Genomic DNA, 121,896 nt, shown 5'->3' with positions numbered 1-121,896 from the left:
CAATGGCACCTCATGACAGCAGTTTACAAAGCATGTCCTCAGCTTCCTCCTTTCACTACAGACTTCAGGGGCAGACAGTCCATTGGCCAGCTTAGAAAAAGCCCCAGGGAAGGGTTTGTCCAATGTCATGTGGTGAGTGGGTACACAAGCTGGTTCAGAACATGGATCTCCTAGGACCCAGTGCAAGGGTCTTTCTTCTCCACTGGGGGTAAAGAGGCTGTCAACATACTTGAAAATAACTGACCCAGTCTGGATCATTGGTTCTCAGCTTGTGGTCCCTGGATAGCAGCATCAGCATCACCTGGGAACTTGTTAGAAAAGCAAATTCTCAGGCTCCACCCCAGATCTTCCAAATCAGCACCTCTGTGGGTGGGCCAGCCATCTGTGTTTTAGCAAACCCATGTGAAAACCTGAACCACTGGCCTAAAGCAATTACACCTCCCTTTCTATTAAATATACTTTTATTTGGGAATGATTTTCAATTTACAGAAAAGTTGCAAACAGAATACACAGTTCCCATATACTCTGCACCCAGCCTACCCCAATGTCAACATTAGTATTAACTAAGATCCAGACCTTATTCAGATTTCCAGTTTTTCCAGGAATATTCTTTTTTGTTGTTGTTCCAAGATCCAATCCAGGAAATCACACTCTTGTTTAGGACAACATCCCTTTAAATTCCATTCGTCACCTCAATCTTCTTTCCCTGGGACAGAGAATGGGTGGGAAAGCTGTTGTCTTCATTAGTGAGCTGGGAAACTGAGGTTTGAAAATTCCAAGGGACTGAGTTCTCTTAGCAGGGCAGTGAGAGCAAGGCCTGCCTCACTCTGAGCCCTTTCTCTACCTCTTCCCTTTCCCCCAAGACTTGAGGATTTCAGAAGCCCCTCTGCAGTGTCCCACCTGGCCTACCCACCAGTACAGACAGTGAGAGATGCCCCCTCCCAGAGTGAGCTCAGCCCTGGGAGAGATCCTCCTGCTGCCTCTTCACCTCCTCCCCTCTGCAGGGCCAGCCCAGTGTCATAGTGACTTCAGCCTGGACAGAGCAAGGTCCTGGCAAGAGAGAGAGAGACTGAGTGAGAGAGAAGCAGTATTATCTGCTTATACAAAATCACTCATGATTGATGGGAAAAAAATGCCACAAATCCTTTGTAGTTTCTCCAAGAGGTGTAGTCTGTTTTTCCCAGCCCTTGAATCTGGGCCAAACTTTTGATTTGCTCTGACCAAAAGGACTCAGCAGAAGTGATGCTGCACCAATTCTGACCCAGAACTCAAAAAAGCCTTGCAGCTGCTTCTTCTCTCTCTCTCTGAGCCCTGAGGTGATCAGGCGAATAAGCCTGAGCTAACCTGCTGGAGAGGCTACATGGAGGAGAACCAAGTCACCCAGGCAACAGCCTCCCTACTGCCAGACAAGTGAGTAAGCCTATCCGAGGCCATCCAGCCCCATCTGGGGTGACAAGTGACTGCATGCAGCCCCATGAGTAACCCTGGGTAAGATCAGCAGAACTGGCCCGACGAGCCCAGCCCAAATTGCCAACCCCCAGGATTGTAGGCAAATCAACAACTTGCTTTTAGCTGCTAAGTTCTGGAATTGTTGCACAGCAAAGGCCAACTGATCCCCAATTCCTCATTTCTTTCTTGCTAGTGGGATTCCAATTTTATTTCAGGTGGCATCCCAGTCCCAGGAGATGGGATATGATTTGTCTACTCAGTTGTGACAATTCTATTCCTGCCACCTGAGCTTTCTCTACAGCTAGGGGTGGCAATTGTAGCTGATTTGAGTCACCGAGACCTAAGTGGAAATACACAGGGGAAGAGAGCAGGAAACAGACCTCTGAGAAAGGTTTCACTTTATAATAGAAGTTGACAGATCCAGCTGGCTTGGCCCTTCCTCCTCCCTAACTCGATTCTTCCTTGAATACAGCCATGATTGCCGGAGCTACAGCAGCCATCTTGTGACCATGAAATAACAAACAATGAGGGAAAGGCCACAAGGATCACAGAGATGTGTGCCCTAACTTTGCTGAGTTGTGAAACCAATACTATTAGCCATCTGTCTCCAGAATTCATGCCATACGGAGAAATAAACTTCTCTTTGTTGAAGCCACGCTAACCGAGGTTTTCCTTTACTTGCAGCTGAACGTATCCACATGACAGGATACATAAAGACAGAGATGTAGAAAGATCTTCGTTCTTGGGAATCTGGAGTCAGCAGCAGGTGGCTCTCCAAACCCATCTCCTTTCTCATTTCACCCTCTCAATAATCCCTTGAGAGTAAACACACGACCCTGTTTTCACCAAGGTGGGAAGTGGGGCTCCCGCACGATTCAGTCATGAGCCCAAGGTCTTGCAGCTAGCAAAGAGGGTGCTTCAAGTCATACCCGCTCCCCAGGCACAAAAAGAATGCACCTGCTACACCTTCTTCCTGGCCCAGCCCACTGGAAGCCAGGCATGTCTTCTGGGCTCTTGCGAGCGGTGGCCAGTTCCAAGGAGGCTGCTATTGCAAGTCCGGCGTGGAAGCACCCAGGTACACCCTGAGGTCCGAGAGGGTGGACTGGACAAGCTTGGCAGGGATGGTCTCTCGCTGCAGCTGCTGGTAGGCCGCATAACGGTGGCAGCCCCCAAAGGAGTAGAAGTAGTTACCACCCTGGGCCCCTTTGATCCAGAGGACATCGATGGGGGGCACTCTGTCTGGATCCTCCTGGAGAGAAGAGGGCGAGTGAGTGTGGCACAGTGCCTCACAGTTTGCAAAGAAGATTTTGTTCACCTGTGCTGAGCTCCTCCAGGGTGCTTGCGCTGGCTCGTGCTGTGAAACAGTCAGTTTTGTGAACTGGTTGACATCACCTTGGGAGCTTGAAAGTCAGCCATGGTGAGAGTGTTTACATCAGGGAAATGGGCAGATGCTACAAATCAGGGCTTTTTTCCCCTCCCTAGAGACTAGGTTATTAACCATTTATCATACCATTTGCATATATTATCTGGCACCATTCTAGACTGGGAATAAGGTGCAGACACAGCCCCTGCCTTCGTGGGGCTTCTGTCTAGGGGGGCAGATGGAATGAGAAAGTCAATGTTAGAGTGAGAAATGCTATGAAGACAATAACACAGGTTGACATGACAGGGATGACATGAGGCCTCTCTGGGGTGACAATGGAGTACAGAGACCAGAACACAGAGAAGTTCCCTGGGGAAGACGGAGAGGTGGAATCGTTTAGAGAAAGAGCCCACCTGCCAGGTTCAAATCTCAGCCCTGCTACTTAACTGCTCTGTGACCTTGGGCAATTCACAATTGTGCCTCAGTTGCCCCATCTATCAAGTGGGGATGAAGATGACAGCCCCACCTCCTAGAACTGTCGGGTGTCATGAGTTAGTAGATATAAATTAGTTCAAATGACACTGGGTGTGTGGAAAGTGCTCAGCAATCACACTGTGTATTACCTGTGGGAAGAGTATTCTAGGCACAGAAAACAGCAAATGCAAAAAAAAAAAAAAAAAAAAAAAAAAAAAAAGAACACGTTCCTGATACTGGAGGCACAGCAAGGGGCCCAGTATGACCAGAGTGGACTCAGGGGGCTCAAGGAGTAGAAGAGGTCAGAAAGGTAGCAGGGGGTCAGCCCTAGAGCATTTTATTTATTTCTTTTATTTATTTTTTCTTCTAGTTTTATTGAGACAGAAGGGAGATACAGCACTGGAGAAGGTGAAGGTGTACTGACTTACATCCATCATGCAGTGATGACCACAATTAGTTTAGTGAACATCCATCATCTCATCTAGATACAAAATTAAAGAAATAGAAACAATCATTTTTCCTTGTGATGAGAACTCAGGATTCACTCTCTTAATCACGTTCACATGTAGTGTACAGCAGTGTTAATTATACTGATCACGTTGCACACTACATCCCTAGCACTTATTTATCTTATAGCTGGAAGTTAGTACCTTTTGACCACTTTTCATACAACTCTCCCTCTCCTCATCACTCCCCCCAAACCCTACCTCTGGTGGCCACAAATCTGATCTCTTTTCTACTAGTTTATTTGTTTTTGAAATAGAATTGACTTATGATACTATATTAGTTCCTGATATACAACATAATGATTCGATATTTCTATACATTCCAAAATGATCACTATGATAAGTCTAGTTACCATCCCATCTGTCACTATACAAAGATATTACATAGTTATTGACTATAGTCCCCACCTTGTACATTTCTGACCTGGGACTCCTTTATTTTATAACTGAAAGTTTGTACCTCTTAGGTCCTGGAGCGTTTTAAACAGGGGAAGGTGACATGATCTGAGGAACAGCCTAGAAAGCTGTCATGGGAGAGCAGGCTTAGTGGAGTGGACAGCGGCGAGATCAGGGAGGACAGAGGCCTCAGCAGGTATTCAGCCAAAGATGCTGGCCTGGGTGAGGGTGCAGCAGGGACAGGGAGAGGTAGGCAGGTTTGGGACAATTTTAGGGGGCAGATTCGACGGGAGGGATGAATGTGAGAGAAGGGAGGAGGAGTCTAAGTTGACTCCCTGCCCGGGGCCTAAGCCACCAGATGGAGAATGGTGATCCTCTACGTGTAGAAAGCCTGGCGTGGGGTGGGATGGGGATGGGGGCAGGGCCTGCTGGGGAGACCAAATGAAGTGTGAGCTGCCTCCTGCCCTTGGCCCATGGGTGGTCTCTTCTTAGGCTGCTTTGATGGATCCATTTACCTATTTATCCCAGAGATGATTATTAAGCAGTATGGCCCATGAGCTGGGCTCTTGAACCAGGCAAACCCAAGTTTGAGTCTCAGCTCCTCCAAAGAGCGGTGGGGGGTGGGGGGGGAGGGGGAGGCTAGGCAAGTGGTCTCAGCACTGAGCATTGTTCCTCATCTGTAAAGTGGGAATGGACACCCTATAGGGCTGCTGCTGAAGTCAGGGAGCTGATGCCTGTGAGGCTCGGAGCACAGGCTGCCTGGCAGTGGAGTGGGAACGAGGGGCAACTGCCAGGTGGGCCTTGTGCTGGGCACCCAGGGGCCTGCTGGCAGGTGGGCAGCATAATGGCCCCCAAAGATGTCCAACTCCTAATCCCTGGAGCCTGTGAGTATTCTCCTTACATGGAAGAGGGACTTTGTAGACGCAGTTAAGGCTCTTGAGATGGGGAGATTATCCTGGGTTATCCAGATGGGCCAAATGTAATCACCAGGGACCTTAAACGTGGAAGAGAGAGGAATCAGAGGAGGTCTGATGTTGCTGGCTTTGAAGATGGAGGAAAGAGGCCAGAAGCCAAAAAACGTGGGTGGCCTTTAGAAGCTGGGAAAGGATTCTCCCCTAGAGACTCCAGAAAACCATGCAGCCCTGCTGATATCTTGATTGTAGTCCAGTGAGACCCATTTTGGACTTCTGAACCATAGAACTATAAAATAATAAAATCTGTCTTTGTTTTAAGCCACCAAGTTTCTGGTAATTTGTTATAGTCGCCATAGAAATCGAATACATATGGTAAACAAAGATAGTCTTGGTTCGTGCCCTCACAGAGCATATGGTTCTGGCGGGGAAGACAGGTGTCTGAGGCCATTACAACCCAGTGGGATCAGAGCTGTGCTGGTGGGCATGCAGGTGGCTGAGGGCCCCCAGGAGGCCCCTAACCCAGTAAGGGCTGTCAGGGAAGACACTGACACTGAGACAGGAAGATCAAGAAAGCATTAGAAACAGTAAAGAAGAGACGAAAGAGTTTTTTGGGCAGGGGGAAAAGCCTGTGCAAAGGCCCAGGGGCGAGAAAGAGCATGCACAGCCAGGTCCAGCACAAACAGCCAGGCACCTTGCTCGTGTTATGGAAACAGCCAAGACAGGATAAAGTCCCTGCTTCTGTGGAGTTCACATGAGGTGGGGAGGACAGACGATAAAACACAAACAAACAAATGTATACTATGACTCTGGTGGACATAAGTGCTTTAAGGAGAAACACCTGAGGTTAAGGGGCAAGCTACAGAGGGGAGGACTGACAGGGAGGTGGACACCCGACCCAAGCGAGGGAGCAGGCCCTGGGGCTCTTTGGGAAGCAGTTCCAGGGAGTGTGAACAGCAATGCAAACTCTAGGACAGAATGACACTTGGGTTGGGGGGAAGGTAGGGTAAACAGGAGAGGTCTTTGGTGGGGCCTCGAGGTCTCACATGGTCACCTTCCAAGGGTCTTGGGGAGGCAGACATGATGCTGGGCAGGCCCCACCTGACACATATGTCCCCTCCCTCCCCTCAAGATCCTGCCAGGATCACTCAAACTTTCTTGAGCACCCCTCTGTGATGTGGCTGACCTGTCCACGCCCAGTTCCGGGTCAAACAAGGCACTCCTAGCAGACATGACACTCCCAGTCCCGCTGCCACAGCCAGGAGCGACTGCACAGCTTATCTCTGGATAATGTGGTGGCCATGCAGCTGGGCACTGGGGCCAGGCGGTGCCACTTTCTAAAATGCCTAACCTTGGACAAGTTGCTTGAATCCTCTCTTGCCACAGTGCCTCATCTGTAGAAGAGGAACAGTGGTAGTGTGTACCTCATTGGGTTGGCATGAAGAAGATAAGGCACTTAAAACAGCTCTTAGGCCACTCACTTCAAGTGCTATCTTTATAGTAGTCAGAGATCGTTATTTTAGTTATCTCCTCCAATCTCCTTGCTCAATGAGGAAAGAGAGGCCCAGAGAGGCCCAGCTACTTGCTCAAGGTCACACAGCAAATGCTGAGTTCTGGCAGAGAGTGGAACCAGTCCTGTCTCGCGTCCAGCGTGACCTCCCTCCTCCGAAGCCCCCCCCCCTGCGGCCGGCTTCCCCGGGGCCTCACCCGGATCGTGTCCACGAGGCTCTGCACCTTGGCCGGGTCCAGCACAGACGGCAGCGGCCGGATGATCACACTCAGCGGCACGTTGTGCACCGCGGCGATGCAGCCAGAGTGGATGCTGCCGCCCTGCGCGCCGCCGCTTGGCCCGGATCCCTCGGGCACCCCCCGGCCCTCCCCGGCCCCGGCCCCGGCCCTGCCCAGCGCTCCTCCCGCGCGCAGCCCCATCGCGCCGTCACCGCCGCTGCAGCCGCGGGACAGGCCGCCTCCCCGCGGACTTTAATCTCGGCCGGGCCGTACCATTCCGCGCGAGCGGTGGGGGGCCCGGCAGAGCGCCTCTCTCCCCCCGCCCCGCATGGTCCGGCCCATTCCCGCGCGCCCCCGCTGGACTTCGGCTCCGCTCTCCCGGCGCTGAGCGACACGCGAGAGGCTCCGGTTCTCCGCCGGGGGGCGCCTCGCCGCCTCCCCTCCGCCGTGCGGTGTCCCGGGAGTGGAAGAGCCCGGGCGGGCTGACTCAGGGTGAGTCTGCAGGTTGTGGGACGGGAGGGGCTCGAGTGACGCACAGTCCGGGGTGACTCAGGCCCGCGGGAGGCGGGGACGCGAGGGGGAAAGGGCCGGAGCTGCTTAGTGAGGGTGAGTCGGCAAAACCTGCCCCGCTTGGCCGCTCGGACTTTGGAGCCTTAGAAGTAATAGCCGTGGAGGTGATAGTACCAACAACAGTAATATTACGAATCTGACGAATCTGGTGCTGTGTCAGGCACTGTTCTAAACATTTTGCACGTACGTCAACTTATTTGAGCCTCAAAACAACCCTATGAGCTGATGTGATGATTATTCCCATTTTACAGACGAGGAAACTGAGGCAGAGCCAGGTTTAGGTGATTTGCCCAAGGTCACTGAGGTAGTAAGGTGCCTTAACCAGGGTTCAAATCTAGGTAGTCAGGTTCCAGAGTGCGCTCTCTACCCACCGCTGGTCTCCTTGGGTAAGCAAAAGTAACTGTCACAGGGAGCCTTCTGGGATCCTGCTGACTATGTGTAGGCACTGCCCTAAAGTTCTATAGTCACTATCTCGTTGCATCCTCACAGCAGGTGTGGTCGCTGAAGCGCTTCTCCGAGGTAAGGCAGACGATGAAACTCAGGTTATCTGAGCTCAGAGTCCCAGGCCACTTAGCCACCGACACCTGTTTACAGATGTGGACACTGCAGCTGCAAAAGGTGGTAGTGATGACTTAGGTCCAAACGTGCGGACCTCTGTCCTCACTCTCCTGTTTAAAGCCCTCTATCCCCTCTTGAGCCTAGGTTCAGCACCCAGTGTCCTCTGGGGCCAGAGGGAGGTAGGCAGAGGCTCGGGTTTAGATCCCAGGTGTTTATCAGCATCTATGGCAACATTAGGGATTTGGCACAGATTTGCCTGGGTTCAGATCCCACCTGGCTACTCCCTAGCTGTGTGGTCTCAAGCAAGTTGCTTAACCTCTCTGAGTCTTAACCTTTTCTTCTGTAAAATGGTTGTGGGGAGATTGAGAGGACACTCGGAGATAATGGCTGATAGAGGGAAAGTGGAGCTGGGGGTATCAGTGCTTCCAATAGCGATACCCAAGGAAGACTACTGTTTCATCACGAACACCCACAGTGCTGAAGGAGAGAGTCTTTGACTGAGAGAACCAGGAGAGGCTCCCTGGAGGGCAGGTATTCATATTGAAAGAATGGCTTGGTCCTGGAAGGGAAGAGGGAAGGCACAGGTGTTGGTTTAGGGTGTAGGCTCTGAAATCACTTGGATCGCATGGATTTAAATCCTGGTTCCACCATTTACTAGCTGTGTGACCTCTGTTTGTGTGCGTATGTGTATGTGGTGGGGTACTCAACTTCTCTATGCCTTGGTTTCTCCTCTCAATTGCCAGGGAGAGCAAATGAGAAAAACACACACATAAAGTGTTGAGAAAGGTCTCTGGCACATAGAAAGTGCTGAATCCAAAGCAGGTGGGAGGCACATTCCAGCCACAGAGCAGCTTGAGCACAAGCAGGTAGATGACACAGCCCCAGACCTAGACGAAGACAGGCACGTCTGCTGTCGTGGTTCTCCTTCTCACCCTGGTTGTCATGTGCACGGGGAACAGCTGGCAAGGCCTGGTGCTGCAGCCTAGTTTTCCTGTGTGGTTGGTGGGCAGACCCCATGGAGGGGGAGGACGGAGGGGGAAGAGGACCTGCCCAGTCAGCAGTTGCAATTATATTGGCCCATCTGTCCCTAAACCAATGAGATGCAGACTTAAGCCTCGTGTTGGGACTGAGATGAGGTACCTTCCATTAAGCCTGGAACTGGAGGCTGGAGAAATTCTGGGGTTTACACAATCCCCTTTTGTTTCAGTTTAGATTCTCCCAGAAGTGGATCCTGAGACAAGGACTTGTGTGCAGGTACTTTATTTGGGAGATGTTCTAGCTATTTATCCCTGTAACACAAACCACTCCAAAATTTAGTGATCTGAGACAACCATTTTATGATCCTCACAGATTCTGTGGGTCAAGAATTCAGACAGAGCAGAGTGCGGACTGGTTGTCTCTTCTGTGTAGGGTCTGGGCCATCAGCTGGGAGGTAACTCAACAGCTGGGGGTGACTTGATGGCTGGGGCTGGAATCATCTGGTGACTTCACCTTCATGTCCATCCAGTGGACCATGCTGCCTGTCAGCCAGAACACCTCCACGTTGCCTCGGCTTCCGCATAGCATGGTGGCTGGCTTCCAAGAATGAGTGTCCCAAGAGAACATGGTAGAAGCTTCATGGCCTTTTCCAGTCTAGTTTTGGAAGTCATATAGCATCATTTCTGTTGTGTTCGTTCTATTTGTGGGAGTGGTCACAAGCCCCCATAGTGACCAAGGGAAGGGACAGAGACTCCATCTCTTGACAGGAGTAGCAAGGTTCTAGAAGAGCGTGTTCCCACAAGGGAGATATTGTTGTGACCATCTTTGGAAGGTCTCCTTTGCTGTAGGAGGTGATCCCAGGAAGGACTGGGGACTCTGAGAGAAAGAATTTTGCATCAGAAATCATCCCTCTGAGGAATGGGGTTTGGGAGGAACTGCATATTTACCCTCTGATTCCTGTCCCTCACTGGTTGAAGGTGGCTTGAGGATGGTAAGTCTGCCATTTCTGGGCTGCTCTGTACTCAAACAGAGCAAACGTCCGAGGACCCGGCGGATGAAGCTGCCTGCTGCAGAGGTGGCCCAGGGGAATAAGGGGCAGGACATTAACAAATTTCTTTTCTGTCCAAAACAGCCAGAGTCTATGTTTGTTGTTTGCTGCCAAAGGCCCTAGTTACTTGCTCCCCTCATCCTGCTCCTGGGCCCCCTGCACCTCCCCTTCCCTTTTACTTTTGACAAAGAATCTTGTACATCACTCATTCAGGTATGCATAGGACTTTCCTGAGTGTTTGGAGAGTGGAAAGGATTTCTGTGCCACAAAAGGAACATTAAATCTTATACTTCTCTGCCCCTAAAATGCTCTTGTCCATTTCTACGGCTTGCCCATTTCTCCTCTTTGTCTCCTCTACCAGCCACTAAGTTCCTGCTCCTATTTTATGCAGCAACTTTGCCTTTCTCTTCTGCAGCTTTGGTACCTGCTTAGCATCTCCTTGGGGCTTTGAGGCACCTTCTCTCTTAAACTGTTTCTCCTCGTGGTCACAGGAAGACTGCCAGTGCCAATGGGTCAGCCTCCTTCTCTGTTCATGTCACTCAGCCCAGGCTGCTAAAACAAAGTACCTTAGACTGGGTGCTTAAGCAACAAACATTTATTTCTCACAGTTCTACAGGCTGGAAGTCTGAGATCAAGGTACTGGCAAATTTGGTGTCTGGAGGGAGCCCACTTCTTTGTTCATAGATGCCCATCTTCTTACTGTGTCCTCACAGCAAGGGAAGGGGCGAGAGAGCTCTCTGGGATCTCTCTCTCTCTCTCTTTTTTTCTTTTTTAACATTTTTTATTGAGTTATAATCATTTTGCAATGTTGTGTCAAATTCCAGTGTAGAGCACAATTTTTCAGTTATACATGAACATATATACATTCATTGTCACATTTTTTTCTCTGTGAGCTACCATAAGATCTTGCATATATTTCCCTGTGCTATACAGTATAACCTTGTTTATCTATTCTACATTTCAGACTTTTCAACCAAGGAGCTGGAGAATTTTATGTGTGGCCATCTCAGCACTGGCAACCAAATGTGGCCTCTGCTACCTTTTTTTCTGTCCAAGGTCCTTCTGTCTTGGCAGTCCTGGGTGCTTTGAGTGTGGGTTTCCTTCTCTAGGTCTTCTTCCTCTTCGTCTTCTTCTTTTCCTAACTGGGGAGAATCAGGAAGGCAACAGTGAAGCCAAAGTAAAAAGGCCCAACAAAATAAAGTGACTCAACCGGGGGATGGGATCTCTTCTTATAAGGGCTCTCCTATTTGTGAGAGCTCCACCCTCATAACCTAATCATCCCCAAAGCCCTACCTCCAGAGACCATCACTTTGGGAATTAGGCTTCAACAGATGAATTTTAGGGAGGCATAAACATTCAGTCTATAGCAGTTCACATCCAGAAGAGAGAGAGAACCTCCCCCACAGTGAGATGGAATTAGAGCTTTTCTCTTCGGTCTGATTGGGCTAGCTTGAGTCACATGACTACCCAGTATTAATAACATTCTCCAGGAATATACCATGTGCTGAGCTGCTCAAGGATGGGTGCTGGAACCTGTCACTTACTGGGATGCCTGTGATTGGCTTGGAGGAGACCAATCAGCCACACCCCGGGGGTCAGCCTCCTTTGAGCCCCCTGGATGGGTTAAGTGATGGGTAGACGTCTGAATAGATGTGAGCTTTGTTGACGAGGAGAGGGTGGATCAAAGACCTAGGTGTCAGTGGCACGTCCCTTCTGTCCACCTTTGATTTCAGTTGAAGTTGTGGTGAGACGTTTTGTGCAAACCTAGACCTAGCATCTAGCACTGCTGGCTTCTCAGCCCAAGCTTGCAAAGTCTTCCATATTTTCCACCCCTGTGGGAGCTTTACCCATACACAGGCACATCCCAGAGGTGTTGGAGTGTTTGCTGATGGGGACAGGAGCTGGTAAGTAAAAGCCAGCCTTCCACTGTCACAGGTAGACAATTATGAGAGGCACTCTAGGCCATTTGGACCTTCTCAAAGAATAGCAGTATCCCACCCTGTTGCTACAGCAACGACCTCACTAACACACCATCTGTATCATTCTTCTTGCGCCCTCACTCCTTCCTGGGATCACTCCTCACATAAACTGCCTGCGCTCAAGACTTTGCTACTGGGGAGCCTAAACTCAGGCAAAGGGGGAATTTCAAGGGTCATCCCCAATAGTTCTGCACCTTGTCTGGCTTAAAATTACACAGATCTTATTAGATGTATGACCTTGGGCCAGACCCTTGTCTGTGCCTCGGTTTCCTAACCTCAAAATGGCCATCATAGTGGCTCCTAATTTGTAGAGTTGTTGGGAGAGTGAAAAGAGATGATGTAGGCAAAGTCCTTAGAACAGTGCCCAACACATTGTAAGTGCTCAACAGACACGAGCTGTTTGATTACATTTTAAATGAATAATAGATCTCGAAGGTCTCTCTATGTTTGCACTTCCAGACTAGTTGCGATGTATTAGCAAGACTCTTGTTTGCAAGTAAAGAAAGCCAACGTGAATCAGCTTAATGAAAATGGAACACTTGGCTGCTCCCTTGGCTGTGGGGTGAACTGGGGCCTCAGGGAAACGTGGGCTCAGAGGTTTTTTTCTCTTTTACTTGGCAGAGCAATTACCTCCACATGACAAGAATGTGGCTGTCAGCAGGAATTATATTTGGCTTTTAGTAAGAGAAGCCCAACAAGAGAGGCTTAAAACACCCTAACGTGTTTCCTGTCATGAAAGAGAATCTGGAAGTAGGAAGTCCAGGGCTGGGACGGCTGCTCCACAGTCACTGGGAGCACAAGCCCTTTCTGTCTGTTAACTCCATCATTTTAGAGTAGGGTGTTTATTCTCAGGGTCACCTCCTGGTTCAAGACTGCCACTGAAGTGCTAGTCTGGAAGACAGTGGAGAGATGGAAAGGCAAAAAGATATGATCCCCTCCTTTTTAGGGTGCTGTCTCAGAAGTTCCATGTAACACTTTCCCTTGCATGCCATTGACCAGAACTTGGTCACGTGGCTGCTAGGGCAGCTGGGATATGCAGTCTTCACTCAATGTGACAATGTGCTCAGCTAACAACAGAGTTCTCTTACTAAGGAGGGACAGGATGGATTTTGGTAAGTTGCTAGCAATCTGAGCCACAGCTTTCAAGTTACAGGTCTTATGACTCAGAGGGAGGAAATTCCTGGGTTCTAGTCAGATGCCCACATCTGAACCAATCATCTATGGCCATGAGAGGCAGAGACTTTTTTTTTTAAGCATAAGCCACCATTATTGATGATGAATTAAATGTATGTAGTTCATTTAAAAAAATTACTGGTCATCTGCTATTAGCTAGGTACTGCGCTAGACCTAGGAAATTTAATGATAAGCAAAAAAAAAAAAAAAAAAACAAAAAACCCAACCCACTGTCAGTCCCTTCCTCATGAAGCTTATAATCTGGGAGAGACAGAGAAATAGCCAAATAATTGCACTGATTAATGGAAAAGTGTACATTGATGGTAAATTGGTGGTAAGTGATGGGACAGAAGAAGGAACAGGAAGTGGTTCCTCCCTCAGGTATGGGAAGGTGAGTCTGCCGAGTTGCTCGATGGAGCAGCCAGAGAGGTAAGAGGAGAGCCGGAGCTGCATCGTGGTGGTCTTCGTTTGAGAGGACTGTGATGGTATTTGCTAACTGAGGTGCTCTGGGCTGCAGGTAACAGAGACATGGGCCTTCCCCTCTCTCTGTTCTGCTACGGGCGGTGGGCTTCACGCTAGGGCTGGTCCCCTTGATGGTCATTAAGATGACACACTTCTTGTTCATGTTTAGGGGAGAGATTTGGCTTCCTTTATCTTAAGAGAGAAAAAGAAGAAAAATTTCTCATAAGCTTCCAGTGAACCTCTCTTTGAGTCTCATTGGCCAGAAGTCAGTCATATGCCCACTTCTCAGCCCACGGGGGATGGGATTACTCTTAGACTAGTCAAGAACCACCCCTTAAGCTGACGTTCAGGCCTCAAATTGCATGGTTGCCAGTCAAGGAGGGAGAGGTGGGATGGATGACAGGACTATAGCTGGGCACCCAGCATCCATTCCCATCTCCCTCTAGGGTGCCTTCTGTATTGCACATTAGAGAGAAACTATTTCCTAGACTTCCTTGCAGCTGAGATACAGAAAGTGAATGAGGTTCTGCCAGTTAGCACTTCCATGGGGTTTGGATGGCAGAGGTGGACAGGGGCCATTTTCTTATTGCCTTCCCTCTTGCTACTTGCAAGATGGTCATGGAAATACTCAGTTTTTCTGTAACAGTGTTCAGCGACCAGCTAATGGAAGACAGGAGACAGGTATAGTGGCAGTGGCAGAGGCCTTCTAATCCCTGGGTCGTACTTACAATGCTGTGTTCCTGAACTCAGTAGTTCCAGTGCAGCCTCTTGACACCCACCTGCCTGGGAGACAGGGCTCCCGCCATGGGCCAGTTCTGTGGCCACGTTCTGGAGGTCCAGCTGCAGGCTTACCCCTTCCAACAATTTTGTCGGCAGTCAGTCCCCAGTGTTAAATACTTTGTTTCAAACGGATCTAATACAGAGAATAGGATTTTATAAAATGCTGATCTAAAGTGGGTTCTGTTCTCTGGACCTGAAACAAAGCTAACTGATGCAACAGCCAATCAGGAGCAGCGTGCAGCTGCAGAGAACTGGGTGTGGATGGCCAGGGAAAGTATCAGGTGTCTGGGGCACTCAAACCCCTTTTGGAAATTTCGTGGAGGATTTCTACACTGCTGTCATTGCTAGAGACACCTAGCACGTAACTCAGGGTGCAGCCCCCCCTGTCCAGAGGTGTGTGAAAGGAAAGGTGGACAGGCATGGGGTGAGGGGCTAAAAGTTGAGTTCACTGCCTACAAACAGAGGAAACCTGAAAGGTCGCCCTAGTGGAGATGGGGTTCCAGCTTACAGCCCTCACCCCCGAGCCTGGCATCTTGCTCTCAAAGCACAAGGCACCCCTCCCCACACACACAACCTCAGCAAGTCTGTGCTGTGGAATGGAATTAAGTGGCATGGTGCTGGTGGTGCCCAGAGAAGTTTACAGTCAGGCAGGGACAGATTTGTATTGAAAGATCACCAAGGCAGCTTGGCAAGGAGGATGGACTGGTTGTCCACTGCCTTCCTGAACACTTTTGGTAACAGGTGCCTCACAGACTCTAGGGGCAGCTCACTGTTTGGGGACAACGTTGCCTGCTGAGCCAAAGTCAGCCTTTTTGCAAGCACGTGCTTGCTGCATGTATGACCAGTAGGGCTAGCCAGAGACCCAGCCAGAGCAGCAGGGGATAAAGTAGGAAAAAATATGGGGGCTGTAAACTGGCTGTTGAGGGACAAATCTGGCCCACAGGTGTATCTGTTTGGCAGGTGTAGTTAATTTTAATGGCAATTCTTTAAGGCAAGACACGCTCTTTCCTGTCAGTCACAGGCTCCACCATCCCTTAATGTCTTCGGGCACCTGCTTCATTCACCTATGCTATTAATCTGGGTCTTTCAGCTTGCAACCCCCAGTATCTGAGGACTATTTAGGACTGAGGATGCCTGGGACCTTATGGATGTCAAGGGACCCCTGGAGCTGTGTGAGTACTGGTGGCGGCTACAGGCTGGTCAGGCTACAGGGGGAAAATTGAGTAGCAAAAAATCTGATTGCCTCTCAGATGCTCCTCTGCCCCCACCCTGCCCCATTCCCATCACAAGATCTAGACAAGAGAGACAATGGTGAGTGGCCAAAGTCCCTTTAATATCCCTGAATTGCGTTACAAGTAATACTGCTGGAGGTGAGGAAGGGAAGAGGGTCTGGGGTGGGAGATGGGGGAGGAGGAAGGAGGGGGGAGCGCCAAGCGCTCATACAAAATATGGCCAAAAGGCTTAGCATGCATGGAAAATTATTGCTGTCGGAAGTTCCTATTTACAGGGTCAACACCCTCCGTAATTGCTTCTGCAACCCCTCTCCCTCCCCGGGTCCCTGCTGCCTCCCTTCCTGGGTGAGCCTGAGGCTGAGAAGCCCTAGAGAAGTGCTCCTGCTCCAGGGGCCCCTCCAGTCTCCACCCTCCTTTGTGGCTAAGGGGAGGAGAAGGGGAGGGTCGGAGAGTCCAGGACTCCTGCCCTCAGCTGGGCGCCTAGAGGTGGGGCAGACGCGTGTGCTTAAAGCAGAGGGGGCCAGGGCCGTGAGCGTGGAGGTGTGTGCTTCGGTCCTCGCCCGGGCATGCAAAAGCGCGGCGGGGGAGGTAGTGGCGGCCAATGTGGGGGCAGCTGGCAGCCCCGGCCCCTCTGCCCGGGAGAGTTGCATAGACGTGTCCGGGAGGGAGCGCTCCTCCCTAAGGAGCGGAGTGGGCCAGAGGCCCCAGTGGGTCCGGGGCTCAGTCGGTCCCTGGAACCTGGGGTCTCTTGAGAAGAGGAATGAACAGGAAGCATAGAGGAGGCTCCTCTTCGGTCTCCTTGGAGTGGGAATAGAAGGCTCAGGAGGGCGGGGACCTGCCCCATGACTGGACCTCCTGATATCCCCCTACCCACCAGGTGAGGGTCAGCAGGCTATCCTGCCCATTCTCTTGCCCCCTTCCCCAGCAAGTTCAGGCTCTGATGAGGGTGGGGCTTCTCCCTCACTCTCCCAAATAGGGTATGTTGTGGGGAGGGGGGGACAGCCCGCTATGGCCTTTGCTGTCCCTCTCCTTGCCTGGCTCCCTGACCTCCCAGTCCAGCTGGGGAAGCCAGACCATCCCTGGGTGAGGCCAAGAGATTAAATAGAATAATAAATAGATAAATAAATAAATACACACATAAATAAACTGGAGAGGCCCAGCCGGATGGGGAGAAGGGCATTTGTGAGGTGCCCCAGACCTTCCCCCAACAAACAAGGAAGGTTACCTGTAGTCTTGGGGGTAGGGAAAGTGCTCAGAGAATCTAGGGGGAGGCTGGAAGCCCAGGGAGGGGCTGTCCTGGGGTGAGAGAGGGGCTGCGTTAGGGCGCAGGGCCTTGAACTGCCCCTCAAGTCTGCCCCAGGCCAGGTGAACTCAGAGGGGTGAGAGCTGCTAGTGGGATGAGGGGATCTGGAAAGAGTAGGTGGTGGGAGAGGGTGAGAAGGCCCCCGAGGACCGAAGGGGGTGGTGGTGTTTGAGTGGCTAGACCTAAGGCCAGGGTAATTAGTGGACAAGGGACAGACCGGGGACTCCAAGAGGGGTGAAGATAAGATCCCTAAGGCCTGCGTCCTGGTGTGGATGGGGGAATCCATGGCAGGCATGAGAATCAAGGGTAGTTTTAGGCTTAAGATTGGGGGTTCCAGTAGTGAAACTGTCTTGAGTCTCAGCTGAGAAGTTAGAGGAAAGGTTTGCAAGTTAGAAAGGGAGAGGTGCAGGGTCTGGGCGGGAGAAAATTCCGGCTCTGCTACCTGGGAGAGGTGCAGACCTGGTGCCTGAGTTGGAAGCCTTGAGGGCGTGGACAGGGGTCAAGGTCTGAATCTTAGTAGCCGGAAAGGATGATGATGCAGGTCGGGAAGCACTGGGGAAAACAGTGCCAGAAGTGAGTCCTGGGCTTGGGAGTTGGAGAGAAAAGTTCCGGGCTAATAGCCGGGTCCCCACGAGGGGCGCGGGTAAGGGAGCGCTGCTGAAGGATGCTGAGGGTGCAGGTGGGGGGCCCGGGGCGCGGCGGTAGGCTCAGCTGGCGTGGCCGGCGGGGGGCGGCGGGGGCGGCTCGGCCCCCTTGACGCAGGCGGCCTCGCAGTGCTTGTGGAGGTAGGACTTGAGCGCGAAGCTCTTGTCGCACTGGCGGCAGCGGTAGTGCTTGAAGGCCGAGTGCGTCTGCATGTGCGCGCGCAGGTTGGAGCGGTCGGCGAAGGCCTTGCCGCAGTGCGCGCAGCCGAACGGCTTCTCGCCGGTGTGCGAGCGCATGTGGCCCTGCAGCAGCCAGGGCCGCGAGAAGGCCTTGCCGCACACGCCGCACTTGTGGCGCAGGTTGTGCGTGAGCACGTGCATGGCCAGCGCGGGCATGGACACATACGCCTTGCCGCACGTCGGGCACTTGCGCGCCAGCTGGCTGTCCAGGCTGCGGTGCGTCTGCTTGTGGCGGCTGAGGTTCGACGACGTGGCGTACGTCTTGCCGCACTCGGCGCACGCGTGCCGGTGCCCGCCGCCTGCTGGCGCCCCCGCGCGCCCCGCGCGCCCCCCGCCGCTCCCGGCGTCCCCCGGGCCGCCCGCGTCCCCGCCGCCCCCGCCGCGGCGCCGCCGCGAGCGCCCGTCCGAGATGAAGAAGGCGTCCATGGAGTAGCTGTCGGTCACGGCCGCCTCCCCGCGAAAGTAGCGCGCCGACAGGCTGGACTGCGGGCTCTCGGGGTCGCTGTACTCCTCCGGCGCCGCCGGCGGGTACGCGGGCTCGGCCGGCGCCAGCTCCAGGCCCGGCTTCTGGTCCGCATCGTAGCTGCTGGGGGGCAGGCAGTGCGGGGCGTAACCTGGAGGGGGCGAGATGGGGACCGGGAAGGTGAGGTGGCCGGGAGGCGTCCCCGTGCCGCTCCTGGGAAATGACGGCTGTTTGTGAAACAGCAGTCACTGTCCTGCACCTCTGCTCTGAGTGTCACGCCGCCCGGGGTTCAGATCCTTTCTCCGTGGGCCACAATAAAAAATCACCCCACCCGACCCTCATGAAGCACGGTGAAGTCAAGTTTTACAGACTTTTTGCTGACTATCTTCTTAAGTGCTCACGGCCTCGCAGGAAAGGTATTATTATTGCACCCACTTTACAGATAAAGAAACTGAGGCCTATAGAGTCTAAGCTCACAGCTAGTAATTGATGGAGCCAGGATCCAAACCTTGGCAGCCTGAAGCCAAAGCCCAGACTTTCTTTATTCCAGCAACATTCTACCATTCCAGTCCTGTGATTTCTCTGAATCTCAGCTTCCTCGTCTGCAAAATGGAGCTTCTGACTGGACACTCCTTCCCAGGGTTTTTGGAAGGACTGAGTGAAGTGATGAAAAGAACCATTTATTAAGCTCATGCTGTGCGCCAAGCTCTGCCTTCATGCTTTATGCATGTTAACTCACTTACTCATCACAGACCCTAGGAAGTAGTTCCTGTTACAATCCCCATTTTACGTATAAGGAAATTGAGAGAGAGGAGCACACAGTAATTGCTATATAAATGTTAGCTATTATAATTATGCTTTTTACTTGTTGGAAAAAGCGACTTCACTGAAGATTACTTAATAATCTTGTCGGCCTCCCCCACCAGACTATGAGCTTCCCAGGGCAGGATCTGTGTGCCCAGCATGTGCCTGGCTCAAAGGAGGTGTGCAAAGAATAGATGTTGCATAAACGAATCACAATCCTGTTAGACTCACTTTCCAGGATTGCTGGGGTATTAAAAGAGGTCAAGTGTGTGGCATGTAATTGATGCTCCAAGAAGGGAACTTTCTTGTACTTGTTCCCAAGCCTGTTTGGCTCCCTGCTCCACTAGAAGCCTTCTGGAACCCCCCTGTGAGATTCATCTCCTCCCTTCTCTCTCCTCTCTAGAGTTGGACCAGAAATCCTGTTCGTTTGGGATTGAGTGACTGGTGGTTGGGTGGGCTGGGGCTCTCCAAAGGCATTCCACGGGGGCTTTCCAAGGGCAGGGGCCACCCTGATTGGTCTCTGCCTCCCAGGGCCTCGTGTGGTCCCAGCATCCTATCTGAGGAGCCTGGGGCCTGGGCTCCCTTGAGAGTTTTTGGTAGACATCACACAAACTTATCAACCTGGCACTAAGATACCCAGTGTTTCCATTGTCCTTTGATTTGGAAGAACAATGGAGGTTAGGCCCTTTTACAGGAAGTGGCAAAGCAGAGATTTGATCCTCTCCCTCTGATCCCTGCGACCTGTACCTTCACTACCACCAGCCTCCCCGACTCAAGTGAGCAGGTGGAAGAGGGCTTTGTAAGAGGAAGAGGCAAACTGGATTCAGAGTTTGCCTGCCTGATGCAGCCTTCGTGCTTTCGCTTCACATCTGGCATTTGGGATGGTCACAGGGTGAAGTCTGTGCAGCCTGTCCCTCAACACTGAAAGTGAAGGTGTACCCTTATTTTTTCCTCTGTCCCTTCAGCTGCCCACACAGGGACTCTGCTCACAGAAATGGCTGGGGATTGGGAGGAATGGAGGACTCAGTAGGGAGGGGCACTGTGGTCAGATGCAGACAGGGTAGTAGTGGTGGCAGTTTTATAATGGGGAGCTCAGCCTCTCAGCATCCCATTCTTCCACTCCTGTCTGCTTTTGATCTAGAGGTTCCCCCACCTCCCACCCCAGGAATCAGACCTGGTACTTGGGGAGTATTGTTTCAGACTGAATTGAATACCTGTTGGGCATACCCAGACTCCCTCTTTTTCCTGTATTTCTTCCCATTGTAATTACTGATGATAATGATAATAATAGCTGATATTTACTGAGCACTTACTAAGTGCTAGGCGCCATGCTAAGTGCTTCAGTAGCATCACCCTGTTGAATCATCACAAAAACACCTGTGTTAACAGATAAGGAAACTGAAGTGCAGAGTGCTGGTAGTTCTTGCTCATGGGGTGGAACAAGGGCTGGACCCCACTGCACTGCTCCCCTAGTTTTCCACATGCTGGGAGGTCCCTGAGGAAGGGGCTGTGGCTGGGTTGTTCACCTCCTGTCCCCAGTGCCTGGGCTAGTGGTCACTCAATAAGTATTTGTGAAATGGGTCATAAAGATCTGCCAAGCCAGCCTCAGTCCCCAGCCCAGCAGGGTCTGCCACAGACCATTCTGTCTGCCTGGTCTTGGGACGACTTGATTCCTGACATTGATTTTAGCTGGGTGACCTTGAGCAAGTTGTGCCTCTTTCTACATCTCAGCTGCTTTCTCTGGATATGAGGATAGTATAAGAATTCATTTGGAGGGGGTCACTTATCATGTGACCAGTTCCTTGCATGTTCAATGATTAAGGAAGGATAGCATATTGGTTAAGAGCACAATTTTGGTGCCAGACTGCCTGGATTGAATTCCAGCTTTACTACTCCCAGCTGTGTGATCTTGGACAAACTTTAACCTCTCTATGCCTCTGTTTCCCCAGGTGTAAAATGGGGGAATAATAAAAAGTACCGGACTCACAGTTTACAGTAAGGAGTTCACGAATCAGCAAACAATAAGTGAAAAGTGAACGAATAATAACCAACACTCCAGGAGCACTTAGGTGTCAGACATGATTTAAGGCTTTACACACAAGAATGCGTTCTACCCTCATGACTCTGAGGTTGGTACCATCTCACACATGAGGAAACTGAGGCACCAGGTAGTTAAGTAACATGCCCAAGGTTGCACAGCTAGTAACTTAGAGCCAGGATTTCAGCCCAGTACCTGGCGCTATATGTGTTGGTTGTTATTTATGAATAATAATAACAGTCTCCTCAGATGGGTCTCTGTGCTGCAGTTTTCTTGGTGTGCACATGGACACATCTTGTAGTGCCTCCCTGGGCCACCTGTTTCCTTACCCCAGAATTCTGCCTCAGTGCCTATCCAGGGACTCGTGTTCGGGTGAGAAAACTTCTGGTGATAGGAGCTTAGTGGATCCTCGCCCCAGCTGGCTCTCTTTCCATGGCGCCCTCTGGTGGCTGCCTGCAGTACTGCAGCACCATACTCTTGTCGCTGGAGGGCTCTATATAGAAATAGGGGCACCTCAAACAAAGGCTGCTCCTCTGCCTAGAGACCGATGTGGAATTGCCTTCCATACAGGAATTGTGGGGCTAGACTTGATGGCTAGCAGCTGTGGAGGTCGGCATGGGTTGTGGCAGGGGGTAAGGTGGAGGGATTGTATGAGAGTGTGTATGTGGTCCTGGTGGAAGAGGTCCTTCTAACTTGCTTTGTGACCTTGGCCAGGTTGCTTAACCTTTCTGGACTCTGTCTCTACCAGAAGAAGGTTGACTGGGATGCTCTAAGGACCCTTTCTGCATCGTGGCTGAATAGATCCCTCAATGATGCCCATTGTCCTGTGCCTGACCCCCAACCCCCATTAACTCCACCTCGTTCTCCTCAGATCCACAGACCTCTCCCTAGCTATGTGACATTGGGCAAGTTATTTAATCTCTTTGTAACATATCTGTATAAAAGAACTCATAATAGGATTGAATGAATTAATGGTGCAAAATGCTTAGTACAGTGCACAGTAGCCTCTCAAGCTGTTATTATTATTATCATTATTGTTATCCTTACATTTCCTAGTGATATCTTTCTAATCTGCTAGAGGGTAGAAGGAGACACACATGGGTATATCAGGCTGCTGTGTGAGCTTGGGCAAACCACCTCACTCCTAGGGGCCTCAACCCTGGAGAATCCTTTAGGACGCTATAGGCAGAGCTCTGCTGGTTCTGTTCATGGAATTCAGATGGATTTGGGGTGCCTTCCTCTGCCTGCCCTACAGGTGACTGTCCCATTTGAGGGATAGGGACCAGAGCCACTCCTGCCAAGTGGCTAAAGGGAAGGCTCAGAAACACATAGGAGAAGTGGAGATGTCATGCAAATGTCACCAGAGAATGACTGTGGTTTTCCCTGCTTGAGAGTCTTGGGATTTTAGACTGAAGGTCCAGAATAAAAATCCCGATTTTTATGAAAAATCAAGCACTGGGTGTTGCATAGACATTGTCTCTTCCAGTTGTTTGACCCCTTGGGATGAGCGTTGCGGGTTGGAGATCTCTGAGATGTACTGCTACTTCTACTGCTTCCAACTACCCCTGTGTCCTTCGCTGTGTCGCGGGAACTGCTCAAGCCCAGAGGCCCGGAGAGGGGAGAGGATCTGCCCAAGGTCACTGGAGGAGGAGTAAGGCTCAAAACCCTCCAGAGCGTGTGTTTTTTTCTAGAACTGCTGAGCATGCTGGGGGAGGGAAGGTTTTCAACTGGTGGGCAGAAGGGGTGGTGGGTTTCTTCAAATACCATCACCAAGCTGGCCTGTATCTGATGGGATGATGGAGTACTTGGGGGAGGTGGGGAGAAGCTATTCTTCTAGATAATACACCAGTCCCTTGTAAATCTTTGTAAATAATTAATAAAAGTAATGACTAACACTTACTGAGCACTTACTGTGTACAAGGTCCCTGCTCAGTGCTTCATGCACATAAGCTTGTGTCTAAGGGAACATGGTAATCACTTGCTCTGGTGCACTAGTTCTGCAGAAGTTGAGGCCCTGAGAGGGGCCTTGACCAGGTTGCAAAGCAAGTTCACACCAGAGCTAGGCTGGCCTCCAGGCTCCCCAGTCCAGTGCCCTTTCTCTCCGTCTCTACCAGATTCCAGGGTCCCAAACTTCCTGCAGGGAATTTCCAGCCCCAATCCCTCTTCCCCGTCTCAAGATGAGCAGAAAGAGAGAGGGGCCTGGTGGTGGGCCAGCCTCCCAGGTGGCCCACTTTCCTGAGGAGGGCCGGGCCCTGCTTGGTGAGGGTGGGGGGGCTGGAGGGGCTGCTGCATGGGTATATTTAGAGCTGTGTCTTGCTGTGCCAGGGCCTCAGGCCTCGAGAATCAGCTCCAGCCAGCTGAGCAGAAAGCCAGGTCTGTCAGCAGCAAAGTGGGATAAAAATAGTTTCTCCTGTCTGCTCAGAGAGCTGGGCAAAGGGGCTGGTACCTCCCCCTCCCCTTATTATAGCATCTTTGTTAGCAGTTCCCTGGGCACTGGACCAGAAATGACACCCACCTCCTCCAAGGGCCTGGCAGCTGGTACACCTGCCCACTGGAGTGGGGGGAGGGTGCTGTCCCTGAGTCCAGATGAACCGGGAGGGGCAGAGTGAGGTCTGGCCCAACATGACCAGTGTTGTAAGGGAGGGGGCTGTTTCCCACTGACTTAGACCCAGAGAGTTCTAGAGGATTCCAGGGCCCCTCCCCCCCATCCCTACCTCCTGAAATTCCCCATATTCTGATTTTTCCTGACTGTGACCCAATTCCCGTGGCCCACAGGGAGGTCCACAGCTCTGCGGGAATCAATAGGAAAGCTTTTTCAAGGGGCTGTGGAGAAAGGCGTGGTGACTGAGGGTCTTGAGTTGCCCAGCACTGGTTGATGGAACAGCCTCCTGCTCCCTCGAGGCAGGGCTGTATAATGCTCACTGTCTCTCCAGGCTCCCTACTTTCTGCTCTACCCTCTCTGGGCCCCAGAAGGTGCAGAGGGCTGATTCCAACCTCCCTTCCTACCCAAAGGCTGGCAACCAACAGTCCACCCCAGGGGAGACCACAGCTGGGAATGAGGCCAAGAGTTCTAGGGACCTCATCGCTCTCAGCAGTGTCTTGCGTGCTCCCCAGATGGCCTTCAGGCTGTGGGGATCCCTAGAACATGTGGATGAAGCACCTGCCAGGGAGGTGTGATGCGGTCTGCCATTTATGCCCTTGTCATCTCGGGCAAGTCACCTCTCTGGCCTCAGGTTTGCCTTTGGAGGTTGAAGCTAACCTTCCCCCGCGCTCTGTGCTTGCTGCCCTTTGCCCACAGTCTGTGTGCGTGCGTGTGTGTGTTGGGGGAGTCTCAGGGATGTATAAGTTGCTGTGCTGCCATGGGGTTTTGATGGACTCTCTTGTCCTCTCTCAGGGGCCACAAACTGAGGCTATTTGAAGAGTGGATACTTAGCCTGGGCTCCTCATGTGCCCCTGTGACTCCAGGCTTTAGGGGGGACCATGGACCCCAGATTCAATATCCTACATGGGCCCTGTTATTCCAAACTCCCACTGACTAATTCTCAGGAAAATCAGATTTCCGAGTCGATTGCTTGATTTCATGAAAAGGAAACTGAGGCTTGGGTAGGGGAATATTAGTTCAAAGCGACAGGAAAGCTAATAGTGGTTCTAAGACTTGAACTGGCCAGCCTTGTGAATGGACCTGGACATGACCTTGGACCTGAAATTGGATTTGGATCCTGGAGCCTGAAAGTTGACCTGGACCTGGTCCTGGACACTGAAACTTGAACTTGTACATGGATTTGTTCTGAATTTTGGAGTGGACCTATAACCTCTGACATTGACCTTGGACCTAGACTTCAGACCTGGTCCTGGACCTAAGGTTGGACCTGGGCTTTGAACTTGGACCTCTGACATGTCTCTAACCTTGACCTTGGATCTGGACCAAGACTAAGACGCAGAGGCAGTGGTGGTTAAAGATGACTCATATGGGCCTGCTGTGTGTCCTTGGGCACCTCTCAGCCATCTCTGGTCTTGGGGCCTCTCTTTTGCATCCTTGCTCCTGAGATGGGCTTTCTGAAGTGTGGGGTGGATGTGTGGCAGTTGGGGACTTTCATCCAGGTTCCCAGGCCTGGCCTGGAGCGACTCCCTGGCGCCGTCAGAGGGAGTGAGCGGAAGCGGGTGCTGGTATAATGTGGTCAACTAGATAAGCCCATGGGCAGAAGTAGGAGCACTTCCTCAGCCTGCTGGGGAGGCTTAATGTAGCTGCGGAGGGCAGACAACTGCGTTATTGGATTGGCATTGATCCCTCATCTGCCTGGGTCAGATGCACTCTGAAGGAGGATGGGGGCAGGATGGGGCAGGAGGTGCAGAGGAAGGAGGACCCAGCACCCAGCTGGAGTTCAGAGTCAGGGTTTGAGGGGAGATATACACTCCAAGGGCAGTGAAGATGTCCTCGGCTGGGGTCCACAGAGACCACTGCTGTGCAGATGGATAGTAGCAGCCTTCTCTGGGAGGGCTGAGTCCCCAGCATTCTCCAGGATGGGGGCGCTAGCCTGTGAAGGGGTGGGCTTGATGAAGTTGGAGGGTGAGGTTTTGAGGTTAGGAGGATGTGAGTTGGTGTCTCACCAAGAGACTGGATCTGTGCTCAGAATCACCCAGGGGAGAGGAGGGGAAGGGAAGGCTCTACAGAGGCAGAAGGCAGTGGAGGAACAAGAGGAGCAGGAGGGAGAGAAAAGAGGCATTATGTTGGAGACGATGGTGAAATTAGATCTGGTCTCCTTTCTTTGGGGAGCTCTGCAGAGAGACCTGGAACTTTCCCTATTTGAGGGCCTCTCCTTCCCTATTTAGCGGTTCTCTGGATTCTGGGGGAGCCTGGAGCCCAGATGCACCTGCCACACCCACTGCCCAGCCCACGGAGGCCGAAAAGGAAGGAAGTAAGGAGGCAGAGAAGAATATTGCTCCTCTGTGTGTGTGTGTGCGCGTGTGTATGCGCGCGCTTGCTCATGTAGGAGGAGGAGTCCTCCAGGAATTCTCCAGCACTCCCAGGCATTCCCTGAGCTGGGGGTACACTCTTTAATTTGGGGTCCTGCGCCTTCATCAGTTTGGAGCCTGTGTTTCCCCTGACCTCCACATTCGCAGGCTCCCTTTCTGCCCCCGCCCCCCAGATTCCCCTCCCACCAATCTCATCCTGACCCTGCAGCCTTTGCTGCAGGAATGGCTTGTAAGAGGATCTTTCTAATAACTGGAACTATCTCCAGCCCCAGGCCCTCCCCCCTCCCTCCCTCCTTTCTTCCCCCCTTCCCTCCCTCCCTCTCCTCACCTCCCCCCTCCTCTCTTTCTCCTTGTTTACCCAGCACACTTACACACGCTGGGAGAGAAAAACGTCAGCTCAGCAATTTTTCACACTTCCCTCAAACGCTCAGCAAGGTTATTTCCGGCAGAGTGGAGACAACGGACCACTAGGAGCCAGCAGGCTCTCTGAGGACCCCCAGCACCCCTACCCACCTGGGAAGTGAGGGAGCTTTCACTTCCCAGTCTGGCCACACCCCAGTGATGGAAGAGGCCCCTGATAACAGGACAAGGCAGACCGTGTTTTCCAGCCATACCCAGGCTTGAAGGGTCACCCCCTGGTCTCTGGCACTAACCATCTACTGCAGACACTGCCAAGGCAGCCAGGCCAGGGTATCTGTCCTCAGCATGGGGCAACCTGCAGAGACTGAAGCCAAGAAAAACGCCTGGCCTCAGAAACTCTGCTGCCCCTAGCCAGACATCGGAGGTTAAATGGAGCCCTACAGAAACCCTGACAATGGCCCCTTGCATTCCTTTAGACCCTCATCCACTCATCGCCAGTGCCTCCCATCTCACACTTGACCTTCACAGAAGCTGAGGTTATCAAAGTTGGAAGGATACTTAGCTCTTGCCATCCAAACTCTTTCACTGCTGATACAGTGGAGGACCAGAAAATGGAAGGCGCTTGCCCAAGGTCACAGAGCAAGTCAGAGATCTAGAGCCCAGACCTCCCAGAATTCCAGGCCAGAGCTATCAGACTATCAAGACAGCCTCAGGATTCCCCAGAGGCCTGGAACTGGTCTGGAGCCCTTTGGGGAAAGGGCCAAGGACAGGGGTGATTCTAGAGTGTTGAACCTGGTGGAACCTCCAGAGGAACATCCCTGCTGATAGCTTTGCCCTGACCCTGGTTCCCACTATTCACTCAGGGGCTCCTTTCAAAGCTTTTTTGGACTGAATTAAGGGCAAGGCATGCCTGCCTCTCTCCTGAGGAACAGTCAGTTTTCACTGTGCATGAGAAATTCTCCAGGCTTCTCTGGGTTTCCTCAGCTGGCCGAGGATAGGACCAAGGGGGCCTCAGCAGGTGGGAGCCCAGGGCTTTGTGTCAGTCCCCCAAGGGGTCCTCATCCCAGGCTTGCAGGCATGTCCATTTCTACAGAGGTCCCCAGCCCTGGCATGGCCCCAGGTCTACCCTGCGCCCTGCCAGCACTCAGACAAGCCCAGCCATATCCCTGGGTTCCAGTCCTCAACCCCAAGAGGCCCTGGGGTCAAGAAAAGAGGACAGTAGAATAAGAGATGTGGGCAAAGAAAAAGGGGGTTGGTTCTCTTGAGGATCTGGGGGAGACCAGGGGCTGTAGCTGTATCCCTGATTACTCCCTAATTTCTTTGACCTTGATGAGGTCACAGAGCCCTTTGCCCAGTGCCCTCTTGCTACCTGGCTTGGCAGAGTGATGGAATGCGGGTGAAGTGCTTGGAAATCCCTGAGGCAGAAGCTCCCATTCGCCTGACTCCTGCCTTTGCTGTCTCAGCTCCCCCTTCATCCTCAACCCTTTCTTCTCTCCTTTTTCTCTCCTCTCCTCTTCTTCCCTTTCCTTTCATCTCTTCTTCCCTTCTCTCTCTCTCTCACACACACACCCCAAAGCTGATGCCACATGTGATGTCAGATTTCTTACTGCCAAAGGGGCACCTCCTCTCCTGACACCTGTCCTGGTGGGGGCCATCATAGGAAAATCCCTTTGCAATCCCCTTGATGGGGGATGGGGTCCACAGAAGCAGTCTCTGACTCTTCTCCACTCCCTCCAGAGATCACCTTTTTCTGGGCCTGAATGACCTCTCTTGTCCCCCAAACCCTTGTCCCTGCAGGAACTTGCTCTGAAAAGAGATGGAGTGTGTTGGGGGTGGGGGACTGACAAGGAACAGCCGGGCTGGCTCTGGAGGGGAGTGAAAAGCTGGAGGGGGGAGGGAGAGCAGCCCAGGAGACCAGGAACTACTTTGGGGGAACCCCTCCTAGAAATCCCCTCTTTCTCTCAGTCCTCAGGACAGGCCCAGCCTTTGGCAGGCATGTGGCTGAGGGTAACAAAAGAGTTGCTCAGAGAGGGGGCCTAAGAACACTTGTCTGGCATCAACAGGGGGAGCAGGCTTGAAGGGAAGAGGGTGCCCCCAGCTACTCACCGGGAGCCAACCCTATCTCCTCTAGGGATTGGTAGTCCAGACAGGTTTACCTTCCTTATTAGGGGAGCACACTCGGGCAACCAGCCTCCTTCCCTCAACCAAGGAGAGGGGACCCTCAGTCTGCCTTGTGCATTAGCCTCCCAGCACTAACCCTTCATGGGCACCTTTCTCTCTCCATTCTCTCACCACCCTCACTCCAGCCCCGATCTAGGGTCACAACTTTCAAAGTCCGATCTGGCGCGTGGCGGCGGGATGGGCCGACCCTGCGACTTTCCCTTTGTACGGACCTGGCCCTTGCCCCGCCCGCTCGGCCTTCGGGAAGCCCGGGAGGCACACACAGACAGGGAAATCTCCTCCCGGGGTTCCCTGCCGCGCGCACCCCTCCTCGTGGCCCGAGTTGGGGAGGGCCCGAACTCCCTTCCCCTCTTCTCCCCCCACTGGGTCCCACTCACCGTTGTCCCCAGGCGGCCCCCGGGCGCCAGGCAGCACGTAGGCAGTCTCCAAGGGGTGGTAGGTGGGGGCCGGCACCCCGCTGCACTGGAAGCCGTCCCCTTTGATCTTCTTTACCAGGAAGGAACGGGGCATGGTGCGACTGGCGGGGGACTCGGCGGGGGCACTTGCGTGGGCCCCGGTGAGGGGAGGCGGCCAGCAGGGCGCGATTGGCTGTCTGCTCGGGGTTTCAGCACTGGACAGCTCCCAGCGGGCGGGCGGGCGGCAGCGCGGAGCCGGCACCGGTGGCGGCGGCTCCGGCTCTGGCTCGGGCTACCGCTCGGGCTTGGCGGCGGCGGCGCGCAGACTGGCGATCACTGGAGCTGTGCTCAGCACTCCGGCTGCCGGCTTTATATGGGACGCAGGCTGGAGGAGATCAGGTGGTCCCCTAGCAATGGAACTGTTCAGCGCTCTAATCCATCAAATGTCCCCCAGGACAATCGCTCCGCACACGTTCTCCTGAACCGGCGGCGGTGGGGGCAGGCCAGGCGCAGGGAGCAGCGGGCAGGCAGGAGGGGAGAAAGTGAGGGCGAGAAAGGAGCAGAGATAGAGAGAGACGGAGAAAGAGGAAGGAGGGGGGAGAGAAGGGGTGGGGGAGAGAGAAGAGATGAGATACACAGAGAAAGAAAGAGACATACAGAAAAAGAGAGAGACACACACCGAAAGAGGTAGAAATAGGAGCAGAGAGACCAAGATAAGGACAAAAAGACACGAGAGAAACAGAGAGAGAAGAAAGGCAGAGATGGAGAGAAATAGCAACACAGTCACACACCCGCGGGAGAAAAAGAGAGATCCAGATACACAAAAAGAAAGCCCCCCAGGGATGCAAAGAAAGGGAAAGAAAAGTGCAAGACAGAGAGAGAAACCGAGGGAAGAGAAGGGAGAGTGGTCTGAGCAGGCAGGGTTCAGGCACATAGGGACACAGGGAAGGGTATGCAAAGAAAAGAGCTCGCCGGCGGCAATCCTTCCGCCCCCAGTCCTCTCCCTATCCCCCAGTTTTGAAGTGGCCAGTTTGGACACTCAGCTTTAACTAGGGAAAGTCATCCCCCGACCCCAGCTTGGCCTCCCCCTGAAGCCCCCTGTTGGGTTTGAGGTTCAACTTTCTTCTCCCAGAACTGATGGGGGGAGCCAGTCCCCCATGCCAATGCCCAGCCCCACTCAGCTGGTTCTGTTTCGGTGCCTAGCTCAGGCGGGCGCTGCAAGAGGAAGTGAAAATCGTCCAGTAATTAATTTCCCTGCTGCCGGGGGGTGGTGGTTTTGACACATCCGAGGCTGTGTCTTTCCCTGAAGCGGGGAGCAGACAATAGAGACACGTGGACTGGGAAGGGAGAGGGGGGAAGGGAGGGGGAGCGGGGCTCCCGCTGGAACTCTTTGCAGGTCAGCTCCTTTGTCTCCAGGAGTATCTGAGCGGACCCCCCTCACCATCCGGCCAAAACCTAGCGTGCTCCCATATCCTGGCAGGTCCAAAGAGCAGGAGAACTCAACCTCCTGCCCAGAGGCTGCTTGGCAAAGTGCCCTGGTGGTGGGCCGGCCTCAGCAAGTATGGGATGGCCAAAGCACAAGAGTCCCAGAATCAGACTAGGAATGCCAAGATCTCATTGGTCAACAGCATGCTGTTTATGGAATGCCAAGCTGATGGAGTGGGGATGTACTTTTGGGATGGGGTCATCCAATACTAGTTGGGAGACAGACCCATGGAGACTAAGAGAATGTCCCCCAGTGAGTCAGCAGAAATTTCTAGAGACTACCCCCCTCTCCCTGGCCTTTGGGCCCTCTGAGTCAAGGGCTCACAGTCTTTGAGGTGTCACTTAGAAACCTCAGGATTAAGTTTGGGCCCCTGATCTTGCCAAAGCCTTGCATGATATGGGGGGCTCTGCCTATCTTCTTAGCCATATTGCCCCATATTTTGCCCCCTGGAGACTTTTTTTTAACTTCAGTCACAGAAGGTTGAGGTGACCACACCCCTTGACTCATGGCACACCAGGTGTTCCTTACGCCAGCCACACAAGCCAACTTCTAGTTTTGCAGGCTTACTGCTCTCTCTTGGCCTCCACACAGGTTCCTCTATTCAGATTGTCCGTCCCTCCATTTCACCCTAGTATTCCCCTACTTGTCCTCAGGCATAGCTGATGCATCACTTCCTCTTGGAAGGGTCCCTGACTTCCTACCTGGTAGGTTGGGCCAGCTTGCCTGTTATCCTCTGAGCTTTGTGAGGACAGGAACTCTGTCCTGTGTTTGGCTCATCATACTCAGTATTCCAGCTCCCCTACTTACTAGCCAGGGGACCTTGGGCAAGCTATTCAATTGCTCTGTGCCTCAGTTTCCCCATTTATAAACTGGGAATAAAAATTGTTGCTCGTTCAGGGGTTGCTGGGAACATTACAAGAGCTGCTGTATATGAAAGGGCTTGGAATGGTGCCTGACATATAGCAGGTGTCCAATCCACGTAGGTTCTATATGTGCAGTTGTGCCTGGAGCACCCAGGATTCACCTAACATGTGTTTATTTGCTTCTGTGGAATAGGTGGTGACCTACCTAGATAGTCCTAGTCCCTGCTGTCTTTGGAGGTGGCATTCAAGGGACATAAAACTGGGTGAGTGATGGAGAATGATGATACCTAGAAGGGTGGCCAGCAAGGGTCTCCTGGAAGAGATGACATCTAAGCAGAGATTTAAGTGATGGGATGGAGCCAGCCATGGGAGGAGCCAGGGAAAGAGTGCTCCAGGCAGAGGCTTCACAAGTTCAAAGGCTCTGAGGCAAAAATGAGCTTGGGCTAGTTCAGGAATGACAAGGTGTGAAAGGAGATGAGGTCAGGAAGTTGGCAGGACCAGAACCCAGAAGGTGCTCAATAAATCATGAATGAGTGACTAAGGGGTGAGATTCAGCCTTAAAAAGTGGACCTGTTGGTTGGAGAATAACTTTTTGATGTTCACATAGAGGAATTTGTTGATAGTTATTCATGGTGTAGTCATGTTTTTGAGTTTGTAGTGGGTGCTAGGATCTCTGTCCCCTAGGGGTGCCAAGTCCAGTGGGCCCACTGGTTCTACCATTCTCACCTCTTATATAAGAGATGGTAAAACTGAGCCCAGAGAGCCTCACAGGACACTGAGAGTCCACAGTGACCTAGGGACAGAACTGGGGTGTCACTTTTCCTCATCAGGTCTTCTCAGTGGGCAGGGTGGAGAGGCAATCTCCTCTTGAATTGACAGATGGAAGCTCACAGAGGCAGGATATCCAGGGTCCCATGGCTCACTAGTGTCAGGTTGACGATAAGATCCTAGGTCTCTGACCTCCGACTGAAAGGTGGTGTGGGCACCTCAGCAGATAAGAAACCTTCAGCCCAGAAGGTGAGGTTCAAAAATACCTATGGGGCTGGGTGCCCTTAAGCATGGATGCAATACACAACCATTAGCATGGCTTCATCACTAGGATACCACGGAGGGCCTTCAGTCCTGCAAACCTCCCCCAACACCAGCTTACTGGTTTCAGAAAGTCCACTGTTAGGAATTCATTTCTCCAGGTCACATCAAATAAGGAAAGACTTCTATTCCCAGGGATGCTTACTGCTGTGTCAGAGTCTGGAATAAAACCCCCAAGCAGGAGAAAATGGGGAGGGGCTGTGAAGAGGACATCTAGTAGATGGAATATTCTGTAGCCATTAAAAATTATCATATGGGGGAAAGACCTCACGGAGTTATGTTAAGTGAAGGATGCAGAATCTCAAAATCTATCAAAGCACGTCTGCAACTATGAACCAAATAAATAAATAAACATGCACAAGAAAGTGAAAGAAGGGTGGTAGAACTATAGGTATTTCTCCACCTTCTTGTGTTTTCCAAAAAGATTATAAAATGTTTCAGTTCAGGAAACATTTATCTAGAGCACTTGCTAACTACTCCCTTACTTCTGAAGAGAAGAAATGATAAAGTGTCGTGAAACATGTCAGGATATTCATTCTTCTGACTATTGGGAAGATAGCATTGCCGATGGCAAATTTCCCCAACAACAATAATTATTATATCAACAGTGGCATTTCTTAGCAGCTCCACATGCCTGGCCCCGTTCTAGACATTTACCCTCCATAGAAGCTGGCCTTGCCAGGGTCTTTCTATAAAGAGATTTGCAATCAGTTCAAATCCATGCTCTGCTGTTTCCCAGCTCTGTGATTCTCTGTGCCTCTGTTTCCTCATCTGTAAAATGAGGATATTAACAGGGACTGTCTCCAGTGTTGCAGTGATGATTAAAGGATACTGTACCTGTAAAGTGCTTAGAGCACACAGTAACTTGACTTGAGAATTGTTGACTGTTTTTATTTACATATCGTCACTCATCTAAGCCTCACCATGGCCTCATGGGAGAAGGCTCTGTTATTGGCCGGTTCAACAGATGAGGGTGAAAGGACTGGCTCAAGGACATATGGTTACTGTGCGGAGGAGCTGCGGAGGATCCCACATCCATGTGGCCCACTGCCTACCTCCCCAGGAGTCCCAGGCTGGGCGTAACGGATCTAGCTAGTGGGGGCTGCAGGCTTGGCCCTCCCTGCCCTGCTTAGTCAGCTCTGGTATCCTTCAGATTTCAACCCTGCCCTGCCTGTCAGGAAGGAGGGTAGCTACCAGTGTCTCGATGTGACTCTCAGTGCTGTGGAACCCCAGGTGGCTGGAAGAGCCGCCCTGAGGCTCACTCTGCATATCTGTAAAGAGGGGATGGGGCATCACATTTGCAGGCTTCACCCCATGATGTGAGGAGGGAGCACTGCTCTGGGAGCCAGGAGCCTGATTCTAGCCCCGCCTCTGCTCTCTCTGCTCCCCCTTCTGGGCTCCAGCTTTCTGGTCTGTCAAATGGGCATGGGACAAGATGGTCCCTGAGCTGCCGTCCAGAGCCGATAATGGAATTCTGTATGAATTCCAAGGAGGAGAGTGGCCACAAATGCATCCACCTCACACTGATGGGGCTCTTTCTCTGGTAAGCTTCACTTACTCTGCCTGTTTCGCCAGTGTATTTCTCCAGTCCCTCCTCTTCTGAGCCAAAGGAAAAAGGATAGGAGGAGCCTGAAACTGGACCTCTTCACAGCTCTGTACCTCAAAACTAAGAGATGATTTGTCCAAGGCCATGCTGGGCTCCTCCAGAATTTGATAGCTGCTGTGTTCTCTCTCTGGTCACTTTGGTCCTCTGGGAAGCAGATTTGAAAACAGAGGTGGGGTTGCAGGAGATTTCTTGAGGATAACGAACCTGCAAGAAATAGAGGTGTGCCTTCAGTCCAGGGTGCATGTCTGACACCTGTGAAAGGAGAGGTGGGGGAAAGCAAGACTGGGTTAGAGGAGCCCCAGGCAGTGGTGTGGCTCGAAGGAGGTCTGGCCGACCCCATGGGGAGCTCCAGTTCAGAGATTCCAGGGCAGAATGTCCAGGCCCCGTTTCCGCACCGTGCCCAGTCATCAGCGGGGCATCCTGGAAGGGCGTGGCCTCAGCTCAAACGCTGGCAGATTGAGAGGGCTGCCAATAGAGGCTCTCAGTGACGGCGGTCTGAGTGGCAAGCACCTCCTCACAGCTGCCACGTGATTTTCTTTATTCATTTAATAAACACTTTCAGCTCTGGGCTGTGTGCCAGGTACACATCTACACACTTTACAAATATCATCTTAGTTAATCCTCACACTTGCCTTCTGAGACAAACAGTATTATGTGTTTCCTCCCCATTTTCCAGAGAGGAAACTGAGCCCAGAGAGGTTCAGTAACTTGTCCAAGGTTTTACAACCAGTGAGTGGTGAGCCCCAGGTCCAGCCCAGACAATCTGCTCTAGAGGCTGTGCTCTCACCGCTCTGCCATGAGGCCTCCTCTCCAACTGCAGAGGCCCTGGCAGCGATTTCTGGGAACCTTTCCATCTTCATTCCTCATTGACTGTGGAGCTCAGAGCCTCAATAGACTCCAGAAAGGGGCCTGACTGGTGCAGTTGAGGGGTGTGGCAGGGTCCCAGACCCTCCTGGAGATTTTGCCCTGTTCCCTCAAAGCCTCTCACCTCAAGGCCTGTGCATATCCTGTTCCTGCTGCCCAGAACACTCTTCTCTCCCCTCTTTGCCTAGGTAAGCCCTCCTTCCATTGCTCCCCTGCTTGACCCCAAGATCTAGCTCAGAACCAAGATGGTATGTGGTGGGAAGGAGCATGTTTTAAAGTCTCAGATGGCAATAATGCTCGTTGACATTTACTGAGCACTTACTATGTGCCAGGAGACAAATCTGACTCTTTATGTCGATCACCTCATGTAACCATCACAACAACTTTTGAGGTGGGGCCTGCTGCCACCCCTATTTTACAGATGAGGAAACCAAGGCTCAGAGAGGCAAGGTGATTGCCCAGGGAGACCCAGCTAGGTGTCAGGACTCAAACCCTGATTTTAAAAGAATCCCTCTCTCTAAGAGGCCCAAAGGGGGTCTTTCTCCTCCTTAAGTTGTGGGTGGGTACCCACATCTGCTCTATTCACTGCCACACTCCATCACCTACACAGTGCTGGGCAAATATTAGTCCTCAATAAATACATATCTTGAATGAATGAATAAATTAATGAGTGGAAAACCTTCTTGTGACCCCCACCCCACTCACCTTGGTCCCCTTTGACCTGAGTTCAGGTTAACTCGTCAACCCTCAAGGTTTCCCTCTGCTGTGGGGGATGCCTGAAACCCTATCCTGCCTGCCACAGACTTTGACCTTACCCCATGAAAGTGTCTCTCTTTCAAAGTTGGAGACGTTCCTGAACATGCTAACTCCTGTCCCTGGAAGGGTCACACCTTAAGCGGCTCCCTGAAACCTCTAGAAAGGACTGGTTGCAGGAACCTGATCACTGGGCTCCCTGCCCAGTCAGGGGGACCTGGGACAAGCTCCCAGCATGGGTCAGGGATGGAGGGGCTAAAAGGCCCCTCACAAGAGCCTCATGTTCAATGAGCAAGTGAGATGGTTCAGAGTTTGGGCCTGGGTCACCTTGAGCCAAGTTTTCATCCCAGCTCTGCCTCTTCAATCTGTGTAACTTTAGGCAGGTCACTTTACCTCTCTGAGCCTCTGTTGCACCTGTGTAAACCGAGGCCAATGATAGCACCTACTAAATAGGGCTCTGTGAGGCCTGGAGCACAGTCAGCCCCTGATAAACAGAAACTTTACTTGAAAGGCCTTCAGGATATCAGCATCATTCCCTCCCGAGCCCCATTTGACCAGGTCAGGGCTGGCTCCCTCACCCCACAGTGGCCTCTGCTGCCTCCCTCTCTTCCCCACCAGCCGAGCTGAGAACTGTCACTGGCAGATGCTGAGGCGGATGTTGAAACTGCAGAGTTGGCATTTCCGGGCTCCCAGGGCTCCTGGCACAGAGGAATCAACCCCTCTCCGTACCCCCAGCTCTGCCTCCTATCCCTACCTCTGCTCATATACCAGCTGGGACCCAGCAGCTTCTGGAAAAAGCCAGGAGGTGGCCCAGGTGCGTGGAGGCAGGGGGCTGTCAATGTTGACCTGTGCCTGACCCCAAACTAGTGGACAGACTCCTAAAAAGTCTGAACGTCCACACGCCCCCAGTGCCCCTTATCCACCTCCCCTCTGTCTCACCCCAGCTGGTGAGCAGCAGGGGAGCAGAGGGGTTAAAGGCATGGATGGCCTCGGTTCAGATCCCTCCTCTGCTACTTACTGACATGTTAGTTTCTCTTTGTACCTCAGTTTCTTCCGCTGTCAAATGGGGATGTTGATACTAATTGTCTCTACCTCCCAGAGCAGATGGGGATAAGTGAGGTGTTTAGGGTGCACACAGTTGGTGCTCAGTGACGTCAGCTGTTGTAAACCCAGAGTCCACGCTCTTCCAGTTGACTTCTTGGACCTTTCAGCCCCAAGGAGCATCTCCTTTCTGACTCCTGTGGCTCCAACAGTCAAGGCCCTGCAGCAAAATCCCACTGGCCTGGTGCACAGTAGGGACTGCTTGGCTGTGATACGTGAACTCATGGAATCTTCATGAGCACTTTTGGAGGTAGAGAGTATACTGATACATATTTTATAAAGGACCACATGGGCACAGAGAGGTTAAGAAATTGCCTGAGGTCTCACAGCCAGTAAGTCTGCAGATATTTACTGAATACCTGCTGTGTGCCAGGCACTGTGCTCAGGGCTGGGAACACAGCAGTGGACAAGACAGAGACCTGCTCTCATGCCCCTCACATCCCACTGTGCTGACAGGTAATAACAAGTAAGTGGCTATGCCAGCTTCCAGTCTACAAAGAGCCAGGAAGACAGGGTGTGGGGCAGATAGAATGGGGCGGGGCTGTTTTAGATGGGGTGGTTAAGGAAGACCTCTCTGCAGGGATGACTTTTGCCTAGAGTCCAGAATGCAGCAGGTGCTTGGCAGGGACACGGGGAATCTAGCTAGCATTACTGTGGCAGCTGCAGTCTGGAATCCTTGAGATCCCAGGACTGGTAGCGCCTACAAACCCCTTGCCTGTGTCAGCTTCACAGTAGATGGTGATTCTCCCTGCCCCAGCTGGCCCACCTCTGTGAAGCAGTGAAAAGAACAGGGCAAATGACTTAGATTCTCTGGGCCTCACTTTTCTTATCTGTAAAATGGGCATTGATAAACACAGCACACACTTGGGAGAGCAGAGATGATTAACAGAGACAATCCAAGGGAAGTGCTCAGCACAGAGCCAGGCACAGCAGAAGCACCTGATTGTTGGTGGCTGGAGTGGACATGTTTCCTTCCTTTTAATTGCCCAGAACCTTCCAACACCCTGGCCTTCTGAATCCCCTCCTCCCATACTGGCCTCCCCCACTTCCTTTGCAGCCAGAGGAAGTCACGTAGCCCAGGATAGCCCCATGCCATGCTGGCTGGAGTGTGGCAGCCTCTACACTGAGTGTCCAGAAACAGCAGGAACAAAGGTCCGGATGTCATCATCCAGCATTCGCCTCAGCAGCATGAGCTCTGGCCTTGGGGCCCCGTGCTGTTAGCAGGGACGTTTCCCTCAGGCCAGGCCTTTGACCTAATTTGTTTTGTTTTGCATATGAAGCCTCCATTCTGGTTGCTGACCCTCTTTAAGCATGTTTGTTGCCGTGGATCCTTGATGATCTGCAGCCCATGCCATTGTCTGGAACCTCCAGTAGTATATTTCTCAGATTGAGTGGAATCCTGCAGATTCCATCCTTCTGGTCCAGGATGGCCCCTCGGGGATACGCAAACACCCAGTTCTTTCCGCTGTCCTCACTTCAAGGGCAGGGGCCTGGGGCTGCTCACGTTGGTGTTCCCAACCCCCAGCACCACGTGGCACAGGGGGAAGTCTCAATCCATGTTTGTGGTGTGAACACATACGTGGCACAGGCTGTGGTTTACCACACATCTGCCCATCCTGGTTGCTTCCCTGAAACATGCTCCAGTTTTTCGTTGTTTTTCTCAAATTGTAGGGCCCAAAACTGGACACAGAACTCCCAGAAATATATGAGCAGAGCTGAGCAGAAAGGGACTGTCACCTCCCTCACTCTAGATACTGGACTTCTAATAACTTGACCAGACATTTCATAAGCTTTTTGGTTGACTGCGCTGATGACCTACATTAAGCTACGATCAAGTGTTGTGTTTTTATGCCCCCTCCCTGTACTGTTGCTAAACCTCATTTTACTACCCTTTCTCCCTTAATCTCATTCTCACGATGGCATTGCCCTCCTCCCCTTCTCCCCAGGAATGAGAAATTGATTACAGCTCAAGAGCCCACTTTAATTTGTTGGTAGCCATTGCCCAGAGCATGGCATTGAGATAGATTCTGGAACTGAGCTTGGGCTCAATGCGAAAGACTGCTGAAATTGATTAACGATGTCTCCCAAGATACGAGAAGGGAAGTGCTAGTTTATTCAGGATGTGCTTGTCATTCCCCATCATAGGTGCTCCTAACCTGGGGCCCCTAGAAGGGATTCAGAAGGCCCATCGTTAACTTGGATAGGAAAAGTGTTACATCTTTAATTTCACTAGCATCTGTGTGAAATTTATCATTCCTTCAGTGATGCGTGTAGGCCACAGTCCATGGTGGTATTAGCAGGACCCATAACTTTGTCACCAATAGAAATCATAGATACCTTCTTATCATGTTACAGATGTTCCAGATATCTTGAAATATCATTTATGCTCATCATGACTTGGGAATTACAACAGTTATTTGCTAAATCTGGTGTTGTGTAATAAAGAAGCACATGTATTACTGTAATGCAGATTGGTTTTTAATATTTTGATGTTTCAGTATAATTGGTTTCCTTTGTAATACTATATATTTTATTTCATTAATTTGAAAACATTATTCTGAGAAAGGGACCACAGTTTTTACCAGATATCAAAGGGTTCTGTGAACTCTGGACTCTCAGGTTTTAGGAGCTCCCTGCCCACCACCTTCCCAAGTCTCTCCCTTACTCTGGATCTGGGAGGGAGCAGGAGGATGAGGTGAAGTCCTTCAGACCGAGAGAAGCCAACCACATAGCCAGGTCCGTGTCAGCCACCCTGAGGTGCTGTGGGAGGTGATGGACCAGCAGAGGTGGCAGGAGGTGATGCGGGAAGTGGAGGTGAAGAGGTTGTACAGGCAACTACTGGGCCAAGGCTGGGCTCTCTCATGACAGAGGGGAGAAGTGGGTATTTCCTAAGCTGAGGTGAGGGAAGGAGTCTGAACCTGACCTTCTAGAGGCCGGAGGGAAGTTTTAGCCCCAGAGAGGTCCCAGGTCATCCTGCCGTATGCAGGAGCCTATGGCTTGGGAGGGAGGAGGCTCATGCTACAGGGGAAAGAAGGCCCAAGCCCCTCCATCCGGCATAGGCAGCTTACTGATCATTGTCACTCATTCCCTTATTCATTCATTCATTCATTCATTCACTCGAGTTTACTTAGCACTTAGTCAGTGGCCTGGTGATGTGCCAGGCACTAGGCAAAGGGACATGTGGGAAACTCATTCCTCCCTTGACAAGACACAAGCAAAGACAAAGACAACATAAAAGCTGGATGTTTTGATGGGAGAAAGTCCATAAGGTCCCTCACCCAGCCCAGAGGGATCAGGGAAGACTCTCTGGAGGAGGTGACCTCTCACCTGAGCGCAAATGAACCATGCCTGTGGGTGCTCGGGGAGAGTGTTCAAGAAATGGGGGCAGCAGCATGTGCAAAGGGCTGGAGAAGAAAGAGGACCCAGGGGACTTGCCAGGCATTCAGTGTGGGGGATGGTGGTGATGAGAGGTGGCTGAAAGGGTCACACAGGGAGCCTGGAGCCATGCTTGGACAGTTCCCCAGCTGTGGTGAGGAAAGGGCGGGGGCCCCTGCTGCCCCATCTGTCAGTGGCACTGAGCTGTGACTTCAGTGGTCTGGGGAAGTTCAAGGTCACCGTCTGGGGTGGGGGAGGTAGGGACCATCTCACCAGCACTGGCCAAGGCCAACTGGGAAGCTAGGGCCGATGCCTGCCCCTCACGGCAGCCACCATGAAGGTCCTTCTGCTCCGAAGGCCTGAGTGGGCCCTATTCCTTTATTTATGGGCTGTGTGAGCAATTTGCTCCTTGCTGGCCGGCTGGCTGGGTGTGTGATGCGGGGATTACTCACGCCCCAGTTGTGGTCCGGCCTCTGCAGGCTGCGGGGTAATGAGTGAGGTAATTAAGTGTAAAAGACAGGAGCGGGCAGGGGAGGGCTGAGGGGGGCGAGCAGTCACTGGTTCTTTTCAGGAGCAGGGGAGTGAGATAATGTAGGATAATAGCTCCGCCAGGCTCTGCCCAGGCAGCCCGGCCTGTGTGAGAGGTGCCCCCCAAATGGCCAAGACAATTCAGCTTTTTCAGGGAAAGTTTGGAGGGGGGTTACTTGGGCAGGGCCCGGCTCCTGGGGACAGCTGTGTGGAAATGACCTTGGTCCTGTCCTGTGTTGGCTGAGAATAGGGAGGTGGCACCTTTGGTTGGGGACGAGGAGGCTGAGAAGAAGTGGCTAGGTCCAGGGAAGTAGATGAGGCAAGAGGAAGGGGCCACATGGGATTGGAAGCCGGAGCTGTTTTTCGGAAGAGAAGAGATGGGTTGAGAGCAGTGGGGGAGGTTGCCGGTGGCTCCAGAGTCTGCCTCGCTGGGTGGGAACTGTGGCTTGGTCATTGGCTAGCTGTGTGACATCAGCCTAGTTAGCTCCCTCTCTGGGCCTCAGGGCTCTCATCTGGAAAGTGGGGCTGTCCAACCAGTTCCTACCTCACAGTCTGGAGGCTTGGCAAGATGATGCATAGCACCTGGCACACGGTGAGTGCTTCATAGGTGCTTGAGACAGTCAAGTCCACAACCAGGTGGCATGGGTCATTCATTCATTTATTGAACACATATGTATTGAGTGCCTAACTTAGTCTAATAGGTCCCGGTGCTGGGAAAATAGCAGTGAATAGAACAGAGTTCCTTTCCTCTTGGAGCTGATGTTCTAAGAGGGGAGCTAGACCATTAATCATTAAACACATAAACATGTAAGGTCACACCAATGATCCCACTTCTCAAAATTTATTCTAGGGATGTGTTTGGATACATGTGAAATGAATACATTCAGGGTTATTTATTGCAGTCTTGTTTGGCCTAACAAAATCTCAGATGCAGTCTACACATCTATTATAGATGAACTGATTAAATAAAGTATAGAATAGCCAAAGGAATACTATATGGCCACCAAAAGGGTGAGGTCACTTTTTATGTACTGATACAGAAAGCTCTCTAAGATGTATTGATGAATAAAAAAAAGGTAGGTGAGAAATACTTTGTGTAAAATAGATAGAAATAAAAAAATACTATGTATAAGCTTATGTATATAAGAAACTAATCATACTTGTTACCTGTGGATGGGAGCAGGATTGGAATGAGAGCCAGGGGTGGGAGGGAGATTTTTCACTACATGTTTTCTATAGTTTTAATTTTTGTACCAAGTGAATGTATTACTAGTTCAAAATTTTAAAACAAATTCAGCTTTTTCTTTCCTCCTTCCGTCTCCCAATATTTGTTGGAGGTGGCGGGTGGGGTGTGGGACCAAGCAGAGAAGGCAGCTGAGTGAGGATAGGTCAGAGAAGGGAATTACAAATAGGGAAATGGGAAAGGCTAGCATGAGCCATGTGGTGTTGGAATGGAGTTGGAGGGATCAGTGTACACTCATGGCTTTTGACATATATAGATAGATAAGCACTAATACCCATGTAGCAATGAGTACTTCTAGCACCAGATCTTGGTTTCTAAATGTAGCATCTTCCACTGAAAGGAACCAGGGGTTCTTTGGAGAATGACTCATTTGAAGGCTGGGACAGAGAAAGTACACAGTGAGCCTGGAGCCTCTACTTGTGCTATAAAATAAGTAGAAGTGCTCAAGTAATGCTGGGGACATGTCAAAAGAGCCTAGGAGCTGCTGGCCAAATCTGGGACAATCTGAGCATCAAAATAAATGATGACAGTAACAGATTACAATGCATTGAATAAAAACAGGACTCCATGAATCTACACTGATATCATTCATACACATATATATATGTGTGTGTGTATATACATACACATACATACATACATACATAGCATGTGTGGAGGAAGAGAAAACTCTTTCTTACAGTAAAATGTCCAATAATAAATGTAGAAGGAAGGATGGAAATATTATGGTAATATTTGATTCTGGCAAGAATCCTTATTGGATGTAAAAAGAAAACCATTATGTTAAAAGTTGTTGGGGACAGGATATTTACATAGTCTTTAAGTATCTCCCCCCAAGATAATGTATTAATTACAAGGGGAAGAAGAGTAAATTTATAGTGGAGAAACAAGGCAAATACTCCCTTAATCAAGTGATCAAAGGTAACATTGTTACTGAACTCACGTTCAGCTGCTTGTGGCTCAAGACTCCAATACTGAGAGAAAAGTGATGGGTAAAAGGAAAGATATCTTTTTTGAGGAAGCTGGCAATCCTGGGGGAGAAGGTGGACTCGTGTCCCAAAGAACCAACTCCTGGTTGCTGATTGGGGGAAAGAACTTTAAAGGGAAGCTTCAGGGGTACACAGGCGGTGGTGGTGGGGTTATGTACACAACAGCTCACTCAGCTCTGACAATTATCTTGAAATTTGTCATGCAAGGGTCTGATCAGCATCATCCTGATTGTTTTAAGTACAGTGAATCTTCAGCTCCAGAGTCAGTTTGTTCCCATTTCCTTGAGGCCATTTCTTGGAGTTGTGCAAGACAGAGCAGCTTACGTCATGGCTATAGTCTGGTCATCATGTAGTTAACTTCTTCCATCTGGTGAGGGCTTCCATATCTGTAAAACAGCTCAAAGGATATGGCTCAGAATATTATCTATAGCCCTTGAGGAAGAACTAAAAGTAACTAAAAGTCCTTCACTTTGTTTAATGGGTGAATTACTATTATTTTGTCTTGTTTGACCATTTTCCTTTGCTTCTTCACTTTCTCATTTCTCTGATTAAATTAATTCTTAGGCTAAAATTTTTCCACAGACAAGAGGCAGGCAGAGAAATGCGGCGGGGGTTGCTGTCTGTTCTGGGAAGGTCCCATAGGGTCCTGCTGCTCCATTACAGCATCATTTGTTATGGGACAAATTGGTAGGATGCACAAAGAGTGCAAAATCACTTCTGGGATGTTCTTGCGAAAGATGCAAAACCTAAATCTAATCACAAGGAGCCATCGGATAAACTCCAATTGAGGAACATTCTACAAAATAGGTGGCCCTGTAATCTTGGTAAGTGTCAAGATAATAAGAGGCAAGGAAAAACTGAGGGACTCTTCCAGATGAAAGGACACGAAAGAGATATGACAACAAAATACAATAAGTATTTCTAGATGGATCTTTTTGTTTTATTGTAACAGATTATTATTGGGACAAAAAAAAAACACTAAAAAAAGCAAGTGTGTTTAACTGCCAACATTTGGAAATTCTGGGTAAAGGATGTATGGGAATTCTTTGTACAATATTTCCAACTCTTCCCTAAGTTTAAAATTATTTTAAAATAGAACGTTTTTTAAAAAAGTCATTCAGATGAGATGGAAACCATACAATGTCAAGTCGTGATTAGTGATATACAGAAAAATGAAGTAGGCAGGGAATGGCACCGTAGGGTTGATGCAATTCTAGATGGTGTGGTCAAGCAGGCCTCTCTGGGAAGGGACTTTTTAGCAAAGACATGGGTGAAGGGAGAGAGGGAGCCCTGTGGATATGGGGGGACCACGTTCCAAGCTGAAGAACCCACCAGAGAAGAAGCACAGAATGGAGCCATCTTGGTGTGTGTATTAGTTCCTATTACCATGTAACAAATGACCACAAACTTAGTGGCTTAAAACAGCACCCATGTAGCTTGCAGTTCTGTAAGTCAGAAGTCTGGCACAGTCAGCTGTGCCATATAACATAACCTAATCACTGGAGTAAACCCCATCGTACTCACGGTCCAGAGGATTCTGCTGGACATGCACACCTGGGAGCCTGGAAATCTTGGGCACCATCTTAGAATTCTTCCTACCGTGGTAGGGGTTTGAGAATCAAGGAAGCCAGTGGGGCCAAAGAGTAAGCCAGGGGCGGGGGAGCAGGGGTAGGAGAGAGCAGAGTATCTCAGGTGGAGAGATACATGTAAACCATAAAGCCCAATGGAAGACTGAGGTCCAGAAAGTGACCTTGTGCATTTTTGCTCCTGAGTAAGGGGGAGTTTGTGTCAGTTCCCCATTGACTCACTTGAAACAAAGAGCAACCCTGGGGTAGGATTCAATAGATGATTTCAGTCATACATATACATACATATGTTTTCATATTCTTTTTCACTATAGATTACTATAAGATATTGAATATAGTTTCCTGTGCTGTACAGAAGAAATTTGGTCTTTTAAATCTACTTTATATATAGTAGTTAGTATTTGCAAATCTCAAACTCCTAGTTTATCCCTTCCCACCCTCTTCCACCTGGTAACCATAAGTTTGTTACTATGTCTGTGAATCTGTTTCTGTTTTGTGGGTAAGTTCATTAGTGTCTTCCTTTTTTTTTTTTTTTCAGATTCCACATATGAGTGATATCATATGGTATTTTTCTTTCTCTTTCTGGATTACTTTACTTAGTATGACAATCTCCAGATTCATCCATGTTGCTGCAAATGGTATTATGCTTTTTAATGGCTGAATAGTATTCCATTGAACTTCCTGGGCTCAGAGGTACTTTATGCACACACACACACACACTTGAAAATGGATATAAACACTTTACTTCTCCCCTTTTTACAAGAGGAGCTGATCTACCTGCTTTCTTCCCCTTGGCAACGTGTCTTAGAGACTCTTCTGATGAGCTCATATGGAGCTACCCATTCTTTTGTACAGCAGCTGGGCTGTCTGTCATTTGGATGAACACTGTTTATGAACTACCTCTGCCTGCAACCTGACCACTTATTCTCCCAACACCCTGAACACTCTTGGCCTCTCCCTGGGCCCTGCAAGGGTCACTGAAGCTCTAGTTCAGCCCACTTCTTCCACTCAGATGATGAGTGCAGGATCTGTTTGCCCAGTGGCTGCCCAACAAGATTGAGTTACACTACCCAGAAGTGTGTAAGAGTCATACACACAAGGGTTAAGACCCCAGCCCCGGGGGGCAAATGTCCAAAGAAAGTCAGAAGGCAGGGCAGAGGGAGACAAGTTTAACAGGGGCCCAAGGGCAGGGGGCTGAGGGTTCAGTCCTGCCAATCTAAACACGGTTGCCGCCTCTTCTGTACACACATCCAAGTTTCTCTACAATGTCTCCAGGAATGGGATTGCTGGGTTGTAGAGGAAGTGCAAAATAATACCACGTTTTCTCCAAAATTATTATACAAATTGACCCCCCTAAAACCAGTGTCAAGAAGTTCTCCTTATCCATGTAAGTGATCATATTTGCATTTGTCCAGCTTTTTAAGTTTTGCCAATCTAGTGGACGTGAAATGAGCTTTTAATTTGGATTTCACTAATGACTGAGAGATTGAGCATCTTTTCATATGCTTATTGGCTGTTCATGTTTTCTGTTTTCTATGTTCAAATCTTCAGCCTGTTTTTCTTTTTGATTGTTTGTCTTACTGATTTGTAGGAACTCTGTATGTTTTGGATACTAACCTTTGTCAGATTGTTATAAACATTTCCCAGTTTGTGGCTTATCTTTTCAGTTTTTTATGGTGAACTTTGTTCAAAGTCTTAATTCAAATATAGATTAGTTTATTAATAGTTGTCTTTCATGGTTGAGACTTTTTGCTTCTTGTTTAAGAAATCTTCTCCAACCCAGATCCATCCCAATCTTTCCACATGCATATGTACATGTATTAAAAATGAAACATACTGTATGTTCTTTTTTGCAGTGAGTTTTCTACTTAACAATATAGTGTGAACATTTTTCCATGTCTAAAATTCTACAGCATCATTGGTAAATGGTTGCGTAGTTTCAATTGTATGGAATATACTATTTACTGAATCCCCTATGGATGAACATCTATGTTGTTTTCAACTTTATCAGCCATTACCATCAATGTTGCCAAAAACATCCGGAGCTACTGTGGTCCACATCCATGGTGATTTCTTGTAGATAAAGTCCTAGGAGAGAAATTGCCCATCCAATTAGAGATTTCTGAGCCATTGTACCAAATTTGCCAGAGGTCTCACTTTTGATTCCTTTCCCAGAAACAGTATGACATTGTATTAAATTGCCCTTCCCAAGAGTCTTGAATGGGCAAAGTAGATGGATGGCACTGGGTAGGGGGTCCTGGAGACTGTGTTTGGGGCAGGCATGTTCAGTTGCATGCATGGAGACCGTCACTCTGGCAGATGATTTTATCCACCTCTTCCTTCTCACCCCATCCCCCAAGGAGGATGACTTATTAGGTGGTGTTGCCTGAAAAGAGCAAAGAAGTGCCCAGTGAGACCAGCTCCGGTGATGATTCTCTGCTAATTGCATTTGAATGGTGTAAGTTACTGCCTCAGTAAGACCCTCTGTGCATTGAGGACTGGAAAGGGTGTTATTTACGTGCCACTGGGGCAGGGCAAGCAAACTTCTCATGAAATGTTTGTCCAGTGAACTGAGTTTAAAAAGTCCCCCAGAGAGCTCTCAGCTTGAGAACTTGAAAACCTTAGATCTGGCCTCCCATCTAGCTGGGGGTATCAAACTTCTCATACTTAAGCATTTAATTGAGCAAATATCAACATCTATCTTTTTTAAAAAAATAGTAATTGATACTAATTTTCATTTATGGCGGTGGTATAAAGTTTTCCATTAGCGTGAATTGGCTTTATTTTTTAAAATAGGGCAATTTAAATAAAAATAGTAAGCAAATTTTATAAAATACAGGCAGAGTGCAAATGGGAGTTGGTGGGAGTTATATGAGAATGTTGAAACTTTGAGAAACGCTGACTTACTGGAAAACCTTTCCTCTGAAGAAGTCTAAGACATGGCAGGGTTAGGTCAGGGAAAAACAGCCTCTGGACTCAAAGGAGGGCTCTGGAAGGCTCCAGAAGTCAGAAGTTGGGCAATTGGGAGGGGTGAGCCATTCTTTATGTTTTTTTTTTTTTTTTTTTAGTTGAAGTATAGTCAGTTTACAATGTGTCAGTTTCTGGTGCACAGTATAATGTTTCCATCTATATATATATATTCCTTTTCATATTCTTTTTCATTATAGGTTGCTACAAGATATTGAATATAGTTCCCTGTGTTATACAGTAGAAACTTGTTTATCTATTTTATATATAGTAGTTAGTATCTGCAAATCTAAAACTCCAAATTTGTCCCTTCCCATTCCCTTTTGCCCCTGGTAACCGTAGGTTTGTTTTCTATGTCTGTGAATCTGTTTCTGTTTTGTAAATAAGCTCATTTGTATCTTTTTTTCTTCTTAGATTCTACATATAAATGATACCATATTTAGGGACTAAAAAGCGTTTTCTCTTTATGCCACTTAACACTTGTAGCAACTTTGTGAAGTTTCAGGCAATAAGGAGGTTACCCCATCTCTTTACAGAGGGAATGAGGACCAGGACACCCACAGCCTTTTCATGATAACAGTCATAACAACAACCATTAGCATTTATTGACCACCTGCTGTGTGCTGGTTCTCTGCTAAGCAGCCTTGGCTGTGTCCATGAAGGCTTCACACTAACCTTATGGCGTGGGATCTGTCACCTCCCAGAAAGTGTCGAGGGAGAAGTTATCAATTCATGGTGCCTGCTCTTGTCAAAACTTGAATTCCAATAAGGGAAAGAGAGACAGAAAATAACCATGGAAAGACATAAATGAATGAGATGATTTCACATAATGATAAATGCTATGAAGAAAACCAGCAGGGCAATATGATGTGGTCTCTGGAGGTAGGGAAGGGATTACTCCATATGAGGCCATCAGGGGTGGCTTCTCTGAGGAGGTGACATTAGGAGTGGAGTCAGTAATGTACTGGATTTGAACCGGGGTCATTCTAGAGCCTTTCTTGTGACCCCAAACCTATGCCTCCTCTGGCTCATGTGGATCACAGAATGCTTCTGCCAGAGACACCTAGCTCCCTTGTTAAGAGTCCTGGAGTTGTGGCTGATGGATGGGAGTGTCTAGGACCTAGGAATGGAAGGATGATAAGATACCTGAGTCAGAAGAGGTCATACCCATGGGGCTTCCCTGTCCAGTTCCAGGGGCTCTGTGTTCTCAGCCTCAGAGGGCTTGTACAGCACCTGGAAGTCTCTCTAGGTGATCCCTCTGGCCAGAGGGGGAACCAAGTCCTAAAGAGGAGATGGGCCATGCCAAGAGCTGAGGCTTAAAGTTGTGCCAGTGACGGGCTCAGGGGTGCCCAGCTTGGGGCCAAGCAGCTGCCTTGCACCCTGCTGAGGGGCTCATAGCAAGAGAAATAGGTGCCTATTTCTAATTCACACAAAGGAATGCTGTGGGCCAGTGGCGGGCCTCAGCCTGGTGGGTGATGACGGTAGAGATTAGCTCCCATGTCGCCTGCACCTCTCTCGCCTGCTTCCAGGCTTTGTCCCTGCTGGCTGGGAGGGCAGCAGGCGGAGCACCATCACTGTTTGAAGACTGCAGCCCTCCTTGATGGTGGCGAGGGGGGAGGGGGGCCTTCACAGGCCTATCATGGGCCTTCAGGGGCAGTGAAGAGGAAGGGCTGGGACTCCCTGGGGTTTTTGTGGAGCTGACAGGCTAAGGAGTGGGCAGGGCCTGGGGCAGGGGTGGCCCAGAAAGGCCTTATCTCCTCTGGGCCAGGGTCTGCTCATGTTCCCAGCCTGCACTATGGGCTGGAGCTGCTAGCCTGCGACTGGGGACCGCAGCAAATTTGCATTTATATTGGAGACTTCTGTTTCCAGGGCCTGGGTGTGGGTGGGGGAGGGTGGCCACCGTGGTCAGCTGAGCAGGAGGCAGGAGAGGAGGGGCTTCCAGCCCCGTCCTGCCAGGAGCACAGGAAGTGGCCGGTGGGCTGGGCCTCCCTGGCTGAGGAACAGTGGCACAGAAGGTTCTCTGGGCACAAGGCCGGCCCTGACAGCCTGCCGGTCCACCCTCCCAGCCGCTTGCCAACATCGGCTGGGAGTTGGCTCTGCCCCGTGGGCCTGGGAGAAAGGTCAGAGGCCTGTGCCAGCAAGGGACCCAGTGAGGCAGAAGCACTCCTGGGACAGAGTGCAACTGTGCATCGTATTGTCCCACCCTCTTCTCAACCTGTGAAGTGGTTTCAGCCAAGAAAAACCAGGGCTCAAAGGCGCTGAGCAATGAGTGCGGGGTGCTCTGGCTCGTAATCTAGTGCCCCAGGAAGCTGCCTCTTAGTAACACGTTGGGTGCTCGTGTGCTCTGGGAGATACACAAAGTGCTCTGTGACTTTGGGGGCAGAGAGGAGTTGACACCCCTGTTGTATTTGATTTCTGGAGAGTCAAAGGAGCTCATCACAGACTCATGACACCCTTAGTTTTGTGATGGCTCAGGAGTCAGGTTTCATTTTATGGAGAAGTCCATGGTCATAACCATGTTCAGACCAGGCTGACTGCTGCCTCTGGGGAATGCACCTTCTCCTCATGAGATTTTATAATGCAGAAGGAAGGAAAGAAAGGAGAGAAGGAAGGAGGAAGGGAGGGAGGAAGAGAGGGAAGCATGGAAGGAAGGAGTAGAAGGAAAGAAGGAAGAATGGAAGGAGGGATGGGCGGAAATCAGGAGGGAGGGAAGGGAAAGAGAGGAGGCGAGAAGAGAGGACAAGTCAAGGCCAGAGGGCCTGGGGAGAGCTGGCCCCCGCCCTGGCAGTACGCTGGTTGCCCTTATGGACCCAAAGCGGTTGGGAGTCCCCACCTGGCTGTTGTAGGGAGTGGTGCTCCCCTCCCCATCCTCCTGCTTCTCCTACTACAGCTGAGGCCCCCCGTGGCTGGCTGAGCCCTGATTCAGACTGGGGAGCAGTGACTGCCTGGTGGGTGCTCCAGGGAGCAGAGGTCAGGGCTCCATTGTGATCTTGGGGCTCAGCTCTGCTTGACCCAGGCTTTATCTTTATCCCTTCGTGCTTTGCTGCCTCTCGAGGAGGGCTCTGCCTTGCTCTTTGGTCTCTCTTCACTCCCTCCCTCCTCCATCCCTCCAGACGGAGGTCTTGGCCCCCTTCCCCCAGCCTGTGACTGTGGGCTCGCAGCTGACAAACCTCCTGGTCCTGGCTCTCCATCCAGCAGCACGAGCCCTCCCTGTCTGTCACCAAACAGTCAGGATGGCCTGTTCCACCTGCCAGGCTGGCTATTGCCCAGCTTAGTCTTGGGAAATGAGGACCAGCTCTGACAACTCACTGTCTCGGTTCAAATCCTGGCTGTGCCTCTTCCTAGCTGTGTGGCCTTGGGCAAGACCCTTTGCTTCTCTGAGCCTCTGGCTCCTCATCAATAAATGAACATAATGCTAGGACCTTCCTCTTGGATGGCTGTGTGGATTATATAAGATCATGCATGGAAAGTGCTTGGCTTGGTGTCTGGCATCTAGTAAGCACCCAATATCTGTTAGCTCTTATTATCCAAACTTGATCTTTCAGCCTAGTGGGGATGTCGGGTTCCAGGGACCTGTCCCTGTGCCTCCTCCATTAACCTTTTATGCCTAGTGTTACATGATATGACTGTTTCAACACATATAAGATTAAATCCTGCTACTATTATACTACTGCCATTCTCCCAGCTAACATTTAATGAGTGCTTATGATGAGCTATGCATTGTTCAAGCATTTAAAAATATAACTCCAAATTCCCTGACAATCCTCTTGTCAAGAGGTGGGGGTCTATGTTCCCTCCTGTGATTGTTTCTGGAAATAAAGTGTGGCATAAATGATACTGTGTGACTTCTGAGGCTAAGTTAGATGTGGCCGTACCCCTTGTGCTTGGGTTTCAGAGGACACTCATTCTTGGAACCCAGCCGCCATGCCGCGAGGAAGCCCAGGACACAAGAAGAGGCCACACATAGGTGTTCTGGCCAATAGCCTCAGCTGAGCTAGGCTTGGCTGCCAGACATGTAAGGGAAGACACATCCAGATGATTCCGGTGCCCAGCCTTTAACTTTTTCCAGCTGAGGCCCCAGATATTGTAGAATGGAAGGAAACCATCTCCAATGTGCTCTGTCTGAATTCTTGACCCATAAGAATCTGTGAGCATAAGAACCTGGTTAACAACACTGTGTTTGGGGTGGGTTGTTACTCTATGGTAAATAACCAGAATCCCGGCACCAACTCAGGAAGCGGTCATTATAGTCATCTCCATTTCTTAGAGGAGGAAATTAAGACCCAAGATGCTTCAATGAGTTGCCCAAAGTCACAGAGTCCATAGGAGCGAGGATTTGTGCTCATGAGTCAGCTTTGAAACCATGCACTGAAGAATTGTGCCCCATCCTCCAGGACCCGGTGGGCCAAAGAGGATATTGGATATCAATCTGAGGGCCTTGGGGGCTACAGGAGGGCACTGTGGTGGGATTTGTGAGATCAGAAGAGGGCACCAAGAAGCTATCTTGGGTGCCATGTGGAGTGGGGTGAGAAGGGGTTGGAGGTGGCCACCAGGATGGACAATGCCATCCTGCCATGGTCCACTGTCCTCTCTCTGCCCTGCCTCTCAGAGCTGTGAAAACCACAGTAGGAGCCCTGGTCTCAGGCCCTCACAAGCTCTGCACCTGTCAGAGCTTGGCCCAGAAATGGGCTGACCTGGGCTGTGCCTGGGGATAGGCAGAGCTGGGCAGCAGAGGCCAGGGGCTTCAGGGACTGTGTGAGCAGAAAAAAAGACCCAGGAAAGTCCTCTGCCCTGTACGCCTCGAGATGGGCCACAGCACTCCAAGATCACCTGTGCCAACTGCATCTGTTTGTTTTGGAGTTGACGATGAGTGGCAGAGATTCCCAAAGAAGAATGACTTAAAGGAGACAGTGATCTTTCTTATAATCAGTCTGGAGGCAGGCAATCCTAGGCTAGCAAGATGGCTCCCTGATCCTGGGGGACCCACGCTCCTTCTATCATATTGTGCTACATTCCTCAACACCTCATGGCCCAAAATAGCTGCTTGTTCTCCAGCCATCATGTTTATATTCCAGCCAGAGGGAAGGAGGAAGAGGCAAAGAATGTTTCCCCGCTCTTTAGGGACCTCCCCGAGAAGTTGTATGTAGTACTGTACTTACCTCCTCTTGGCCAAGATGGGGACGCATGGCCACACCTAACTGCAAGAGGCCAGGAAGTGTGGTCTCTATTCTCGTGTCCATGTGTCCAGCTATGTTTTGGGGTTTCTAATACTAAGGGAAAGGGAGATAATGGACATGGGGAAGGTCTAGCAATGCCAGCCATCCTGGCAACCTGGCAGCCAGAGTGTTTTGAAACTCAGATTGGATCATTTTTATTTCCCAGCTTAAAACCATCCTGTAGCTCCCACTTCTCCCACAATAAAGGCTAACTTCTTATCCAGCCCTCAGGGCTGCCTGATCTCAACCTGACCCACCTCTGTTGCCTCATCCTCCCCAACCCATCTCCAACACTGAACTCAAACCACGCCCACCTGCACCCTTTGTGCTCTGATTATTTGGAAAATCCATAATCAGGATGAACCACAGAGGCAGTTAGTGACTATAAGGGCTGTGGTTATGAAGCCCCTACTATGTGCCAGCTACATACACACACTTTCTTATCTTCATGTTCACAACATCCCTGTGAGGTCAGTACTATTAAGACCTTCTTTTAAATAAAGAAACAGAAATGCGCTGGGTGGAGCTGTTCTGTGATCTCCTAGCTGCACTGCTTTGCTGAAGAGAAATGACATCAATGGGCGTGGTGCTTTATAGTATGCACAACACTTTCCCTTCCATCATCTCATGCAGTCCTCACAGCTACTGTGCCCCTTTTGCAAATGAGGAAATGGAGGCTCAGAGAGGGACAGTGACTTCCTCAAAGTCACATAGCCAGGTGGTAGCCATGTCCTGATTGGAACACCAGTTTGCCTACCCTTTGCCTCCTGGCAGCAACCCTGTGTGCCTCCCCTGGGGAGGAATGAGGAAAGACCACGCTCTACCCTTCATGGTCCTGGTGAAACTGACAGGGATTCCAAAGTCCAGCCTTCAGATGAGGAGGCTGAAGTCCCCAGAGGGAAGGAACTTGCCTGAGGTCCTACACAACATCAGGGGCACTGCTGGCAAGGGACTCAGGTCTCCTGATTTCCAGTGAAGAGATCTTGCACACTTAGTCATTCGTGCACAAATATTTATTGAGCACCTACTGTGTGCCAGGCACCATGCTAGCCTCTGGGAATCACAAAGGAAACAGACATAAATCCCTGTTCCTCATGGAGCTGACATTCTAGGGCAAAGTGGGGGAGGGGAGACCAAAGCCAACCAAATAAATCTTCAGCAGCCTGTCTTCCCTCTTTATTTCTTTCCTTCAACAAATATTTATTGAGAACTATATTTCTGTAAGACAGACACGGTCCTGACTCTCCTGGAGTGAGAGTCTAGTGGTGGAGACGGGCACTAAATGAGGAGACACATAAATAAACAAGATAAATTCAGATTGTAATAATGGCTGAGACGAAATCAAGGTTAAGTGCTAGGGAGGGAGGGGGAGGGGAGGTAGTGAGCGCTTTAGACGGTGTGCGCAGTGAAGGCTTCTCTGAGGAAGCCAGTGAGGAAGTGCCTCTTGAGCTGAGACCCAGGGGTGTGAAGCAACCAAGCAGGGTGTTCCTGGTGGAGGGCATGGTGAGTGCAAATGTGCAGAGGTAGGACAGAGCTGGGGCGTGTGGTGTGGGAGGAGCTGAGAGAAAGCCAGGGTGGCTGGAGCAGGGGAGAGGGGGAGGCTGGCAGGAGGGAGGGGGCTTGAGAAGGGCCAGGGTGCCATCAAGGGGCACTGAATAGAGAGGGGATTGACTAGACCCCCATGGGGCACCGTTCAGGGAGGCCGGTCATCCCTACATCTGGGGGTTTCCCAGCCAGACCCCCGAGGGGTGGGGGCCAAGCACCTGCTGGCCTGGCACTGCCTGCCTCTGCAGAGATAAAGCCTCCCAGCCCCCTGCAGGGGAGCCCCCTGGGCAGTTCCTCCACCTGCACAGCCAGGCAGGGCCTTGTGTGCTGGCTCTGACGGGCACACCTGGTGCTCTCACTTGCCTGCTGTCTGTCCTGATTTAGGGGCTCATCCTGGCTGCTTTTGGGGCCTGTTCCCTGAAGTCCACCAGCTGGAACAAGGCAAGCTGAGGAGGAGGAAGCAGGCTCTGGGAGCGGCCAGGGGAGAAAGCATGCCTCAACCCGGCAAGCCCATTGGACCGAGAAAGGAGTAGTCCTGAGCATCTTTGAAACCCCAGACCTCCCTTCTCTGGTCATCCTTCCCAGGATGGCAGAGAGCCTGGGGCTTGGGCAAGAAACAAGTTTCAAGAGCCAGTTTAGCTGTTATGCTTAGAAACTGTCTTTCCCTCTCTGGGCCTTAGTATCCTCATCTGTATAATGGAAGGGTTGACCTGGCAAAACTCATGGTGTGGACTCTAGAGCCAGGCTGTGTGAATCTTCACTCTACCATGTAGTGGCTGTTCAAACCTAGCTATATTACTTTCAGTGCCTCAGTTTACCCATCTATAAAATGGGGGTATAATAATAGCACCTATTTCAAGAGTTGTGGGAAGATTAAGTGAGTCATGTGTCCCTGGGGCTTAGAACAGTGCTTGTACCATGGTAAGTGCTCTGTTTAACTCTGATTGTTATTATTATTCAAATCTTTAGAGAACTTTGTACTGGAAAGACTCAGGAGAGATAACTGAGTCATTTGTTTGCAAACTTTTTGGTCTTTGTTTTTAACAAGAAGCTCTGCATTGCTCAAGAGAAATTTTACTCAGAGCCCCAGCTGTTCAAGGGGCTAGAAGGAGGGGGCGCCTGCCCCACCTGCTCCCCCGTCTCTGTGTCTGCAGCCCCCAAGGGGGCTACTGGAGCATAATATGAAAACTCCTGCTTAGTCTGTCTCTCTTAGCCTACAGTCAGGGAAACTGAGACTCAGAGAGGGGCAGGGATCAGCCCAGGTCCCACAGGGAGTGGGTGGCTTAGCCTAGCCTAGAACTCAGATCTCCTAGTTTTCTCAATGCAAGACAAGGAGCAAGTGCTGGGAGAAAAGCAAGGACCAGAAGCCACTTAGGGGCCTGGGTGCATTGTGGCGTCAAGTTATTAGCATGCAAATGGCATGCAAATGGATGCAAAACAGCATGTTTTATGCTAATTTGCAGAGGCGAGAGCGACGACATTTTTGGTAATAGGGCAGCAGTCCTGGTCCCTGGGCATTGCCGAACACGCGTCCTTTTTTTCTTTCTTTCTTTCATTATTATGATCGGGCCCATAAATCTTGGTTTGGCTGTGATCCTGCTCCTTCTCGCCTGCAAGCCTGGCTCTTGTCCACCCTCAAGGGCTCCTCCCCAGTCTCCTGCTCCTGCCTGGGCCCAGGGACAGGCCTGGGCAGTGGGTCAGAGAACTCGGACTCAAGAGCCACCAGTCAGCTCCAGAGGGTGAGCCAGTCCTGGAAGCTGCTTCTTGAGGAGGAGGGGGTCTTGGTGGGAGTTGGATGGGGCTTGGGGCCAGGGCCAGCCACTCCTCTGTGTCGACTGGCTTGTGGGCATCTGAGACATGCCCCTCAGATCTCCGCAAAGCTGTCCCTAACCCCAGTTTTGGCATGTCCCCTGAGGTCCCATGGCCACTGTGGCTTCCATGCAACTGTCCATTTTGGGCCAGCGAGCCTCACAGGGTGAGCCACTCACAAAGGGCAGGGCCTGGTCCTTTTCCCATCAGGATGCCTAGTACCTGGGACACAGGTTCCAGATGTGGTTGGTGTTGGAGGACTGAAGCAATATACAGAGACCTGGCTGGGTACCTGGGTCAGCTTGCAGGTTCAGAAACTACGTAGCTTGAATTCAAATCTGGACACCTCTGCTTTCTGAGAAAATAGGGGTACTCATAACTAACAGTAATTGCATTTCCACACCTACCAGGTTCCAGGTGCTTTGCTTTGTGCTTGCTGTTTATGCCCTTGTGTATCCTCTTAGGTGAGTAGTATTATGGCTCCCACTGTATGGAGGAGAGATCAAATGACTTGCCCAAGGTTACATCTTCAGAGAAATGACTAAAGAGACATTTATATTTACTGGGGATGAGCCCCTTACCAGGCAGTGGCTCTAAGCCACTCAGCAAAGCTGCAGGGAACCAGAGCTTCTACCTGCGTCATCAGCCAACCTTTTAACAGGGTTAAACTTTACCTGCACCTTGTGCTCCTAGGAAACATGGATGGTTAAGAAATTCCCCCAGCCTTGTTTTCTGCAATCCTTCTACTCTCTTGTGTTCCGGGAAATGGCTTACTGAAAGCCAAGACCTTCCCAATAAGACTTAGATCAGACTCTGTCCATCTTTCTCATGGCTCCCATAAGACTCCAGATGACTCCCTTGTTTGTGACCTTTCCCCTACAGCCTGAATCTGCTGGTAAGGCCAGACAAAGACCTTCCCCTTCCCATTCTTTGTCTCATGGTTGATTAGCTGAGATTAGAACTGTCCCATCTGAAACTTAGACACAGAGATAAACATTTCCTGTTCTGCTGATTAAGGTGACTTCCCTTGATTGTGAGACAATCTTGACTCTAAATCCCCCACCTGTAACCTGTTCTCTTCACCCTATAAAAGTCTAACCAGCCATGCCTAGACACAGTGATCTTGGTATTGTGGGTTCTCCCCCTATTGCCAGAGCTTGAATAAAATCGTCTCTCCTATTGTCCGGTGTATTTTGTCCTTGACGCTTTCCACCTAAGGCTCCAGGCCCTTTAAGGGTCCGGTGTGTGACCTTGGATCACTTCCTGGAGCATCTCTGTGCCCTGGGCTTCTCTGCCGCAGAGAATGCTCACCGGCCCTACCTCCTCGGGTTGAGATGGGAGATCACGCCAGGAAACGCTTGGCGCAAAGCCTGGCACCGAGTGAACGCTCCAGAAATATCAACCATTGTGCGTGCAGGAGAGGCGAGCGGCGCTCTGAGACTGGACGGGACCTACCAGGGAACACTCGGCGGCGGAAGTGGCAGTGGAAAGCACGTCTGGCAGCCTCTGCCCGCCCTCCCCCGCCTGGGGTGTCCTGTGTCCCTTCCCCCCGCGTCCCCCGGATCGCAAGCTGGGGCGGGGGACACATTCCCTACTCCCGCCCTTCCCGTCACCCGCCTTTGATTGTGGCGAGCAGCGACTCGCGGAGCAAATTAACTTTTTGCACACTTCATTATGCGCCGCCCCGCGTCCCCCGGGGCCGCGGCCCCGCCCCCGCCCCGCGCCGACAACTTGATTGGGCAATTAATCTTCGCGCCCCCCGCACCCCCGCCCGGCCGGGCCTTTGTGCGCCTGATCGCCGGCCGCGGGCGCTAGCCCGGCCGCCCGGTCTGCTCGCGCTGATAAGGCGCCCGCGCCGCCGGCCCCCGCCTTTGTCAGGGCGCAGGGAGGCGCGGCCGCCGCTGCCGTCTCGCACCCCGTCAGCGCGCCCCCGCCCCATCTCGGTCCATCTGTTTGAGCTTCACAATCCTCCAGCGGCCGGGGAGGGGGGAGGGGTCTCTCTCGGGCAGGGAGCCAGCATCCCCCTCCACCCGGCCGCCCTATGTGTGAGGAGTGATCCCCCCAGCCCCCGAAACACACACACACACACACACACACACACACAGCGCCCAATTAAGCAGCGCGGTAGTAATTAAGGGGGGGGGTGCTAGGCACAGAAGAAGTCTAAGGATTGGGGAGGGGCCTTCCAGCAGTGTCCAAAAAGAGGGGACCCGGCCACCTATGCGGTACCCCAGGTGTGTAACGCCTGGTTCCAGGCTTGAGGGTCTACAGGCTCCAATGGCTGAGGTGGAGGGTAGGCGGGGGAGGGAGAATCCCTGGGAATTTGCCTGATAAATCCTGCCTCTGCATTTTTCTGGGATTTTGCCAGTAGTTGACCCAGCCTCAGAAAGACAGCGTGTGATTCCTATAATATTGAGAACCAGGATCCTAAATGGAGGGTAAATGCGGGGATATTGTAGAGGCTGATAGCAGGGTGGTTTTCAAAGGGGTTCAGAAAGTGCGCTTCACTCACTGTGTGAGGTTGTGTAAGTGTCAAGTAACAGCTCTGTGCCCAGGGGTGGTGGAGGTGATGGGCTGAATGCTGGGCACCCAGCATGCGCTGCTCACGAGTGTTGGTTCTTGGTATTTTCTGTGGTTTTCCCTGGGCAGGCACAGGGGCAGGGCTGGAATCTGATGGATGAAAGATGGTGCTGGAAACAGATCCTTGCGTTTCCCTCTGTGCCTGGGCCAGTGGCATAGAGAGTGGTGCCTGACCACTGGCACAAAACTTGCGGTCTGTGCAGAGCTTGGGACTGGTGTGTATGTTCCTTGGGAAGTGTCCGTACCAGTGTGTGAGGGGTGTGAGTTTTGTTTGGGTAGAGGATTCACAGCCTTCACTGTTTCTCACGAGAGGGGTGTAACCCAGTGTGCACAGAGTCCCTGTGTACAGGGCTGGAAAAGCAGCTTCATCCATGCGAGCCACCAGTAATGCTGACCGAACACTCAGTGTATGCGGAGTCACAGGAACACCCGGAGGTGCTAAGACAGCAAAAGCAGAGCAGAGCTGTTGGTTGCCCTCACCGACTCACAGTCTAGTTTGGGAGCTGGATGGGAAAGAAGATAAACACATAAGTCATGAGGTTCAGTGGGTGATACGAGCTGTAAATAAAAACAAAGCAGAACAACTGATTTGATGTGGAGCCCACTTGCTGGACACCCCCACCACTGCTGGGGTGCTCTATTGCCAGGGCAGTGAGGGCTCCACTTCTGGACCTAGAGACCTAGACAGCCCTGACCTGATGCAGTCTATCTCCCCACTGCCTAGGACCCAGCCTCCCCAGCCAGTTTTGTGGCCATGGGGCAGGGTCCCTGCCATGATGAGCAGGCCTCAGGCTGCTGCAGCCTCCCCCTTATTTCTGTGCAGGTGGTGGTGGTGGTTCCCTCTGATAATGACTGTCTCCAGTCTTGCATGACTGAGAGGCCTCGCAGGTTTATAGTCCAGAAGGGGCCCCGTGAGCAGGAACTGAATTAAAATGAAGAAATACAGCCCCCCCCCCCCCCATTCTACCCCCTTCTCACTCTCCTCATTCCCACAGCCCCTGAGGCCATGGGTGGATCGTTTCTCAGTCTCTTTGCCTTGCTGAGCTGAGTTAGTGAGATGGATATACACCTCCTTATGGGTACTAAAGTTAGGGGACACCTAGAACCAGCAAGTGGAATAAAAGAAAGCACTGTTTTGACTCTGAACCTATACACACCAAGTTTAGATCCCTTGTCAACTCTGGTCCCTGCTTCTGATGTTCCGGCTCTAAACATCCCAGAATTCTAACATTGTAGACTCTGACTTTCTAGAATATTAACATCCTGTGCATCTTACATGAGCGTTCTGGATTTCTACTCTTGGAGAATTCTGGGTCTCCAATATTGATTTTGTTGGGGTCTACTCATTGAAGTAACAATAAAGACTATATGCAGAGTCACAAGGTACTAGTCATAATAATAGCAACTAACAATCTTTCAATCATGTTTTTATTCAACAAGTTTTTTTGGTTGGTGGTTTGAGAACCTTCTAAGTGCCAGACACTGTTCTTTGATTATACAAATAAACTTAAAAAAAAAAAACAAGTATACAAATAAATATTTTGTTAGAAGGTAAAGTGTTCAGGAGAGAGGGGTAGGGAGTGAGGGAGTGCAATTAAAATTGATGGTCAAGGTGAGATGCACTGGTAGTATTTGATTTTCTATTTGTTCTTTCGTTTATCGAGATTTGAAATCTCACTCAGTCTATAATTGTGGATTTATTTCTCCTTGCAGGTCTATCAGTTTTTGTTTTATGTATTTTGGATCTCTGCCATTAAAATTAAACCATTTAAAACTGTTATATGTTCTTGATTAATCTGCCTCTTACTCATTATGAAATGACCTTACCTTATCCCTGGTAAGATTCTTTGCTCTGAAATAAACTTTGCTTGATATGAAACTAGCCACTCTAATGTCCTTTTGATTAGTGTTAGTATGAAATATCTTTTTCCATTCTAGTACTTTTAACTTGTGTCTTTATATTTAAAGGCTTTTTTTTTTTTTGGTAGGTGGCATGTATTTGGATCTTTATAAAAATCCAATCTGACCATCTCTGCTTTTTAATTGGGGCTGTTTAGACCATTTACATTTAATGTGGTTATTGATATGGTTAGATTTAAGTCTATTATCTTGCTATTTGTTTTCTTTTTGTCCCGTATCTCTTTGTTTCCTTTTTCTTTTTTTTCTGCCTCATTTGTGATTAACTGAGCATTTTTCATCCTCCCATCTTACCTCCTTTATTGGTTTATTAGCTGTAATTCCTCATGTTGTTATTTCAGTGGTTGCATTAGAATTTATAGTATATATCTCTAACTCCCGTCGTGTCCAATAAGAAATTTGCCATTATCCTTACCTTTGTTCCTCTGTACAGACATGTCTTTTCTCTCTCACTGTTTTTTAAATATTTTCTTCTTCGTCACTGGTTTTGAACAATTTGATCATAAAGGGTAATTTTCTTCCTGTTTCTTGTGCTTGAGGTTTGTTAAGCTTCTTGTATCTGTGTTTTAGTTTTTAGTTTACGTCATATTTGGAACATTTTAAGCCATTCTTTAGCCATTCTTTTTCAAATATTTCCTTTCCTTTGGGGACCTCAATTTCACATATATTAGACTGTCTGAAGTTGTTCCACAGCTCTTGATACTTTTGTTTTTATTTTATTATTTTTTTCCTCTTTGTGTGTTCCATTTTGAATAGTTTCTCTTTGTTGTGTCTTCAAATTTGCTAATCTTTTCTTCTGCTGTGTTTAGTGGGCCATTAATCCCAGCGTATTTTTCATTTCAGACATTGTAGTTTTCATTTCTAGAAGTTTAAGTTGGATCTCTTTATATCTTCCATGTATCTCTTTAATTTTGGAGCATATAGAATACAGTTTTAATCATTGTTTATGTTCTTGTCCACTATTTCTTTGTCAGTTCTGGGTTTCAACTGATTCATTATTCTCCTCATTTTGAGCCATGCTTTCTTGCTTCTTTGCATGCCTGTAATCTTTGGATGCCAGATGTTGTGAATTTTGCCTTTGTTGGATGCTGTATGTTTTTGTATTTCTATAAGTCTCTTTGACTTTTGCTCTGAGATTCAGTTAGGTTACGGAAACACTTTGATCCTTTCAAATCTCGCTTTTATGATTTGTTGAATGTGGCAGAGCAGTGCTCTGTTTAGGGCTAATTTTTTACCAATACTGTGAAGTATACTTTCCTAAATACTCTAACTATTGACCCATGACTTATAATTTTTTTTCCCATTTGGCACTATATTTGGTCCAGTGTGACTGCTAGGCACTGCTCTCATATTTACCCATGTTTTTACCAGGCCCAGAGAAGTTTTATCACACAAAACTGCCAACCAGTGCTCAGCCTAATACTCTAGGGGTAATTTCTGCAGATCTCTGGAATTCTCTCTGCTTAGCTCTCTCCTCTCTGATACTCTGTCCCGCAAGTTCTGCTCTCCTTGGTCTTCCCAGATTCTTCAGCTGCATTTTGTTAACTCAGAGTCTGCTGGGCTTCACCCGCTCCCTGTACTAGGGTCTGGAAATGCCTCCCAGGCAGTAAACCTGGGCAGTGAGAGGGCTCACACTGCTTACTTCTCATCGCTCAGGGATCACTCCTCTTCATTGCCTGATGCCCAGTGTCTTGAAAACTGTCATTTCATGTATTTTTCCTGGGTGTTTGTTTGTTTGTTTGTTTTGTTTTTTTTGTAGTTGTTTCAAGTGGGAGAGTAAATTCAGTTCCTATTACTTCATCTTGGGTGGGAGCAGACATCAGAAGGGAACCTTTGAACACAGACTCAAAGGAGGTGATGGAGTGAACCATGGGGCTATGGGGATGGTGGGGAAGAATAGGATTCCAGGTAGTAGGAACAGCCAAGTACAATGGTCTGTGCATGAGTACCTGAGAGTGTGCCTCAGTGAGGAACAGAAAGAAGCCAGTATGTCTGGAGCAGGGGTTGCTAGAGGAGGTAGGCGGTAGGAGAGTGGATGAGGTGCCCCATGTTTAGGACCATCCAGGCCACGATAAGAACTTTGGCTTTTATACCAAATGAGATGGGAGCTATGGGAGGGTTTGACAGAGGAGGAACATCTTTTGATTTACATTTTATAAGGTCTCTGAATTGACCGAATTAACTGAAAGGGGCAAGAGTGAAAGCTTGAGAAATCCAGGAACTGATGCACTAAATCAGGCGAGAGATGATGGTGACTCAGACACATAAGAGGACACACTGTTAAGGGGTATTAACTAGGAGGGGGTGGGAGGGAGGCTTCTGGGGATGCTGTCAGTGTTCTATGTCTTGATCTGGGTGGACGTTACATCATGCGCTCACTGTGTGAAGATTCGTTGAGCTGGATGTACATCTCCAGTTGTGTTCTCTCTACATGAATGTAATACATCAATTTAGAAAGTAGAGTAAATAGTGAGGGTGACTTGGACCAGGCTGTTATCATTGGAGGTGGGGAGATGTAGGGAAATTCTGTCTCTCTTTTATAGGCAAATCCAACAAGATTTGAGGATAGATCTAATGTTAGATGTGAGAGAAAGAAAAGGGTCCAGGATAATGCCCTGGGTGGGTTTGAGAATCTCTTTTTTCCGTGAGGAGAATAGTTTATGTGATGGATTCTGGAGCTATGGGTGGTCACCTTTGCCTCCATGAGGTTAGAACCTCCCTGAGAGTGAAAACAATGAAGAAATCAAAGCCAAGATGGGAGGGAGAAACAGGGTCCTCACAATAACATGTCAGCACCTGGATCCAGCCATGCCTAAAGCCAGTGCTCTGGACTTCTCGTTTTATAAATTTCTATAAATTTTTGTAAAATTTTCTATAAAAATTTCTATGAAATTTTAATAAATTTCAGTGATTTTTTTTCTTTCTTTCACTTGTAACTGAAGAGTCCGGACTAATACAAACTTTTCACGTGCTCTCCTCTGTCTACACCATCCCAGAGACCCTGTATAGAAACCATATACTTTCCTTTCAACACCTACTCTGCATTCTCTTTCCTCTGGACCTTTTTTTCCCTTCCCAACATGACCTTCTTTCCCTTGCCTCCTGCCTTTACACTAAAACTATCCTCCTGTTCAAATCCATCCTGACTCCACCAACCAAAAGTTGGAGCTGACAGGGTCTTTAGACACCAACTCTCTACCCCTACTCCCATTTTATGGATGGAAATACTGAGGTTATGCTGTGAGATATGCACAGATTTGGGTCAGGGCTTCAGTATCCTGACTCCCTCAGGGGCCTTCCATGATCCTCCCTGTTCAACCTTTTCAGTCTTCACCCTTGCTCAGGGCTGAACAGAACTCTCCACAGCAGTTCACACTGTCTCACACTGCTGGCCTTTGCATGTGTTCTTTCCTCAGTTTGGGATGTCTTATGCCACCCTGTCCTTCTGGAAAAGCTCCCACTTGACTCAAGGACCAGAATTCTGGAAGCCTCCCTTTATTCCCAGGGTGGGTCAATGTCCTACCAGTTACTCCCCCTGCGGCCCCTGGAACCTGCAGGAACCCGTTCATGCCTCAAGTTGTGGGTGTCTGTTTCCTGTCTGCCTCACCTTTTGGGCAGGGAAGCTGTGATGGTTGTTCTGGCAAAGAAGGTTCCCAGTGAGTGTCTCTTAACCAACAAACACTGAGTGAGAAAAAGCACTGCCAGGGAGAAGAACCAGCCCTGGGCTTGGAGGCAGGAGGTCCGAGCTGCCATCCAGCCCAACCCCACGCTCTCTAGCTCTGTGGCCTCAGGCAAGTCCTGTCCTTTCGCAGAGCCTCAGATTTTTCCACAGTAAAGAAAGACATCATAGTGGTTAAAACCTCAGCTGCCTGACTTCTAATCCTGGCTGTGTGACCTTGGGCAGATGATTTAAACTCTGGCCTCAGTCTCATTTGCAAAACCAGGATAATAAATGTACTCACTTTGTAGGGTATTTGTGAGCATTAAATGAGTGAATATAAAGTTTTTAGAATTATAGTGGCACATCGTATAAAAATCCCCAAATGTTAACCATTAGACAGAAGAAACCCTTGCCTTCTTCCTGAGAGGAGATGAGAGGTTAGCAAACTGTCAAGTGCTGTAAGAGTAGACTAGGATTACTCTTACTGGGTAAACTGCCTGGGAAAGGCTGGTGCTGACACTAACTAGTTGCATGTCCTTGAAGAAATCCCCTCTCTGGGCCTCAAATCCCCCATCTATAAAATGGAGGGTAGGTCTAGGGCAGTTAGAGCTAAAGTATTGGCCCCTCTGAGGCTAGTGACCGTATGTGTGGCCGGGGCTGCTAACTGCATGTCTGTCACAGGCTCCTGAAGAGGATGACATCAGACAGTTGAGACAGGATGGAAGGGGACAGGGCACAGCCATTAAAAGAATGACACAGCAACTGAGGATAGGTTAACAGGTTAGAACCAAGATGGCGGAAGATTCGCTTCCAGTAGATCTTGAGCCCCGTTGCACCTCCACAGGCGGCATGGCAGTTTCTAGGCTGACCATAAAAGGTCCAAAAATGGGCAGGGCCCAATTCCTGGGAATCCCCGCCCCTTCCCCCAAATAGTTGGAATAATCCCCCCACTCGTTAGCATACGAAAGTACCGAGCCCATAAAAACTAACAACCCCGTACCTTGCAGGTCTCTCTCTCTGTTGCCTTCAGAGACTGCCTGCACTCAGTCTGTGGAGTGTGTATCTATCTCCCTGGATAAATCTACTTTCACTCTATTGTGGCTCACTCTTGAATTCTTTTCCTGTGCAAAGCCAAGAACCCTCACTTGCTGGGGTGCATCCCAGGGACTTGCCTGGGACCTGGGACATGGCTATCCTCTCCCACTCCATTTTCCTGCAACAGTGTCTCGGAGCACATGTCAGCCATGCCTGCCACACAGTGAGTGCTCAGTAAATGTGCCTGTCGTTACTGCCACTGTTATTCTGGCCTGGACAGTCCAGGGTTCTCTGAGATGGGGCTGGACAGAGGATGAATTGGCACCCATAAAATATCACCCTACTTGTAGTTTAGAAAAGCAAAAGCAACTGTGTGACCCCTGGCCAGTGTCTGCCTGTCTCTGAGCCTTATCTCCTGGGTGGTGGCATCAGTGAGGATCATGCCTAATGGAGAAAGAAGAAGGCGGCACCAGCATGCCCCAGGGACAGGCTGTGGCTGCTTTGTGAGCCTATGAAGGCCTTGAATCTTTCAGGGCCAACAATATCCCTGCCACATGTGACCATCTCAAAATTGTCACCTGCTACCTGCTGGAGCCTGGGAGTGGGAGGCTGAGGTGGGAAGAGAGAGCAAGTCTAAATCCTGGCTGCTCCTGTTTCTTGCTTTGTGACCTCGTGCAAGCCTCTGTGCCTCTCTGTCCCCCATTTCCTCACTTGTCACATGGAGAGACTTTGAGCACCTTAGATGGGAGAGGATGCTCCCAATGATGGGGTGGTGGTGGAGGGGGGTGATTGTTAACCTGGGCTGACAGGGAGGCCGGGAGTATGAACCATTCCCCTGGACCTTTCCCCAGGGTAAGTAAGTAGCAGTTGGGAGCATAGAGGCCTCTCTCTGGGTCTTGCAGGTGGAGTGCAGACTGGCTGGCGGAGGCCTGGGGCTCATCTTGGGATGGAGACAGATTGGCAGACAAAGAGGAGGCAGGCGGGCAGGGCTGGGGTGCCCCTGGGGAGGCAAGGGAGAAGGAGGGGCAAGGAGCAGGACGGAATAAGGCAGTGTTGTGTGCAGCCTCACAAACCCAGGGACCTGCGAAGTCTCCAGCTGGAGGTTGGACTGGACCCTTCCCCAGATGGGGTGGGGACAGGGGCTAGTTGGTTCAGCCCTTGGATTTTTGGAACTTGGCAGGTGGGGAATTGCTGAGCTGGTGATAAAACATTCTCCTCTTCCCACAGACCGCCCCCTCACCCCCAGCCCCTACCGCACTGCCACTATGATGTCTGAACAATAGCTCTCTCTGACGGCAGGTCTCATAGTGGAGGTCCGGGGAGTGGCGGGCCCTGAGGATGGGCATGTCTTACAAGTTCCCTGGTGATGCTGTTGCTGCCAGTCCTGGGAACCACTGCTCTGGTGAGTGCCCTGTCAGTTTGGGTCCCCCAGGTGCAGATGCTGAGATGGAGCCAGGAGAGTAAGAGGTTTATGGGGGCCTGATGCCTGGGCAAGACAAAGGCGGGCAGAGCAGAATTGGAGGGAGAGCTGGAGACCACAGAGCAGGTCTGGCACTGCCAATCCAACGGGGAGCTCTAGAGGAGAGCGCGCCCATCAGGGGAGCCCCACGCTGGGCAGAAGTGACCCGGCCCTGCTTTTCCTGCTGGCTCGGACATTGGCTGGGTTGGCCCTGGAAGAGCTTGGCCTCGGCTCAAAAGTTGAGGAGGTTCCTGAAGGTGCAGTTGGAGGCTGGAGGCTCACCACTCTCCTGGCACCTGAAGGACAAGTTCTCTCTTGAAGGGGGACTGGGCACTCCTGCCATGGCTGTCACTGGTGTCCTCCATGCGCCAGGCTCTGGGCGGAGCATTTACCTGGATGAGTGCAGTTTCAGAACTGGAGCAATCTGACAATTCACATATAGTTATCCCTGTTTAACAGGAACATTAGTACCTTTTACAGCTGGGGAATCTGAGGTGTGGAGAGGTCAGTGACTTGCCCGACCTTGCAGATGAAGTAAGTGGAGGCTCTGGAATTTGAATTCTGCCCTGACTTCTCAATTCTCATTGCAAGGTGTTGTCCTTGGGTGCTTCCAGGAGGATATAATAGCAGAATCTTGGGGTTGGAAGGGGCCTCCCTGACATTTGACCAGTGGGGACACTGAGACCCAGGGAGGTAATCAGCTATGCCTCAGTTCCTCTTTGTGCCTGTTGTGTGTAGGGTGCTACCCACCCATTATTCATGCATTCAGTGTACAGCATTGGGCATCTGTGGGTCAGCCCTCCAACCCAGGGCACTTGGGTGAAGGAGGCAGACATGGTACACGGGGGTCTATGCGGCCATGGATGATGTACAAGGGACTGAGTGAGGTGACTGATGCATGTAGGGTGCATTTAGGGAGGCTTCCTGGAGGAAGTAGCTTGAGGGGAGCAGTGAGAAGGGCATTCGAGGCAGAGAAAAGAGTAGAAATAAAGGCTTGGAGGTAGGAGAATTGTGTTGTTTTTACAGAATTGATCAAAACCCAGCAAGTCTGGACTGATGACATAGTTGGGGGAAGGTATGGCCAGAAGTGAGGTGGAGAGTGGAAGATTGGCCTGGGAAATGTGGTCAAGCTCTGGACTTGAAACACAACCCCAACTCTGTTCAGGGCAGGGCTACTTTCTGCAGGAGACCTCTGCTCTCCATGGCCCTGAATTCTCCAGATTTTCCTCTCACCTCCCTGACTACCCTGTGGCCTCCAGCCCCTAAGGTGGCCCCCAAGGATCCTCTTCTCCTGAGATTCACATCAACTCTGAGTTATAAAAAAGCTGACCTGTGTAACCAGTACACAGGAATTCTGTGGAAATGGTGGAATGTGACTTCTAAGGCTAGGTCATGAGATGTGCTGCAGCTTCTGCCTTGGTCTCTGGGCTTGGTCACTCTGGGGAAGCCAGCAGCCATGCTGTGAAGTCACTCAAGCAGCCTGTGGAAAGGCCCACATGCAAAGGAACTGAAGTCCCACCTTCAGTTGTCACCATCTTGCCAGTCATATGAATGAGCCACTTTGGAAGTGGATTTTCCAGTCCCAGTCAAGCCTTCAGATGAGAGCAGCCCCAGAACCAGCCAGCCATATTTGTCCCAAACTCCTGACCAGAGAAATCATGAAACCTATTAAATTACTGTTCTTGTTATGGGCTACTGAGTTTTGTAATGCAGCATCAAATAATGAGGGCTTCTCCACACCCCTTCTTGGCTCCTTCTGTTGCCCTGGTAGCTTTCTGTAAATTGTTCACTCATTCATTCATACTTACTGAACACCTACTGTGAACCAAGCACTGGAGATAAGGATTACAATAGGCCAGGCCCCTGTCCTCAGAGTTCCAAGATTCAGGCCTCCTTTTCCACTATGGTTTTCTAAATTCACCTGCAATAATTCACAGGTTGTTTGGGCAAATGTCTCTGAGTGACTCTTAACCTTTTGGGAGATTTAACCCCTTTTGAGAGTCTGATGAAAACCAAAGGCCAGAAAAGGTCAGCTACACACAGAATTAAATTGGGGTGCATGTTCAAAGGGATCCCAGGCCATCCAAAACTGCACCTTAGGCCCTCAGACTCCAGAGTTCCCAGTGGAATGAGCTGATGTTCGCTTAAGCGGATGACGCAGCCCATGCTGACTGCAGTGGGCTGTCGGCTTGGTCCAGGATGAGTGCAAGTGGCCTGGGCTGGCTTCTCCTCCTCTCTATCTGTGCCCTCTGTCGGCTGCCCTTCAGAGAGGCTGATGGGCCTGGGGCTGCCAAGTAGGTCAGTTTAAGAGGAAGAGGGTGAACATACCCATTTGATTGTGTACAAGCCGGCTTCTCCCGCGGGGCTGGTCCTGCTGCTGATGCTGATACTGGGCTGAGGATGGAGGCTGGAGAGTGTGGAGGCTCAGAAGGCAGCAGCCTCTGGGGTGGACTGTGGGCTCCAGCCCCGCATCGGGGCTTTACCAGCCCTGTGCACTGGGGGACATACTTCACCTTCTGACTTGGGCTTTTCCACCTTTGGACAGGGGACAAGTCCGCCTGAGGGTGGCTGTGGGGTAGAAACAAGCCCTTCAGGCCAGGCACACAGGGGGCTTCTCACCTGGCAGGCCTTCTGGTTCTTCTGCCCTCAACCTCCCTTCTCTGGTTTGTTTCCAAGAAGCTAATGTCTTCTGGTGTGGTGGTCAGGGCCATCCCAAGAGCCTGGTGTGCAATTCAGGAAGCAGCTCCATGCCAGGCAGTGGGGGGTGTCGAGGTGGGAGTTGGGGGAGGGGGGAGGGCAGGGGGAAGAGGGGCGGGGGAGGGGGGAAGAGGGGCGGGGCAGAGGGCAGCCTCCCTCTCCCAGGCCCCCAAGGAGGGGCCTCCTGCTCTCCTGAACGTTTCCTTCTCCCTCCTCCTCACCTCTTTCCACTTTATTCTTCTTCCGCCTTCTCTCTCTTTGCACCTTTCTCTTTCCTTCCTTTTCTCATTTTCTCTTTCCTCTCCTTCTTTCTGCCTTTCTTTTGTCCAGTCGTTCTTCTCCTCCCCCTCCCTCCCAGCTTCCCTCCTCTTCATCTTCATGGTGATGGAGAACATGGACTCTGGCTGCCTTAGGTTCAGATCCCAGCTCTACCACATACTGGCTGTGTGACCTTAAGCAACTTACTTAATCTCTCTGTGCTTTGGTTTCCTGAACTGTTAAATGGGGTGCTGATTAATGGGCATCACTCTTGAGGTTGTTATGAGGAGTAACTGAGACCAAAGCCTGGTCCGCTGGGTGCTCAGTGAGGGTCAGGGATTCCCCTTAATCTCCTTCCCTCCCCTCCTCTTCTCACTGTTCACGGGCTCCCTTCTTCCCTGGCCTCCAGGCCCTGTGCTTCTGCCCTTGCCCCTTCTCTGCCCGGATCTCGGACGTGCCTCCTGCCCCTGCCTTTGCAGCTGCCCCATCCTTTCCGGCTCAGAGAGGCAGGGAGCGCAGGCTTGGGGCCAGGCTGCCCTGGGAGCAGTTGCAGAGCCAGGTGGTTGGAGCTCTTTCCTGGCCCCGCCCATGACGTGAGGAGCTGCCTTTGTGCCGCAGGGTGACAGCCTCTCTAAGCGCCTCGCTTGGCAGAACCGTGCATCTGGCCTGGGTACAGCTGAAATGCTCAGCCTGGGAGGCAGCAGCCTCAGAAGGCTGGGTGCTTCGAGGCAACCTTGTCATCCACCTGCTGGACTGCCAGCCCCACTGGGACTCTGGATGTCCAGCCTGGTGCCCACCACACAGCAGGAGTTCCATCAATGGGCAGGCACAGAGAGTGACACCAGCTAAGGTTTCTGGAGTCCTTGCTTTGGGCCAGTTGCTGTTCTAAATGCAGATTCCTTGCATCATCACAGCAACCCTATGCCATAGGGATTGTCTCATCCCCATTTTAGAGATGAGCAGATTGAGCCACAAAAATGTGTAGGAAACTGGGCCAGGTTGAACCAGTGAATGAAATGACAACCTTGGGAGGGAAGGCATTTTCCCAAGGGGGAGACCAAGATGAGTGACTGAGCCACCATCACACAGGTGGTGAGTGGGAAAAATCAGGACTTGAACCCTGGAATCCAGCACTGCTTCTCACCTGCCTGTAGCCGCTGTCAGGACAGGGTAGCTGGAGCTCAGACACAACTCCCTCTCCATGCTGGGGCCTGGGCCAGGACAGTTCAGCCCTTACCACAGTTCTTTGAAAGTATTGTCCCTATTTTCCAGATGAGGCACCTGAGGCCCAGAGAAGGCAAGCAACATGCCCAAAGTCACACAGCCAGTAGGTGTGACTCTGAAGTCTCACCTTCTCTCTTCGAGGGGGGAGGCCTGGGATGAGAGGACAAAGAAAGAGGGCCATGCCCGACACCAGCCCCTCCATTCTATTTTTGCTGCCAAGGCTGGATCTCAGTGCCCCTCCACCCACCATTTGCAGAAAGGCTTGGAAGCCAGGCCTGGCTAAGGATCATTGTGTTCATCTTTCTTCCCTCCCTTCCCCTTCTCTCTCGTCCCTCCCTTCCTTCCTTCCTTTTTCCTTCCTTTCTACCTTGTTAGTAAGGTATAAAATGCACACACTAAAGTACGGAGAGCACACATTGCATGCCATTAAATGAATGTTCACATGTACTTACATAATACCTGTGTGACTACCATCCAGATCAAGTTATAGAACATTTCCATCACCCAACAGGCTCTCTCCTGCCCAACCCCCATGTTAACCACTATTCTAATTTTTCCACCATAAATTTTGCTTGGTCTCAAAATTCATACAAGTGCAATTGAATTCACTGTGCCCATTTGACAGATTAGGAAAGTACAGACCAGAGAGGAAGGCTGGCCTGCTGGCAGCTCATAGCCCAGCACTCGTGCACACAGTTTGGAGCAGAGACATGAGTGGTGGGCACTGTCTGGTCCTCACTGGCACCTCATGTTTTATTTGTCTAATCAGAGGAGATACAACTCCTAGCTCCCTGCTAATAGGATGACCAGACACCCGATACTGCCCATCCCGAGGGTCTCGCCCGAATCCTGGGGTTTTTGTAATCCAAAATATGCGAGGAGGGTTGTTTCCTTTCAGGATCACCAAGGAGATGCTTGCTGTCTGTACTGGGTTGAATAACATCCCCCCTTCCCCTAAATTCGTGTCCACCCAAAACCTCAGAATGTGACCTTACTTAGAAATAGGGTCTTTGCAGATGTAATCAAGTTAAGATGTGGTCTCAGTGGAGTAGGGCTGACCCTAATCCAATGCCCAGTGTCCTTATAGAAAGAGCGAAATTTTGACACAGACACAGACATATAGAGAGAACACCAGGTGATAATGGAGGCAGACACTAGAGTGATTTGTCTACAAGCCAAGGGATGCCACAGACTGTGGGCAAGCCCCAGAAGCCAGGAGAGAGGCATGGAACAGATCTTAAGGGAGCCCCCAGAGGGTACATGGCCCTAATACCTTGATCTCAGACTTCTAGCCTCCAGACCTGGAGACAATACATTTCTGTTGTTTTGAGCCTCTCAGCTCGTGGTACTTTCTTATAGCAGCCCCAGAAAATGAATACAGCTTCTAAGCCTGAGGTCTTGGGAGCTGCCACCTTTGACCACAAATCTGAGTGGGGTCCATTTCAGGAAAGAAAACCCTAGACACACAAAGAAGATGCCAAGGACTCCGGAGCAAGAGCCTAGAGCTCAGGGCACAAACACTCATCCTATTGGGGTGGAAGAAAGAAAAATACCTCTTCTCTCAGGTGCTGGCTGTAAAAGCAAGAGCCAAAAGGCATCGCAACAGATGATCTGGTGTATGACATAAACACTTCCGCTCTCACACAACCACAGAACTAAGTTTGCAGCTGCTACAACAGCTGACCTCTCTGCCAGGTAGAGTCTGCTTTTATCTGGGAATAGCTCCTGGTGGTTTGGTTATTCCCATTTTACAGATGTGACATTGGAGGCTCTGAGCCATTAAATGACTGAGGCAGCAGGTGTGATGGCCTTTGGGACCTTGTGACTTTGGGTAGGTTACTTCCCCTCTCTGAGCTTCCTGCTACTGAACCACAAGTAACAAGATGCAGCACTGATGGAGCTACTTTTCTAGGCATTATCACACTGTATCTTCACATCATCCTGGGAGGGAGCTATCACCAACTTTGCCTCACAGTTGAAGACCCTGAGTCTTGAGGGAAGGGATACGCACAGGACATACAAAAAACTGGAAAATGTGAAAGCAAATCTCATCTTGCAGGGATGTAATGTGATCTGAGTTGAATAAGAGATAAGAATGTGGATGAGCCTGGCACAGAGATGGTGCCTAGTAAAATCTTGCTTGAGATCTCACAGCTGGTGAGTGGCTGAAGGGGAATCCGCACCCAGATTTGTCACCCTAGAGTCAGCCCTGGTAAGCCCCTTCTTCCTAGTGAAGCCCTGAGGACTGCGCCTGGCACAGAGTAAGCCTTCAAAAAAAGTTAACCAGTTCAAAGTATTATTCCCAGAAAGCTGAAAACACAAATCTTGTGCAAATATATATAGTAAGCACACATCAAAGGCTTATTTAACTCATTAATGAGGGAACCAGCAGGATGGTAGAACTGGTTCAATGGCGGACAAGATGGCCATGTTAGGTACAAAACTGGGGAATGTCTTTTCTTTCTTTAATCATTTTTTAAATAGTACATTCTCTTTCTTTTTTTTCTTTCTTTTTTGGGGGGTTAATTAGGTTTATTTATTTACTTTTATTTAAAAAATCATTTAAAAATAATATACCCACTTTCTTTCTTGGGGGAAGGTAAATAGGTTTATTTATGGACATACTGGGGATTGAACCCAGAACCTTCTGCATTCCAGGCACACACTCTTAACGCTGAGCTATACCCTCCCCTCCCCCATGAATATCTTACAGGGCAACAAAACCACAAGCTTTTGCATTATTTTTACTATAGGACAGAAATCATTTGCAACTGTGCATCTTTTACAAGATAAGGTGTAACTTCACTGAATAGGGACTCTGATCAATAATAAACAGCGAAGTCAAACAAAGGTGTATTGCCTAGAGAATCAGGTGACCCTGGCCCGCTGATCAGACAGTGCTTAGGATGACATTGAAAGGATACTCAGTCTTTTGTCTTGTTTCCATGTTTTGGATACTTTTGCTTTACAGCTGCTGCTGCTGCTGTTAATATTATTAGTCCACTCCTCTCTGCTGAAAGGCAGCTCAAAGACCTCTTAGGTTCCCAGAAGCCCAGAAACACAGACCCCACCCCACCCCCCATTCATGCAAGGGCAGACCCTTCTCCCCTACTTGAGCTCGGGAAAAGCACACAGGCCGGGCAGCAGACCACACCCAGACTGAAATGGGGTCAGGGTGGGAGCCAACCGAGGGGGCCTGCTGTTGTGTTGTTCTGTAAACAACCCCGCCGTGGAAAGATCTCTAGCCATTTTTGTCAAGTAAAATAAAGCCACCCATAGATAATAGGAAGTGCATGATTCCATGTAGGGTAATACATGAGTGCATATGCAGATACATCTGAGGATGCATGCAGAGACATCTCTCTGGAGAAATATCCCCCAAACTGACAGTCACTGGGGAGGTGAGGATGAAGGGGGAACAGTTCTGTGAAACCCTCTGCGTTCTCTAAATTGGTTCCCTCCAACCTGTTTTCCCGTGTTGCTTGTATCCTCTTTAAAGTATATTCATGCATGTACGTATACAGGTTAGAAGGTCTTCTTGGGGAACTAGAAATGGGGAGGGGGGCCTCTCCCACCGATGGTTCCCTTCTGAACCCTTTGGCTTCTCATCCTTGTTATTATTTCTGACCATGAACGCACCTCCATCCCCGCCACCTCTGAGGACAGACCCAGGCTTGCAGGCGGGCATCGCGGGCGCCCGCTCCCCCGGGTCTCTCGGGGCGGAGCGGAGGGAAGAGGTGCGGGCTTCGCAGGCAGCCCTCGCCGACTCCGGGCTGGGCCGGGTCCGCAGCTGACGGTGCGGGCGCGGGTGGGGGCCAGGAGCAGATGGACGGGGCGCCGGGCGGCTCGGGGTCCCCCGGTCCCGTCCAGGTGGCTCCGTCCGACTCCGGGCCAGCTGCGGGAACCGGGGAGGGGCGGGCAGCCCGGATGGGGAGGGGACCCCGTTTTCCATGACAATGCCGAGGCGGCGAGTACAAAGGCGCCGCAATCAGCGTTTTATTGGTTCGAGTTAATTATCTGAGGCGGGGAGGGGGCGGGCGGGGCGGATGATTCCCTTGTGGGGCTGGGGTTGCGGTGGGGAGAGGGGGGTGCTGTGGCGAGACCCGAAGAGGAGGGGCGGTGGGAAAGCGGCTCTGCCGGGGCTGCGTGGCAAAGCGCCACCGCCCCCTGGTGGGTACTTCATTCATTCATTCGTTCATTCGTTCACTCATTGGCCCATTTACAGTGTTGCTTTGCGGAGCATTGCATGAGTTAGTCCGCTTAAGTGCTGAGAACAAGGCCTGGCTGGTGGGTCACATTTTTTAAATGCCGCGTCCTGGGCTGGGCCCTTCTGGGTAACCCTCTAACCAGCGAAATGCTCTCTGGTGCTGCAGGCCGAATTCTATACTGACAATAATAACCCATGCTGGCAAATACTAGAGGAAGGGCAGCATCAGGGCGTGGGCCCAGCGGAGGCCTTTCGGCAGAGGAGACCCAGCCTGAGATAAGACCTGAGAGGCAAGTGGAAATTAGCCAGGTGAGGGACGTGGCGGAGGCAGGCTTTGCGGGAAAAGGGTTCAGCAGGTGCAAAGGGTTGTGGTAAGATCAATAAGATACACCTGGGAAAAGCGGCTTGTTGGGGAGAAGCCTGGAACTTACCCTGCAAGGGAGTGGAATCAGCAATGGGGTGGAGACGCGTGCTGGGATCAGATGAAAGTGTAGGCTGTGGGTAGGGTGTCGTGGAAGTACCTGTACCTTCATTTCCAGTTTAGCATTCTCTTCTTTAGGTTTGGAGAGAATGTGACTGTCTCCACCTAAATTGGTCACATGTGGGCTCAGGCCTTATCATCCTCCCCCCACCCTATGACCCTTAGATTTTTGCCCAAAAGACAAAGAAATACATGTCCCCACGAGGACTTGCACACAAATGTTCATGACAGTTTCATTTGTAACAGACAATAACTGGGGCAGCTTGGTGTCCGTCAACCAGGGAATGGTAAGCAAACTGGCTAACCCACATTGTGGGATGCTACACTGCAGTGCACATGAGTGAACTAATGATACATGCAACAACCTGGAAGAATCTCAACGCATGCTGAGCAAAACCAAACTGGACACAAAAAGTAACCTGCTGTAATGATGCCATTGGTAAGGAATTCCAGAACAGGTGAAATAAATGAATCTATGGTGATAGAAACCAGATCGGTGGCTTCCTCTGGGGGTGGAGGGTTTGACTGGGTAGGGGCAGGAAAGAATTCTTGGGGTGCTGGAAATGTCCTGGATCATGATTGGGTGTTGGTTACATGTATGCATTTCACATCAATACGTTTTAAAAAACAAGGTGCATAACAATGTGTAAATTATGCTTAAAAGGAAAAGAACTTTGCTTATATCTGCATAGATTCTCTCTGGGAGAGGCTGGTAACAGTGGTTGCCTACAAGAGGGGACCTGGGTGGCTGGGGGCTGGGGAAGAGGGAGACTTTTTGCTATAGAGCACGTGCCTAGCTTACATGAGATCCTGGGTTCAATCCCCAGTACCGCCATTAAAAAACAAATAATAGAATAAAATTTAAAAACAAATAATTTTTAAAATGGTATAGGTGAATGTACTACCTAAATACAAACGAAAAATGAAGAGATCAGTTACATGCAAATTTGATATCGACATGCCCCTGCCTTAAATCCTTTAGTGGCTCCCCAGCATCATTTTAGGGCAAAGTTTAGACCCTGAGGTCTTCCTGCTTTATCCAGCCCCATCCAGGCAGCATCAGGCAGCATCTGCTCCAGGTACTTGCCATCTACCTGCAGACAGCTCAGCGCCCTGGCTTGCTCAGTCCTGTGTACCTACACTGTTTCCTCATCCAGTTTTTCCTTTGAGGCTCAGCTGCTTGGTGAAGTTCTCACCAATCTCCAGTCTGCGTGGGTTCCTCTGGCCACTATGGCCCTGCTATACTTGGCCTTCCCCTCTTCCTCATCTGTCCAGACTACCATGTGCACTGTGCTCACTGGGAACTGGATCCCAGGGCTCCCAGAGATGGATGGGAGCCATCTCTGGGGACCAAACCACTTCCCTGTCTATTCCCCTCTAGGCAGCAGGCTTATCCTGCCAGAGACTCCATCAGGGTCCCTTCTCCCCAGGCCCAGCTCTGGCCTGGGGCAGAGGCCTTGATAAAACGTGTTGTTTTAAAATTAATTGATGGCTGCGTAAAGAACACATCCCACGACAAAGCCAACAGGGCCCTGCTCTCTTAGGACACATGGAGAAAACATACTTCTTGGGATTGTGTGATCTTAAGTCCTGACCCCTGGCACCTGTGAATATGACCTTTTTTAGGAATAGGGTCTGTGCAGATGTAATTAAGTATGAGGTCATTCAGTGACTAGTGTCCTTATAAGAAGAGAGAAATTTGGCACAGACACAGACACAAGAAGGGAGAAGACTATGTGATGACAGAGGCTGAGATTGGAGTGATGTGCCTACAAGCCAAGGAACACCAGGGATTGTGGGCAACCCCCTAAAGCTGGGAAAAAGCGAGGAAGCGTCCTTCCCTAGAGCTTTTGGAGAGAGCATGGCCTTGCTGACACCATGATATCAGACTTCTAGCCTTCAGAACTGTGAGAGAATAAATTTCTGTTGCCTTAAACCATCCTATTTGTGGTCATTTCTTACTTCAACCCTGGAAAATTAATATTTACAGGAACCAGTCAATGTCTAAGACAGTTCTAGGTAGTGACTTTGGAAAAATAAAACAAAACAACATGTAACCAGGGCCTGTGGTAGAGAGTGACAGCCAGGGTGGTCAGGGAAGGCTTCTTGGAGGAGGTGATGTTTCAAGATGAGGACTCTGCCACTGTGAGGATAAGGCAGAGGAGCTGGGGACAAGGGGGCAGGTTTGGCAGTTTTGAAGACTACTGGCTGCAGCCCTGACAATGGAGGACACCTTGCTGGGGTCTTTGGGGAAGTCCCCAGAAGTGAACCATGAAGGGACTGTCCTCTCTTTGCCTCTGCAGGTCCTAGAATCTGCTGCATTGCTGGTGCGGGTCGCCCCTGGCCTGGGCCGGCTGGCAGTCGATGGAGGAGGCCAGCCTCACAGCTGACACTGTACGGTAATTGTGATTAACTACCGGGTCCTCATCTCTGCCCGGGCCTGAGGCTGCGGGTGTGACAGCTGCAGAGTGAAGCAATGAGGCCAGGAAGGGGTTAATGGGCTGCCCCTCCATCTGAGCCCTTCAGACAATGAGAAGAGGTGGGGAGGCCTCTGGTGGGGCTGTGTGGCATCAGCTGGGGTTGAGTGAATGGAGGGGACAGAGGCCTTGTCCCCAGGGAAAGGGCATGAGTGCTCTGTAGGGAAAGGGGTCAGAACCCTCCCCCCTGCTATTATTTTCATCCATCCCCAGCATCCTCTCCTCTCCCCCGCCCACCGAGCGCCTCCCAGACAACTACCCTCCAAAGTGGGGAGCATCTTCAGCCTCACGGAATTCTGAAGCAGAGTCTGAGAGCCAGAGAATGGGAGAATCGTGAAATGTCACTGCTTTCAGGAAGCTCATCTATTCCTGTCATTTTCCCAACTTATTTGCTTAATTATTAGCAGTGGAACCCAGAACCCCCACTCACCTCACTTTCTTCCAAAATAATAAATAATGCGTTGATTACATTGAGAATGGTCTCAGCGTCGAGTCTGCTTCATTCATCCCCAGTTCTTCCACTTACAGCTGGGGCTCCTTGGGGGAGGCACGACAAATGTCCAAGTCATGCAACTGCCACCGCAATTGATATATAGAACATTTCCATCGCCCCCAAATTTCCCTCACGCCCTCTGTAGTCAGTCTCTTTCCCCCATCCCTGGTGTAGTAGGTTGAATAAGGTACCCCCAAAGATACCAAGTTCTAATCCTGAATTTTGTAAATGTTACCTTATTTGGAAAAAGGACCTTGGCAGAAGTGATTAAATTCAGGATTTTGAATTGAGGATCACCCTGGATTATCCAGGCAGACCCTAAACGCCATCCCCAGTGTCCTAATATGAGAAAGGCAAACATGCAAAGGAGGAGGTGATGTGACCATGGAGGCAGAGATTGGAGTGATGTGGCCACAAGCCAAGGAATGCCTGGGGTCACAGAACCTGGAAGGGGCAAGGTCCTCAGGAGCCTTCAGAGGGAGTGCAGCCCTGCTGACACATTTCAGACTTCTGGCCTTGGAACTATGAGAGAACAAATTTCTGTTCTTTTAAGCCACCCAGTTTGTGGTACTTTGTTACAGCAGTCCTAGGACTAGAAGACACCTGACAACTATGACTTGTTCTCTGTATAGTTTTGCCTTTGCAGGAGTGTGGGATAAATGACGTTCTACAGGATGTAGCCTTTGAGTCTGGCTTCTTTCACTCAGCATAATGCATTTGAGGTTCATCCACGTGGTTCCATTTGTCAGAATTCTGTCCCTTTTTATTGCCGAGTAGTATTTCATGGTATGGATATACCACAACTTATTTATCCATTCACAAGTTGAAAGGCATTTGGGTCAGCTCCAATTTTGGGTGATTATAAATAAAGCTACTGTGAACATGTGCATGCAGGTCTTTGTGTGGACATAAGCTGTCATTTCTTTCAGGCAGATACCTAGGAGTACAATTACTGGGTCATATTTTATGTGTACTTATAATTCTATAAGATACTGACAGGCTGTTTTCCAGTGGGATGGTACCATTTTGCATTCTCATCAGCACTTATCATTGTCAGGTATTTGTTTTTGTTGTTTGTTTGTTTAAATTTCACCTTTTAGTAAGTACAGTGTGATCAAAGGATCATGAGGTCATTGTGAGGGTTAAATGAATATATTGCTGAGAATAATGCCTAGCATATGAGCACGTGGTCCCTGCATTGGAAGTGTTGGCTCTTTCTTTTCTCAGCACTGTGAGAAGGCCAGGTCATAAGCAAGGGTAGAGAACTCAAACTCCAGGTGGGCCAGGTGGGCTAGGCAGGGACCTTGGGGAGCCGGCAAGCACATGCCCTTCTTGAAGGTCAGGGTCCACAGGAAACAGACGATGAGATGGAGATTTGTATGCAGGTGGTTTTCCAGGGAGTGCTCTTCAGATCTTGAGGGAGTGAGGGCAGAAGGGTCAGGTAGTGCAAGAGGCCTCAGACAGGCCCATCATCAGAGATGTCACAATTCCTGGCTCCCAGAAATGGTTTGAGGTATAAATGTTTATTATCATCTTAAGCCACTAAGTTTTGAGTTAGTTTGTTATGCAGCCCTTGATAATGAATGCCTTATTACAAAATGTAGGTAATATATTTTATTACATATCATAACAATCTCTCTCATGCCCACACATCAAATTAATCAAATTCTGTTAGCTCATCCTTCAAAACATCACCAGAATCCAAATCATTCCTTCCACTTCCAAAGCTACCACCTGGGGCCACAGCCACCACTGTCTTTGCTCACCTGGGTCACTGCCACGGTCTCCTCGCTGGGCTCCCTGCTTCACTCCTGCCCTTCCTTCTCCAGCCTGTGCCACCCTAGCAGCCAGAGAGTTCCTGCCCTCACTGCAAAAGTGGGGCTGTGACAGGAGAAGTGACATCGTGTCCACTGGGGGGCTGCAGGAAGACTTCAAAGAGGAGGCTCCCTGGGGGAAATGGGAGCATTTAGCAAGGTCTTTCCAAGGGGGAGGTCTCTTCTCTCCCCCACAGAGTGGCCTGGTTCACTTCATAGCACCCATGGACCTCACACTCTGTAAAGTATGGAGCCGCCTGGCTGAGCAAGTGAATATGAGGGGTGTGTGTGTGTGTGTGTGTGTCCCTACATCCCTGCATTCCTTTTCCCAGTAGGGCCCCAGGAAGCCAGGAGCGCAGTGATTTAAAGCAGAGACCCTGGAGTTAAAGTCCCAGTTTCGTGCTCTGGCTGTGTGGCCTTGGACAATTTACCTAAACTCTCAGTGCCTCCATTTCCTCCTCTGTAACATGAAGCTAAAAATACTAATACCTACTTCACAGAGCTGTTATGAGGATTTAATGAGTTAATATGTGCAGAAGGGACAGTATTAGCAGGAGCAGGAAGGTTGGCTGTTAGTATTCTCATGGGCATATATCAAATCCCAACCCAGCCACGGACTTCCAGTGTGACCTAGCACAGTTCACTTTGGCTCTCTGGGCTGTTTCCTCATCTGTAAAATGGGATCACATTGGCACTACCCATAAGGCTGTTGTAAGGATTCCAAATCTTGTATGGGACGGCCTCCTTCCCAGGTAAGGCTGGTCCTTGATTATGCACATAAGCGGGATGCTGGGTGTGTCTGCTCATGTGGGCATGGGAGCCACTGGTGGGGTCTGGACCCCCGCCTTCCCTCTGAATGACCCCTTCCCTCATCTGCAGGACCCCAGCTGAACAACCCCTACAGGCGCACCCCTTTTCCTTTTTCTTGCTTCTTGGGCTGCAGCGCCACTTACTGGCGTAAAGCTACATTGCATCCAGAGCCCACCGCCTGCACAGAGGGAAAGGAATAAGCACTTGAGCCCCTGCTGTGTGCAATATATATATGTGCAGAACACACACACACATGTACGTAACATATGTGCATGTATATACATGCAGAATACACATGTATGTGTGATGTATGTGATATACGTATATCTGCATATATACATATACATATATACACATGTCAGCGTAAATATTAACCTCTACCTATAGAGATGGAACCTCAGGGAGGTCACATAGAGCCAGTTGTGAAGCTGGGATTCAAATCCATATCTCCTTCCTCTCACTCCAAACACCCTTTTAGGGTGAGTTCAAGTTCTGCAAGCAAACCCGCCTCTCCCCTCCACTCAGAAAGGAGCCAGAAGCTGAAGTCAGGGGTTCTTGGGAGAATGTCTTGGTTGTTCCCCAGCGCCCAGATCAAAAAAGGAGGAGCACTGCACTGTGAGTCCTCAGGCCGAGGTCTCGCTGTAGCTGCCCCAACTACCAGCTGAACAACCTTTGGAAAGTCCTCACCGTTTATTCTGACACTCATCATTTTGGAAAAAAAAAGAAGTTACTGTGGGGAGACCATTTAACATGAGTGGTAGGTTCTAATGTGAGGATAAAATTATCAAAATAAATACACTTTTAAAAACTTTGACAAATCCTTTCTGTCTATCGTAAAATAAGGTATTGGCAGTTTTCTGAATATAGTCCTTTGCAGTAATAAATACACTGAATACATAGGGTGGCAGTGTGTGGTAGCCATTGCAAAGGTTTGCACACTATAATTTTAGATTCAGCTCTCACTCAGATGTGCGGGATGCTGTCCACGCCCCCTGCATCTTGCTCACAGCTGGGCTCATGTCTAGGCAGAATCGCCCACACCGTGTATGCATTCTCTCTTCTCGCTCTCTTTCTGGGCACACAGACTTGCATTGCTGAAGTTATATAAAACCAGCTAACATTTACTGAGCATTTATGGTGCAGCAGGCACTGTTCTGAGTCCTTTATCTGCATTAATTCATATCATCCTCCCAACAATGCTATGAGGTAGGTACCATTATCACAGATGAGTAAGCAGAGGAACTGAGAGGTTAAGTAACTAGCCTAAGATCATATAGCCAGTGAACGGTAGAGCCTGGACTTGAAACTGGGAGTCTGGGACCAGAACCCACTCTCTTAACCATCATGCTACCCATTTGGAGAGGCCACATGGGAGCCATGTGTATGTGGCTGTTGTCAGCCCACGAGCTCCGTTATGCAGGGTAGAACCTGGTCTGGGTCATCCCCAGTACCAGTCTTTTCATCTGGGGCCCACACAGAGTGTATGCGCAGTAATCGTTGAACCAATGCGCAAGGCATGAGCTGCTTCATCTGTAAGACAGGAGTAAGAGCCAGCACTTCAGATTGCTGGGGACTCCAACAAGCTCTTCAGTGGGAGAGCTCTCTTTAAAGATCCTCCATTCCCCCTTGCCCACCTCCTGTTCACCCCCTCCTTGGGCTTTTAGTCTGCACCAGCCTGGGAAAGCTGACTTTATGCATCTTATCCTAATGCTGCATTCAGTAACATTATATTTGTAGCTTGAAATCAGCAACAATGAGAATATTTACACCATGGAAATTGGCAATGGTACAAATGGGGGTTTCCCTTTAGAGATGTTAAACATTTACCATGGCCAGGGAGAAATGGCTTCTCTAATGACCACCTTCAGGGGGCAGCACAGTAGAACGATCTCACCTGTTGGTTCTGGAGCCTGACTACCTGGGTTCAAACTCCAACTCTATTACTTATCAGCTGTGTGATCTGGTTCAGTTACTTAACTTCTCTGAGCCTCATTAATCTCATCCATGAGATAATTACCTATTTCATTAAGGGTTTAATGAGAGCATCTGTGTTACTCCATAATTATTGCTCTCTTTGAGCAATAAATGTTACTTATTAATATTATACATCAGCCTAGGAGGTGGAGGGACTTTCTTGTTTCCCCATCCTAGGAAAGGGAGTGATGGGAATAGGACTTGCAGTGTCAAAGAGGGATCTTTCCGGATGTCGAGGCCCTTGTGTGGCTGAACCACACTGACTCCATTTGGCGGCTCCATCTTAGACCTGCAATCCCACCCCCTCCCCTTTCTGTCTGACTAAGCTTTAACCTACTCACAAGGAGTGTGCCCAGGCCAGAGAAGTTCCCTATCAACTTTACGCTTGTCTTCATCTGATATGAACATGGAAAGAATACCTTTTGCTGACACAGATAGTTAACGGTCTGCAAGGAATAATGGTCGTGAGACCACCAGGGGGAGGATAAAACCCCGGTTCCCGTCAGTGTGAAGCACTTCTCCCCTGGTGGTCAGATTCTATTTTTCGCTTTGGCCGCTTATGTCCGTCTGTGTCCCTTTGAGCATACAGAGTGCCCCATGCAAGAGCCTCTGGACAGTTGTTTGCCCAGTCCTGCTTGTGTGTGTTACCCACAATAAACTTCATAGTTGCACTTTATGGAGTTGCCTGCTTTGTTTTTTGGTCTCCAAGTTTCTTCTCAGTTTGGAGGATATTACCCAATATTCCTGCCATCCAACAGCCCTCACGGAGGGTGTTTTGAGGCACCAGCAGGCCAGATCTTTATGAGCCTTTATGATTATGTGCATGGCAGCTGGGGGATAAGGAGCCTCCTCTAGTGCTTAGAAGGAAGGCTGCCGTTAGCTTTGGAGTCTGCAAAAGATTTGGGGGAAAGCAGGTGATCTAACTAATGATTCCCTCTGCCCTCCCATTGCCTCCTTTCTTGCTAGTGAACACTCCTAGGAGGAGTGTTGTGGTTTTTTTTTTTAAACATATATATATATATGTTAACATTTATATATATATTTTTAACATATATATATTTTAACAAATACATATATATAACAAGAATAGTACAAAAAGGCAAAAAAGGAAATAGCACAATAGAGGAGTAACATTTCTATATCTCACTGTAATTGTTAGTGTCAATCTGACATAGATTCCGATAAGATGTATATAGTAAACCTAGAGCAGTTTTTTTTAAAAAGTGAAAAAACTATTAAAGAAATTAAAATGTTACACTAAAAAATACTCATTTAATGTAAAAGAAAGCAGTTAGGAACAACAGAGGAAAAAAAGACATGAGACATGTAGAAAACATAAAGTAAAATGGCAGATGTAAATCTAATTCTATTAGTAATGGCATTAAATATGAATAGGTCCAATCAGAAGGCAGAGATTTTCTTACAGGATAAAAATATCAAGCTCTAACTATATGCTATTTTGGGGAGACACATTCTGGATTCAAAGATACAGAAAGGTTGAGAGTCAAAGGATGGAAAAAGGTATATCATGCAAACAACTATAATAAAAAAACTGGACTGCCCATATTAATATCAGAGGGTCAATCCATCAGGATAATCTAAAAACTATAAACATATATGCACCTAACAACAGAACCCCAAAATAGACGAAGCAAAAATGGACAGAACTAAAAAGAGAAACAGATAATTCAATAATAATAGGTGGACACTTTAGTATTCTACTTTCATTAATGGATAGAACAGCTAGGCAGGAGCTCGACAAGGAAATAGGAGACTTGGACAACACTATAAATCAACTGGACCTAAAAGACATCTGTCGAACATGCCACCCAACAACAATAGAATACATTCTTCTCAAATGCACGTGGGAAATTCTCCAGGCTAGACCGTATGCTAGGGCACAAAATGAATCCCAATACAATTTAAAAGATTGAAATCATACAAGTATATTCTCTGTCAACCAATTCTAAGAAGTCTGTGGAAGGATTCCATGTGAAGATTTAACCAGAGGATTTCATGCTGGTTGCCTGAAAGCTGGAAGCTTCTAGAAAACTTTCAGGACATCTATCTAAGCATTACCTCCTGCTGTGAGCATTAAAGTAGTTAACTCTTGAGAAGCACTTAGCAAAGTGCCTGGCATGCAGTAAGCATATGATACATTTTAGATGTTATTATCCTCACAATTATGTTATGGGGACAAGCTTCATTATTTTCCCTATTTAACAGGTGAGAAGACAGAGGTTCAGAGCTGCACGGTAAGTTGCCTGAGGTCACACAGCAAATAAGCAGGGGAGCTAGATCAGAGCCCATGTTTGTTAGATTTCAAAGCCCCACACAAGTGCACAGAGAGACAGGTCTCAGGGCTTTCATCACTGTTGTTGTTTTCAGTAGCTTAAAATTGGAAACTGCAGGTGTCCATCAACAGAGCTGTTCAGTAAACCCTGGCACACCCAACCAGGGAGTGCTTTGTGCTGGTTACAAGAAACGAGGCCCCCCTATACATAGGGACATGGAACGATCTCCAAGACATTTTGTTCAGCAAAAGAACATCTGAAAAAAAGTTCCATAATCCATAGGAAACAAAGCCAAATATTCCATAAAATCTAAATCCTTGAGTATGTGACCTATGAAGGCTCATATGAAGGTGATTTAAACAATAGGATCTGTTTATAGGATGCTTCCTTTCTTTAGACTTTATTTTTGTTGAGTTTTGAAATAATGCATGCTCAAAGGAAAAATTCAGAGTATAGCAAAGTGTCAAGAAGAAAAAAGTCACCAGAAATCCCTTCCTCCAGAATTAACTAGGCTAACATTTTGGCATATATCTTTCCAAGTCCTTTTTCTGTGTGACTGTGAGCATGTGTGTGAGTGTTATATATTCATGTATGTATACATATCGAGAAATATACATACACAAATATGAGAATTCCGCTGTTGTGGAGCAAAATGTCCTCCACATTATAGAAACTTAAGCAACAAAGAAGTTTATTTCTCTGTCACATTAAATCTGACAGAATGGTAGCTCCACAATCATCATGGTTTCAGCCTCCTATATCCTTGCTGTATTACTCTCAACCTGTGGCTGCCTCCTCATGGTCTAAAACAGCTACTGGAGATCCAGTCATCACATCTGTATTTCTGCCAGCAGGAATGGGAAGTAGAAATCCTGCCCTACTCTTGAAGTCCACCATCTAGAAGTTATATGCATTTTTCTTGGTAACATTTGTCTGAACTTAGTCATATGGCCATTCCTAGACACAAAGAAGCTTGGGAAATGTGGTCTTTACTCTGGGTTCCCCAGCTAAAAGTCAGGGAGTCTATGACTATGAAAGAGACTGGGGAGTGGACACTGTAGCAGCTAGCAATGCTGTTTGTTGCTTATCTTCAATCTCTTAATAATCTTTCCTATCAGGAGAGAAAGCTCCATACCTTACATTTTAACCTTGGAGCCCTGAGAGAAGACACCGTCTGGGCCAAATTGCAAGTTGTAATAGAGCAGGCTTTCTTTCTTAAGGCATATCAGGAAGCCAGCTGCTCATCCAGCAATTTCCAAATGAAGGGCAGAATCCTGGCAACAACACTGGCCATGGGACTTCCCCCAGGTTTTACCTCTGTAAACATCGTGAAGAGAATCAGGAAAGACCATGACATTGCAAAATCAGAAGTGCAAGGCCACATGTGTGACAAAACTCTGGCAAGTTCCAGCACCTCTGCTAGTCATCCTTAAAAGGATTCCACTAGTCTGTGCATGTGTAAATCACATCCTGCCTACAAATCACTCATTTCTCACCCCTTCTTTGCAATTCCAGAGGAGTTTAAGTGAGTGTGTGTGTGTGTGTGTGTTTGTGTGTGTGTGTGTGTGTGTGTGTGTGTCTGTTGGTGGGTGATGAGACTGAGTCCAGGGGGATGGACTGGAGTTTTCTGTTTCTATTTCAGACCAGATGACAATGAACCCCAGCGGCTCTGTATCTCTTTGTGGCCCAGTTTCCCCATTTGAAGCCAAGGTTTCCTTGGCCAGTTCATGTGCTTTAAGATTCATGTCTCTGACACAGAAAAATCATGTAATACAGAGCCTAGGCATTCTGGGTCCAAGTCCTGGTTCTGCCACCCACTGGCTGTGTGACCTAGATAATAGACTTAACCTTTCTGTGGCTCCGTTTCTTCATTTGCAAAATAGGACTGATAACAATAGAAAGTATTTTGTAGTGCTTCTGTAAGAATTCAGTACTTAAAACTCCGGAAGAGCCCAGGCCATGTGGAGGCCCTCCGCTGATGACTGCAGGAAGGGCCCATGCCCTGGCATCTAGCCCACCAGGAAGGGCAGAAGCGCAAAGGCTCTCTAGAGCCATAAAATTAATGGTCACCATGGTGGACATCAGTGAAGGTGGACATGGTGGATGCTTCCTTTTCGGGGATCCCAGTGCTGAGCAACCAGGAGGAAGCAGGTTGGTGTCAAACCTCCCAGTTCCCCTTTAGATGCATTTGTGCGTCTCTGCTCAGAGCAGTCCTGGCCTGATTTTTACTTCTTAGTTCCCGGGACTACCTTCCACCAAAAGAAATATGAAGTGTGGTACCTCAGCATTGATGCCAAGAGCTCACTAGAAAAAACCCTGCATTCAGAGCCAGGGTCTGTGCCCTGACTTTGTGGCCCATCTTCTGGGGGACTCTGGCTAGATGTTCCCCCTCCGGACCTCAATTTCCACATTTGCAATGTGATGATTGACTGTCCTTTATGATTGGATTACTGCGTTCTTGATTCTTATTTTGTGGTTGGCTTTATTCCTTTGATACCTAGGTGAATTAAAAAAGCTAAAGCTCTAAACTGTTCTTAGAAGCCATGATCAGTACATATGTGTAAACTAAACAAAACATGTGCAGTGTATTGTGTGTATGTATTTACATGCAATGTATTGTATATGTGCAGTCAAACTAACAATTCTACCTAATAAAACTGAAAAATGAGAAAAAAAAAAAAGGATAGGGAGTGGAGGCGAAGCTGGGTCGGGTCTCAGGACACTTGGGCAGAGGCTGGCTGGACTCAACGAGACCTAGGGCAGGTCTGACCAGGTCAGTCTCTCCAGAACACTGGGACCTGTGAGACCCCTGCCCCAGGCCTCACTTTTCAGGCTCTGGTTCCTAGATAGTTCTAAGAGTTTCTCAGTATACTACCAGGAGAATGGTGGGAGGGAATGTCTCCTGGGGACCACTACTTCGGAAGTTTGGGTGGCCAGTTTTAAACCAGAGCAGACCCTCTTGCTCTGGTTTTTTAAGGTCGGAGGCTGAGACTCGACTTGCTCCCCATACTCAGAACCCTTCAGCCCCCAACCACTTGGCCTGGGGTGGAAGGAGGGTTGCTCTGACATTTTGGTATAAAGTCCCTTTGCTCAGTCAGTCTTCCAGAAAAATTTCTGCGGGCCTCTGTGCAGCTTCCCTGGTGCAGGGCCCTCTGTGCCCAGAATGGCGGCAGTAGTTGCCAAGACTGTTCGTATCTGCTGTGCCCCCTGCAATGTTATCACCCCACTAAAAAACCCCACACAGGCCAGCCCAATCCTCCATCCCTTCATAACCTTGACCTCTAAGGCCCTGGCCTCTGTACCTGCCTCTGGCCTCCCTACCCTGTCCTCCTTTCAGGTGTTCAAATGCAGCCTGCTGCCTCCACCCCACCGCTTTTGCCAAGTGCAGTTTCCGCTGCCTGGAAGGCACCTTCCTTCCTGCTTTACCTCCTTCCCGCCAATCATCCTGAGATACCAGCTTGTCAGGGGGCATCCTCAGAGATGGCCACCCCGCTGCCAACCCCAAGCAGAGTTCAAAGTCTTGATCTCATTCTTCAGGGAAACTTCCTTGCTTCGACCATAGGGACATCACGTGACTTGGGTCAGACTCAACACTAGACTTAAGTTCAGGGAGGGGAGGGGAGGGGAGGGGTGGGGTGAAGGGGTGTCCAGGGTCCAGAGCAGGTATCCTCGTAAAGTGGAACCTTTTAAATAACAATTATCAAGCACCTACTGTTTGCAGGTGTGATGCTAATGAATCCTTACAATAACCCTGAAAGGGAGGGGCTTTTATTGTCCTCACTGTACAGAAGAGGAGACTGAGGAGAGCCGACACCTAAGGAGAGTGTGCACAGTCACTTAAAAGTTGTCAAGGTCATAACGACGTCCAAGGACAGTGGGCAAAAGTGAAAGCAATAGAGAGGGTTGTCAAATGAGGGTGCCTTTTCCAAATACCAAGTCACCCACCCTCTCATCTAGTCCTTGACAGAACATATTAGCACGGCTAGCACCACACTCCACGCGATCTTCAGCCTCTGCTTCGCCTGTGTGTGATTAATCTTGGAGCATCTTCCCACATCAGTACAGAGAGACGGTCTTCTTGCTCATTATCCACTCCAGTATCCTTTCTGGGAGAGAACGATTGGAAACAACCCAAATGCCCTTGTCAGGGCAAATACAAATAAAAATATTTCTTCCTGGTGCCAAGAAGAGAAAGCGACAGCCCCACTCCCTTTTCTTAGAGCATTTACTTGGAAAGCTTGTAAATTTTCTCTGCTTCTTTCACGTGAGTGGGAGTCTAAAAAAAAAGCTGAATAAGCCTCTTGCCAGGTTTACCACCCAGGAATGTTTTTCCCAAGGACAGGGGAGCCCTCTGTTTGCCATGTAAATATCAGGAAGCCAGCATCCCTATCTCCCCATCTCTATGGGAGGGGAGGAGCTTAGCTTCAGGGTTTGACTCCAAGTTGCAAAACAACCTCTCTCATAAAGATATGAAGTCCTTTTTCCTGTGGATAAGGACAATTAGCTTACACAGAGAGCCACCCCCATCACCAGGTGAGTTCAGGATGTGACAAATGGCGCTATCTAGTTCCCTCATTTGAGGACAAGCTATCATTTGAGAACCCGGATGTAACAGGCTGTGTCTGCTGGACTATGTAAAAGGGTGGGGTTTCTTTCTGCCTGTGCAACCTCTTTAGCAGACAGTCTGTGATGTGCACTGTGATCTGGTTTAATATGTGTTTGATAATAACTGTTTTCTTTCTCTCCTACTGTGAGAGAGGTTTTTGGGGTTAGTGAGAGATTTTGTCTGCAGCGCCTACAAATGTCTTTGCACAGAGGGCTGGTTGAACAAATCTGGCTCCTCCCCACAGCGGAATACTGTGCAGGCATGACAAAGAACAAGAACGCTCTCTGCATTTCACTATGGAGTGAAGGTGCAAGGCACACAGTAGTTGACAACTTTTTCTGTAAAAAGACTATATTTGTATTTGCTTATATCTGCATAATCTCCAGAAGAATAAATAAGGACCTAATGAAAGTGCTCATGTGTGTGTAAAGAGGAACTGGGCAGAGAGAGGTGTGGAGAAGGATGGAATTTTTTTGCTGAACATTGTTTTATATTTTCTGATTTTTGAAACTCATGACTACATTATCTATTCAAAAATCAATTTTAAAAGGAGGGGTGGTGGCGAGAAAACAAACAAACCCTGAAGGAAAAGAAGTCCCAGGACCAGATATTCTCTAAGCACTCGGTTCTGTTTATTTCTGAGCTCAGCCTTGACCTGGAACCAGCTGAAAACTGATTATATTGATACAGTTTTTGGCGTTCGTGTTGGACCTTTTCATGGAAGGCTGATCTTCATGTAAAAGCAGGAAATGTCTTTATTTAAAAAAGGAAAAATAAAAAGTAAAACCAAAAAACTATCAGGTAGCTAACTCCTCCCCACTCCCCTCCCCAACTCCAGTTCAGAGATCTGCCTCCCAATGGCCTCCGTGTTCAGTTTCAGCCAGTGAGTGGGGTGGGGGGAACTCGCTCTGAGAGGCTTGCGGTGGCTCCTCCCATCCCTCCGTCCTCTTGTTCTGCCTCTTAGGAGGTCGCTTACTCTCCAAGGCGTAGGCCTTCCTGGGTCAGCAGAGGTGACAGGAAAGGGTGTATGGGGTACCGTGTCCCTCCACACTGGGAATTGGGAAGCCAAGATGCCCAAGATTCCACCATTAGCCGTCTGTCTTCTAGAAGCTTCTCTGTGGGTCCAGGGGAAAAAGAGATACGGAAAAGGGATCACCTCTCAATCCATCTGGCCACTTCTAGACTGTGTTCATTGTCACAAAAACAATCACTGATTGTTATTACTGTTGGACATCAGATCAGGAAATGGTCCAGGAGGACTTGCTATGTGCTGGATGCTTCTCCCTTTTATCCTTGTACCAAACCTAAGAAGGAGGTGCTATTTCTTATAATCCCCGCTTTATGGATGAAGAAACAGAGGCACAGAGAAATCAAGTAACTTCCCCCAGGTCACACAGCTTATAAGGGCCAGCTCACCCTCGCAGCTGTTTCTCTTTTAACACCCTTGAGCCGGCTGGATGCCGCAAATCAGCCATCTGGCAAGAGCTGGAAGAAGTTCTGAGACGCTGGAATTGCAGGCACTGTGACACAGAGTTGGGATGGGCTGTGCTTTGCATTTCCAGGTCCCGCGGAAGGCCTGTAGCATTCCTGAGGAGAATCTGTGTTGATGGTTCAAGTACTCAGGCTCTGCCTCCCAGCTCCTCATCCTTGGCGCTGTGACCTTGGGCACACGCCTTGCCTTGTGGGGTTCCCAGGTTTCAGGTGTTAGTAATAGGTGGGGCGGGCGTACGATGGACCGCGCGCCTTCAGTTGGCCTACGCAGAGCACTGAAGACTGCAGAAGTCAGCGGATGAGAAGAGCCTCAACACGTTGACCAGCGGGAACATGAGAAGCGCTCCGAGGAGTGAGCCCAGCTGCACCACCGCCCCACACCACAAGAGGGCGCTGCGGCTATGGTCGCGCAGGATTACTCCCAGCATCACCTTGACGTAGCTCAGACAGCCAATGAACAGCACCCACGAAACCACCTGCGGGGATTGGTTGGAAGAGATGCCGCGTGAAGGCGACTTTGAGGGCGAGACCCGGGGGCTAAGGGCGCTTTGAGGATGACCTAATAGGGACAAGGGAACCCCATGGAATAACTTCTATGTTTAAGGAGAGCCTTTTGAAGGTGACTCTACTGAACTAATGGGGCCTCATAAGTTGGCCTCCCCAGGAACCAAGGAGAATCCAATGGCTTTTTTGTCCCCCATGATCAAGTCAAAAGCAACTGGGAGAAGGCCGCTGCTGACATATACATGGTGGGAAGAGTGTGACGTTCAGGCTAGATTGTCATCACCTTGGACCAGCCACCTCACCTTCTTAAGCCTCTATTCCCAAATGAGAAGCACCCCCCACTCTCCTCAGCCTCCCTTTGGGCTCCCTGAGGAGTAACCACAAAGACTTAGGTCAGTAGAAAGGGCTAGGCTCCAGGTCTCCCAGGCCTTGGCTAGGTGGGGGGTGGGTGGGAAGGAGAGCAGCTCCATAGGCCAGATACTTACGATGAGGACTTCTCCACCCCAGTGGCCCTGCATGAGGGGGCAGGGGCTCATCACGGCCATGGCCATGTTGTAGGCCCCAAAGCCAGTCCCGAACACTGCAAGGACCCCCAGGAATGGCAGAGACCTAGGACAGAGTGGGGGAAGTGAATGGAGGAGGTGAAAAGCCTGACTTCTGCCCCAACTCACCCACCCCACCCCAGCCCCGGGGGCCACATGGAATAGTCAGCATCTCCAGGATTAGAGGTTAGACCCATGTGGAAACTTCCAGGCCACCCAACACAAGTGGGCCATTGAGGTTCCAGGGGGTCAAGGCTGGTGTAAGTCACCCTGAGTGTTAACAGCAGGACCCAGCATCCCAGCAGGAGAAACAGAAGAGATTCTGGTGCTGCACAAGCCTGGTTCAAATCCCAGTTCCACCTGTGAGACTGGTCCCTGAGTCTGTTTCCTCACCTGCGAAATGAGTCTGTGGGGCTGGGAGAATCTGGAGGAGCACGGTGTGCAGGGCCTGGCCCTGGCTGTGGGCTCACCTGCTCTCATCTGCTGCCATTTCCTCCTGCCACACCTCCAGCCTCAGCCAGGAAACTGGGCTGATGAGAGGGAGGCTTGGATCACGGCACTTGGATCATTGCAGGCTATGCTATGTGACCTCGGTGACCCTTCCCCCTCTGGCCTCAGCTACCCTTGTCTATAATGTGAGGTTTACATGATCTGGGGATCCTGGTGGCCAGCTTGGAGACACTATGCTGGTGGCCTTCCGTGTGGGCCCTAGGTCTGACCACTGAGGACACCATCCTTCATTTGAGGCCATTGCCCCTGGGGTCTCCTTGTCCACACTTCAGAACACCAAGGCAGGCTGCCCTCCCGGGTGAGAGCAGAGGAGCTGCCCCTCCTCTGAGGACTCTTTCTTCCTCAAGCCTCTTGGATTCTGAGACTTTAAGATTCTGTATTTCAGATTCTGAGCATCTCAGAGTCCAGAGATCTGTGGCCTCTGGTCTTGTTTCCCTAGAAATCTCCAGCTTCCTTCCACAGTTTTTAAACCCCAAGGGAGAAACATTCAGTTTTCTGGCAAACTGACATCTTCTGTCCAGCTCTTCCCCGGCTGGGGGAGGGAGTGGGCAGGCCTGGGGGAGGTGGAGGTGAGTGTTGGTGGGTGGGGGTGGGCAGGGCTGAGAGGCAGTGAGGACAGGCAGGGCAGAGGAGCAGAGGGACCTAAAGTTTTATGACCCCAAGGTGGGTGTTCTTCTGTGGGGTCTGAAGCTCCTGCATCAGAACCACATAGGCTGCTTACTGAAATAGATCTAGGCTGGCTCAGTCTTCTTAATATCAATTTGCCCAGCCATTCTTTGTTGTTGTTGTTTTGTTTTGCTTTTTGTGTGGTGGGGAGGTAATTAGGTTTATCTATTTATTTTAAAATTTTTTTTTTTTAAATGGAGGTACTGGGGATTGAACCCAGGACCTTGTACATGCTAAGCAGGTGCTCTACCACTGAGCTCTATCCACCCCCACAGCCATTATTCTAGAATTGCAGCTGTAAGAGCAGGGCTGAAATCCTGGGAATTAGACCAGAGCAAACCCTTTCTCTGAGCCTCAGGGTTTCCATTTGTAAGTGGGAACCTCACTTCCTGCCTGCTTGCTCCTTCTCACAGGCCCATGGCAGACACGTGCCAGGCACTCACAGCTCTAAATGCCTTCCCAAATTAGCTCGTCTCATGCTCCTAACAACATAGGAAGAAGAACTATCATTATCCTCATTTTCCAGATTAGATTCCTGAGGCACAGAGAGGTAGAGTGACTTGTCCAGTGACACAGAGCTAGTCAGTGGCAGAGCCAGGATTTGAACCCAGGCAGCTGAGCGCCAGAAATCACATTCTTAACCACTACACATCCAGCCTGATAGGCGGGTGTGGAATTTGGGGGTTCTGACATGAGGTGTGTGCACCCTCAAACAGTGCTCTCCAGGGCCAGCTGGTGGTTGACCTGTTTGGCAGAAACATGGAGAGGAAGCAGGCGAGGGGGTTGGCCATGGAGCTGAGGGTGGCGGACAGGTGGTAAGCCACAGGCCCGTAGGACAGGCAGGAGTAGGTCTGCACGGAGGGTAGCACGCCGTTGGTGAGCGCGTTCACAAAGGCCACCAGGATGTAGATGAAGGTCAGGTGGGCCGGGTGGCGGGGGGCCGCCTTCTCCTTCAGATGCTCCTGGTCCTGGCTGCTGTCCTCGGGGCCTGGGAGGCCCAGGCCCTTCCCTTCCCGCGGCTGGATGGAGTGGAGGGTGACCTGAGAGGTCAGGAGGTCTTCTACGGAGGCTTCCCAGTGCCTAGGTTGACGCTGGAGGAAAAAGAAAGCCACGAGGCAGCAGGCCATCATGAAGGCGAGCAGGAGGAAGAAGACCAAGGGCGAGAAGTTGGCGGGGAGGTAGCGGCTTTCCAGATGGAGCAGGGCAGATGCCGTCCCAGCGAGGTCGGGCATCACAGTACTGTTAGCTCCCTGCCGGAAGACAAAACAAGGGTCCGTCAGATCCCTGGGTGATGTCAGGACATAGGTTATTAATAACTAATCATTAATAAATTAAATAATTAATTATTTAATGTGATAATTATCATTAATAATGATAATACAGGCACATCTTGCTTTATCTTGCTTCACAAATACTGCTTTTTTTTTTTTAAACAAGGTGAGGGTTAGTGGCAACTCTGCGTCGAGCGAGTCTCTCAGCACCATTTTTCCAACAGCGTCTGCTCACTTCGTGTCTCTGTGTCACAAGAATTTAGTAATTCTTCCAATATTTCAAACCCTCCACCAGCAAAAAAAAATTTTTTAGACATAGTGTTATCTTGCACCTAATAGACTACAGTCTAGTGTAAAGATAACTTGAATATGCTCTGGGAAACCAAAAAATTCCTGCGACTCTTTATCGTGATATTTGCTTTACTGTGGTCGTCTGGAACGGAACCCACAGTATCTCTGAGGTGTGCCTGTATACAGTAAATATCAGGCGTTATTATTAACAGATGAGTGATGGATCATGTCTGCACAACTACTAAGGTGATGATAATAAATGCTCCCATTGAGCGATGGCTCGCTGGGCACCAGCCCTTTGCCTGTGTCGGCTCAGTGTTCCTTCTAACAGCCCCACGCAGTGGGGACCATTATCCCCGGCTTCAGAGGGAACCAAAGTGTCAGAACCACGTATCTTACCCGAGGGTCACAGGGAGTATGTGGCGAAGCTAATCTGCTTGGTTCTGACTCAGAAGCTACACCTTTCCCACTAGTAGAGGGAAAGGGCCTCCAGGACTGGCAACCACAAATATACTCAGAGAAGGGATTGGCTGGAGACTGCCCAGCGGGAGAGCCGCTCCATCCACTCTCCCCAAGAGACACCATACACCTAGATTTATGTATGTGAAATTTCAAAAAAAATTAAATGCCATCAACTAATTCAAACTCTCTCAAAAAAAAAAAAAAGAGCTTGCAGGCGCTGGTGATGTGGGCCACTGGTTTGCAATCGCTGCTGTACTCCGTGCTTTGGATACTACCAGATGTATATAAATTGTTCAGTATCCAGTGAGAGACGTTTGATGTTGTAACAACACAAGATATTGAAGCAACATCTAGACTATGGTTCCCAGCCTTGGCTGTACAGTAGCGGCACCTGGCGAATTTTCAATAAATACAAGTTCACCATCCCTTATCTGCAGTTCTGAAATCCAACAAGCTCTGGAAGTCAGAATGTTTTCGTGGCTCAGTTGGCAGGAACACATGAACACTTGAATGGGACATGAACACCTCTGGGCTGTGGGGGCGGCTGTGTCACAGACTCTGTCGCACACTTAGGGTAAGCGTGTTCTAAAATCTGAAAGTCCAGGTTCCAAAACACAGCTGACCCCAAGGATTTCAGAAAAGCTTCACTCTGGTTGTGTGGGGGGCCCTCAGCTCCCCCAGGTGATCTGTAGCTCAACTAGGTCAAGAAACCTGATCTACTCAACATCTAGGAAACACGAGCCCTCTGTGTGATCTTGCTTGTGACCTAGGACAGAGTGCAGTGGCTCTGGGTAATGCCAGGTACCTGTGGGATGTCCATGTTCCTGGTGGTCTCAGCGCTCGGGGTGGTGTCTGAGGTCTCAGTGATGTTAACACAGGTGGTGAGACCGGAGCCCTGGGCGAGAGCTACCAGGGCGGGCAGGAGGCCACTGAGTCCTTCACCCACAAAGAAAGTGGTGAGGTAGTGGGTTGGCAGCCTGCTCATGAAAGGCAGGAAGGTGACAGAGGAGGTGCAGTCCACTAGGGCCAGGAAGAAGGTGAGGACCAGGAAGGCAATGCTGTGGTGACCACCTAGGGCCCAGGAGGTGACGTTCCAGAGGAAGGCGAAGAGGGTGCAGGCGATGGTCCCCACGCTCAGCACAGTGAAGATGACAGGCACCTCGGAAAGACAGCCAGGCTGGAAGTGATGGAGGAGGGTGACCAGGAGGGGGCCAATGTTGGCCAGCTGGATGACCACTGTGAGGTAGGAAGGTAGGTACCAGCCCTCGGGCAGTTCCGTCACCAGCAGGGGCAGCTCTACCCAGAGTCCGTTGATGGCCACCCAGGAGCCCATCCCGAAGGTGCAGACCAGCAGGTGTATCAAGAAGGCCATGGTGATGATGCCTGTCCTGGGCCTGAGGCTACCGCCTCCCTAGGTCAGCCTGCAGTATGGTTGATGGAGAAAAATACCAGGTGAGCAATGTCAGGTTCGCCGTCTAGCCAAAGCTTACGCTTCTGGCCTAGGGTTTTCTCTTATCATTTTCCTCCTTGTGAACAAGTTGGCTTTTTATTAGCAGAAAACATGGACAAATTCCTTTATAATTAGCCTTCCAGTTCAGAAGGCTTTCCTAATTGTGACTCGTATATCCAGAGACTGCAAGAGAAAATTTTGATACATTCAACCACATAGATGTCAGAACACACAAAAACAAACAAAACACCTTCTGCAAAAAAATGACCCAAAAAAAGACCTATTGTATAGCACGGGGAACTATATTCAATTTCTCATGATGAATTGTAATGAAAAAGAATCTGAAAAAAAAAATATGTATGTATATGTATAACTGAATTGCTTTGTTGTACACCTGAAACTAACACTGTAAATTGACTACATGTCAATAAAAAATAAGAATTAAGAGTAAAAAAAAGTAACAAAAAATACCAACAAGATCAAAAGACAGATGTCATCCTGGGGGAAAATACTGCAATGTAAACCACAGACAAAGGGTTCATCTTCCTAATATATAAAGAGTTTTTAGACGTTAAGAATAAAAAGACCCAATAGAGGAGTAGAAACAGGATATGAACAGTCCAGAGAAAAAAGCACAAAGAAGCCTTAGACACATGAAAAGATTACCACCTTCAATCACCACGGGAAATATCAATTAACAGTGACTGCAAGGTGCCATTTCTCACTGCAAGATTGTCCCGAAGCTAAAGGTTACTGCCCTGGACAAAACGACGTATGTACGAGGCTATTATTCCTTGTTGGCAGTAGCAGAATATGGGAGACGACCCCAGCGCCTGTCCACAGAAGGATGGCTGCCTGTTGGAATACCATATATTTGCTAAAAGGAAGGAGGGCTGCAGGCTCGCTCACTGGCTGATAAGAAAGGGCCTGGCCTCAAGGCGAAGTTGATAAGCGAAGAACATCCAGCTGGACAGTGCGCTGCCTTTTGGACACAGGGGAGAAGGAGGAGGAATATGTTCTCTTTGTATTTGCACAAAGCAACCCTTGAAGGACACATAGAAACTGCTGGGGTGTGTGAGGCACCTCAGCGTAGATCTTTTTATACAGTTTTGATTCGTGAACCATGTTACAATATGGTTGCCTGATACAAAATTCCAGTCCGGCGTTTTTCTCCTGAAATGAGAGAGCTGGACAGGCTCTTGGAGAAACCACCTAACTGGAGCCATTCTGAGATCTGTAGACCACCTTCCCGGTTACCTGTGTCATACACCTGTGCTGTTACCCACAGTCTAAGCAAAAATATTGGAGAAACTTTGTCAACCAGAAAAAAAAAAAAAAAGGCACAACATAAGAGCAGTGAGTTTCAGTTTTATTTGGGACATTACTGAGGACTATAGCCTGGGAGACAGCCTCTCAGTTAACTCTGAAGCTTTGACGAGGTAGGGGAGGAGCCAGTATGTATATAAATTTTTTGGCTGGGCATGTAGTTGGGCATGTATCTTGGTAAAAGATTACTGCTAATCACAAAAACAAAAACAAAAACCCCAGCTGTCTCAGGCTAATGATTTTAGTGCTCTTCTATGTCTGGGAAGATGTAAGATTCTGGGGTCATTGAAATTCTTCTTTAGATAGGCATCTTAACAATATAAGGGCTGTCTGTCCAAAACGTAGCATGCTTCATGCTGTTTTTCCATCCTGAATTCCCCTCAGGGGGTCGACTGCTGTGGGGTTGCAACCTGATCCTTGTAGGAGTGGAATGGCCAGTGGGTAACATTCTTTGTTAACAGCTTTGGGTGCGACTCTGGAGCCAGCTGCCTGGACTTGAACTAGCCCTGCCACTTAACTGAGTGATTTAGGGCAAGTGAGTTTGTCTCTCTGTGCCTCATTTCCCACTCTGCAAATAGAAGACAATGAAAGCATAGGCCTCATGGTTTATAATGAGATGCAACATGTTAATGAGTTTCTGTTGTCGCCAGCAAGGCCTGGCGCACAGTAAGCACTCGCTAAGGGTGAGCTGTTATGGTTATGGGGCAATGCCAGATTTGGTGATAGTTATTTTTTTCCCAATTTGCATGAAAATTAACACTGGACTATTCAAATTTAAAAAGGAAAAAAAATCTCCCCACCTGGTACCACTGGAAATCACTGGTGATACACGCACTATTTTGTTTTTAAGTCTATTTATTTAATTAACTTATTTATTTTGTTGGGGAGAGGTAATTAGGTTTATTTAGTGTTTACTTATTCTTAGAGGAGGTTCTGGGGATTGAACCCATGACCTCACGCTACATGCACTATTTTGGAGAGAAATGCTGATTGGGCCAATCATCTCCCTTTACAACTGGGAAACAGGGTGGGGTCTGCAGGGGTGGAGCAGCTCTCCTGAGGCTGGTGATGGGATCTGGGGCCGGTCCCCGCCAGCACTTGGCTCTGCCCACCCCTCCCTGTGAGCGCGGACCCCTCAGTTCTGCTCTATTCACATATCAGCCTTAATCTCCCTGTCTCCCTTCTAGAACACACAGGGGCTTCCCCTGTGGCTACGCCCCACCCAGGAAACTCCTCATACCCCAGTGGCTCCTCTCCAGGTTCCCTGACACAGAACTGACTCTCACATCCCAGACTCCCTTCCTCCTTCCTCCTCTGAGGGAACCTAATCCTCCTTCCTCTCTGGGAGGCGTGGGAGCAGAATGCAGCCCGACCTGCTTTCAGCCTCCTGTCTGGGGGGCCTCAGGCGAGCCCTAAGCTCTGTTTCCTCATCTGTGAAACTGGCCCAACAAACAGCCCAGGACAGACCTGGCCCTGGGCATGCCCAGGGGACTCGGGAGAGAGGGCAAGCTCCAGGCAGCTTCCGCCCACTGTGCTGCCCCTGCCCTCGCCTGTGCAGCGCTGCTTGCCTGGGGCACCACCTCCCTCCCCAGCTACATCCCAGCTTTCTGCAGGACCCCATCCCCCAGGAAACCTTCTCTGGTCACCCAGCCTGGACCCTTGGCTCCTGCATTTAAGGTTTTCCTGGTGTGGGTGAATGCTGGTACACTCCCAGGGGGACTGAAGCTCCTGGAGGGCAGGGACTGCTTGGGAATTGGGCAAGGACAGAGGACCAAGCTCCAGAGTTGTAAACTGGTAACTCACTAGCCACAGACAGCCAGGCAGCAGATGTGTTACTTTGATGTGCTGCATGTTGTAAATAATTATTGAAATACGCAAGTCAGGAAGGAGGCGCATACAAAACGCAGGATTTCTGGCTTCTCAGGAGTATTCTGGAAGACCACACCAGGCAGCAATCACCCTTGGCTCTCTTTAACTTAGGGCACCTGCCTGGGCCCTTCAGGCTCTGCACGCACTGATCAAGACCAGCCCTTATTTTTGAGAGAGGGTGTAATGTGCCCAGGATCCCTCACTAGCTGGGGGCAAAGCAGGGGCTGGGATCCAGACTTGGGCTTCTCTCTCAGCTCCAGCCACTTTACTGCTCTCTCTGGCAATAACATCTGGAGGCAGAATCCTGGGTTCAAATCCCGGCTTCAACCCTGCACAAATAACAACCTCTGGCGAGTGATTACTCTCCTGCAAAATGCAGAGGCTCCCAGTACCAACATCAGGATTGTTATGCCCATAAATTTGCAAAATGCTAGCCTGGCACCTGACACATAGTAAGTGCTCAATAAACGTTAACAATCCTGATGACTTTCAATAGATACATCAATTGCATTGGAAAACATACAATGATCCTGCACATACTTCTGGATACCACAACACATAATTCCTGATGGCAAAATTTTGTCATCACCTCCTCCTAAACAATCAATCATGGATTATTAGGCACCTACTGTGTGCACAGTGCTGTGAGGGATGCAAGCAGAAAAGCCACAGGGGCTGTCCCCAGAGAACAGTGTGAGGAAGAGATGTGTGGGCTGCAGACCCCAGATGCATCACAGCTAAGGCAGAGGAGGAGTTGCAGGTGGAGGGCAGAGGGCAGCGGCTGGAAATGCACGGAGAGGCAGGGTTTCCCACCTTACCTTGGCCGAGGCAGGTAACTCAATGGCTGCAAAACGGTGGCAGTCTCGTTCCAGAGGATCAGTGGAATGGAGGAAGGAGAGGACCTTTTTCAAAGGTGATAGTTCCATGCAGCTTCTCGACTGCCCATTGTACTGTCCAAAAAGACACAGAAACGGGTGCTGGCTGCCCACTCCCACCTGAGACCAGGATCCGGTATAAAGCAGGCAGAATCCCACTGAAAAAAAGCCAACCCACATCAACTCAGGTAGAGTTCTGCCTCGGACTGGTGAAACAATACGGAAGGAAAGAAAAAGCAGAGCATTGTATGATATCCCAAGGTCAAGTCTACTAGCTGCTTCCCACTAGCTACTCTTCCCTTTTTCCTTAGTTATTATTGAGACCAGATTTTTGGTTGGGCAAATGGCCACCCGGTTAAAGAACTACATTTCCCAACCTCTGTTGCAGCTGGATATGGACATCCAATCAAGATCAGGCCATTGAGTTTGTAAGAGACTTTGAGAAGTCTCCTTAAAGGGAGTGTGCCCCTTTGCTCTTCCTCCATCCTGCTGTCTAGAACTCAGATGTGATGGCAGGAACACCAGCAGCCATGCTGCACTATGGCAGATGGCGTGGGAACTAGATGGAGACCAGACTCCTCAGGACTTTGTGACAGAGAGTCGCCACACCAGCCCTGTTCTCCCTGCCACTAGACTATTTTGTTTATTTATTTAATGTTGTTAAATTATAAATAAGCTTCTATCTTGTTGAAATTATCTTCAATCTCATTTTATAAATAGCAAAACACTGGCCAAATGTATAGAGATAAATGTTCAAGGATGTATATTGACCAGTGATAGTAACCAGAAACTGAATATATTTATCTCATTTACTATTAATGTCCTGACTCAGAAACTTAGGTCCTGCTCCAGTTAGGATCTGATCAAAGACCAAAATCAAACAAAATTATTTGTTGAGACACTCCTTAAAGAGATACCAAAAGGAAAAATTAGGAGTAAATTTAGCGGTAAAGGTCTTCCAGAAAAGTGCAGAGAGAGAGAAAAAAAGGGAGAGATAGCTCTCAATATGGAATTTTATGGCAAAAGTAAAAACTGTGGACTGAGATCCAGATTCACTTCATATTGATAAAGACTAATTCATAATGTGGTCAAAACAGTGGTGAATATCTATGTTCTGAATAGCATTCTCCAGAAACCACAGACTTGCGGGGGGAAACAGAGAGAAGCACAGTAAATGGTGGGGTGTTGACTCACTGTTCCAGGCCTTGACAGCAGAAGAAGGTATAAAATAAACAAGGATATAGAGGGGGCAATAAATTATATGCCTATTAAGGAGGAATAAGTAAGTAATTAAAGGGAGGAGGTGAATTTGCAGAAGATGGTTACCTTTATCACCTGAAAAGCTATTAAACTGTGAGCTCAGCAAGGTGGCCAGTTACACATTTACAAATATGTAACTTTCCTGCATAGAATGAATTAGAAAGTAAGACTTCTACTGGGTAGTTATTTGGGGAAAATAGATAAAGCTGGATCCCCCTCTTCCCTCCTGCCCAGTCCCTCACCTCACCAAAAGAAAAAAATCAATTTCTGCTGGATCAAATGCTTAAATATTAATTTAAAAAATCATAAAAATACCACAAAGAACATACAGGCAGAAGGAACAGCTTGTGCAAGTGTCCTAGGGGCAGGAATGAGCTTAGGCCAGTATGGCTGGAGCCCTGGACTTAACGGGAAGAAGAAGGCAGACAGGGGAGGTAAGGATTTTGAATTTCATTTATGTGCAATGGGTCACATGCACTGAGAGCCTAAATCCCCACCCCCGACAGAGCTGAGTTCTCTGGGTCCTAATGCAGGTGCCACCAGAGCTGCCTAGTTTGAGGGAAGTGATTTGGCTCTGCAAGTCTCTGCTTCCTCATCTGTAAAAGTCACGATGGGGGCATGGCCCAGTGTGACCCACATCCTTTATGGCTCTCGTGTCTTGGCTTTCTCCCAGCCAGCCACACCAAGTGCCGTGTGCTCCTGGACCTAGGTGCATAGCCATTAATGACAGTGAGTGGGGGGATGTCCTAGGCAGAGGGAACTACCTGTCAGAGAGCTAAGGAGTGGCTCAGAGCGTGTTAGGGATTTTTTTTTTAAAGTGCCTCTGTTTTCTTTTTTTCTATTGTGACCTTGCAGTTCTTGTTCACTCATTTACCCAGTATTTATTGGGTTCTTGCTGTGTGCTAGACACAGTTTCTGCTCTCAGTTAAGTGTGAGAAGAAACAGTCACTCAGCAAAGTAGAAACATGGAACAAGTCAGCAGTGATAAGGGCTGTGGAGGGAAGCGAAGCTGGTGATCCAGGAGGGTGGCTGTGATTGACACGGGGTTGTCGGAGGGAACTTGAAGGAAGCCAGGGAGTGAGCCCTGTCAGGGGAAAGAATAGTGCAGGGGTGGGTGGGGGAGGGGACAGCAAGTGCAAAGGCCCTGGGGTGGGGCCTCACCTGCCTTGCCCCAGGAACAGGTCTTGGTGTTGAAAGAAACAGCCAGGAGGCCAGCGTGGCTGCAGCAGTTCCAGTGCGGAGGAGACCTGCAGGAGTTTGGGAGTTTTCTCCAAGCCAAAATCTCCATTTCTGGCAGAGATGGGACCAACTTTACTTTAGTTTTTAAAAGAATCATGCTGGCTGTTGTGAGGAGAATAATGAGGGGCCAATGAGGAAGCCCAAGGAAAACCTGTTAACCCATTAGGAAGCTGATGCGGTAATCCCACAGAAAAGACAATAACAATAAAACAGCTACAACAGTGGCCGCCATTTCTTGCTGCTGGTCTTGCCAGGCTCTGTGCTAAGCACTTTACTCACATTCTCCATCAGATCCTCTCAACAGTCCTGGTCTAGGAATTACAACTATCCCCATTTTATAGATGAGGAAACTGAGGCTCAGAGAGGGCAAGTCATTTGCTGGAGGTCACACAGCTGGTCATCTGGGAGCTGAGGTTTAAGCCCAGGCCTATCGGGCTGTGGACCCAGCCCTCTTAACTAGCCTGGGGGTGAAGGGGTCAGGAAGGGGCTGCAAGGGCCACACTGAGCAGGAGGCTTCTTTCCCACTGATCTGCAGCCTCCCCAGCACTGGGCTGGGAAGGGGAGAAACGGGGTTCAGGCCCTGGAGAACCGGAGAGAGACTCTGAGACAAATCTGCTTCCTGGGCCCCTTCAGCAATGATGGGAGACCAGAAACCTAAGGCTTTGAGTCAGACACTTGAGACGTTCCCACAGCAGATGGGCCAACAGACAGGGAAGCCAGAAGGACAGCCTCAGGCAAAGGTGTCACTTTCTTTGGCATTCTTGTGTCAGAAGCTGAGTCCCAGGCCCAAGGGAGTGAAGGCAGTAGGGGGTGAGGGGCCAGGGCACCCTCAGTGTGTGGGCTGGGCCATCTCCTCGCCAACCAGGCCGGAAGGGCTTGGTCCAGCCTTGACCATCAGAGCCCACGCCTCCAGCCCTGGCTTTCTCTCTCGCGCTGTGTTTTCTCCCTTTACAGTACCATTCATTGGGCATCAGCTTGGTTACGGGAGTTTATCTGGGTCTATCTGTTGAGCGCTGCTCTCCCACGAAAGCCCAGCCCGGTCCTCTCTCCCAGTGTCCAGATGGCCACCTCGTTTGCCAAGGCCTGGGCCATCCGACGGAGCCTGCTTCGGCCATGTGGGTTAAGTTGGCCAGGGTGGCCTGGGCAGTGCCAGGTGACAGCATGGGCTCTGGCCCCCTCCCCACTTCTGGACAAGGATCTGAGTCAATGTTGTCCCAGGTCCCAGAGTCCTAAGACTAGAAGGGAGGGAATGTTGTCCAGGCAGGAGCGAGGTGGCCTTGAGTGGACAGAATGGGGAGACAGGGTCCAAGACAAAAAACCTAGAGGGATTGATGGAGAGTGAAAGACAGAGACTGAGACACAGCAGGACAGAAAGAGCCATACTCAAGGCAGAAATGGGCAGAAAGACAGAAGGACGGAGGCAGGGCAAAAGGAGGTAGGCAGTGAGTAGGAGATGGGGACAGAGGGGCAGCTGGGTGTGCTGGAAGCCAGTCCGGCTCAGCCACCGCCCTCCCGGCTCACATCCACGTGGATCAAGAGGCCTTCTCCACCTCTTTTCACCACAAGCTTGGGGTTCCCTGAGGCCTTGTCCCAACTCAATGTTTCCTTCTCACAAATGTGGGGAAACCAAGGCCCAGAGGGAAAACAGTGATTACCCAAACCTGTCCATCCCATTTATCCAGGCCTGTGCTGTGTGTCCTCAGGCCAGCTGCTCACCCTCTCTGAGCCTTGGTTTCTCTGAAGGATCTGAAGATGCCCAGGCTTTTCGGGCTTGGCTGCCAGGAAGGAAGCAAGGAGACAACGGGAGCCCAGCCAGCCAGTGGGGATTGTGAGTTCCCTTCCTCCCTCTCCTCTCTCCCGGGGCTTGGAAGGGCTTCAGGCCTCCTACAGGGCTGACCTTGGCTGGGCTCTCCCTCCCCACTAGTGCCCATCTTAATCTCTAGTCCCCGTGCTGGTTGATGAGGCTCTGGCACCCACCTGGCAGGAGCAGCTGTCTGGATGTCCCAACGGCGTGGAGATGCGGCCGGACAGAGGTTGGTGGGGGCCAAGTCTTCTGGCCTGGGGAGGAGGGGTCTGGAGTCCACCCAGCTGGCTCAGGTTTCCCGGCCCCTTCAGTGATGGTGGGAGACCAGAAACCTAAGAAGAAACCAACTCCAGCCCGACCTGCTGGTCAGCAGAGGAGGAGGCCTTTCTTCCCTTCTATCCCTTGATCTCTGACCCAGCAGCCTGAAATTAGGGGAAAGGCCATGAGCCACCTCAGACTAGTGCCCCCACCTCAGTGCCCAGTGATCTGTGCCAGTGACTGGCCCCTGGTACCTGCAGCTGTGCCCTCACAGGCCTGAGCTGCCCAGCTCTGCCCGCTTACCTGCTGGTCCTGTTCCCGAGCGGCTCTGCTGGGGAGGCGCCGGAGGCAGCCGGGTTAGTATTAACCTGTCCCTGTCCCCGCCCCACGGTTGGGGGTGAAAGGCGGGGAGGATGGGTGGGGCTCCGGGCTTATCCAAGAGCCTACTATGTGTCTGGAATCTGCCCAGCAGATGGTCCTGATGATTCCGCTTAACAATAAAGGGCTCACATTAATATCAAGCGCTTTGACTCAGAAGACGAATAACCTGTCCAGGCATTTAATCGGGCCCCACCTTAGGGCTACTGGAATTCCTTTCACACAGGAATGGAGCTTCCTGGAGCAGAAACTCTTGGTTCAAATACTGGAGCTTAAGTAAGTCACTTGGAAAGCGGTGATGGTAATAGAGCCCTCCTCATGGGGTGGAAATCGGAACAGCCAGTGTGTACAGAGTGGGCTCTGTGCCAGGCCCTGAGCTTCACATACGTGAATGCATTTAATCTTCTCCACATTAGTGGGCGGGGGCCTGCATCCTCTAAGGCGAAAAAAACCCCCAAAGTGTGGGCTCTTGGCTTTCTACTGTGAAAAAAATTCATGGCAGAGACAAAGTATAATGTGAAAAGCTGTTTTATTACTTGGTGGGGTACCGCAGGCCAAGGTGACCTGAAGCAGGAACTCCCGTTCTTGGGGTCCTTGCTGGGTCCTTTTGTCTGTCTTCTACAGGGTTTCTTGTCTTCTTTCTGTTGGCTGCTCTTTTTCTGCTCGCACCCCAGTTTTTCTGCTCTGTGGAATAAGTGCTCTGCAAAAATAGGTTGAGGCAACTGGGACCCTCAAACAGTGTGGTCAAGCCAGATTGAGCAGGTGAGACCCTTAAACAATGTGGGCATATCGCTTAGATCCAGTCAGGGCTTCCCGTTCCTTTGAGTGGCTTCTTCCACAATTCAAATATCCCCTCAGATCAGTTAATTTTAAACCTTTAAAGATTTCCCTCAACCACAGCCTTTTTGGGAGATACGATTACTGTCCCCATTTTACAGATGTGGACATGGAGGCCCAGAGAAGTCTAGATTCTTGCAGAGCTGGTCTCGGATACCACTAACAAATACTACTCTGACAAATGTGAGGTTCACAGGCATCTGAAAGATTCCTGATCCCAGGCTCCTCAAATATCCCTTTAAAGATAACTAAGAACGTTCCTTTCCTAGTACATACCTGCCTTAGCTGAACTGCCTACCCTAGATGATGATCAGCTATACAGTGCCCGGAAGCCTGACCACCAGCACCAGTCACTGCCTGCTACCAGAGTCATGTAGCCCTAGCTGTTCACGACCCCCTCCCTTCCCTGTTAGCTCGATAACAACCAATCAGAAACTCGTAGCACCAGCCGATCACGCAACCTGCGACCCCCTTGTGCCCGATGTCATGTCAGCACAAGCAGTAAAATGTCACCCTTCCTCATAAAAGACCTCAGCAACCGACCCTTGGGGTGCACAATCTCTCTGTGGCCCATAGCAGTGTACCTAACAGACGCCTTTCTTAGTTCCATCCTTTGTCTTTGATAAGTTCTTTTACCACTCGCTTGCAGGTCCGCCAGATCCCACAACAGCAAATAGTAATAATTCACATCTGATTAAATCTTTCAGTCATCCTTAGCGGTAAGCAGGTGCTAATTTTATTCGCTACTTTGTAGATGGGGAAACTGACCTCAAAGAGGTTAAGTGACTCAATTAAGGTGCTGTAGCAGGTAAGTGCAGGGTCAGGATTCCAATCTGGACTCAAACTGGTACTCATATGGTGTGAAATGTACAATCTTTCATGGAGCCTGGTACATAGTGATTGCTCACTGCATGTTGACTTCTATAAATAATTCTGGCTTACTTTTTGCGTTATTCTCAGAGACATTCATTTACTCGATAAGCAGTCACTCCTCAGGCAAATGCTTGGGGTGGGAGGTGAGCAGACCCTCTCTAGGAGGAGACCAGGCCCCTCTCTCTGCTGGCAGAGGCTCAGGAAGTGTGGGGATTCGAACCCTTTGGGGCACAGGGACATAAGAATTTGCTCTCTCAAGGAGCCTGAAATGCTCACCCTCCACCAGGACTCCAGCAGTGAGGCTGCTCCCAGCCCAAGTCCCTCCTTCTGTATTCACACAATATTTGTAACTGTGTTATGGTAACCTAAAATGGCTTCTTTCACACTAAAGCACACTGTAGCCTGATTTTAAACTGCATATGTTATTTTTTTTTTCTCTCCTCCTTAGAGTACTTCCCCTCCCCATTGAGAACCTTTTGTTCCGGGCACCAAGATATCCGAATGCCCCCTCATTAACTCTAGGAGCTGAAGACTCCGTTACTGGATTCCAAGGACATCAGTCCAGTGATTTACAAGGCCATTTAGAGAAAAGAAAAGCAGCCCCCTGAACGTACCAGGACCCTTATCAGAAGCCTTGGTCTCCGGACTTTTCCTATGTAACTCCCTGACTACCCCACCCAGGGGAGCTCACAATCTCTAAGGCATTAGCTTGCTGTGATTCCCTTTGCCGGGCAAAGTGATAAAGCTGTTTCTTTTCTGCCCTCCCCAAACTCTGTCTACTTTTCTATTTTGGCTGCAGGAACAGAGGCTAATCTTCGGAGACACTTCAGTGATGCTCCTTCTGACTCCCAGGAAGTTCTTAGGTGTGACCCACGCCCATCTCACAGGTGCTCCTTATGTAATTTTTATTTTAAATTTAAAGACGTATCTTGGGTGGGGGTTATATCCCAGTGGTAGAATGCATGCTTAACATGCACAAGGTCCTGGGTTCAATCCTCAATACCTCTACTAAAATTTTTTTTAAACATAGCTTTATTATCAACCTTCAAAGATTATCCCCATTGCTCACCAAATTAAGAGAAATACCTGGGAATCTTTCTCCCATGCGTGAAATACTTGTTGAGTCAGTTCCTGGCAGTGAACTACACGTACTTCAGAGAGATCACCCAGGTGCTCTTCAAAGACGCTGCACCAGGACCAAGAGTCCCCCCACAAAGCACTGCCCAGGGCGCTCTCCAACAGGTAGACTCTTCTGGCAGGTCACGAAGTCAATCATATCCCAGTAGGAGAGTTTCCAGGGTGGAGATCGGCTGATTGGTGGCGGGTCCCCCAGGACCAGCACCCAGAGGTTCATTATCAGTGCGGCGTGGACAGTGCTTTCTGAATGGGTTGCTGGGCAAACGGATTAGGGACAGAAGGCACCACTGCTGTTACTCAGAGGAGCCACCAGGGGGAGCAGGAGGCTCCCAACTCCGGAGATGGCCATTTTAAGGGCATCTAGCGTCTTAGGACCTTCCTTCTCACTGGTGGTTGCGTGGGGCTTAAATGCCAGGGTGAGAAAAAGGTAGCGGGGGAGGGGGTTGATGGGGTGGGAGGAGAGAGCGGAAGAGGGGAAGGGAGATGCGGAAAAAGAGGATTAGAGAAAGGGTCTTCCGAAGGTGACTCCCGACCAGTTAGGGACAAGTCTGCAGCATGAGGCAGCCCGCCTCCTTCCATCAAAGAGAATACCATCTTACATCCGTTAATTCAACTCAAGAGCCCAGAACCAAGTGGAGAAAAAAGTCACAGGATAAATATGTACAGTATGATCATTCCATTTGTGTACAAAAATAATCCCCACAAATAAGTGCTACGTATTTTTAGGGTTATGTGTATATATATTTATCATGTACACATCCATAGGAAAAACTCAGAAAGGATGAATTTCAAATTGACAGCAGTGGTTAGTTTTGGGCTTGTGTGTTTATGGAGGGGATCAGGGAATGGGAAAGCGGATGGGAAATGATCAAAGAGGACTTTACATTAAATGAAATATTTTACTTTTCTAGGAATCTATAACCCTGTTAGTTGTGTAACCTAAAATTAAAAATTACTTAAAAAGAAGAAAAATGAAGAAAAAAAAGAAACATCAAATTCCATCTTACTCAATAGAAGTTTTACATGCATCTCAAGGAAGGTGACAGCTTCCTCTACTCTGGACCTCCTTTCCTCTCCTTGGCTCTGTCCTTAGCTGGAATGGAAACAGCTGCCAGGTGAGTGTGTGGCAAATGGGTCCCTGTAGACAGACCTCTGCTGGGTGCCCTGGGGCAGGATTCCAGGAGTGAGGATGGTGGATGTTCCAGCCCAGGTGGGGCAGAGATTTCCCATCCACTTAGTAGGGATGGTTTTGGCTAAGTTGGGGATTTGGAATGTGTGCAAGTTGAGGCAGCATGATGCTTCTTAGGAATGTGGGAGTACCGAGGACGGACTCCCAGCATACTATGGGAGGTTGTGAGGGATGCCCTGAATGTCCATTCAGCTCTGAAAAAAAAAAAAAAAAACAACAGCTGGGAGACCAGAAGGTGCGGCCATTGAGATGGAGATCAGCCCTCAACCCTGGGCGGTGGGGGGGGGGGGTTCTGTATCTTCATCTGTAAAATGATTGAGGAGTGGAGCCTGGTCTCTGAGGCTTCCCAGTCAGAAACATTCCAGGGTTCATACTCTTCCTTACGGCCCGCAACCTGAGCAGTTGCAGTTCCAATCATTGGTCACCAGAGGACGCCTTCTGACAGGCTTGAAAAAGGAAAACAACAAGCCTGGTATGAAGAGGAACCTGAGGCTGGGATGGGAGTCTCTTCGCGTGACTACTGATTGAAATCAACTCTGTCCCATGCACTGGGGATACAGCAAGGAACACGGTCTCTGAAATGGGGCTGCTATCTCCCCTCCGACTCCTTTTTTGTCTCTTACACCCCACATCTGATCTCTTAGCAGATCCCGCGGGATCCAGAGTCTGGCCACTCTGTACCCTCCCAAGGCCACCACCCATCCAGCTTCCTTCCTGCCCTGCCTGGACTACTGCGGTCATCTCTTCCCTGGCCGTCCCACTCCTGCCCCTTCTCCCCTTCACAGCACAAGTTGGGGCCTGTCCTGCCTCTACTCAGAGCCCTCCCAGCCCCGCTGTGTGTTCCTGCCCATGCCACACCCTCCTTTCACACTGAGCACGTCTTCCTCCCTCTGCACCACCCCCCTCCACTCCAGCCACACTGGCATCCCTGCTGTTCCCTCTTGCTGCCTCAGGGCCTTTGCTCTTGGTGTTCTCTCTACATGGAGCTCTTTCCCCAGGCAGCCCTACAGCCCCTCCCTCACTTTATTCAGGTCTTTCTTTGCTCAATTTCACCCTTCAGGGGTGACCCCCATATTAAAACAGGCTCGTTGCTGTCTCTTTTCATCCCTCCACGTGCCATTCCCGTTTTCGCTCGCTGTGCCCTCGATGCCAAATTACCTGTTCACTTATGTATTTTATTTGGTGTCTGTCTCTGCAAGAGTCAGCTTGACAAGGGTGAGGACCGTGTCTGATTTGTTCCTGGCTGAAGCCCTGGTACCTGGGTTGTGCCCAGCACACAGAGGAGTATAGGAAATATTTGTTGACTGATGAATGAGAGGTGGGGGTGCCTCGAGCAGGGACAATGGGGCATGAGGGTGAAAGAGAAGTTGAGGTTCCTGTGTGAGCGGCAGGTAGAGGGGGCGCCTCTCCTGCAGCTAGGAGACTGGTGTGCCGGGGAAGAGGGTAGATGTACCGGGGTGGGCGGTGGGACGGTCAGCGGCAAAGCCCACGGAGCCACTCGGGGCAACAGATGCCAGTGCTGAGCAGAGAATTAGGGTGTCCTAGGGGAAGAGGTTGCAGACAGGGAGGCGATGCAAGGACCTACGAGCTTCCCAGATACACAGCTGGTTCTCCCAACCCAAAAAGTTCTTCCTGCCTTGCCCGGGCTTCCTTCATGCTCACGGCATGTGTGCAATTTTGGCCACACCCAGGGTCTGCCATAGTGCTATTCCTGTGTGTGTGTGTGTGTGTGTGTGTCTTAAATCAACTGGCATAGAAGGAACTAGAATAATTTAATTAATTTATTTATTTGTAAATTTTATTAATTTTTTTAGCAGAAGTACTGGGGATTGAACCCAGGACCTCCTGCATGCTAAGCATGTGCTCTACCACTGAACTCTACCTACCCCTTGAGCTAGAATAATTTCAGACACGTAGAAAAATACAGAGTGACATGATGAACCACATAACCAACACCCAGATTTAACATTAGCATTTTTCATGTTTGCTTCATCTATTTCTTTTTGAAATATTTTAATGTGAATTATAGATATGATCATTTTTAAACCCCTGATACTTTAGTTTGCATCTCAGAAAAGTAAGGTTCTTTCCCTGCGTAACACAGGACCACTACTTCACTCCACAATGTTAATATTTCTCTGATATTTAACATTTAGTCCACAACTGACTTCCCCAATTGGCCCCCAAATGTGTCTTACGGTTGATAACGGATTTATTGTAATACACGAACTTGACATACAAAATGAAAAGCAAATATCTTTTGCCATTAAAAAGAAAAAGGTACCCCTGGAAGCGGACACGGACACAATGTCTCAGCCCCATGCGGTGCCCAGGCCACCTCTCTACTTGTCGTGAAGGAGATTAGTGGGCGTTGGGCATTAGACGTGGACCAGGAGCGGAGAAGACTTTGTCACTAATGTAAGGAAACTCGAAAAGGGCTCAGAAAGGGAATCACTTTTTCCATGTTGGGGTCGGTGTTACTTAATGCAGGACTGGTCTGCAGGGGTGAGGAGGCGTGTGCGGGCCAGGCAAGTGGCCCCTTCCCAAGGCTTCGGATGATTCTGGGGAAGGACCCGGGATTCCCGGAAGACCATGATGCAGCAGGAAGAGCCCCAGACGGGGAGCTGGGGAGGGGTGGGTCTGTCCCTGCTCTGATTTGTGCCTCTGTGTTTCTGTTCTGTCTGTAAAGTTGGGGAAAGAGTGATGCCAGGGACTCCCCTGACCCCTTGCCGGCACTCCCCTCCCCCACACCTGCCAGGGCTCCTGAGGACCGGAGTGACCTCCATGACCCCGCTTCCCATTTCTTCCAGCCCAGACCTTTTTCTGGTCCCCTCCTGTGCTCTGGCTGGCTCCCTCCGGCTAACTCTCTGGGCCTCAGCCCAGGTGGCACTTCCTTCTAGAAGCCTGCTTGACCCCTGCAGTGAATTAGGGGTGCCTGTCTGGGCCCCGCAGCTGTCCTGTCCTAGTCACTCACAGCTGTAAGCACTGCAGCTTGGGAGGCAGAGGGCTTCTGTCTTGTCTACCACTGTATCCCCAGCCCCTGCCTCAGGGCCTGGCACATAGTAGGACCTCAATCAATTTGTTAAATAAATGAATGATTATTATTGCATTTCCTTCTCCAATGTGTCTGACTCCTCAGGGGTCTCAGAAGGGACATCTGGTCCTTCCTTCATTCACTTACTCACAAACATCTCTTGAGTCCCTACTATGTGCCAGGCAGGATTCCAGGCAAGGGAGATACAGACAAAGCCCCTGCCCTGGTGGAACTTACATTTGGTGGGGGAGGCAAACAAAAACAAGAAGACAAACAAATACTTATAAACCAAATACATATAAAAACAAATAAAATAATCTCATGTTATTCATGGTGTGAAGGACAAACAGGCTGTGAAAGAGTGTTAGGAGGGCCTTGCTGTGGAGCTGACATTTATTGAGCTGAGGCTTGGCTGAGAAGGAGCCAGCCAATGAGGGGAATGAGAGGAAGGGCATTCCTGGCAGTGGGAACAGCATGTGCAAAGGCTCTAAAGTGAGAACCACTGGGTGTGGAGGGGCAGAAAGAAGGCGCTGGGGACTGGGATGCAGGGATGAGGTCTCAGAGGAGGCAGGGGCGGGGCCAGGGCAGGATAGGAGGGCTGTCCTGACCCACCAAAGGCCAATGGAAGGGTTTGAGTGCGGAGAGGATGGGACCTGATTGATGGATTTTTCCCCCCACCCCCAGTTTTGTTGAGATATAATTGACATAGAACATTGTGTAGGTTTGAGGTGTTCAGTGTCATGACCTGATAAATGGATGTGTTGCAAGATGCTTATCACAATAAGGTGAGTTAACACATCCTTCATCTCACATAATCACTGTTTGGTTGCTGTTGTTATGGTGAGAACATTAAAGCTCTACTCTTCACGACAACTTTTGAGTATGCGATACAGTACTGTCAGCTATAGTCACGAGGCTGCACATTATGTGCCCAGAGCTTATTCATCCTACAACTGGGAGTTTGTGCCCTTTGACCAACGTCTCCCCATTTCCCCCACCCCTCAGCGCCTGACAACTGCCATTCTATCCTCTGTTCCTATGAGTTTAATGTTTTCAGATTCCACATATAAGTGAGATCACACAGTATTTGTCTTTCTCTGTCTGACTTCTCTCACTCAGCTTAATACCCTTAAGGCCCATCTATATTGTCACAAATGGCAGGCATTCCTTCTTTTTTAAGGCTGAATAATACTATTTCATTTATATATATGTATGTGTGTATATACGCATATTTCACATTTTCTTTATCCATTCATCTGTGATGGACACTTATGCTGTTTCCGTGTCTTTGCTATTGTGAATAATGCTACAAAGAGCATAGGGGTATAGATATCTCTTTGAGATAGTGATTTCATTTCCTTTGGATGCATATCCAGGAATGGAATTTCTGGATCACATGGTAGTTCTATTTTTAATTTTTTGAGGAACTTTCATACTGATTTTCATGGCGGTTGTACCAATTTACATTCCCGCCAACAGTGCACAAGGGTTCCCCTTTTGCCACATCTCTGCCAGCACGTACTATCTCCTGTCTTTTTGATGACAGTCATTTTAACAGGTGTGAGGGGACACCTCATCATGGTTTTTACTTACCTTTCCCTGATGATTAGTGATGCTGAACACGTTTGCATGTACCTGTTGGCCGTCTGTCTGTCTTCTTTGGAGAAATGTCTATTGAAGGTTTTTTTTTTTTTCTGTTGAGTTCTTTGCATATTTGAGATATCAATCCCTTATCAGATATATGATTTGCAAATACCTTCTCCCATCCTTTAGGTTTGCCTTTTCGTTTTGTTAATTGTTTCTATTGCGGTGCAGAAACGTTTTAGTTTGATGTAGTCCCACTTGTTGATTTTTACTTTTGTTGCTTGTGCTTTAGGTGTCATATCTAAAAAATTATTGCCAAGACTAATTTCAAGGTTTTTTTTTTAACCTATTTTTTCTTGTAGGAGTTTTACAGCTTCAGGCCTTAGGTTTAAGTCTTTAATCCATTTCCAGGTAATATTTTGAGTGGTATAAGATAGGGGTCCAACTTCATCCTTTTGCATGAGGATACCCAGTTTCCCCAGTACCATTTATTGAAGAGACTATCTTTCCCCATTGAGCATTTTCGGTTCCTTTGTCAAATGTTAGTTGACCAGAGTTGCATGAATTTATTTCTGGGCCCTCAATTGTTTTTATACCAGTACCATACTGTTTTGATTACTATAGCTCTGTAATACTGATTTATGTTTTTAAAAGATCTGCCTGTACTGGGTGAAGGATGGATGTGTGGAGAGGGGGCAGGAGTCCCCCAGGGTCTGAAGCAGTGTCCAGAGATTGGCCAGGTAAGTCCATTTTGTGGCCATCCCCAGGGTGAGGAGTCTGAGGGTGTGCTGAGAATGGGCCTGGGGCTTTCAGTGTCTGGACCTGTGGGTAGGGCCCCAGCAAGACAGAAAGGGAGGCAGGGCTCCTGCAGTGCGAGGCTCATTTGCATATAGAGTGGAGAGGTCAAGTTGAAAGCTGAAAAGGGCTGCACCAGGCCCTTGGATGGAGGATCTCGGGTGTTAAGTTTCCACAAAGATTCTGTCTCTGGGGCCACGACCTTCCAGTTCAAGAGGGGCTCTACTTCCCCCACCTGGGTCTGGCCTGGCCCTGCCATCTGCGGTGGGGATGCTGGGAGGACAAAAGCTCCTCACTCCTGGAACCCTGTTCCCCTGCAAAATCCCATCTGTCAGGCCCAACCTCTGACCTTTGAGGCTCAGTCAGCACAGGCCGTAGAATAGGGGAGGGGAGAGCCCCCAACCCTGAGGGAGACCCAAGCCTCCCCTCCCAGCCTCCGCCATCTGTCCTGGCACCAGCGTCCTCCTGCCTCTGCCACCTGCTCAGTGTGATCAAGACCAGCCACCTCCCGTTTCTGGGCCTTGGTTTCCCCATGCGCCACATGCAGATGTGGTATTGGGTGCAGTATCATTTGTCACAGGCCAGGGGCTCAGATAATATTTGCTGAATGAGTGAACACATCTTGAGACAAGACAAGAGGAGGTCAAGGAGGGAGGTCTGTAGGGACAGCTGCCGTGTGCCCACATCCTCTCTCTGAACCAACGGCCACCATTTCCTAATTGTCATGACTGAAACCTGAGGCTCAGAAAGATGGAGAGGCAGAGAAATGCTCAGCCCCAGCTCAGTGGTAACAGCCCCTCCTGGAGAGCCCCGTTTTTGTACTTGTCGAGCCCTTTATCAGGTGCCATATCTTGGGAGCCATCAGAACCCCCATTTACCTAATGAAAACCTAAAGTCTACAAGGTCAGGAGACTGGCGCAGGGGGTGGGGCAGCGCAGGGGTCCCAGGTTTCCTCTCTCCCTGCAGGTGCTGTCCTCACTCTCAGCCCTTGCTGGGGCGAGAGGTTGAACGCAACAGACTCTGAGCCTTCCCTCTACCTCCAACCACAATAGGAAGAGGGCAAGACTGATCCGGCCACAGATGGGGCTTTATTCTCATGGTGCTGCCCAGGATTCAAACCAGAAACTTTTTAGGGAACCAGGTGGGACTTTCACTCTGACCTATAACAATAATTATAATAGTAGTAATGATAGTAATGATAATGTTTGTGGATCACATGTGACAAGCCCTGTGCAAAATGCTTGGTGCCCATTATCTCATTTGATTCTCATAGCATCCCTGTGGATCATTGTCATCATTCTCAGTTTGTCTTGGAGGAGATGTAGCTCAGAGAGGTGCAGCCACTTTCCCAGGGTCACACAGCTAGAGGTGTGGAACCAGCGTTTGAACGCATGTCCATCAAGGGCTCCCGACCTGCACAGTCATCCCTCTGGAAAGCCCTTGGGAGGAAGAGGGAAGATGGAGGATGCATGAGAGGCAATCTCCAGGCTCTTTCTCAGCTCTGTTCTCAAATGTTAGTTGAGTATCTGCTGTGTGCACTGGGCTAGGCCCTGGGGGGTGGGGTTGGTGGGAGAGGAGCAGGCCAGGCCCTCCTACCCCTAATGTGCTCACTGTTGCTTGCGCGGACCTGTAAAGGGACACACAACACACTCTGATACATCAGGAGAGACCCAGGAGATTGCGGGAACTCGGAAAGTGTCCCCCAGCTCAGCCGGGGAGGGGGACAGGAAAGGCTCAGGAAGTGACCTCTACAGGACATGGTGGTGGGGCCCAGGAGAACAAAGTGCAGGAAGAGTGTGCAGGCAGTGGGCACAGTGAGGGGAGCATCAGGGTGGTGGGTGGGCACAGCTCCAAGCTGCCGGATGTTGCTGGGATGGGCTGCACAGGGCGGGGAGTGGGGAAGTGGAGGCTGTGAGGGCTGGGCTCTCGGGGTCCTCCTCCCAAGCTGAGCCCTTCCCTGCTGGGTCTCCTGGCTGCACACTTCTCCCTGGGAATCCAGGGGGACTGGGGCTCCATGATCTCGGGGCATCAACAACTATATCTTGGCATTTGTGGTTGCTCTGATCTTGCCTGGTTTAGAATCAAATCCTTTCTAAGGACAGAAGCCCAGAATCTTGCTTGGATTGGGTATTCAGGGCACCTTTCTGAGTCCACTGAATGCGTTACTACCTCCATCGTACAGATGGAGAAATTGAGGCTCAGAGATAGGAAGGATCCAGTCCAGTCCAGGGCTACACAGACTGGCAATGAGGGGCAGGGGAGTGGTGGCTCACGGTGTAACTGAGCCAGCAGGGTATGTCCTCACCTAGAATATGCCTATAGGAAACTGGACCTGATTCTTTGGCAGATAGAACCTGGCCCTTGGGAGGCACTGAGCAGTTTGAGAGGCATGCGCCGCGGGGAACTGGAGACCAGGACAGTTCCTGGGTCTGGGAATCTGGTCCTGGGAGAGGCAGCTGGTACTTTCAGGAGGGCACTGATAGAGGAGGAAGTGTCCCTCATCACATCCTGCAGACCCACCCTCTGTAGACAGTGCTTTCACTGTTTCTGTTTGATAAGTGTGAGGACGTAGGGCTTCAGGATTGAATACATTTGGGAAACAGTGCAGAAAGCACAGAAAAAGGAGTTTTGCTCCAGGACTTCTGAGAGCGCTTACTATGGTTGAGTGCATCGCCAGTCTCTAACTGCAGGATAAGTGGGCAAAAGAAGTGTGGACCCTGCCTTCTGGGAGCTCACAGTCAGTGGAGGTGACAGGCAAGACACAAACACAGGAACACACCGAATGTCAGGAGGTTGGAGTGCTGTGAAGAGGAATGTGAATGATGGGGGAGGATGACGGGGTTCCCTGGGAGGATGACATTTGGGCAGAGACCAGAATGAAGTGAGGGAGGACGTGAGGGGGAAGCTGTGCTTGTGGGGAAGAGAGGCCCAGGCAGAGGGAACCACATGTGCAAAGGCCCTAAGGCTTGAGGGTGCTTGGTGTATTTGAGAAGCAACAGGATGGGCAGTGGTTGGAGCGAGGTGGGCTGAGGGGGAAGGTGATAGGGGGTGGGGCTACCAGGGAGCAACTTCCAAAGGCCACAGTATTCAGTGGTGGCTGGGGAGCCCTTGGAGGGTTTGGGCAGAGAGTGACACCAGGGGACACACTGCCTCATAAGCTGGCATTGTCAAACAACCTCATAAGAACAGTAGCAGAAACAATAGCTGTAGGTTGTGGAGGGTCAGTCAGGGTACTGTGTCACTCACAAGCCTGGCAGGTGGGTGTGGTTAACTCCCATTTTATAGGTGAGGAAACTGAGGCTTAGAAAGATGTGTTTGCATCTGTATAGTAGGTGCTCAAAAATATTTCTAGAATAAATAAATGAACTGAGAGAGACAGTATTTTAAAAATCTTTCCATATCACTTAATATTTCTCAAAAACATAGTTAACTTTTTTTAAATGCACATCCCCCCAAATTTTGTTTCTTTTTTTTTTCCTTTAATTTGTTATTTTTTAAAGCTTTTTTAGGTGGGGGGAGGTAATTAGGTTTGTTTGTTTGTTTATAGTGAAGGTACTGGGGACTGAACTCATGACCTCCTGCATACTAAGCATGTACTCTACCACTGAACTATACCCTCCCCTGCAAAAAACATCATTCTTAATGGCTGTATAGTATTCTGTTTCAGTTCCATTCACCATGCTATTGCCCTGTAGCCAGGAAATTTGATCATGGTTTTTTTTTTCTTTTGCAATACTGTAGTAAATACTCTTGTTAAATCTCTCATAGAATATCCTTATTTAATTTTTAAAATAGACAATACACTTATGTGTTACAAAATCCAAAAAGTTAAAAAAAATAATTTTTAAAAAGCTTTTCTCCTTCCCCCAGTCAGCCCAGTATCCACCACTGGGACCAGTTTCTGCTGGGTCCTTCAGATGCAAGCAAATATGTACAGAGAGAACATTCTTTGAGTTAAATGAAACAAAACAAAAGACAGCCATGGGGTGCACAGAAGCTAGGAAGCTGACATCTGAGGCTGATTTCATCTCAGTTTCGAGCTGAGTGGAGAAAACACCACCAAGGTCAGGGTGCAGGAGGCGGCAGTGAAGCAGCCACAGGCCTGTTTACAAGGCGAGGTATTACTGTTGCTCATGTGCCAGGTTAGGATAAGGTGTAAGGATCCTCTAGCTCCCTATAATCTGGTCACACTAATGACAGCTTGGCCACCTTCTTTTTCTTGAGGGCTCTCCCTCTCCACCCCGCACAATGGGGAAGGGGAAGGATGGAGATGTTTTCCATTACTCTAAATGGGCATCGAGTGCTTAATAAATCCTCGAAAATTGGGGTTATCACCAGTAGGCTGTTGGCACATGAAGATGCTCAGCATTCTGGAATCTGAGTGTGCCCAAATGATCTCTCTTCATGTGGACTAATTTGGAATTCAGGGGAAGTTCCTTCTACCCTGTTTGTCTCACTTTCTTAATCTGGGGATGAGGCTCAGGGTTTTGGTGTTGTCTTGTTTGTTTTAAGCTCCAGGGCATGGGGAGCAGAAGCAAGCTTTGAATATGCAGTGATCAGCAGGGCATTTATCCAGACATCTCAAATATCTCCCAACCCCTGATTAAAGCTGTACATTTCAGAGAATCCAGCCACGACACCATTGTTGTCATTCCCGTTTTAATGACAGGGAAGCCAAGATCTGGGAGGCCCCCTAGCAATGTGTTCACATGGTCATATGCTTTTGTAACATTTGCCAAAATAAGGTATTGTAACTTCACTCTGTTAAAACCACCATCTCCTTCCATCCCGTCTTCCTCTGTGTCAGATGATGTTGGTGCGAGTGGGAGCGTTTTGGGGATCTGGCTGAGAGGATCTTGACGTTTAGCTGACGTTTAGAGGTTTTATTTACGTTGTTTCCAGTCACTTTTGTGAATAGTTAAATTATTACTAACTTCCCTAGTATAGGGATGGCTTCCAGAAATACTCCTACCTAACACACTGAGCTGACTCACCTAGTACTATGACAAAAAAGTGCAGAGTTGGAGGTCAAATACTGATGTGTATGAATGATCCTACAGTGCCCAGTACCACCAGTACGTGGTAGTAGAGGAGAAGTCTGAAATGTATACATGGAGCCAGAAGCTTGTTTGTGGAAAGTATTACGGAGGTATATCAAACAGGTGATTCACAAAAATAGTGTTATTTTTCTGGACTTTGTGACATTTGTGGAATTTGTCATTTGTTAAGGTTTCTTTTACCTTTCTCACCAAATAATCATTTTATTACCTACTTTTATATCTATAATTCTGTAGTCCTGTTCTTAAATAAGACTTGTTTAAGCCTCAGGAAGTACAAAGTCTGGATCTGCTCCTACTTGGTTTTCTTTGTGTCTTTTAGGCTCACAGGATCATCCCCCTTACCTTCCTCCCTGCTACTGTCTTACAGGTCTTGTGCAGTTTCACGAGAATGTAACAGAATGGTTGAGAGGCCTCCTGCTGGATCCAGACAAACCTTAGGTTTCTCATGTATAAAATAGGAATCATAATAGAATCTCTCTCCTCAGACGGTAATGAAGTCAAATGAGACAATGTGGGTAAAGCCTTGAGCACAACCTCTCAGAGGGCACAGTTATTGCCAGGTTTGATATTCAGCTGGTTCTCACAGACTCCCTGTTGATAATGGTACCTGCTCTGATATGGTTGGTTGGCACCCATGCCACAACATGCAATCATTGTTAACTATTGGTGTGTTATTAGTCTCCCTCCCCCACCTGCCTGAGGCATGTACACAGTCAGTAGTCGATCACTGACAATCCAGTCGAAAAAATGAAAAACACCAGCTGGAATAGAAAACAGATGCTGACTCCAAACTGAGCAATGCCCTAGACCCAAACTGTGACTCACAGCTAAAAAATTTCCTCTTCTAGAAGGGCTGTTAGAGTTAATTTTTCCAATCCTCATTTTAAAAATGTGTTTTTTTTTTTCTCTTGACTTGTTTAACTGTTGGAAACTTGGAAAATTCATACAAGCAGAAAGAAAAAATTAACTGCTGTTATTATAAATGATTATACATAAATATACATGTGACATTACCATTGTATTTTAGTACTATTTATGTTGTACATCGTGCTTTGAAACATACTCTTTAAAAACTTAATACTTTTTTAGTGTTTCTCCCACTTTACATATATTTTAACCATCTCATTTTAAATGACTGCATAATATTCCTCATCAGAAAGTCGGGCTAATTAAAG

The 121,896-nt window shown here is 49.5% G+C and overlaps 4 protein-coding genes and 2 long non-coding RNA genes across 10 annotated transcripts in view; 3 read left to right on the top strand and 3 right to left on the bottom strand.

Moving 5' to 3' along the window:
* Positions 1-443: 443 nt before the first annotated feature.
* SRXN1 (sulfiredoxin 1) lies at positions 444-7,183 on the bottom strand. 2 transcript variants are annotated; one of them, XM_074347074.1, is made up of 2 exons: positions 6,807-7,183; positions 444-2,803 (listed from the first exon to the last, which is right to left on the bottom strand). In XM_074347074.1, exons 1-2 carry the CDS (start codon positions 7,026-7,028, stop codon positions 2,495-2,497), a joined length of 531 nt encoding a protein of 176 aa, XP_074203175.1. In that variant the 5' UTR covers positions 7,029-7,183; the 3' UTR covers positions 444-2,494. The 2 variants fall into 2 exon arrangements, with proteins under 2 accessions (XP_074203175.1, XP_074203177.1); XM_074347076.1 differs by having other exon boundaries at positions 444-2,698.
* LOC105073604 (uncharacterized) lies at positions 7,182-78,502 on the top strand. Of its 4 annotated transcripts, none has more exons than XR_006726955.2 (6): positions 7,182-7,319; positions 66,522-66,624; positions 75,234-75,376; positions 75,795-75,987; positions 77,852-77,947; positions 78,239-78,502. It is a non-coding gene; the product is annotated as an uncharacterized LOC105073604 (long non-coding RNA). The 4 variants fall into 4 exon arrangements; XR_012500585.1 differs by lacking the exon at positions 75,234-75,376 and adding an exon at positions 31,552-31,621 and having other exon boundaries at positions 7,184-7,319; XR_012500584.1 differs by lacking the exon at positions 75,234-75,376.
* On the bottom strand, positions 17,560-30,323 carry SCRT2 (scratch family transcriptional repressor 2). The gene is made up of 2 exons (XM_074347077.1): positions 28,992-30,323; positions 17,560-18,408 (listed from the first exon to the last, which is right to left on the bottom strand). The coding sequence occupies exons 1-2, from the start codon at positions 29,122-29,124 to the stop codon at positions 17,618-17,620; spliced, it is 924 nt and encodes a 307-aa protein (XP_074203178.1). The 5' UTR covers positions 29,125-30,323; the 3' UTR covers positions 17,560-17,617.
* A 12,124-nt stretch (positions 78,503-90,626) lies between the features above and the next one.
* Positions 90,627-101,355, bottom strand: SLC52A3 (solute carrier family 52 member 3). The gene is made up of 5 exons (XM_010960924.3): positions 101,217-101,355; positions 96,559-97,174; positions 94,474-94,979; positions 92,497-92,620; positions 90,627-91,983 (listed from the first exon to the last, which is right to left on the bottom strand). Exons 2-5 carry the CDS (start codon positions 97,123-97,125, stop codon positions 91,771-91,773), a joined length of 1,410 nt encoding a protein of 469 aa, XP_010959226.2. The 5' UTR covers positions 97,126-97,174; positions 101,217-101,355; the 3' UTR covers positions 90,627-91,770.
* Positions 101,356-105,512: 4,157 nt separating this feature from the next.
* LOC123618516 (uncharacterized) lies at positions 105,513-112,390 on the top strand. The gene is made up of 3 exons (XR_006726956.2): positions 105,513-105,805; positions 108,722-108,809; positions 109,971-112,390. It is a non-coding gene; the product is annotated as an uncharacterized LOC123618516 (long non-coding RNA).
* Positions 112,391-116,778: 4,388 nt separating this feature from the next.
* The window catches only part of FAM110A (family with sequence similarity 110 member A), a 15,841-nt gene continuing 10,723 nt past the window's right edge, over positions 116,779-121,896 (top strand). The window contains exon 1 of the mRNA XM_045521080.2: positions 116,779-116,802. The gene's annotated coding sequence lies outside the window, so the exon portion shown is untranslated. The remainder of the gene's footprint in view (positions 116,803-121,896) is intronic.

The sequence above is a fragment of the Camelus bactrianus genome, chromosome 19 (genome assembly GCF_048773025.1).
Source record: "Camelus bactrianus isolate YW-2024 breed Bactrian camel chromosome 19, ASM4877302v1, whole genome shotgun sequence".
Classification (NCBI taxonomy): Eukaryota; Metazoa; Chordata; class Mammalia; order Artiodactyla; family Camelidae; genus Camelus; species Camelus bactrianus.
Note: the sequence above shows the minus strand (reverse complement) of the source record. Positions and strands in the feature narration are given on the sequence as shown.

What these genes read in the sequence shown, in the direction of transcription:
- SCRT2 (XM_074347077.1), bottom strand. Translation starts at nt 29,124, where the DNA reads ATGCCCCGTTCCTTCCTGGTAAAGAAGATCAAAGGGGACGGCTTCCAG. An exon ending in GGGGCCGCCTGGGGACAACG is followed by an intron (nt 18,409 to 28,991) that starts GTGAGTGGGACC and finishes CGCCCCCTCCAG; the next exon opens with GTTACGCCCCGCACTGCCTG.
- SRXN1 (XM_074347074.1), bottom strand. Translation starts at nt 7,028, where the DNA reads ATGGGGCTGCGCGCGGGAGGAGCGCTGGGCAGGGCCGGGGCCGGGGCC. An exon ending in GCCTCGTGGACACGATCCGG is followed by an intron (nt 2,804 to 6,806) that starts GTGAGGCCCCGG and finishes ACTGTTTCACAG; the next exon opens with CACGAGCCAGCGCAAGCACC.
- SLC52A3 (XM_010960924.3), bottom strand. Translation starts at nt 97,125, where the DNA reads ATGGCCTTCTTGATACACCTGCTGGTCTGCACCTTCGGGATGGGCTCC. An exon ending in GGAACATGGACATCCCACAG is followed by an intron (nt 94,980 to 96,558) that starts GTACCTGGCATT and finishes GTCTTCCGGCAG; the next exon opens with GGAGCTAACAGTACTGTGAT. An exon ending in TCCATGTTTCTGCCAAACAG is followed by an intron (nt 92,621 to 94,473) that starts GTCAACCACCAG and finishes ACTCTGTCCTAG; the next exon opens with GTCTCTGCCATTCCTGGGGG.